This window comes from Pituophis catenifer, unplaced genomic scaffold (genome assembly GCF_029215685.1).
Source record: "Pituophis catenifer annectens isolate HBS135680 unplaced genomic scaffold, rPitCat1.0.hap2 SCAF_16, whole genome shotgun sequence".
Lineage (NCBI taxonomy): Eukaryota > Metazoa > Chordata > Lepidosauria > Squamata > Colubridae > Pituophis > Pituophis catenifer.
Genome location: NW_027256896.1, coordinates 12,292,375 through 12,434,765, shown reverse-complemented (window position 1 = coordinate 12,434,765; position 142,391 = coordinate 12,292,375). Strand labels below are relative to the sequence as shown.

Genomic DNA, 142,391 nt, shown 5'->3' with positions numbered 1-142,391 from the left:
GAATCCCCACCTCTGGCACCACATCTTCTCCAGCCTCCTCATTGTCTGACTCGAGTGCCAGCTGCACAGGCTGCTGGCGCAGCACCACACCAGCCTCCTCGCTGTGAATCAGCTACTAGCTGCACAGGCCGTTGACGGCCACAACACCAGTTGTGACCTTCCCAGCTGGCTTCCGACGAAACCAAGACAACAAAGGAAGGAAGATTTGCTTAAGGACCACATGATTCATTTTACTGCAACGGTGACTCACTTAGCAACAGTAGCAGAAAAGGTTGTAACATGGGGAAGGATTCGTATGTGGTTGGAGAATGATGACGCAGCAGCATATTGATTTAAAAGCTGAGATATTCCTGTTGGGGATTTTACCAGGGAATTATAGTAAAGAAAATGTATACTTGATTATTCATGTAATAACTGCGGCTAGAATTGTATTTGCAACAGAATTGGAAAGGTGAAGAAGATTCCTGCAGATGGAAACGCGATTAAGGAAATATTGGAATGTACAGAAATGAATAGATTAACACTTGCAATTAAAGGAAAGAATCTGATTATTACAATATATGGGAATTATTTTATCAATGGTTAGAGAAGAAAGATGAAAGCGATGTATAATAAAGTTAAATAAGTTAAGAAGAGAAATGTTATGATAATAGATATGTTAAGTATTAAGCATTAATATTAAAATAAGAGTAGATATAAATAAATGAATACGGTGGTAAGCTTTAACTGTTATGACACACAAAAAAAACACTGTACCCAGACGACACACTGTTTAATGAATGATGGAATGTTTTGTATTAAAAGAAAAGAAAAGAAAAAGAAGAAGAAGAAAAGGTTGTAACATGGGGCATAACTCACTTAACAGCCGCCTTGCTTAGCAATGGAAATTTCAGGTTCAATTGTGGTCGTACGTTGAGGACTGCCCATGTCATTCTTAGCCTACCTATCGAGCTCTGAATCATCTCCTTTTTCGGGGTCTTCAGAGGCATCCAAGTCTGGTGGGGTCACACTGGAAGGTGGAACCGCGCTGGAGATCACGTTGGCTGTGCTGTCCCTGTAACAGAGAAAAAAGGGTTTTTTAATGTTATTCTTTTGGTTTACCAAATGTTAGGCACTGCCCATCTCAATATCTAATTTTGACGCAGTGTGTCTTATTATTTTAGGCTACTTCTGGGTTTGGAAGCTAAGCAGGGTTAACTCTGGTTACTATGTAGACGGGAGACAAAAGGGAATCCCCAATCAAGACTAAGGAGTCCAAAAATGATCTCAGGAGGAGGGGACAGCATACCACTTCTACATCTTCCCCAAGGTAACTCTAGGGACAGGTTTCATGGTCATCAGGACTCGAGCTGACAATATGGAACCTCAATTTCTACTCCGTCAAAGTCACCAGGACCAAAAAAAAAATATATATCTCCAAAGAATGAAGCTAAACCTTACTCAGGGTCTGGGGGCTCAGGATCTGACGTCTCTTCCAGTCTGTGGGTTAGCAAGGATTTCAGTTCTTTGATCTCATCATCTTCTTCATACTGAAACATTCGACATGTTAACCATTCAAATTTGTTAAAGAAATTACCGTATTTTTCTGAGTATAAGACACACTTTTTCCCCCCCTAAAAGAGGGTGAAAATTTGGGTGCGTCTTATGCACCAAATGTAGCCCCGCCCATCTGCTGGCCCCCACCCTTTGGCCTCTGCCTCCCAGCAATTTACCTCTTTGCAGCAAGCAGCAAACAGCCCGTTTCAGCTTCAGCATAGCCTGATTAGCACAAGCAGTTGATTGTGGGTTGGATCGGCCTCCCGACCCTCAGCTGTTTAAGGCTGCAGGGGTTGCCATTGCCTATTGCCACGTGGTGTTTGCTGCAAGGAGGTAAATTGCTGGGAGGCAGATTTTTTTTGTGTATGTGCTAATCAGGCTGTGCTGAAAACGAAAACGAAAGTAAAGCAGGCTGTTTGCTGCAAGGAGGCAAATTGCTGGGAGGCAGAGGCAGATTTTTTTTTCTTGTTTTCCTCCCCAAAAAAGTTAGGTGCGACTTATAGTCCAGAGCGTCTTATACTCTTGAAAATTGTAGTAGTTTAGGACCCAGATTAGTTTCTGGGAAAAGGACCCTACACCCAGCCCGAGGTTCACAGCTGACTTGTGACTTCACAAGGCCTCCATCCCAGCCAGAAATCTCTCAACAACGCCTGTGGGAAAGATCAAGAAGCAGAGGGGGGGAAGCGCCTTCCTTCCACACATTTAAGATTGGGGTTTCTTTTAGTGTGCTGGGTTTTTTTGCAAGAAAATCACTACAGCAAAATCATTCTAGCTGCTTGCCTGAAACACCAAGGCGGGCCCTTCCGGCGTTATCTTGGAGCTGACACCTTCTGCTACGACCATGCCCATCCGACGGATCCGGGGCAAATTACTGTCCAGGTGGCATTTCATTCCCTCCATCAGGATGGTAAGGAGTTCTGGAAAGGCAAAGCCAGAAGCAACGGAACAAGTTCAGGACAGATCAACGTATCAATAAAACATCCGAGTACGAGTTTCAGCACCTCCTACTGTTGTGGCCCGCTAGCAGCCAGTGGAGCTAGCAGCGGATTCGGACAGTGAAGAGGTTGAGGTGGAACATGGGCCAGTCCTGGAGTCTGGGGAAGGCTCTGATGAGGGCTCTGCATCGGAGGCAGAGAGGGGGCCAGGGCCGGATGCCAGTTATCAGCTGCCTTCGGAATCAGGCTGTCAGCATCCCAGCACTGACATATATTAGGAGAGGAGAAGCTTGAACTTTTGCCTACTTAATCCTTTTGAAGATTCTGTCTCCTCAGAGATGGGAGGAGGGGAACATTCCTGTGATCTGACGGAGGAGGGATGAGGAAAGTGGCTTGGAAGATAGCCAATGAGACGCAGAGAATTGGGGATCGGAAAGGGAGGGATTGGGGGGCAAAGGTCAGTACTGACCGCGCAAGAGCCAGGGTCGGATCACTATGCTCAATAAAGAGAAAATTTCCTTAAAGATCGGCAGTTTGGAAATTCCTTTATTTTGAGATAGCATCGAAACCTGACACAGGCATCAGTGAGGCAAACGAACAGCTGGAGCCTGTTCCCGGTGTGCGCATGCAGAGTTGCCAGACGAAGGGAACAGCTAAAGAACAAGGGTCGACTTGGGAGTAAGGCCACAGGTGGACGATGAATGGCCCCTCCCAGAGGGAATAAAAGAGGAGCGAAAGGGGAGTGGAGTTTGCAGGAGACAATTAGTTCGCTTAATTGGTTCGTGACTCTCCGAGACTCCTGGCCAAGTTTTGAAGATACCGGCCTGGCAGCTCTCCAAGCCAGATAAGATCTGTGACTGTAAATTCTCCCTTGAAAGACGTTGCTGGATGTGAATGAGAAGAATTCACAGTCACTTAATAAAAAGGGTTTTTTTGTCGGGACAAGGAGTCTGCTTCGTGTTCTTGGGAAGCCTAGATCAGAACACCTACCAAGTGCTTGCTTTATGGACCTTTTCCCCATCCGTTCTCTGAAGCCTCCTGCTCACATTTTGGCTAAAGAAGTTTGGGGAAGGGAAGAAGGGAGGGACTGAGAAGGATGGGCTGCCGACGGCTCTAATAAGGAACCTGAGACCAGAGAAAGGAGCCAATTCTGCCCCCATCCTTTCTCCAAAGTCCTCTTCTGCCTATTTTACCTTGTCGGCTGGTTGAGATGTCTTCTTCTTCCAGGTGAGACAGACAAAGAAGGATGGCCTTGCTGATGTACAGCTGCTGCTCGGCTGGGGAGTGTTTCACGGCACTGCTGCTACTCCAGGTCTCCAGCAGCTCTCTCAGAATCTGCATCAGAAGCTCACCATCAGGTCTGAGGGGGCTTTCGGCTCTGTCCTGTTCCTAACCCATCCCATCCCATGGTGGGATTCAAAAATTTTTTTTACTACCGGTTCTGTGGGCATGGCTTTGTGGGCGTGGCAATACTGCAAAATCCCCATTCCCACCCCACCTCACTAATCTTCTTTCCAGCTCCGTTCTCCTGTGCAGGGCAACAAAAGAAGACCCAGCTAATCAGCTGAGACTTGATCAGCTGGGACTCGGGAGGCAGCAAATACCGTATTTTTCGGCGTATAAGACGCACTAAAAGGGGGTGAAAATTTGGGTGCGTCTTATACACTGTATGTAGCCACGCCCACCCACCGGCCCCCACCCTTTGGCCTCTGCCTCCCAGCAATTTACCTTCTTGCAGCAAGCAGCAAGAAGAAACAGCCCGTTTCAACTTCAGCACAGCCTAATTAGCACAAGTTGATTGTCCTTTGGATCGGCCTCCCGACTCTCAGCTGTTTCAGGCTGCAGGGATTGCCATTGCCTATTGCAGTTTCCTGCTGAAGATGCTGGACTGGCACCAGGGAAGCCCCAGATTCAAGTCTACCTTGATCTACTTTGAATCATTCCTGATCTGTCAACCCACCCTTACACCTTACAGGGTATTTCTGGCCTTCGGAGCCCAGGGGAGGCCGTTTTCGCCCTTCCAGAGGTTCGGGGAAAGCCTCCGGAGCCTGGGGAGGGCGAAAATGCCCCCACCCACCCTGCTGTGGTACAGGTTAATTAATAAAATGTTTGAATCCCACCCCTTGCGCGCATGTGCAGGGGGGAGGGCAGCGGGCATGTTCACATGCGTGGGGGAGGGCCTGCTGACATGCACGGGGGCGCGCATTGCATTATGGGTGACGGCATACACGCACGCTTTTGGCACACAAAGAGAAAAAGGTTAGCCATCACTGCTGTAGACCTTGCAGTGACCACAAGGACTGCTTCATCCAACCCTCCCGCCATATTTAGGCCCACCAATTAAGCCCTCCATTTAATGCACTGCTTACTTTGGTCAGTAAGGAACGGCGGGTGGTGTCCAGGGCAAGATAGCCAAGGAGAGTCTGCAGCACCTTGGTCTGGAATCAAATCAGAGAGTTTACGCACCGACAAACCCCGGAAACCATTCCACTTTCTAGCAGGGTTGAAGGGGCATGGAGGTAACAATTACAGGTAATCCTCGACTTGCCACACACATTTAGTGACTGTGGAAGTCACAGTGGCACTCAAAAAGTGATGTATGAGCTTGCGCACTTAACAACCGTCACAATATCCCCATGGTCAGGTGGTCAAAATTGGACTGCTTGGCAACAGGCATGTATTTACCATGGTTGCAGCACCCTGGGGTCATGTCATCGCCATACAAGCCATGGTGGCGCAGTGGTTAGAGTGCAGTACTGCAGGCTACTTCTGCTGACTGCCTTTTGCCCCCAACAATTGGTCCCAGATGTAAGATCATAAGTCGAGGATTACCTGTATCACAGAGACTTCTGATAAAGAGAACTAAATCTGGTGTCCGTGCACTCACTTTATAATGGGATTGTAAACTTGACTGTCGTGGTTTAATTCTTGCTTGGAAAGGAATAAGATCAATCTTTTCAAAAGCGGATGACTCCACCCCATCTCACTGACTGTTCTGCCTCAGCTACGGATCCCAAAGAACGCAGCACACACAAAGTCTGTACAAACCTTAGTTTACTAAATTAAAACAGTCTTTTTCAAACAAAGGCTGTTAATTAACTTTCTTAACAGCCTACAAGAATAAATAATCGTAATCTTACTATGGTTGGCAGAAAGCCCAGAAGCAATTTGCAGAGAACTAAGATCAAGACACGAAGGAGAGTGAACGAAGTTGTTCCCTGCAAATTGCCTCAGTCGTCCTCCTTCCTTAAATAGGCTAAGGGAATGGCCAATTAGCCCCAAGCCTTACTCTCGAGGAGACCTCCTCCTCAGGAGCCACTCCTGCCTTTTCGCAGCTCTGTGTGCCCGTACACTGAGAAGAGGCTCCTCCTCTTCTTCCTCTTCACTTATGGGAGCTTCTGGAGGTTCTGAAGGCCCTGGCTGAATCCCCGCCTCTGGCACCACATCTTCTCCTGCCTCCTCATTGTCTGACTCGAGTGCCAGCTGCACAGGCTGCTGGCGCAGCCCCACACCAGCCTCCTCGCTGTCAGAATCAGCTACTAGCTGCACAGGCCGCTGACGGGCTACAACACTGACCTCCTTAATTCCCCCACTGAGAAACTCACCGGAAAGCTGTACTGAAGCAGCAACAATTTTTGTGTGATCACAAACTGGGCCTTCTTGTTTTTGACCACCAAATTCCCCAGCAATCGCGACAACACAGCGGGCCTAGCAAGGCAAAGACAACGTCAGTGAGTAAAATTCAGTTACGTGAATACTGGGCTGTTTTTAGTCACTGCTGTATCTTGTGCTTCACCGATCGATTTTTTAGAAAGTGCACAATACTGCTAGATCAGTGGTGAAATCCAATTTTTTTTAAACTACCGGTTCTGTGGCCGTGGCTTGATGGGTGTGGCAGGCGAAGGATACTGCAAAATCGCCATTCCCACCCCACTCCAGGGGAAGGATACTGCAAAATCCCCATTCCCACCCTACTCTGGGGCCAGCCAGAGGTAGTATTTGCTAGTTCTCCGAACTGCTCAAAATTTCCGCTACAGGTTCTCCAGAACCTGTCAGAACCTGCCGGATTTGACCCCTGTGCTAGATCCAGGTATTGCCACAACAAGAAAAAGACATGTGTCATAGCCCCAACCTTCTCTTAGTAACTCTTACCCTGGGACTGCCTGGACTAAGCCACAGACCACTGCTTCCATCCAGCGATCGGGCACGCTCTCAAACAGTCGCCAACAGATTCTCTGCCAGATACAATCAGACTGAGTGCGACTGGTCAGGTGAGGCACCAACACGTCTAAGATTTCTTCTGCGTTAAGAAACAGCAAAACCATGCACTTTTGAGATTGGAAAAAGCCAGACGGCACTAATAAAACAAGGTGTCCTTGCTCCTTTTCAGAAGGAAGGTTTTTAAAAGAGTCATCACGTCAAAAAAGCAACCCAGTTGTGCTTTGAAATTTTTGTTCTCCTCCCGTTTGTGTTGGAGGCACCGTTTAAAGCGCTTCCACATTGAAAGAATTAGCTGGTGACATCACTGTCACCTAGGGATGCCCCTGAGGGCTCCTTTCACGTCCCCGTCAAGGAGCTGGAGCGAATGACGGGAGCTCACCCCGCCATGCAGCAGCTCTCAGGTCTCGAACGTGAGCTTGCTAACCTGCAACCCAGCACCCTAACTACGTGAGCCATCACGCTCCACGAGACATTTTTGTTTGCACCACAGACTACAAGAAAATGGCGCACCCTCTCTTTCCTTCAATAATAACCTGCTGCATATTTATGTTACTTCTTAGTTGGCTTAGTTCAAATCCTCAATCTTAAACCTGTAACATTCTGAAAAGGAAAAAAGAGCTGATGGCTTGCAGGTAGCCCTCCACTCAGGGGTGAAATTCAAAATTTTCCCCTACCGGTTCTGTGGGCATGGCTTGGTGGGCGTGGCAGGGGAAGGATACTGCAAAATCTCCATTCCCTTCCCACTCCTGGGGGAAAGATACTGCAAAATCCCCATTCCCTCCCCATTTCTGGGGGAAGGATACTGCAAAATCTACATTCCCTCCCCACTCCTGGGGCCAGCCAGAGGTGATATTTGCCGGTTCTCTGAACTACTGAAAATTTCCGTTACTGGTTCTCCAGAACCTGTCAGAACCTGCTGGATTTCACCCCTGCCTCCACTTACATATTTCGTTCAACCTGAGCAGCAGAAAAACAGCAATATCACATGGATAACTACATACAGTACTCACTTTGTCTTCCATGCACACAGACCTTTCCTAACACCTGAGATACAAAGGAGATGGAACAATCCAAGCCATCTGGAAATACATAAAAAGCACAACAGTGAAGGAATTGGCCAAATCCATTTCTGTCCCAAAAATCCTTTTCTTAATCAGTACTCAGTCTGCTTTAACTTTCTCCAAGCCAGCCAAAACACATTTGATGAGAAAAACAGAAACATTATCAAGGCCGGTGATTCTTAAACCTTAGCAACTTTTAAGATGTGTGGACTTCAACTCCCAGAATTCTGTCTGAGCATGCTATCTGGGGAATTCTGGGAGTTGAAATCCACCTATCTTAAAGTTGCCAAGGTTGAAAGACACTGGTCTAAGTAATGATAGGCTGAAGTGCTATTATTTCTTTATGTCTGGGAGATCAAAGTTTGCTCATTTATAGACACTGGAATAAGTTCTATTTTCAATCACAGCATATAGAACTGTTTATATAATTCTCTTAGAAGAAAACACCTTATAATTAAAAAACCATTTTCTCCTGCAATTATATTTCTTTTTGCTCATATATTCATGCATTCCTTTTTTCGCTCATACATCCTTCCCTCCCATTCAGTAGTTCACAGCAGTTTTTGCCTATTCACCCCCTAAGGTAAAGGTTCCCTTCGCACATATGTGCTAATCATTCCTGATTCTAGGGGGCGGTGCGCATCTCCATTTCTAAGCCAAAGAGCCAGCGCTGTCCGAAGACGTCTCTATGGTCATGTGGACGGCATGACTCAATGCCAAAGGCGCACGGAATGCTGTTACCTTCCCACCAAAAGTGGTACCTATTTTTCTACTTGCATTTTTTTTTTTACGTGCTTTCGAACTGCTAGGTTGGCAGAAGCTGGGATAAGTCACAGGAGCTCACCCATTACGCGGCGCTAGGGATTCGAACCGCTGAACTGCCGACCTTCTGATCAACAACCTCAGCATCTTAGCCACTGAGCCACCGCGTCCTTTCATTCACCCCCTAGATATCTTAATTTGTCTGTCAATGCTTACCTCGTAGCGAGCCAGAAATTCTTTCCATCACCTGGACAATTTCCATGCCAAGCAACGGGAAATAATTTTGAGGGTAGAAGACTGGTCGGTTGCCTCCCTGGAGTTTGTTCCCTAAGTGATCAGGTAAACATACAACTTTGTTGAGAATCGTTTCGCGCAGAACAAGGGAACCGGTTTCTGTATGTTGCTTGCAGATTTCCCATATTAAAGCAGAGAGTCTGGACTGCTGCAAGAATTGCTCTAGGGTATCGACTGCTTTATTCAGACGAAAACTCGGCCTGTGGGGAGAAGTACCAGACATAGTAACTTATTGGCAACTTTTATTTGGCTAGCCCTCTAGGGCAGTGATGGCTTTTCCGGACCGAGTGCCCAAAGCGCAAGCATGTGCAAATGCGCACGCACCCGAACCAAAAATGTAATGCATGCACGGCCCGTGCATGTGCCCTGCTCCCACTCAGGCGTGTATGGCCCTTACATACACCCCGCTCCTGCACATGCACCCCCCTGCGCATGTGTCCTGCCCCCCCTGCATGCACCCAACCACCACCGTATGCGTGAGTGGTCCCTTATGTGCACCCCGCCCCCCGTGCATGTGCAGCAGAGACCCAAAGACCAGCTGGCCGGCAGGAAACATGAGCTGAGTTGGGGCAACGGCTCACATGCGGTGAGCCGTTGCCCCACGCGGTGGCTCACGTGTGCCACCTCTGACACGCGTACCATAGGTTCACCTTCACGGCTCTAGGGAAAGAAGGCAGCTTTTGAAACAATGATATAATTATAAAGAGATTGTACTTACTCCGCAGAAATTATAGCATCTAGTAGAACCATAAAAGATTGATCTGCTGGTCCATCAATGAAGAAGCTAGCCCACAGTTCTTTGGCTTCCTCTGATGGAAACTGCTCTGGCCAATCAGGACTCAGGTTGCTGAGCAGACCCTGAACAAAGGCAGTAAAATGACTGCGGGTAAATTCTTCCTTCTGTTTTATGGAGGGTGGATTTTCAGATTGATCAAGATACCTCCTGATTGTCCACAAAGTCTTCTGGATCTGGGCACTATCTCTGGAAGAATATAGGGTGCTAATTGCTTCTTTAACTGTCAGACGAACATCATCGTGCAACTTAGGATCCATTTCTCCTGGCTGCTTCTAGGAAAAAAAAAAAGAGAAGTCTGATAAACCGTTCAGAAGATAGTAGGAGCACATTTGCGGCTGGAACAATCTTGAACTGAACACACTCAAAACTGTAGAAATGACAGTAGATTTTAGGATAAACCATCCTATACTATCTCGTCTTACAATACTAGGCATCACGCTATCAACAGTAGGGATCTTCAAGTTCTAGGTTCTATTAAATCTCAAGACTTAAAATGGACACCTAACATAAAAAACATCATCAAAAAAGCACAACAAAGAATGTTCTTTTTGCGCCAACTCAGAAAGCTCAAACTGCCCAAGGAGCTGCTGATTCAGTTCTACAGAGGAATTATTGAGTCTGTCATCTGTGCCTCTATAACTGTCTGGTTTGGTTCTGCAACCCAACAAGTTAGACACAGACTTCAGAGGATAATTAGAACCACAGAAAAAACAATGGCTACCAACCTGCCTTCCATTGAGGACCTGTTTACTGCACGAGTCAAAAAGAGGGCTGGGAAAATATCTCCCTCACATACTGGACATAAACTGTTTCAACTCCTACCCTCAAAAAGATGCTATAGATATTCTTATTATTTTTCCCATTAGATTACCTACCTGCTTATCTTATGACTATAACTTTGTTGCTTATATCTTATGATTTATATTGTCTACTTAGCATCCTAGTATGATTTGCCTTGATTGCTTATTTAGTATCCTATGACTATCTCTAAGTGTTGTTGTATCTTATGATTTATGATGAATGTATTTTTACGATGACTATGATCATGATTTATCACTTGTTGCTTGTATGTACACTGAGAACTTATGCACTGGAGACAAATTCCTTGTGTGTGTCTAATCACACTTGGCCAATAAAGAATTATATTCTATTCTATTTACTGTTCTCTAAGAAAAAACCAGAAACTAATTAGGATAAGGAAAGAGCTGCAAAATACATCGATTAACCATCTAAGGGGGGCTGGTCTTTTGGGAAGGAAAACATACATTTATAATAATGACCATACATTTATAAGGCATACAGATTTAATATATTACTATATATATCTCCCCTCCCCCCCCCCCACACACACACTGGATTGGCTAGTTTATGGCAACACTTGTGACGAGAAAGCTACACAGCTCTCTAGGATTTGGTTTTGAACCAGGTTTTACGACTTTACAACTTTAAGCAATGCATTTAAGCAATGCCAAATTTAGACCTTTAAGCAATGCAATGCATTTAAGGAGCAATGCAAAATTTAGAACTCTAAGCAATGTATTTAAGGAGCAATGCAAAATTTACAACTGTAAACAATGCATTTAAGAAGCAATGCAAAATTTAGAATTCTAAGCAATGCATTTAAGGAGCAATGCAAAATTTAGAACTTTAAGCAATGCCTTTAAGGAGCAATGCAAAATTTACAATTTTAAGCAATGCCTTTAAGGAGCAATGCAAAATTTACAACTTTAAGCAATGCCTTTAAGGAGCAATGCAAAATTTACAACTCTAAGCAATGCACGTGTGAACGCCACAGGAGTGTTTTACTAACGCCAGAACGCCTGAACACAGACACAAGCTAGCCCTGCCAGTGGAGGATATAATATTCCATATAATATATATAACATAATATATATATTCATTTATATCCAAAGGGGTTTATTACATTTGGCTTATCACTCACTTTAGCCCTCTTAAACGACGCCGACCCGAGTTCCCTCCGGAAGAAAACAAAGGGCGCTCTAGGACTTCTCCTCTCTGTGCCAACTTCGTAGAGACTTGGGGCGGTTGGCATCAGCATAGGTTCCCTCGTGACAGGAAGTTAAGCATCGAGCGCCACTCTAGCTCCCGGCTTTCCAAACTCTATCACCGCTCTCGCGTGCCTGACGAATGAGCTCTCTCCACGACTGGTTAAAACTGGCGCGCGAAGCCGCCCTTCGTCCCGCCCACCCCCTGTCTTAAAGAGACAGTAAAAAAAGGACAGCTCCTCAATACAAGAATATTCTCCAATAGAGCTTGTATTCAGGACGTTTGCAATAAGTAGGAAATTTGTTTAAAAAGTTCCATCCTTCAGGGGAGAAAAATGTAGCCTGTCAGCTTACAAAGCCCACTGTAACAACATTGCCAAAAAGGCATTAAGGGTTGTAAACCTAATCTTGCCAAGCTGCTTCTATTGAACTGCAAACTAGGGCATACAAAACCTTTGCTAGACCAATTCTCGAATACAGCTCGTCTGCCTGGAACCCACACTGCATATCGGACATAAATACAATTGAGATAGTCCAGAGATATTTTACGAGAAGAGTCCTCCCTTCCTCTACCTGCAATAAAATCCCTTATGCCACCAGACTTCGAATTTTGGGCTTAGACAATTTAGAACTACACCGACTTCGGTCTGACCTAGTGTAGTACATAAAATTATCTGCCACAATGGCCTACCTGTCAATAACTACTTCAACTTCAATCACAACAATACACGAGCCAATAATAGATACAAACTCAAAGTGAACCGCTCCAAACTCGATTGCAGAAAATACGACTTCAGTAACAGAGTGGTCAATGCCTGGAATGCACCACCTGACTCTGGTTTCATCCCAAAACCCCCAAAACTTTAACCTTAAGACTGTCTACTGTTGACCTCACCTCATTCCTAAGAGGTTTGTAAGGGGCATGCATAAGTGCACCAGCGCGCCTACGGTCCCTGTCCCAATATTCCTTTTTACTCTTGCTCTTTTCTTATATATATATATATTTCTTATATATAGGGGGGGCCAAAAGCCCTACTAAGCAGGTATATACAAAAGTATAAAGGCTATTGCTTAAAAGCATTGTAAGCCGCCCTGAGTCTCCAGAGAAGGGCGGCATATATAAATCAAACTAATAAATAATAAATATATGCTTGACAAATAAATAAAAAAATTAAAATAAACTATTTATTTTGGGTATTTCAATTTTGGATTCCAATTCTTTTGGAGCACCAACATGTTCCTTGTTTGCTGTTTGTTTTGCAATGTACTGAAGCATGGTAGTAATCCGTACGTTGCCCTGGATTTTAGGAATTACTGCATCCACACAACTGCCTATATTTGTACACTTTAAGAGTGAAGAAAGTGTTTGAAACTGCAGCTTGGCATCATGTATCAGCCATAGTTCCTTGGCCTCTACATCAGGGGTCCCCAAACTCTCCCACCTCACCCCGTGGACAAGCACAGCAAAACTATGCCTCCCCTTCTCCGTGGTCACTGATGCCCAAAAGGTTTGGGGCCACTGCTCTACATGAAACAGGTGACACGTACAAGATGTTGTTATCTGGGCATTTGAATTACTCATATTAACTCTTAATGTATTTACACTTTCATCTGGATCAGATCTAATGATGTAAAATGAAGTAGGAGTGTATGTGTGTACATCTGTTGTTAACCATATAGCAGAATGTAGTTTGCGTTGATTTCCAGCACTTCCTCAGAAGAGTGGAGTTGAGGTCCCTTTAAAAAAAGAAATAGAGATTTCTTGAGAAACCAATGGGTTGATAACCACTCTAGTATGACTCTCTCTGAACATCTTGGAAGACAACATCCCCTTCAAAATGACTGCAATGGTAATTTTGCTCAATACACAGATTTATTCAACACTGCGTTTCCAGTTACTATCCAAGTCTTTTGACTTGAGATTAACTGCCCTTTACATACGGTAATTATTAACAGAGATTGCAAGATCCAACTACGGTATGTAAAAACTATCCATGGCAGTGTTTCTTAATTCTGGGAGTTGGAAATCCAGACATCTTAAAGATGCCCAGGTTGAGAAATTCTGCTTTATGGAGTAAAAATATTAAATATATGATCTTCGCCCCAATATAGTTCCATCCATGCATGCTGGAATAAATGATCCTATAGAGCACTGCACATCAGAACTAGACACAGGAACAGTTTTTTCCCGAACGCCATCACTCTACTAAACAAATAATTCCCTCAACACTGTCAAACTATTTACTAAATCTGCACTATTAATCTTCTCATCGTTCTCACCACCCATCTCCTTCCACTTATGACTGTATGACTGTAATTTTGTTGCTTGTATCATTTGTCCCCTACGACTATCATTAAGTGTTGTACCTTATGATTCTTGATGAATGCATCTTTTATTTTATGTACACTGAGAGCATATGCACCAAAGACAAATTCCTTGTGTGTCCAATCGCACTTGGCCAATAAAAGAATTCTATTCTATTCTATTCTATTCATTTTAGCTGCGAGTTGTAGTCCTAACTGACCCAGGTTACGGAAGCCTAACCTAGACACTCTGGACAGCTTTTCTGATCCTTGTTAGTGGTACCCAGCATTTATTGCAAACTTATTTGCTAAAATATTAAAGCAAGATGACTACCATAATTTTCAATGAGCAATAATTCATTCACACCCTAAACCTTACTGGTTTATTTGTCATTCTACACAAGTACAAACACAACATGACAAAAAGATGCCACCAAGTTATACAAAAATCAAACTTTATAGTAATGACTGTACAACAGGCTGAAGGCTCTCTGGCCTTTTAGAGACTGAAACCTCGGTTATTCCAATCACAAAATCCTCGCTCCCACCCACCTCCCAAACAGAGATCAGGAAAATACAATTTTTCAGCTTGTGTGTTTTGCACATCTTCTAAAAAGCAAAAGATTTACAGCATTCTTGGCAGGAACTGGGATTTTTTTTTTTCTGTGTCGCTAATACGAGTTTAATTTAAAGGGGTATTTTCAGTTTGTCACAGATTCAATAATCAATACGGCCAATGGCCAAGATGTAATTTTGGGCTGGCGAGAGGATTAGAAACAAAGTGAGGGTATAAAAAATTATTGATTTAGTGAAAGGGAACAAAGACATTTCGACATTGAGATATATGTCCGAGCCATTTTGGCATGTTTGAGAAGCAGCCAATTTTCTTGGAATTGTAAAGATTTATGTCTAAAATAACAAATTATCTTTGAGAATGTCAAAAGCAAAAGAACATCTCCACCCTATCCAATTCAAGATTCTTAGCTGGTTTTTATCATTTCAAAACCGACCCTTTCCTTTATTCAGATTCCAATTTTTTTTTTCTTAAAAAAAGAGACCGTTTTAAATGGGTGCGCTTTTAACTTAAAAAAAAAAAAAAAAAAAAAAAAAAACCAAAGCTGCCTAGTCCTGCATTTTATCGAGAAGAGTTGGAACTGGATCGACTGCGGTGACGCCTCCGGCCTGGAGATCTGGATCTGGACCGCCTGCGAACTGGGGATCTGCGCCTGGGAGACCTGGATCTGAAAGGAAACAGATTGATGGAAGGGCTTCAGATGAAGAAGAGCCTCATCTATTTAGTACAGTATAATCAGCACAGATTAAAAGAGTTGGAAGGGAGCTTGTAGGTCATCTAGTCCACCCCCCCAAGTAGGAGACCCTGGACCCGTGATGGCGAACCTATGGCCCTCTCTGTGGGAACGCAAGCCGTTGCCCCAGCTCAGTTCTCCATGCGTGTGCCTCCCGCCGGCCAGCTGTTCTTCGGATTCTGCCACTCCTGTGTGGGGTGCATGCATGGGGGATGTGTGCCCATGCGTGGGGGTGAGGTGCATATGTGAGAGCTCACACGAATTGCATTTTGGGAATGCGCGTGCGCGCTGTGGCCACTCATCGCTGAAAAGGTTAGCCATCACTGCCCTACACCATTTCTGACAAATGGCAGTCCAATCTCTTCTTGAAAACCTCCAGGGATGAAGTTCCCACAACTTCCAAAGGCAGCTTCTGTTCCATGGGTTGATTGTTCTCATTGTCAGAAAATTTCTCCTTATTTCCAGGTTGAATCTCTCCGTGATCCATTTCCACCCATTATTCCTTGTCTGGCCTTCAGGTGCTTTGGAAAATCGCTTGACCCCCCCTCCTCTCTGTGGCAGCCCCTCAAATATTGGAAGACTGCTATCCTGTCTCCTCTGGTCCTTCTCTTCACTAGACTAGCCCATGCTCAGTTCCTGCAACTGTTCTTCATGTTTTAGCCTCCAGTCCCCTAATCATCCTGGTTGCTCTTCTCTACACTCTTTCTAGAGTCTCCACATCTTTTTTATAGTGTCGTGACCAAAACTGGATGCAGTACTCTAGGTGTGGTCTTACTAGGGCTTTATGGAATAGTATTAGTACCTCACTTGATCTTGATTGTATCCCTCTGATAATGCAATTTAGGATTGCATTGGCTTTTTTGGCTGCTGCTGCGCACTGTTGGCTCATATTTAGCTGGTTGTCCACTAAGACTCCAAGATCCCTCTCACAGTCACTGCTATTAAGCCTGATTTCACCCAGTTTATACATGTACTTTTGTTTTTTTCCTACCTAAGTGTATCCAATTCAAAGATGTTTCTGTAGGATGTTTATTTATTGTTTGCCTTTTTCTGAACGGGAAACTCAAGTTTCTTGGGTGCATTTGGAAGGATCTAGGACAGGTCTCCCTCTCTAATAAAACTAATGTTTTATTTGGTGCCCACAATAATGGCGCTCAAAGAAAGGTTTTCAAGAAGCCTTCTGACAATTGAAAACTTTTAGCAAACGTGTTGCGACAAGTTACATACACTTCCACTACACAAATACTGCTTTGGCGAAGGTGTGTGAGCAGAAGAGAAAGATGCATATCCCATTAACCACAATAGCCCTGGTCTTACTGTGAAGGGATTAAGAAGGAATGCAAGATCCATTAAGGGGAGGCCATGAGAAGAGATTACACATCCAGAAGTTGATGGCAGTGCAAGAAGAAAAAAAATCCAAATAACCCTGCCTTGATTCTGTTTAGTACAAGGTGAGAAAGAAAGAAATTTTGATAACTTTTTAAAGATATCATTGCACCCTGCAACCATAGAGTAGCGTTTCTGGAGTGTCTGTCTTGATCTGTAAGCATGGAAAGGCTGGCATCCATATTGCTGATTAAGGCAACCTACCTTCTCCTCATGCGTGGTGGCGAGCGGCGCCACATAGGGGGCGGTAGCAACATCCTTCTGGGAGGGGTAAAACGCCTCAGAAGAGGTCTTGGACGAGGAGTTAAAACAGCTGTGGCGGTAACCTCCTGCCCATCGATTTGACCTATTTGTATCACAGAAGAAAGAATATCGGGTGCTGTAGCCACCAAACCTCTCTATTTTCTAACTTCTCCACATTTTCTAATTCCGCCCGCTTCAAACGCCAGCTGGCGATTGTTCTTATAGCACACACCGAGAGGGAGAAATGGCAGGGAGTTGGGCGCCTGGGGAATGGATGGACACTCAGTTGAAAGGAAGTCAGTAGGAAGAATGTGTCAATGAGATGAAAGCTGCCCAATCATTAGCAAGGTTATCTTTGTAAAGAGTGTTTCTCAACCTCAGCAACTTGGAAGAGCATTTCAATTCCCCAGAATGCCATCTGAAGTCCACAGGAGCCCCCTTCCCCCCCCCCCCCGCCAATTTTCCTTGATGCTTGATCTGGAACCTTCTTAATTCCAGACACCTATTCAGGGGTGGGCTTCAAAAATTTTAGCAAGGCATTCTCTGCCTGGTTGCTGGGTGGGTGTGGCCATGGTGGGCGTGGGCTAGTCTGATTCCTGCACCATGGCTGGTGTGTGTGTGTGTGTGTGTGTGTTTTTGCCCTCCCCAGGCTCTAGAGGTTTTTCTTGAGCCTCCGGGAGGGCAAAAGTGGCCTCCCCAGGCTCCGAAGGCCCTCTGGAGGCCGGAAACTGTCCTGTTTCCAGCCTTCCTGAACTTCCGGTAGGCCCATTTTTCACCCTCCCCGAGCCTCCGCGTGCACCCTCCACTTACCTGCATCCAAAACGAGCCACGTGGGGACTCCTGGGAGGGGCAGGGTGGGAGGGGCCATTGCAGGAGTGGGATTTGGGGTTTCTACGAATTGCACAGAATCTTAGCTAGGTTTTCCTGAACTCCCTGCAAACCTCCCCTGCACCTACCTCCATCCATGTGTTTCAATGCTTTTTCAGCATCATCTGGGTTCTCAAACTCTACGTAGGCGTAGCCTCTGGAAAGGTGAGGGTTGAGCCGATCAGATGGCATATCAATCATCTTGATCTTTCCGTAAGTAGAAAATATTTCCATGATGTGATCCTTAAAGGGAAAGAATTCCTGGCATCACTATATATTTCCCATGATCTTTAGCCTTCTAAAAGAGTATTGAATAAGGAACAGCTACGCCTTAAACTGAGATCTTTGCATATCAGCCAAATCCACGCAGAGGGATTTCTGTTTCAGGTTTGCTTTCTTATCTTTAGCTAAAATATATTCCTGTATATATTTAGAGGAAAAATAATACAGAAATACTACCGGGAATAGAAGCAAGCTCAATGGACAGGCGCAATTAGGTTCACTATTAGAAAAGCATCGGACAGCAATTGGGTATGTGAAGTGGGGAAAAAAATCTCTCTTAAATTATGGAGAACCAACGGAAACAGGTAACAATGGAGCAGGCCGGAGTGATTCCTCTTGAAACGATACTCGTGTTTTCGTGAATTCTCAGCCTAAGTTCTTTTACAATTTGACTCCACATTCCCAAATTAATGATGACTTTGATTCTGCTCTTTCAGGGTCTCATTTTTCTTCTTTTCGAATCCAATTAAGTGCCTGTGGTTGCAATTACCTTTGTGACGTTTCTGGTGAGCCTCCCGATGTGAACTTTGGTGGGCTTAGGGGAGGGACTCCTCCTCTTCCGTTCTTTTTCATCTCTCTTGGGTGGTTTAGACCTTGGAGAAAACAGAGATCATTTTCTAATGAGCAAGCTTGTAGTAAAAGTCAGTTGCTGGCTACCATTTCAATGGCATGCTATTTAAACAACAGCGTGTCTGAACAATGTACTTTTCCACGCTGGATCTTAGGACACGGCAGGAAGACAGCTGTATTAAATCTATGGTAGCACAAAAACATCAGCAGTTTGGTAGCATCTCTTCTGATTAATAAATCTTATTAAATGGCACCAGCTTTCATGAGCTGCAGCTCTCATCATCAGATGCAGAGCAGTTAGGTGCAGAGCTTAAAATGGGGGAAGATGGGGGAAGGAGAGCAGATAAGCTGATTATGCAAATTCAGATGATTACCAGGACCTTATCAATTAACAATCGCAATGTGATTAAAAAAACCATTGTGTTTACATTTGCATAAATCAAACTCCCCTCCCACCTCACCCCAGTGTAAATCCTACATCAGTCTGGCTACTCTGCATCTGATAAAAGCAGCTATATCTCTTGAAAGCTTTTGCCTTTTAATAAAATGTGTTCGTCATAAAAGGTGCTAGCAAAATCCTGATTTTTAGGTCTTTTAAAAAGTTAATTTTAAAAAGAAATACATGGCATTTACATTCTACTAAATCATGTAAGGAATTTGAGGTGTTCAAACACAAAACTGAGCCACAGTGGGGGTTTTGTCTACACTGTTTTGCATTATAACTCTTTGTTGATGACTTACCACTTCAGGCAAATGTAATCTATTGTTATTTTTAAAGATTACACCAACCGAGATTTAAAGCAGAGTTCTCCAGAGGGGTCAACATCACCTCCAAGGATTAATGGACTACCTGAGATCAATGTTTTTTTTAAAAAAAATTTGATTTATATGCCGCCCTTCTCCGGAGACTCAGGGCGGCTTACAATGCGTTAAGCAATAGCCTTCATATTTTTGTATATTTTATACAAAGTCAGCTTATTGCCCCCACAAACTGGGTCCTCAATTTACCTACCTTAGAAAGGATGGAAGGCTGAGTCAACCTTGAGCCTGGTAAGATTCGAACCTGCAGTAATTGCAGGCAGCTGGTCTTAATAACCAGTTTAATAACAGGGTGCCTTAGACCACTGTACTACCAAGGCTCTTTTTAGATAATGTTGTTGTCATTATTACAGTTAATAATAATTTAGATAATGTTGTCGTCATTATTACAGTTAATATCCATATCACTATTAAAATAATGTGGGGGTCTATGAATAATCTGAAACTCTTCATAAAAGGATCAATGACCTAAGAGTCTGGGAACCTCTGATTTAAAGCCATGGGGGAAAAATAGTCCCCAATTCCCAAGACTTTAAGTCTCCTCGTCCAAGTCCAGATTGATCACATTCTCCCCCAGTGGTGAAATGCAGCCGGTTCTATCCGGCTCAGGCGAACCGGTAGCGCTGGCGGCAGGAGGCTCCACCCACCTGCCTGGACGTCATCACATCCCGTTTTTGACGCTCTGCATATGCGCATAAGGTCCTGTGCATGCGCAGAGGTGTTGCGTGCAAGCTCCCATTTGTGAACCGGTAGTGAAGGTAAGTGGATTTCACCCCTGACCACCAGGCAATGCCCACTCACTTGGAACGGGACCGTCTCCGATTGTCATGTCTACGCCGGGAAGGGCTCGGAGAGCCTGAAGAACTACTGGAGCTGGAGCTACGGGAAGTGCTAGAGCTCCCCGAACGGCTTGACGCAGAAGAGGAACTGGAGCCACTGCTGGACCCAGTGCTGGAACTTGATCCTGAACTGGAGGTGGAACTGGATCGAGACCTGACAGAAGACAAGCAGCAAATGTTATCACCAAAACTGAGCAGAATCAACTCCCGGGATCTAGAATGCTTGCAAGGAGCCCTCATAAACCCCCACACACACACATCAAAGAAAGAGGAATTGAAGTTGTTGTTTTTTTTAACGGATCATTTCTATCAAAACCTTACAGCAAGAATGGGAGACGAGTAGAAGACCCTCCCTGGTCACTATCTCCAAAATTCCTCATCCCACGGTGAATGGAAATATGTAACATGATAATTTACCGTATTTTTCAGACTATAAGACGCACCTAACTTTTGGGGAGGAAAACAAGAAAAAAAAAATCTGCCTCCCAGCATCCATCCGGTATTCACCTGTCTTGTTCGCCGCAGCCTGTTTGCCGTAATCGCGGCTCATTTGCCGTCGCCGCCACGGCCCATTCTAGAACAGCTGATCAGTGCCGCACCAGCCCCCCTCCGCAATATTTGCTGTATAAGATGCAGAGACATTTCCACCCACTTTTGGGGAGGGGGGAGTGCGTCTTATACTCTGAAAAATACAGTAGTTGGTTGATTTCTACAGCTATCCATCTCAACAAGTGACTCTGTGCAGTTTACACCATAAAACATATTCAAACAGTACCAAGTAAATATGTATGGCACCAAGTAAAACTGTTACTTTCCATGTTAATACAGACAGGAAATGGGCCCCATATCTAGATAGGGGATCAGCTTTAAACTCTGAAACTCTGCCTCCCCCAACAGAACTCCTCAGGAAGTGAGTTTCTAGCTCCCGGGAACCAACAAGGTGGCCCTGCATTCCCACTTTTTCAAGGATGCTGGGATTCCGTTTACCTGGTGGTGCTGCTGCCGCTGGAGGCGCTGTGCCTTTTGCGGGTTTTGTCACGCCCACGGTCCTTTTCGCCGGACTCCTTTGTGGCTGGTTTGTCCTTGGACCGGTCCTTGGATTTTTCTTCGGTCCGGTCTTTGCGCTTGGTCGGAGAGGGAGCCCTTTAACAAAAAGGCCAGAGAGTTATCTTCCAACTTCAGTTGCCGAACAAAAGCCTGATCATCTCCTTTTATCGGCCCCATAATCCCTTGCGGGGTGGAGTCTGGGGAACTAAATGAAGCTGAGTGTTTACTGGCCAGATGCCCTTCCTGTCGCCAATGCGGAGTTTTCTTCAACAGATATATTCTCATCATGCCCAGAGAGAGAGAAATAGCTGCCTCTACCTAGGATCGAACTCACAAGCCTCCTGATTGTGAGGCGAGAGCTCTGTCTTTAGGCCACCGCACCACAACAAAAGCATGATGATGTCACAAAATTCCCAGCCTCTATAGAGCAGGGTTAAAGAAAGGCAGAGCGAAGAGAAGCATTTCTATAATTAGATAATCTGTTCGTTTAGTGACCAATCGAAGTTATAGTGGCATTGGAAAAAAAGGGACTTATGACCGTTCTTCACACTTAGATCCATTGTGGCATCCTCAAGGTCACATGGTCAAAATTTGGACAGCTTAGCAACTGACTCCTATTTATGACAGTTGCAATAGCTCAGGATAAGGTGAATATACCGTATTTTTTTGGAGTATAAGATGCACCTCCCCCCCCCAAAGAGGGTGGAAATGTTGGTGCGTCTTATACCCTGAATACAGCCATTTTTGGCCTCCTGAAGCCCCGCCCTGCTCGTTCCATTTTTTGCTCTCCCCCAGCCCCTAGGAGCACTCTGCAGGCCTCCCAAGCCCTCTGCGCGCCTTGTATTTTGCAAAAACGGGCAAAAAATGGCCCGTTTTTCTGAAAAATGGGGCGCGCAGAGGGTTTGGGAGGCCTGCAGAGCGCTCCTGGGGGCTGGCAAAAACTTTTTTTTTCCTTACTTACCTCTCGGTGCGTCTTATAGTCCGAAAAACACGGTAACCTCTTGTGACCCTTCTGACAAGCAAAGTCAACGAGGAAGCCCGATTCGCTTCACAACGGTGTTACTAACTTAACAACTGCAGTGATTCACTTAACCACTGTGGCAAGAAAGGTCATAAAACGGGCCAAAACTCACTTAACTGCCTCGCTTAGCAACAGAAGTGTTAGGCTCAACTGTGGTCGTTAAGTCGAGTACTGTCTGTACTGCATGCTCTCCTACTAGGAAAGTCCTAGCAGGCTGCGATGCTCTCTCCCCCTCCCTGCCACCCTCTCCCTCCAGCTCCTGGGAGAATTTAGGTGTTGAAAATTCAGACAGCGATTACCTAGTGCTGGACTTTTTATTATTTTCTTTGATGGCTAGCAAACTCTTCTTTTTCATTCCTGACAGTTCCATTTTCCCCTTCCGAGTCCCAAAGCAGCTCTGCGGGGGGCCTCACTTATCTGAAAGCTTACGTCTAACGGATCCCTAAGCGAGTGCAAGAAGCTCCAGAGAGCAGCCTAGTGACAAGATAAAAGCATTGAGAGACAATTAACATATAGGCAGAAGGGGAGGGGGAAAAAAATCCTACTTGATAAGAACGGCAGACGATACTAAGCAAATATTCATGCAAAGCACGGTAGTCCCCGAAACACTGGGTGGACGTAACAGCAAATTGCTGAAAATGGCACCTGCTGAACAATTTAAATCAGTGTTCCCAATCCTGAGCAACTTTAATTTGTGCGGACTGGAGAATTCTGGGGGCTGGTTGGCTGGAGAATTCTGGGAGCTGAAAGTCCACAAACACTGATCTATATTGTGCATTTTACAAGATACTGTATTTGAATATCTTCTAAGAACCTCTAATACTAAACAAAGAAAGAACACAGGTTTTTCGCCACTATCGTAAACAGGTTTTTCTGTTGAGATTTCCCAGAATAGTGTCCTTAAATTAGGGGAGGGCACACAAAAGGCTCCTGGAAGACTGCCTAATTTTTGGCATTCTGGCATCCCCTGGGCAACGGTGTTGTCCCCTGCAAATCCTTTCAACCCAGAAGTCTGTAGAGATTCTCAGTCCTCCAGGTCCTGGTTGTCCCAAAGGTGTTTTTTCAGGAGGCAACTGGACTTTCTTATTTTTTTTCTTTTGAAGACGTTTCGCTTCTCATCCAAGAAGCTTCTTCCGCTCTGACAGGATGGTGGGGAATGGAATATCAATGAGGAATATCAATCCTCCCCTTCCCCACCATCCAGTCAGAGCTGAAGAAGCTTCTTGGATGAGAAGCGAAACGTCTTCAAAAGAAAAAGAAAAACCAAGGAAGTCCAGTTGCCTCCTGAAAAAAGCACCTTTGGGATTTCAACCCAGAAGCACCCTTCGGTTAGCTTTGTAGGAGCTTCTGACACAAGTGCAGATGGGACCTTTAAATATGAAATTAAATGAAAAATTAAATATAAATAAAATTAAGCATGAATAAAACTGGGGAGAGGGCAGAGCTCCCAAATTTACAGCCCCTGCTTAAAGAGCTTGGGGTAAGTGTGATCAAAACAAGACTGATCTGTGGTTAATGGCTCCATTTTACATTTATTTATTTATTTATTTATTTAATTTGTATACCGCCCTTCTCCCAGAAGGGACTCAGGGCGGTGAACAGCCAAAATTAAAAAACATACAAATGCAAAAGTTAAGATAATTAAAAGAATTAAATCATTGGCTACCCAATTTAAAACCCCAAATCTATAAAATTTAAAATCCCAATTAAAAACCATTTAGGCTAGGCCGGCTTGATGAAATAAAAACGTCTTCAGGGCTTTACGGAAAGTCCGGAGGTCCGGGAGGCAGCTCATTCATGTGAGCCAGGCCAGGTTGTTCAACAAATCAGGGTAAAATAAACAATTCTGCACTATTTTCTAGCCGTTATAGATGCCATTACTTTTCAACAGCTTTTAATCTTCAGTATGCAGTACATAGCAGCATGCTAAAAGATATACTCTCTATACAATAGTATATTGTATAGGTGATAATTATATTTGCATATATTTCTACTTAACTATATGCAAGCATTTCTCCAGGAAACCTGATTGGGGTCACGCTTTTGGAAAGAGAAAGAACTGCTAAATTCGTACTACAAGGTTTTAAGATATCGGAGCCACAACAAGCATTATGAGATTATTTGACTATTTAGATACTGAAATATGTTAGTTTGGAATGCTGTAAGCCCTCGTTTCATCTGGAAGGCATACATTAGAGTCTGTTATGACACCCGTTGGCATATAAACAATTTAATTATTTTTTAAGTGATGGAACAAGGTATTTTCTTATTGCGTGATTAAAAAAAACACCCAGATCACATTTATCTCACTGCTACTCTCTTTATCCTAGCTTTATTTTTCAACCTGCATACCACTATCTCGATTTCCCTCAACTATGAAAAGAATACAAGTCCCAAAACGAAGCACCTCCCTGAGATTTTATTCTGAATAAATTATTCTTACTATTTTACCACATACCCATGTGGCCTTTTGGAAAGTTGGCGGACCAGTTGGAAACCACCCAATGCAAAACTTGACTTTCATTATCATTTTAGACCTCCGTATTACTATTATTATTCACGCCGCCTTATTATGCACCCTGAAAACCACGCAGAATCCAACCGGATTGAAAGGATGCATAATGCAATTTTTAAAAAAAAAATTGAAGGGGGGGGCATAGAACCGCTACCAAAAAAAGTGGAATAAATCAGATATTTTTTTTGCAATAGCAACAGCAAACCATGCAAAACCTTACAGGGCAGCATTTGTCTGCAAGCGGTGCAAAAAATTACTTTGGAGATCTACAATGGATCATTGGGGAACCCAGTCCCTTTTCCTCCCCCCCCGAAAAAAGAGGGGACCAGCTCCTCCAGCCCCCCCCCCGCCCCCCAGGAACTTGCTTTGAGCAAGAGGCCAAAAGGGGGCGGGGCCAGCTCGGGTCTACGTCACCCACCCGCACGCCGCCCCGTCCTCCGGATTCAGAGGAAGCCTTCCCTCCCCCACTTTCCGTCCCGGGCCTCCCGCGTTCCCGAAGCGGGCTCACGCTCCTCCACCAGGCCGACCCAGCTGAGAAGACCCTCAGCGGCTCGGCGAACCGCTTCCCGGCACCCTCACGGCCGTCCCCGAGCCAGATGGCGACGGATTAGCGCCTCTCCGCTACTTACATCCTCAGAGATCGCCCGTTGCTCCTCCGTCGCGCTCGCGGTGACGTCGTTTGCCGCCTTCCGCAAGGGCCGGGCGCAGGCGGATGGCGTCAAGGCGGCGACAAGGGAGGGGGCGCTGGAATCCTTAGACGCCTGTGTCTCCAAGGTTACGGCTCCTCCCTTTGTTGTTTTTTTTAAAGGGCCAGACCCGCGAATTTTACTCTTGACTGGGTCGCCTTTAGGAGAACACTAAGAAAGCTATATTTGTAGGCATGAGTGCATGCAAAACTACGAAAACAATAAATGTGTTAGAGGTGGAGACTCTTTGAGAACTGTATGCAACGAAATTTCATTTTAATGTATGCCGACTAGTCACTAGTGTAGTTCAAAGTGACAATGAAGTTATTTCCAAGTTCTAAGTTGCAAAAAAAAAAACCCACCACCACCCAATACCACACCACTTTTTTTCTTTTTTTTTCTTTTTTTTTTTAATTTATCATTTTTTTTAATTTTGATTTATATGCCGCCCTTCTCCAGAGACTCAGGGCGGCTTACAATGCGTTAAGCAATAGCCTTCATACTTTTGTATATTTTATACAAAGTCAGCTTATTGCCACCACAAACTGGGTCCTCAATTTACCTACCTTAGAAAAGATGGAAGGCTGAGTCAACCTTGAGCCTGGTGAGAATTGAACTTGCAATAATTGCAGGCAGCTGGAAGCTAAATACTACCTTTAACAGTAGCATTAGTCTGCTGCGTCACTCAGGCTCCACTCAGCTCCCTTTTTACAAACAACCAAACGTCACCCATTTGGGTTGAACCACAACTGTGATCAACTCCCATGGTTTGGAGTCATGGGAGTTGTAGTACATAGCACTCGTCATCTTTTCGGGGAGAGGGTGGATCAAATTGGGAAACGAAAGGGTTTAGCGCCGCAGCACGTTCTAGATTTTGCAGAAGACCATGCTAGCAACACAACAGATTCCAGATGTGGAGAGAAAACCATGCCAGCGTCACAGCAGATTCCAGATGTGGCAGATCATATGGTACTGGCACCACAGCATGTTCCAGATGAACCCAGCTGGCTTCATCATGCCTAAAGCAGGACTAGAACTCACGATCACCTGGTTTCTAGCCTGGTGCTTTAACCACTACCCCAAAATGGCTCTTATTCACATATGATTGTTATAGTGAAGTAACAGTAACAGAGCTGGAAGGGACCTTGGAGGTCATCTAGTCAAACCCCCTGTTCACACAGGAGACCTGTACTAGGGATTTGAACCGCCGAACTGCCGATCTTTCTGATCGACAAGCTCAGTGTCTTAGCCACTTGAGCCACCTACTACTTTGTGATGAAGCATGTTGTGTGAACCCCTCCCCTTTGTTTACTGGTCATAAGTCACTTTTTTCAGTGCCATAGTAACCTTGAATGGTGGCTAAACAAATAGTGGTTAAGTCGAGAACTACCTGTAGTGCAGGATGAACATTATCTCTTCCTTAAAAGAGTCAGACACACATACGGGCTTCTAGTTGACAGCTGCCTAGTGCTGAAGGTCTCACTTGCTTAGCATAACTAGGATAGTAAAGCTAAGGTATTTCCCCCATTTGTATAGGATCTCTGCTTTAACTGTGACAAGGATAGTTGAAGGCCAAGCCATCCATCTCCAACGAAAGTTGAAAAAGAAAAAGCGAGAGGGGGAAATACTTATTATAAGGCTCTAAACTTAGAAAAAGAAACTTCCGTTCTCTTGATAGGTCTCATCACTGAAAAATCAATCAGCAAGCTGCATTTGGACTCCCAACTTTTTATTTTATTTATTTTTCTGTCCATTCATAATGCCACCCAGTCAATTTTGATTCCGCATGGCTCACAACAGAATAAACAGAATAAAATACAATCAACCATAAACAAGATAAATACCGGTAAATTTCCAGCCTAAGGACAGCAAAAACAAACATTATAAGATCATCATAATGATCAGAGGACAAAAAAAAAGAACAAATAAGGAATGAAACATTTATGTCACAACTTCCAGAATGACAGAACTGAAAAAAACAAGAAAACAGTATGATTTTTTAAAAATGGAAAAAATGTAGGATGGTGATAGGCAGAACTAGGGCTCCAATCGCCCGAGCTGAGGTCATCTCTAGCGTCATTAACTCACTGAGCCAATGCCCCTCTGCTGTCAAGGCCGTCTTTTTTATTTCTGCATCAGGGGTCTCCAAATCTTACAACTTGGCAAACCTGGCGACAACCCCCCCCCCCCCACATCCTGCCTGAGGAACTCTGGGAGTTGAAATCCACAAGTCTTCACGTTGCTGAGTTTGGAGACCCCTGTTCTACAATAATATTGTATATGGATGGGATGAGCGAAAAATATTGTACATGGATGGGAAATTTAATTAGCAATTGCTGCAATGCCAGGGGATCAGCAGAGGGCAGTAGCTGATTAAAAGTCGATCCCCAAAAAATTGCAGCTTTTACAAGGCCTGTTAAATCAAGTGTGCCTGAAAGCAAATGTCACACCTACCCGTTTGACTAAGTCTCATTACCAAACTAAGTAACATCATCAATGCTACAAGGGCAAACTCTACTCCCTTCTAACACTGATGGTGTTATCTAGCTGGGTAATGAAACAGCTGCAAGTTCAGGGAACATTAAGGACCCCCTATTCACATCTGCAGAGGCGTGAGAAGCTGGCTCTGGGACAGCACATACTGAATTTGGGCTTTTCCCCATGGAAGATTGCCTTCACGATTTATACCATCTTCTCTTTGTGTCATTGCTTTGGGTTTTAATTTTAATTTTAATTGTGGTCTTCTTGCGGCGAGCAACAAATTCAAGGCTGCAGAGTTGATATAGCTAGGCGAGCAAGGTGAAAGTTACAAACAACGGTTTACTATACAAATTCCTGAGTTTCCTTCTGGGGAAAGTGGAATGTTTAGACAAGGGTGACCTCTTTTTTTTTTTTTTATTTCTTTTCCTTTGGCTTACGTACTGACGTCTGTTGCTTAGAAAATGGGAGGTGAGCATAGGAGTCCAGTTACCTCCTTGCCCACAGCTTAAAGTGTCAACTGAACCGACGGCTTTGTGAAAATGTTTGCCTTCAACTGATCTTTCCTGTTTCCTGAACTAGGAAATGAACCTGAGACTTTCTCTGCCTGGAAAGCAGGCACCTTCCCCTCAGAGAGGTCCCCTTTTCACAAAAAACATTTGAGGCATTCATTGTCAGTAGCAACACACATCACCACTAAGACAGTCCATTCCTTAGGGGGAGCAAAGTCACTTTAGATCCAATTGACAATCCATGTAGGTGAGGTAACTCGAGGAGATCTCCGTCCACCCCACTCCTTTCCTCTCTGAGAAAATAATTCTGAATTTATTAGAATGGAATCCAAGGCTTTCTGCCTCTAAAGAAAATACTTTGCTTCTCTGTTTTTTTTCTCTCTCTCTTTTCTTTTTTCCCTCTCTTTCTCGCTTTTCTTTTTTTCTTTCTCTTTCTCTTTCTCTCTCTCTCTCTCTCCCTTTCTCTTTCTCTGATTGTGATGAGCAAAACACTTTACCTCCACTGACAAATTAGGGGGAGGAAATAATCACTTTGGCTAGACATTTCTTTATTTTTACGGTGGGTGGGGAAAATATCATGGCACCCCCACCAATTTTTTCACCCAACCTGGCAGTGAGAGATGCTTGTAGAAACAAAGAGGTAGGTTTTCTCACACAGAGAAAAATATCATCCTCAAAATAAATACTCCAGGAATTTGATCCGTTTACACTGTGGTCAGTTGGCTGGAACGTTCTTCTGAGATTTACCTCTTCATTACGGTAGATCCCAAAATAGCCTTTTTTTTTTTACGGAGGCACTTCCTGGTAGAATCAGATGTTTGAAATAATCTCGCAGCGATCGTTCAGTTCAATGTTGTTGTAATTCTGCGGTCTGAAAAACCCAGAAGGAAATAGGTTAGGAGAGTAGCCCGACTTTTATTTGCTTAATGAGGTGGGGAGAGGATTGAAGCAGGCTGCTTCTGCTCTGCTTATCATAACAGAAAGCACAGAGATAGAATCATAGAATAACAGAGTTGGAAGGGACCTTGGAGGTCTTCTAGTCCAACCCCCTGCTTAGGCAGGAAACCCTACACCACATCAGACAAATGGTTATCCAACATCTTCTTAAAAACTTCCAGTGTTGGAGCATTCACAACTTCTGGAGGCAAGTTGTTCCACTGATGAATTGTTCTAACTGCCAGAAAATTTCTCCTTAATTCTAGGTTGCTTCTCTCCTTGATTAGCTTCCACCCATTGCGTCTTGTCCTGCCTTCAGATGCTTTGGAGAATACCTCGACTCCCTCTTCGTTATGGCAGACCCTCAAATATTGGAACACTGCTATCATGTCACCCCTAGTCCTTCTTTTCATGGCAATAGCAATAGCACTTAGACTTATATACCACCCAAAAGCATGTTACAGAACTCTTTGAGCGGTTTACAAAGTCAGCATCTTGCCGCCAATAATCTGGGTCTTCATTTTACCAACCTGGGAAGGGTGGAAGGCTGAATCAAGTTTGAGCTGGTCAAGATCGAACTGCTGGCAATGGGTAGAGTTTGCCTGCAATACTGCCTTCTAATCACTATGCCACCCGGGGTCCTAACCAGAGATGATTAAGAAGTCTAAACATAGATCAGTCTTTAAGTTTAAGATTGTCTGGACTTCAATTCCCAGAATCCCCCAGGGGATTGATGAGAACATACAGTACCTTAAAGTTGCCAAGGTTAAAAAAAAAAACACTCTCTTAGAACATGTCAAAACATCCATACAGGTAGTCCTCAACTTATAACCATTCATTTAGTGACTGTCCAAAGTTACAATGGGATTGAAAAAAAATGACTGATGACCAGTTTTCACACACATGTCCATTGCAGCATCCCTATAGTCATATAATCAAAATTTGGGCGCTTGGTAACTGGCACGTATTTATGACCTATGCACTGTCCCGGGTTCAAGTGATCACTATTTGTAACCTTCCCAGCCAGCTTCCAATAAGAAAAGTCAATGGGGGAAGCCAGATCTGTTCAACGACCGCACGGTTCACTTAATAACTGCAGTGATTTGCTTAACAGCTGTGTCGAAAAAGGTCGTAAAATGGCCAAACTCGTTTAACAATTGCCTTGCTTAGCAATGGAAATGTTGGACTCCATTGTGTTTGTAAGTTAAGGACTACCTGTATAGACTCCAGGGGCGTAATTGGAACTGATCTCTGCGTTCTGCTTTTTAATGCATGAAGTCACCAACTGTCCTCAGTCCTCAGTAATACAGTTAAGGAAGCTGAGCACATTTTAGTTCAAAGCAAGCAGGGACATGTTGAAATCTGAAATCTGCCTTTTAAGAATGCAAAAACACACACAAAAAATATGTGGTTAATCAATGGCTTAACTTATATGTGGCCAGGTTATGCAACAAATCATAGTAAAATAAACAATTCTATGTTCTAGCCGCTATGGATGCCATTTTTTTCTACAGCTTTTAATCTGCAGTATTAAGCACATAGCAGCATGCTACAAAGATATGCTCTCTACACAATAGCATGTTGTATAGGTGATAATTATATTTGCATATATTTCTTCTTAGAAATATGCAAGCATTTCCCCATCAAACCTGATTGAGGTCATGCTTTTGGAAGGAGGAAGGACTGCTAATGCATATTTTAATGCATGTACTATAATTTTTTAGATATTGGGGTCACAACAGGCAAAAACACACCAAAAAAGTCAGCGAAAGCATCGAGGAAGTTGGAACTCTGGTGAAAAACATCGGAAATGTGGCAAAATAAGTAAATAAATACAGATAATTCTGAACTTGCAACCATTTGTTTAACAGCCATTTCAAAGTTAGAATAGCACTGGGGGGGAAAATGAATTACGAATAACCCCTAATAATATTAAAGCATCTCCGCAGTCACATGCTCTTACCAAAGCTTCCCCATTGGTCACAAAAGGTGATCACATGACCCTAGGACACTGCAACTAACATAAATACCGTATTTTTCGGACTATAAGACATACTTTTTTGTCTCCCAAAAGGGGGCAAAAATGTCTGTGCGTCTTATAGACCAGGGGTCTCCAACCCTGGCAACTTTAAGACTTGTGGACCTCAACTCCCAGAATTCTGGCAGTTGAGGTCCACAAGTCTTAAAGTTGCCAAGGTTGGAGACCCCTGTTATAGACCGAATATTGCCGAAGCCCCGCCCACCCGCCTGCCATTTTTTGCCCTCCGAATGCCGTTTTCAAGGCTTTTTTGGCCCATTTGGGGGGCTTTTTTGGCCTTTTTGGGGGGCCTTTTTTGAGGCTTTTTGGGGCCATTTTCTTCCAGCCCGTTTTTTACAAATAAAATGGGCCAAAAAGAGTCCCCAAAACGGGGCCAAAAAAGTCTCAAAAATGGGTCGAAAAAAGCCGCGGAAAAAGGCCAAAAAAAGACTGGAAAAGGCCCAAAAAACCGCCTAAAAAAAAGGAGGCCAAAAACTTTTTTTTGTTTGTTTGTTTTCCTCTTCTAAATTTAGGTCCGTCTTATAGTCAGGTGCCTCTTATAGTCCAAAAAATACGGTACATGCCACTTGTTAAGCATCTGAATTTTGATCACATGATCATAGGGAGGCAACGGTTGTAAGTGTGAAAAACGGTCATAAATCACTTTTTCAGTGCCGTTATACCTTCCAACAGTCATTAAAGGAATGGTTGTACATCAAGAAATACCTGTATTGCCCATCCCATTAAGTGGGTACCAGATTGGACAAAGATGCCCACACAGCATGATGGAGTTAGGTTCATACTGGATCGATGTTGTTAGGTTCATCTTTTGGTTCTTAGATTTGGCTTCAGCACAAATCCCGAAAGCAGCTTTTTTTTTTTTTTACCTTCTTATACAATAGACAGTTCCACCGATTAACAGCAGTATGAGCAAAACGGAACCCAAGACCAAAAAAGCAATTTCCCAGCCTTGAAGTGAAGCTGTGGGAAAAGAGGAAAAATTATTATTATTATTTCCTAAAATTATTTGTACCCAGACAACACACTGCTAATTTAGCAATGGAATTTTTATATGCAATTTAAAAAAAGAGGAAAAAGGTATTATTAATATAAGGGCTAAATTCATCCAGATTTTCTTTTAATGGTTTATGGAATCCATGTCAACTGTCTGACTAGTGCACCCAAAACAAGGAAATACTTTCAGGACCTTTGAATCCCCCCAAGTAAAACTGACAATCAGTCATAACACCGAAGTTCCCAAAAAATTAAAAATCAGAACGTTTTTGGGTATAATACATACTGAGCTTTTCAGAATATTGCTTGGTGTGACTACCTCATTTCTGAATGAATAGTTTTGGTACAGAATAAAATGCCATGTATTTTAACAGTCACAAGGAGGTTTCTAAATCTAGCTTATCTAAATCACATGACAGTTTATTTTCAATTCAGAGCACCGCAAAAAAAAAAAGAAAAAAAGACCATGATTTGATCCTCAGGGTTTTCTCTATAAAATTTTACACTGAAAAAAAATCCATAAAAATAAACGATTAATTAGGATTGCAGCTACCAAATCTTTGGTCACTACCAGAGGTGGTATTCAGCCGGTTCAGACCGGTTCGGGTAAACCGGTAGTGGTGACCTGTGGGTGGCCCGCCCCCACCCACCCGAGTGCAATCCCGTTGTCAACTTGCAAAGGCTTCAAGTTGCCATGAGCAAGAGAGAGGGAGAACTGATGGAGCTGATTAATTTCCCTAATTGAAACTACATTCCACAGATGCTTTCTTACCGCAATCAGTAGGAGAGTGTTGGGTTTCACAGCCAGCCAAAGTGGTTAACTGGAGAATGTGATTTATGACATGGCCAGGGAGGAGGGGAGAGACAGGGTCATAGGGGGACGTAAATCTGTGTGGGATTAGTTCTAACTGCATCCGAATATTGCCGAAATGGTGCTCCTAATAAATGACTGTATTTCTTTTGAAGTTTGGTTCGTGGCTCATGAATTCATTAGGGCATCTTTCGGAAACTTCACACCTCTACCGTTGTGTTTTTGATGCTGCATGCATGTGTGGACGGCACGCACGAGCGAATTGCCATGTTGTTTGACATCGCACATATGCAGACAGCGCATGCGAGCGAATTGCCGTGTTTTGTGATGCGTGAACATTTCTGGTGCTGGGCGAACTGGTGGTAAAATTATGTGAAACCCATCTTTGGTCACTACCTGGCTAGCTCACCTTTAGGTATTGGTACCACTTCACTAGAAGATGAGCAGGGTGCATTAGTTTTGAGGAATATCCCATCCACAGAAAATGGGTGGGAACTTAAGGAGAATTTCTGTTGCCATTGGATAAGGAGCTGCCGTTCTTCCAGTGATGTGGCCAGCATCCGACCAGACAGTTTCAATGTGTTATCAGAGCAGGTGAAAATCAGTTCTGTGGAAAGACAAGAAAGAGGGATAGTTAGTCAGGCTTGAAAGATCAGAATCGATGTAGTCCGTTCCCACAGAGAGGGTCTCCTCAGGGTGCCATCAGCCAAGTTATGTCGGCTGGCGACACCCAGGGGGAGGGCCTTCTCTGTGGGAGCCCCAACCCTGTGGAATGAACTGCCCCCGGAAATACGTAAGATCTCTGACCTCCGGGTGTTCCGCTGCGCACTGAAGACCCTGTTGTTCCGCCAGGCAGGGCTGTCAATATAATAATTTTAAATTGGGGTATTTTAATTTTTGGGGTTTTAAATCGGCCAAATCTATTTAATTATTTTAATTTTTAATTATTGTTGTGTCTTGTGTTTTTAAATTGGCTGTACACCGCCCTGAGTCCTTCGGGAGAAGGGCGGTATAGAAATAAAATAATAATAATAATATTAATAATAATAATAATAATAATAATAATAATAATTATTATTATTATTATTATTATTATTTCAGGACGTGGGGAAGATGAATGGTTAGAAAAGAAATATGGAGAAAAAATGATAGATAAATGAGGGAGATAATAGAAAGATAAACGATGGAGAGATTAAAAAAAGAAATAGAAATCTAGATGATACCAGAGAAAATTGAAAAGGGGATGGTGGTGGAGAAAGAAGAGTATAAGAATAATGTACAATTATGATGATAATATTGATAGATAGAATAAATTTGAAAAGAAACTGGAAGAAAGTATATATGATTAGAATATAAGAACTGCTCGGATATCAAACAAGAAGAATATTACCTAACAAAGAAGATAGAAAGGAGAGGGGAGTAGAGGGTAGGAAGAGGAGAGGAAGTGAGAGGAAAGGAAGAAAGGGAAAAGGAGAGGAAGGAAGGACAGGGGACAGGAGTAGGAGAGGTCAGAAGGGGGAAAGAAAAGAGGAGTGGGGAAAAGGAAGGGGAAGTAGGGAGGGAAGAGAGGAGGAAGGAGAAAGTAGAAGAGGAGAGGAGGTTGGGAAGGGAAAGAAAGAAGAAGAAGGAGAAGGCTTGTTGTGAAAAGAGGGAAGAAAAGGTAGAAGAGCAACTCCGAATGTAATTAAAATGTCTTATTTTAATGCTTTCTTTAAGGAAAATATATACATATATGATTAATTATGTATAAGAAAATATACATTTTATATTATGTGTATAAAAAAAATAAAACTGAAAAAACTTTTCAAAAATATATATATATGAGCGCATAAACAGAGACCTTGGTGAAATTAAAAAAAAAAAGATCAGGCCCACATCTCACAGTCCAATTAAACTGATGTGGTGTGTGATGGCTCAGTGGTTAAAGATGCTGAGCTTGTCAGCTGGAAAGCTGATAGCCCGGGTTCGAAACCCAAGCACCGCACGACAGGGTGAGTTCCCATTACTTGCCCCAGTTCCTGCCCACCTGGCAGTTCTAAAGCATGCAAATGCGAGTAGATAAATAGGTACCACTTCATGGGAAGGTAACAGCTTTCCATGCACCTTTGGCATGTAGCCATGCTGGCCACATGACCACCAAAGCATCTTCAGACAACGCTGTCTCCCTTGGCTAGGAAACAGAGATGACTACTGTGTCCTAGAACTGGACACCACTGGAGAGGGGGAAACCTTTACCTTGATTGCCAAATTGCTAGACAATTTTAAAATGGAATGAAAAACACCGGCAATACAGTTATTCCCCATACAGAGGATAATTTCTCCTTTCTCATTAAAGATTACACAATGTGATAATTTTGATAGGAGCTCTGGGCACACCACATTTTAGTCTGTTTAGGGAGACCAGTTTCTGCATCCCTGCTTAAAACCAAGGGAGGAATATTTGTGTCCTTTCAGAATCTGTTAGATAGAAGCTTCCACCATCCTGATCATTTGGCTTTTCCGGCAGGGAACGATGGGCACAGATATATATTAAAATCTGGGCCACCACAGATTCCCCATCTCAGCTTGAAAAGTTCAGAAACAGAGGTGCAGATTGAAAGCAATAACATCATTTCCATTGGCTGTGATTTTTCTGGCATGAATGTATTGTCCCTAGAGATATCAATCAAGAAGCAATATCGATCAATATGACACTATTTTTATAAAAGTTGTGTCGGACACAAACCTTGCAGAGCGCAGAGAGAGATAGCGCACAAACAGCTGTCTTCCATGGATCTCACTAGCATCTGCTGGAAGTCAGCTTGTAGCTGTGGATTTTGAAGCCAGAAGGAACAGTCTACCAAGAGAAGAGCAGCCATCTTAAGCACCAGATTCTGGTGCTACATACAACATTTGTATATAAAAACAAAGAACAATGTAAAAACCATACATTAAAAACGTATTTAAAAAAACAACCTTGGTGTAGCGATGAAAACATCAGGCTAGAGAATGGGAGATCATGAGTCCTAATCCTACTTTAGTCATGAAATTGGGCAACTCTGAGCCAGTCACTGTTCCTCAACTCCAAGAAGAAGGCAAGAGCAAATCAGCTCTGAAAAACGTTGCCAAGAAAACTGCAAGAACTAATGGTCCATACAGTCACTAGGAGTCAAACACCGATTTAAAGGCAAACAGGAAAAAAAAAAACCCACCCCACAGAAAACTAGTATGGGGTTTTGACATGATACCAATGATACCAAGACTCTATTTCTTGGTTGTGTCTGCAGCAGGTGATAGCATCATGCCTCCTTCTAGGAAAAGTACCAAGGTTTCAGGCCCCAAAACCAAGAATGACATGTGGCAATTCTTCCAAGCTGAGAATTGTTTTACTCCCATAGACAAAAAACTTGCAACACTGAGAATTCTACTATCTGCATTGACAATGTATTCTGGGTACTATTAAGGAGATGCTGTCTTCACCCTCTTTCTCTCACACATGATATCTGGGCTGCTTCTTACTCCTCTGGAATGCACTCCCTCCCTTCTGGAAATCCAGCCTACATCCAGCTCCTCCCTACATTCCATCACTTCATGTGTGGACTTCAACTCCCAGAATCCCTCAGCCACCATGTGTGGATTTCAACTCCCAGAATTCCTCAGTCGCTATGTGTGGACTTCAACTCCCAGAATCCCTCAGCTGCCATGTGTGGATTTCAACTCCCAGAATTCCTCAGTCGCTATGTGTGGACTTCAACTCCCAGAATCCCTCAGCCGCCATGTGTGGATTTCAACTCCCAGAATTCCTCAGTCACCATGTGTGGATTTCAACTCCCAGAATCCCTCAGTCGCCATGTGTGGACTTCAACTCCCAGAATTCCTCCGTCACCACGTGTGGACTTCAACTCCCAGAATTCCTCCATCACCATGTGTCAGGCCCCAAACCAGGAATAACATGTGGTGATTCTTCCAGGCTGAGTTCTTTATTGTTTCACACCTATAGACAACATCTTGCCAGACTGGAGACTCTACTGTCTGCCTCTACATCTGGGAAGTGTTGAGGAGAGGCTGTCTTCACCCTCTTTCTCTCACACAGGATATCTGGACTGCATTGCCTCTTACTCCACTGGACTGCAGCCCTCCCTCCTCAGGATTTGCCTCCTCACCACATTCCATCACACAAGGGATGGCCTCAGTCTTTCCAGTTGCACACGAGACAAAAAATACCACTTACTAGGTATCCATAGGCACATTCCAAGATCCAAGGACAGAGATTCTTGAGGACAGCTGTTCTCCATGCCTGGGGTGGGGTTGGAAATAAGAAAGGTTTCCTTGCAAAAAGGGCAGTAACTCAATGACCAGATTCTGCAAAAACACAAACACAAAACATTTGTAGCAAGGAAAACATTACACGTGGACCAAACATTTACAGGCAGATATCACAAGGGTGGTGCTAGGAAACAATTTCAATAGATGCGATTAAGACACTGGGCTTGTAGACCGGAAGGTTGGCAGTTCGAGACCCAAGCACCATGTGATGGAGTGACCCCGTATTCTGGCCCAGCTCCTGCCCACCTAGCAGTTTGAAAGCAGGCAAATGCGAGTAGATAAATAGGTACCACTTCAGTGGGACAATAATAGCGTTCTGTGCACCTCAGAATATATACCATATTTTTCAGAGTATAAGACACACTCCCCCCCCCAAAAGGGGATGAAAATTTGGGTGGGTCTTATACACCAAATGTAGCCAAAAACACAAGGCACAGAGGAGTCGATGGTATGTGGCAATTCCTGCAGCCTGGAACAGCTGATTGGGGTATTCCGGGAGGCCCACCAATCAGCTGCTGGTGCTGAATCAGGCTGCAATAATGTACTGAAGCTGACTTGGCTGTTTGCTATTTGCTGCAAGGACGTGTCAGAGTTTACAGCAGCAATCACATCCAGAAAGCACCCACAAGTAACTGATTCAGCAGGATTCAATAACTTCTCTTTATATATACACATGAAGTAAATACACAATACCAAAAGCAGGTTTTCCAACATGGTAGTAAATACAAGCAAGTAAAACACAAGCAGAGGAGAGGAGTTTCAGTTTCAGTTTTCGTTTCACAGATCAGCACCGCATGCAGCTTTAGTACAGAACAGTTGAGCTAAGCCATGCCCAGGCTCCTTCCTGTCTCCTTGTTGCTCACACAGCAAATACAGCTTCAGTTTCCAAACAGCCCTCAACTCTCTCACACACTGACAGGACGCTAGCCAGATTAATACCGATAGATGCTGGTAGGCAGAGACAGATTTTTTTTTTCTTATTTTCCTCCCCAAAAACTAAGGTGCGTCTTATACTCCGGAGCGTTTTATACTCCGAAAAATACGGTTGTTGTGCTGGCGACATGACCCTGGAAATTTCTTCAAACAATGCTGGTTCCCTTGGCTAGGAAATAGAGATGAGTACCACCCCTAGAGTTGGACACAACTGGATGGGGGTAACGTTTATTTTACCTTTACCTTTAATGGGATGTGAGAATGACCTTGGGAGAAGTGGTAAGAGCTGCAGACAATAGTTGCACAAGAGGCAACCGAGCCCACAGAAGAAATGTGGGTGTGGCAAAGTCTCAGAAGGGACCCTCCCTAGTTTTTACAGAAAGAAATGCAGAATAGGAGTAGAAGTAACAAAACTCTGTAAGAATACAAGATGCTCACCTTTCTCTTTTCCCAGACATAGAGGGTATTTGAGAGACCACCCCAGGGTTCCATGTCAAACTGTCTTCTAGTTTCTCAGCAATATTTAGAGTGCCATATGGAAGTCGTACTTTACGGCTGAAGAGGGCTACCGTTAGAGTCTCCTGCTTCGGGAATGGGTGATTCCAGAGAGTGGGTATCACCAACTGCTCTGGAAAGTAACAGGATAAAGTTTAATGAAGGACCAGCATTAAAAAATAAAAGCAGTAAAGTATTTATTTAAGAAAATGTACATGATGACCTCCCAATTCACTCTAAGTGACTCCAGGTGGCTTATAAAGATTAAAACCTCATATATAAATAAATATATCAATCTCATATAAAAACAATAAACAGTAATTGCTGTTTAGGAGAACGCAAGAGAATTGGTCCAACATTTCTGAACAACTTCAAACAGAACTGATTTTAAAATTTTCCCGTCAACAAATCTATGATTTTGCAGAAATATGTGAGAATAACATGTCAGAAGTTGAAAAAATAAGATATGGTGGAAAATGATTATAAGTGATTTTATGATAAAGATGAACGAATAGAATTTGTCTACACTGAATCCTAAAAGATAGAAATGTGAAAATAAGTAATTTGACAATATTATAAAGTTTGATAACAATGTAAATTAAAATGAACATTTAAAATGCTAATTGTATAGAAAATAACAATGTTGAAATCATGAAAGTGATTTTTTTTTTGCAAAGAAGAAGAAATAGAACATGTTTGTGATAAGCCATAACAGATGGAAAGGTGAAAATAAGTAATTTAATCATATTATTAATTTTGATAACAATGCAAATTAAGATGAATTTTTTACGGTTAATGATTGGGAAAAAGGAATTAGAGAGACACTTCCGGAAATGAAGAAAGATTGTAAACAACTGGAGCAATTGTAATTGAGAAGAATTATAAGGCGTAAAGTGATGTTATTCTAATATAAAATTGAAAATGATAAAAAATAATGGGGGAAAAAATTAATATGGCAGAAGTTGAAATAAATAAGATATGGAGAAAAATGATAAATTTATGATAAAGGATTACACGAAAGATGAATATTGGAAAAAATGATAAAATTAAGAAATATTATAATGATGATTTTGATTATGTATAAGATGTATATGATATGACACTCCGTTCATAAAATATGTATGATGAAAGAAATTTTTTAAAATAAAACTTGTCTAAAAAGAAAAAAAAACTAAATCTGTGATTTTGCTAACTTTTTATACATACTTGGTACTGGTTACTCACTTCTGTATTCAATCCATGTCCATTTTGCACCCATAATTATCATGTTTTCTCCCTCACGCACACTTTTCAAGTACCTGATTCTGCATTTAATAGACTTTTCACAATGTCCACTTCTTCAGTGGCATAGTATCTCCATTGTTAAACCTTTTCCACTAGCTACTCTTTTCCTTCTTTCAACTCAGTAAAATGTAAAGCTTTGATTTAACGGATCCCGGATAAAAAACTGACAAAATCTTTACAACATCCTTCCGTGAATAGATAAAACCCCACCCACTGTTTCACGCGTGGATAACATGCCCCAAATAAATAAAACACAACATGTTTTGTGCACGACAAAAATATGCATGACAATTCCCATTTTAAAGCCCAAATACAGATAGTCCTTGTCTTACGACCGCAACTGAGCCCAACCTTTCAGTTGCTAAGCGAGACAGGTGTTAAGCGAGTTTTTCTCCTTTTGTGACCTTTCTTGCCACCGTTGTTAAGTGAATCACTGTAGTTGTTAACTTAGCAAAATGGTTGTTAAATGAATCTGGCTTCCCTGTGGACTTTGCTAGTCAGAAGGTCGCAAAAGGCAATCACTGAAACCGTCATAAATATGAATCAGTTGCCAAGAGTCTGAATTTTGATCACGTGACCATGGGGATGCTGCAATGGTGGTAAGAATGAAAACTGATCATAAGTCACTTATTTTCAGAGCCATAACTTCGTACAGTCACTAAATGAATGGTTGTTAAGTCAAGGTCTACCTGGAAAGAGGCTTCTGGGAAGATACCTATGGAGATTCTCAGTCCTCCAGGTCATGGTTGTCCCAAAGGTGCTTCTTTTTCAAGAGGCAACTGGACTTTCTGGTTTTTCTTTGAAGAGGTTTCGCTTCTCATCTAAGAAGCTTCTTCAACTCCGACTGGATGGTGGGGAATGGAAGGATTTTATACTCCTTGCAGACAGCTGGTTATCTGCATTCTTTTAGCGGGTCATTGAAGACACAGATAAACCTCCAAGTGCTTCAACGATCCTCTAAAATTTCTGGACATTTATATCTCGGAGGACCTCTCATGGACGATGAATGCTAACACGCTTGTGAAGAAGGCACAGAAGAGGCTGTACTTCCTGAGAATGCTCAGGAAGATAAATCTATCTCAGCATCTATTTCTGTCCTACTATCGCAGCACCATTAAGAGTGTCCTGACATACGGCATTCTTGCATGGTATGGGAGCAGCTCTGCAGCGGACAAAAAAGCTCTACAAAAAATCATTAAAACTGCCCAAAATATCATCGGGCTCCAGCTACTAGCCTTGGACGACATCTTCGCATCTCGCTGTTTGAGGAAGTTGCACAACATTCTCAGAGACTCTTCCCATCCTGCTTACAATCTTTTTGGAGTGTTGCCTTCTGGCAGAAGATACAGAACAATGAAAACTCGGACCGCACGTCTTCTGAATAGTTTTTATCCCAGAGCTATAATTGCACTCAACAATGAACTAAAGGGCCACCATCAGTGAGCTGTTGGACAGCATGACTTGGTCTGTTGTGTGGATGTTTGGGTGGTTTAGGGGTGGGGAATTGTGGTGGTGGGGTGTCTGGGGATTGTCATGTGTGTTGGGCTTGGTCTCTGGGTGTTATGTGAATTTCGCTGTATGGGTATACTGCAGGGGTGGGTTCTAAATTTTTTTACTATCGGTTCTGTGGGCGTGGCTTATTTTGTGGGTGTGGCTTGGAGGTCATGTGACTAGGTGGGCGTGGCTAGCTGGTCAGAGTCATTTCTGGAAGGTCCTCACACTTACGACCAGTCCTCGCACTTACGACCCGACTCATTTGTTTGCTTTTAACACTGATCAGCTGTAGGACGGCCCTTTGAAGTCCCGCGGCAAGAGTTTAAACAGTTTTTTTCCCTCTAATCATCAGCTGGGACTCAGGAGGCAGCAATAGATTGGGGGTGGGACCAAATAAAAGGTAAGAATAACATGGGGGGGGTGGGGGGTGGGAGGGCGGGGGGGGAGAACCCATTCGGTGACGTCATATCGTCACCGCTACCGGCTCGGCCGAACCGGACCGAACCGGGAGAAACCCACCACTGGTATACTGTGTATATACGTACAATGACTATATATAAAAGGATGCAAATGACCAGCTGTCTGCAAGGAATACAAATCCTTCCATTCCCCACCATCCAGTCAGAGCTGAAGAAGCTTCTTGGATGAGAAAGCTGAAACGTCTTCAAAGAGAAACCAGAAAGTCCAGTTGCCTCTTGAAAAAAAGCACCTTTTGAGTCTTCCAGGAAGAGTTTATTAGGACCAGCAACATACCATGAGTCTGATCACTTTGGGACACTTGTCCTGGCATGACGACAAAAAGGCCTTTGCTTCCAAATTTGCCTTGCAGGTGGATGCTGTTGTAAGGCCGGTTATGGTTTCCGAAGAAATGCAAGGTGTATTTTTTCAAGCTGTCTCCGGGCTTCCCTTTCAGCTCAATGAACTTGTATAGAAGTGAGTCGTTGGTCAGGCCCACTTCGTTGATGACGGCCGAAGAATTGTGGATCCCCTGTCTGGTGAGATTCAAGTTGAAGGACACGCAAGAGTTTTCCCGAAGAGGCGTTATTTCAGTCACCTGGGAGATGGGCATAAAATATATGAATCTGCAACGTTCATTTCTTTTAAAGTTCATTTTTACATTTCTAACAGCTTTCTCCCACCCACCCCCAACTAGCTACTCTGCTGTAGAGTTATTTTCGAAGCTTAGCCTTGGAGAAAAACATCCAAGGGCAGGGATTTATTGTATTTAATTATCCCCTGTTTCAAGGCCAGCCAACTCTTTGGAAACTCCGGAGAATTTAGAGATAAAATGAGAAACAATAATTTATTTATTTATTTATTTATTAATCAAATTTCTATACCGCCCTACTCCCGAAGGACTCAGGGCGGTGAACAGCCAAGATAAAATACAGATAATACAAATATTAAAAGTCCCTTAAAATTATTAAATATTTTGGCCGAAACACAGATTAAAACACCCAATTTATAAGATCAAACGAATTAAAAAATTTAAAAGAGGAGAAAATATAGAATGTATTTAAAATAGAATAATATAGAAAAAGAAATTGTAACTAAGCAGAAGAACAAAACACCTGATTGTAAACCAAACATAACTAAAATGGGCTTGACAACCATGCCATTCCAAGCCTGGGAGAACAAACAGGTTTTTATAGTTTCTTGAACATCATAAGAATGGGAGATGCATGAATAACATTGGGGAGGGTATTGTCTAGTGCCGTGATGGCACGTGTGCCACAGGTGGCACACGGAGCTATATTGGTGGGCACATGAGCTCAGCTCCGGCGCGCATGCTTGCGCTGGCCAGCTGATTTTCGGGCCTTCTGGGCCCACCGGAAGTCGGCAAATGGGCCATTTCCAGACTCCGGGGGGGTGGGGAAAGCTGTTTTCACTCTCCCCAGGCTCCTAGAGAGGCTCTGGAGCATGGGGAGAGCAAAAAATGGGCCTATTGCATGCCAAAAGCGGGGGGAGCATGTGGGGGTCGTGTGTGCATGTGGGGGGGGGGGCACATAGAATTTTGGTTGTGGGCATGCGCATGCACGGCCCCCCGCTCCCCCCACTTTTGGCACGAGATGGCAAAAGGGTTAGCACCAGGCTAGACTGTGAGTTCAACCACCTTAGTCTTGAAAGCCAGCTGACCAACTTTGGGCCAATTACCAGGCGATGGTAAGTTCTAGTTCCACTTTCATGCCTTAGGCATCAAAGCCAAGTGGGTGACTTTGGACCAATCACCAGGAGACTGTGAGTAATCTAGTTCCACTTTAGCATTGAAAACCAGCTGGGTGACTTTGAGCCAGTCCTTCCCTCTTAGTCCAACCCGCCTCACAAAGTTGTTGTGGGGAAAATAGGAAGAGGAAGATGTGTTTGGATACGTTCAACCACCTTGGGTTGTTTGTAAAAAAATAATAAAAGCAAGATATAAATAAATAAGCTGTCAACTTGCAAAGCTTTCAAGTTGCCATGAGCAGGAGGGAGGGAATTCACTGAAGTGAATTCCATACATTCTTCCTGACCGCAATCAGAAGGAGGGTGTTAGGTTTCACAGCCAGCCAAAGTGGTTAATTGGAGAATGTGATTTATGACATGGCCAGAGAGGAGGGGAGAGACGGGGTCATAGGGGAACGTAAATCTACGCAGGATCAGTCCTAACTGCATCCCAGTATTGCCAGAATGGTGCTCCTAATAAATGACTATATTTCCTTTGAAGTTTGGCTCATGGCTCATGAATTAATTAGGGCATCTTTCGGAAACTTGACATAAGCATGAATAGATGAGACCAACATGTCCACCTGCTCCAGGATCTTCCTTCAATCAGCAGTCAGCCAGATCAGCGGTCACCAACTAGTGGTCCGTGGACCACTGGTGGTCCACGAGAAAATTTTGGTGGTCCGCAGAAAAATTATTTGCATTTTTTATACTGCACTATATCAGGGGTCCTCAAACTACGGCCCCTGGGCCGTATACGTGCAATGAATGTTTGTGTTGCTGCAGAGAGTCTCCCCCTTTGGGGTCTTTTTGTGTGGGTTGGAGGGGGGCAGAAATTCTGACTTGGGGTCTGCTTCGGCCTCCTGGTGCGAGGCTTTGGGCAAAGGCTGGAGGGAAGTGCCACTGGTGGCAAAGAGCCGGAGGACCTTGTTCCAGTGGGACTGCAACATAGCCTGGAACTGGCTGACCATCTCAGCCCACTGAGCCTCCAGGTGCTGGCACCTGGTCTTGCACTCCTGCAGGTCTTCCCTCTGCTTGGAAAGCCTATGCTCCTAGTCCTCAGTGAGGTGCTTCTGCTGAGCCTCCTTCTCGATCATATCCAATTTGAACTGAGCCAGCTGTTTTGCCAACTCTTTCTCATGCTCCAGCAACTGCTTCCTATTGGGACCCTAAGGAGCCCAGGTGGGCAGGCGAGGAATGGCGAATAGAGGCTGGCAAGGCGCCCCTCAATGTGAGTGGCCATTGAGTTGGCCACGCCCACCCAGTCACATGACCACCTTGCCACGCCCACCCAGCCATTCATTAGGCAGATCATATTAGTGGTCCGCGGGATTTAAAATTATGAATTTAGTGGTCCTTGGGGTCCGAAAGGTTGATGATCCCTGAGCCAGATGTTTCTGAGAATTTCACTAGCACATAATAAGAATCCCCTTTAACCTAATTCTCGGGTTTGGTGACACATTATTTCTGAATGTCAGCACAATCAAAACCCTAGTGGAATAAAACTCAAAGTCTAATTCAGCCCACATCCTGTTTCCTTCTGGAAAACCCCGTTAGGAGGATCTACCCTCAATAACCTCTAAGATCGTCCCACCGCCATCAGCTGTGGTTCAAGTTGATGAACGACTTGATTTTGCTCGAACGGTGATGAGCAAAATCACCGTTCAAGCGATTTCGAGCAAATCATCTTTTGCTTGAACGCAGAAGAGTGGGAGTTGGGAGGGTTGTCAGATATCATGTGGCTGCAGCTAAACTCTCCATGGGCTGCTCAATAAGGTTTGCAGCAGGGGTTGCTCCAACCTTGGCCACTTCAAGACTCCCAGAATTCCCCAGCCAGGCATGAAGTTGAAGTCCACAAATCTTAAAGTTGCCAAGTTTGGAGATCCCCAGTTTACATCATAGCAATAGCCCTTAAGACTTATATACCACTTCATTGTGCTTTTACACCCCTCTCTAAGCGATGTACAGAGACAGCCTCTTGCCCCCAACAATCTGGGTCCTCATTTTACCCACCTCGGAAGGATGGAAGGCTGAGTCAACCTTGAGACCTGGTGAGATTCGATCTGCCAAATTGCAGGCAGCCGGCAGTCAGCAGAAGTAGCCTGCAGTACTGCACTTTAACCCAGGGGTGAAATCTGACAGATTCTGGAGAACTGGTAGCAGAAATTTTGAGCAGTTCGGAGAACCAGTAGTGGAAATGTTGAGTAGTTCGGAGAACCGGCAAATACCACCTCTCGCTGGCCCCAGAGTGGGGTGGGAATGGAGATTTTGCAATATCCTTCCCCCAGGAGTAGGGAGGGAATGGGGATTTTGCAGTATCCTTCCCCTGGAGTGAGGTGGAAATGGGGATTTTGCAGTATCCTTCCCCTGGAGTGGGGTGGGAATGGGGATTTTGCAGTATCCTTCTCCCGCCACGCCCACCAAGCCACGCCCACAGAACCAGTAGTAAAAAAAATTGGATTTCACCACTGCTCTCACCACTGCTCCTCATAACACACATCATAACATATATCATTAGCTGAGTCAATTATGGTTGACTCAACCAACTACGCTAAAGCAAATTAGGGCTTGTTGCGTTAGATAAACGGCAACCAAGATAGAGTTAAAAAAAAAAAAAAAAGCAGAAATGGACTGTTGGCTGATCTCTGTGGCACCTCCTACACAACACTTCAGCCATTTTACCTGGAAACTCTTAGGATCTCTGGGCTTCAGGCTGAGACATCGGCTGATGGACTCGTCTTCGGTGCTATGAGAGTCATTTTCATGGAGGACATGCTGCCCAGGAGTGAGAAGAGCCAGGAGCTTGTCAGCTTTTTCTGCACCCCGGGCTCTGTACACTACAGCATCAACCAGCCCATCGACGGTCACCTGCATGTTGTTTTTATAGACAGGGTTGGCATTGCGGTAGAGCCCCACAGCATCGACGCCATTTTGGATGGTAGTATCTGGCAAAAGAAGCGAGGGCTTGGGAGTGACTCCACCACTCCCTACAAGGAAGTAGCCCCGCTCATTGGTTGAGTAGCCTGTCAGATTCAAGACCTTGTAAGCTAAGTTGTTCTTGCCGTTGTACAGAACGAGCCAGTAATTCTCGAGTGGAAACGGTGCTTGTCCTGGGTAGAACAACTCAATGTATTCCGTGTCTTCCCGAGAGCCAGGATTGTCTGCGTTCACTTCGTTGATAAGCAACTCCAGGGCTGGAGTTGGAGATTCTCCGGTTGTCCGTGGTTCTTCTGAAGTTACATCTACAATGAACCAAATAGAATAGAATAGAATTCTTTATTGGCCAAGTGTGATTGGACACACAAGGAATTTATCTTTGGTGATATGCTCTCAGTGTACATAAAAGAAAAGATACGTTCGTCAAGAATCATAAGCTACAACACTTAATGATAGTCATAGGGTACAAATAAGCAATCAAATCATACTAGGAAACGATAAATTTCAATATAAATAGTAAGGATACAAGCAACAAGGTTACAGTCATAAGTGGGAGGAGATGGGTGATAGGAACAATGAGAAGATTAATAGTAATAGTAATGCAGACTTAGTGAATAGTTTGAGTGTTGAAGGAATTATTTGTTTAGCAGAGTGATGGCATTCGGGGAAAAACTGTCCTTGTGTCCAGTTGTTCTGGTGTGCAGTGCTCTATAGCGTCGTTTTGAGGGTAGGAGTTGAAACAGTTTATGTCCAGGATGCGAGGGGTCTGTAAATATTTTCACAGCCCTCTTGTCTCGTCACTTCAGACTGAACATACAAACATTTTATTCTAGGGTGAACAGCTAATGTTTCTTTCCTGATCACTGAAGAGAAAAAAGGGGTTTACAAGTAGTCAGCATATGACCATTCATTTAGCAAGCATCCAAAGTTACGACGGTGCTGAAAAAAAGTGAATTACAACCAATCCTCACAACCAAGTTGCAGAACCACGTTGCAGAATCCCTGCAGTCACATGATCAAAATTTGAGCACTTGGCAATCCAGTATATATTTGCGACAATTGCAGTGTCCCATGGTCATGTGATTACCATTCTGGCCAGGGGATGAAATTCACTTACCTTCCCTACCGGTTCGCAAATGTACTTGCACACGTCGTTGTCCGTGCATGAGCAAAGCCTTCTGCGCATGCGCAGAGGCTTAAAATCATCGCAAAAAAGCAACGTCATGACGTCCGCGCGGATGGGCGGAGCCTCCCGCAGCCGCTGCTACCGATTCGCCCGAACTGGATAGAACTGGCTGAATTTGATGCTGACAGGGGAATTCTGGGAGTTGAAGTCCACCCACCTTCAAGCTGCCAAAGGCTGAGAAACCCTAACTTATCTTAAGGCCTTGGTAGTACAGTGGTAGTACAGTGGTCTAAAGCACCCTGTTATTAAGACCAGCTGCCTGCAATTACTGCAGGTTCGAATCTTGCCAGGCTCAAGATTGACTCAGCCTTCCATCCTTTCTAAGGTAGGTAAATTGAGGACCCAGTTTGTGGGGGCAATAAGCTGACTTTGTATAAATATACAAAAGGATGAAGGCTATTGCTTAGCACATTGTAAGCCGCCCTGAGTCTCCGGAGAAGGGCGGCATAAAATCAAATTTAAAAAAAAAGGCCAAGCAATTCTCGTGCCACCACAAAATGGTGAATGGTGAATGCTTGTGCTCTGGGGCCAAGGAAGGGGAGCTAAAAATCCCGGAATTTGCACTCTGTTGTGTTCTCTCCTCCGTCACACTACTGTACCTGGAGGTGTGTCTGTCCCATCTGCATTGCTTGAACAAGTCTTAATCGCTATGCTGAGGTTTCCAAAATGAAACCGTTCTTCACTCTTCTCCAAGACTGAGAGGGCCTGCAACTCAAGATCCAGCTGCTCTGTTGACCGGGCACTCAAGAGGGCAGTGAAAATCAATTCTCTGCCTTCACAGGTTAAAACGGGATCTGTCATGAGAGGAGCGAAAGGAAAATATCATTGTTGGTTCTCAATCTGTACAAATTTCTTTCCCAAATACTTTCAAAGTAAAATGTACCACATGGCTTACCTTTGAAATAGGCTGGGGAAAAACTGCAGTTGCATCGTTTCTCCAGAGACTGGGCCAAAACTCTCTGCATCGTGCTTTTGTCCTGAGGTTTTTGTTGGCAATCTTAAGGTACAAAAGACACAGAAGAAAGATAAACGGAAGAGACAGAGAAGATATAAGGTTTGTATCTCCCATTTGGTTTTGCTTAATGCATTTACAGCCTTCCCTCTCAGGTGCAAAGGATCAGGACCATACATTAAGTTGCAGTGAACAGAATGTGCATTAACAGAATCTTGCAAGTCTGAAAATTAGAATAGAGTAGAGAATAGAGAATAGAGAACAGAACAGAACAGAACAGAACAGAACAGAATAGAATATGAAGTAGAGTAGAGTAGAGTAGAATATGGAATAGAATAGAATAGAATAGAATAGAATAGAATAGAATAGAATAGAACAGAATATGAAGTAGAGTAGAGTAGAGTAGAATATGGAGTAGAGTAGAGTAGAGTAGAGTAGAGTAGAGTAGAGTAGAGTAGAATAGAATAGAATAGAATAGAATAGAATAGAATAGAATAGAATAGAATATGGAGTAGAGTAGAGTAGAATAGAATAGAATAGAATATGGAGTAGAGTAGATAAGAATAGAACAGAACAGAACAGAACAGAACAGAACAGAACAGAACAGAATAGAATAAAATAGAATATGGAGTAGTGTAGAGTAGAATATGGAGTAGAGTAGAGTAGAATAGAATGTGGAGTAGAACAGAACAGAACAGAACAACTTTATTGTCACTTTGAATGTCACTTTGATTTCTATTCTAAATCTTCCACGGTCTCTTTTACAGCCTGAGAAACTAGGGAGGGTCCTTTCTGAACCCCTTGCCCCATCCCTTGTCCAGCTGAGGGCTATGCTGTCTCTTTTCTAACTGTTTCCTTGGCAGCATCTTTTGGCTTCTTCCCCCTACCCCCCCAAGGCCTTTCCCACTAACTTATTACAGTACATTTGGTGCAATCCCATGCTTCAATTCACCAGTTCACCCCACTGTCCCCAGGTAGCGCTTACCTGTTACTTGAAAACAAAAGGAAACCTTTTGGCTAAAGCGCATCTTCGGGCAGTCGTTGAATTGCAAAGGTGTGGGCTTGGCGAGGGCGTAAGAGGAGGAATCACGGGAGACGGAGCAGCAGAGGCACCGGCTGACAGAGGCACCATCCGCCTGGGATCTGATGAAAATTATCAGAGGGGAAGAGAAAGGTCCATAATTAATCAAAGGGAAAGGCCGGAAGAGAATATGAGAAGCAGCGAAATGGCCAAAGCGATTTTAATAGAGGTAGTCCTCGACTTACAACAGGTCATTTAGCGACCGTTTAAAGTTACAACAGCATTGAAAACAGTGGCTCATGACCATTTTTCACACTTACGACAATTGTAGCATCACCATGGTCACATGACCCAAACTCAGAGGCTTGGCAACAGATTCATATTTATGACGGTTGCAGTGTCCTTGGGTCAAATGATCCCCCAACAAGCCAAGTCCATGGGGAAGCCAAATTCACTTAACAACCATGTTCCTTACTTAAGAACTGCAGTGATTCACTTAACATCTGTGGCAAGGAAAGTCATAAAACAGAGCAAAATTCACTTAACGAGGGTCTCACTTAGCAAACAAGAAGTTTGGGCTCCATTATGGTCATACGTCGAGGACTACCTCTAGTTTATCTTCTGCAAAATGGGAGAGGGAGATGCTTTTCTAAATGGAATGTGCCAGGCCCCTTGGCAGCTACAGGTAGTCCTTAAGTTACAACCGCAATCGAACCCAAAATTTCTGTTGTTAAGTGAGACATTTGTTAAGTGAGTTTTGCCCCATTTTTCGAACTCCTTTGACTCATTTGTTAAGTGAATCACTGCAGTTGATAAGTTCCGTAACCAGGTCGTTAAGCGAATCTGGCTTCTCCCTTGATTTTGCTTGTCGCAAAAGGGGATCGCGTGACCTTGGGGCACATCAATGGTCATAAATAGGAACCAGCTGCCAAGCATTTGAATTCTGATCACCGTGGGGATGTTGCAAAGGTCATAACTTTGAAAAAACGGTCCCGTGTCAACATTTTTTCAGAGCCGCTGTAACTTTGAACGGTCACTAAATGAGCTGTCGCACTTCGAGTGCTACCTGTGCCTGTATTCTCGATCAGTCTGCTCCCTTCTCTACCCAAGAAATGGCTGAGAATCACCTTGTGGTTTTTTAAGGGGAGGCATTGAGCCAATAGGTAAATCAGACTGTTGAGTAGATCAAATGTAGCAGCAGAAACTCGCTAGAGGTATTCCTGATTGTTGTTGCTTTGCCATAAATGCAGGGGTGGGCATCAGATCCTTTAGCAACGGGTTCGCTGCCCCCTTGCTGGGTGGGCGTGGCCTAGTTGGCCACCTGCACCACGGCGGTGTGTGTGTATGTTTTTTGCCCTCCCCAGGCTCCGGAGGCTTTTCTTGAGCCTCTGAGAGGGCGAAAACTGCTTCCCCCGGGGTCTGGAGGCCCTCTGGAGGCCAGAAACAGGCCCTTTTTCGGACTCCCGGAACCTCTGGTAGGCCTGTTTTTCACCCTCCCAAATCCTCCGCGCGGCTCCTGCACTTACCTGGAATGATGAACGGGCCGCGTAGAGACTCCTGGGAGGGGTGGGGTCAGAGGGGCAGGGCGGGGTGGGCATGGCCAGCCAGGGGTGGCATTTGGGAGTTTGCTGAACCCCAACGATCCTTGGCTAGAGGATCGCCTGAATCCTGCCGAACCCCCAGGAGCCCACCCCTACATAAATGCATATTTCACCTCATTTTCTATCTAGAGCTAAAATTTGGGAATCTGTTTTCGGCATGACCCAGGTTTTCTTCTGCCAAGGGTTCACAGGACATTTTGGCTTGCATCTCGCTTCCTTACTGTTTGCTCACGTAGAAGGGAGGCTTCCCAGGGGTCAAGGTGTCCAGCAGCTCCGAATCCATCTGTTCCACTGTTGTGTACACCAAGGCATCCAGAAGAGCTGGTGTCGACGTGACGCTGGAGCCCACCACAAAATTTCTGATGGTCCCGCCGTACAGGGCAACGGCGTTGGTGCCTGCTTTGAGAAGGGGAGTGCTGGAATTCTGGAGGAAAGTGAAGTTCTGAAAGTGAGCTGCGCCCCCTAAAAGAAAGAGAAAACTTTAATGTAGCATTTTTAAAGGAAGCCTGTATAGGTACAAGACAGGTAGTCCTCGACTTAAGACCACAATGGAGCCCGACATTTCTGTTGTTAAGCGAGACATTCGTTAAGTGAGTTTTGTCCCATCTTACAACTTTTCTTGCCACAGTTGTTAAGGGAATCACAGCACTTGTTAGATACACAATGTCACTCCATCTTCCCTAAGTCTTCACACCGCCCGGTTTCGGGTCGACGTTTGGGGCTCGGGACCCCAGATAGCACCCCAGTATCCGGGGAGCTGTTCTGTTGTTTTAAAGCAGATTCAGGTTAATGTCAGGGTTTCAAGTAACACCCCCAACGAAAGAAAACTCTGAGGCTTGAGTTTCCTCAAAGTTCCATTTTATTTGAGATTTTATATTGGCACATCTGGGAAAACCCGAATCTGAAAGTTTCAAGGTTTTCCCCACCCAAAGGAAAGTCCAAGTCCCTGCCCAACACCCACAAGTCCATCACATGGTCCAATCAAAGCACCGTCCCAACTGGAGATGCCTTCCAGTCACACCCCTCCAGGTGCCGGGCAAGATGGCCTTGACTTCTTGAGAAAGGAATGTTATGATGACTATATATCACCCATGCTCCATAAAATCCCCCCTCCCAGTTTCCCCCAGTAGTAAACATGGCAGACCTGAAGGCCTAATGCAAAAGATGGCTTCCAGGCCTGACACACAGTTGTTAAATTAATCTGGCTTCCCCCATTGATTCTGCTGGATGGAAGACCCCTAACCAGGTCGCAAAAGGACGATCATATGACCCCGGGGCACTGTGACAGTTGTAACTGCAAGGACTGGTCGCAAATACTTTTTTTAAGTAACTTTCAATGGTTGTGAGGTCAACCTGTATGCCCATCGCTGAGAATTCTGGGAGCTGAAGTTTATACTTCTAGAGAGCAGCCAGGTCAGGGAAGAAGTGCCTGATGGTTTAAAATGTGAGGTTTTTTTTCAAGAGGCCACTGGACTTTCTGGTTTTTCTTGGAAGACGTTTCGCTTTTCATCCAAGAAGCTTCTTCAGCTCTGACTGGATGGTGGGGAATGGAAGGCTTTACACTCCTTGCAGAGAATGCAAATGTCCAGCTGTCTGCAAGGAGTATAAATCAGTGGTGGGTTCCCCCCAGTTCGCACCAGTTCTATAGAACCGGTAGCAAAACCGGCGGGAGCAGTGGTGGGTTCCTCCCGGTTCGGTCCGGTTGAGCTGGTAGCGGTGACGATATGACGTCACCGAACCGGTTCTCCCCCCCCCGCCCTCCCCCCCCACCCCCCCACGTTATTCTTACCTTTTATTTGGCCCCACCCCCAATCTATTGCTGCCTCCTGAGTCCCAGCTGATGACTAGAGGGAAAAAAACTGTTTAAACTCTTGCCGCGGGGCTTCAAAGGACCGTCCTACAGTTGATCAGTGTTAAAAGCAAACAAATGAGTTGGGTCATAAGTGCGAGGACTGGTCGTAAGTGCAAGGACCTTCCAGAAACGACTCTGACCAGCTAGCCATGCCCACCTAGTCACATGACCTCCAAGCCACACCCACAAAATAAGCCACACCCACAGAACCGGTAGTAAAAAAATTTAGAACCCACCCCTGAGCGGGAGGCTCCCGGCCACCGACCCCGACGTCACCAAAACACTTCTGCGCATGCGCAGAAGAGCGTGTGGCCCCGCTGCAAACCGGGAGTAAAGGTAAGTAGAACCCACCCCTGGTATAAATCCTTCCACCCATCCCCCAACATCCAGTCAGAGCTGAAGAAGCTTCTTGGATGGGAAGCAAAACATCTTCCAAGAAAAACCAGAAAGTCCAGTTGCCTCTTGAGAAAAAACCCACCTTTGGGATAACCATGACCTGGATGACGGAGAATCTCCATAGACAAATGCATGGTGTTACAATTCTCAGCGCACCAGACCAGCTTAAATACAGATTAACAGAGTTGGAAGGGACTTTGGAGGACATCTAGTCCAACCCCCGCCTCCCCACCCAAGCGGGAGACCCGTGATGGCGAACCTATGGCACACGTGCCGGAAGTGGCACGCAGAGCCATTGCCCGTTGCATTTCCGGATTCCAGCGCGCCGAAGGAACGTCTATCCAGCGCCAGGGTAAGAGACGCACCAGCCGGGAAGCGGGCCGCTCCCTTGGCAGAAGGGGCGGGAGGACTGTTCTTGGTGGGGGGCTGGGGGGGGCACTTCATTGACACTCTTCCGGGTTCCAGCAGTGCCCCCCCAGCCCGTTTTTGGTCCTGGGAGGCTTCAGGGAGGATTGCCAGCCCCAAAACGGGCAGCAGGAGGTGTGGCGCAGATGCGCAGTGGGAGCGGGGTCATGCACGCATGCGTGGAGGGGGCGGAGAGAGTGTGCAGGGGTCGTGTGCACATGGGCGGGGCGCGGGGGGCATTGCATTATGGGTGTGAGCACGCCCGCGCCCGACTCCCCCCCACTTTTGCCACGCAACGGGAAAAGGGTTCGCCCTCACTACCCTTTTCTGAGGGATGGTAATCCAGTCTCTTCTTGAAAGCTTCCAGTGATGAAGCTCCTACAAACCTCTGAAGGCAAACCTGATTAAGGGAAGGGATAATACTGTAAGGTCATTGCCTGTGTGCAAATCTCACTCTCCGATTTGCTTGAATATATAACTTGCATCGTCCCTGGGCAGGCAAGAGTTTCAACAGATGAACCTGAGATTCAAGCACCCTTTCCAAGAGAGCAAATATCTTTTGGTAGGGTCAAATTTCTATTTGTGTACCTTTTTCATCCTAGGAGAAATGATTACAGCTTCTAAAACGAGTGCTAGATTCTCGCAAGATGCTAAAATAAAGTTGCTTGCGTCTTTGCAGAGAGCAGGGAGTATTGTGCTTGTAAATCACAGCTTAGGTTCGCCTTAGCAACTGTAATTTTATGCAGTAACACATCATTTATACAGTAACACATCATCCAAAGCCCCTGAGGGCAGGACAAGAAGCAATGGGTGGAAACTAATCAAGGAGAGAAGCAACCTAGAACTAAGCAGAAATTTCCTGACAGAACAATTAATCAGTGGAACCACTTGCCTCCAGAAGTTGTGAATGCTCCAACACTGGAAGTTTTTAAGAAGAGATTGGACAACCATTTGTCTGGAGTGGTGTAGGGTTTCCTGCCTAAGCAGGGGGTTGGACTAGAAGACCTCCAAGGTCCCTTCCAAGTCTGTCATTGTATTCCAGTGATGGCTAACCTTTTTGCCATCATGTGCCAAAAGGAGGGGGAGCACAGGGGATCATGCGCACGTGTGCCCACACTCATAATTCAATGCACACACACCCCGTGCATATGTGCGCGACCCCCCCTGCGCGACCCCCCGCTTTTGGCACGTGATGGCACGGTGGGACCGGAAGTCCCGTTTTTCACTCTCCCCAGGCTCCAGAGCCTTCCTAGGAGCCTGGGGAGGGCGAAAATGGCCTTCCCCACTCCCCCCCCCCCCCGGAGGCCCTCCGGAGGCCGGAAACAGCCCGTTTGGACTTCTGAAAGGCCCGAAAATCAGCTGGCTGTCATGAGCATCCCCGCCAGAGCTGACCTAGGGCAACGCTCGTGTGCCCACTGATATGGCTCCGTGTGCCATCTGTGGCACGCATGCCATAGATTCACCATCCCAGTTCTATTCTATTTAACATGTCACGTGAATGCAGTCCTAGTTTCTGAAGTTTATGAGCCCGCTGCTTGGTGAAGCCAGACCTTCCTAAATGCAGGCAGTCCTCGACTTATAACCACAACTGAGCTCCAAACTTTCTGTTGCTGAGCGAGACATTTGTTAAGTGAGTCTTGCCCCATTTTACGACCTTTCTTGCCACATTTGTTAAGTGAATCCCTGCAGTTAGCAACATGGTTGTTAAGCGAATCTAGTTTCCCCACTGACTTTGCTCGTTAGAAGGTCACAAAAGAGAATCAGATGACCCTGGGACAGGGCAACCGTCATAAATATGAACCAGCTGCTAAGCGTCCGAATTCTGTGTCGTAAGTGTGAAAAATGGTCATAACTCCCTTTTTTCACCGCCATTATAAACTTTGAACAGTCACTAAACAAATGGTTGTAAATCAAGGATTACAGATAGTCCTCAATTTACAACCACTTGGGGGGGGGCAGAATTTCCTAATGTGATATATGAGCTAGCCAATGGCTACTGATCATGGTGGTTATGTCAGAAACTGGAAAAACAGATATATATAGACGTATCTACCTGGAAGTTTGGACAGTCCCGAACCCAACAGAAGTAACCCATCAGGAGAAGTTTCACCCTTGACCTCCATGACAGAGTAGATCTTTCGGGTGCTTCCTTCCATCAGCACCATCACCAGGTCCTTCACCTCCATGGAAGGGGGACCTTGGAGCTCCACAAACTCAGCGTCTCCAGGAGAGGATGCCAATTTCACCTCATTGATCAACACAACAGAGGCATTCAACTGTGAGAAAGGGATGCAGTGGTTATCTGCCCCTGGGGTTGGTGCCCCCAGTTGGAAGAACCTCTGAGAATCCATCCCTTGGCACCTCTCCAGAGACTCATCATCCGTGGTCCGGAATGAAGGGTCCTCCAAGAAAGGTTCCGTGCCAGGGGTCAGGACCCGAACCAACTCATCTGCTTTGTCCCTTTTGTTAGACTTATGAACCAAAGCATCCACCAGGCCTTTGTTGTCTACAGGCATGCCTACGTACAAATCCGATCTCCCAAAATAGAGAGCAATTGCATCCGGTCCATTCTGGATCGTGCCCTTCGAGAGGATTATAGCTGGCCTTGGGACAAGGTTGCCAGACCCAACCAGGAGAAAACCCTGATCATCTGTGGAAAAACCACCAAGATCCAAGACTTTGTAGGCCGTGTTTCCCTTCCCGTTGTAGAGGACTAAACGATATCCCTTCAAAGCAACTCTTTGTCCGCTGACATGATAGAGTTCCAGATACTCCATGGTGTCGTCTCCTGGATTATCTGCATTGACCTCATTGATCAGGAGGCTCGGCTTCATCTTTTGGTCCTCGATGAGGTTCTGCGACTTCCCTTCACGTAACCAGAAGCACAGAAGGAGCACAGATGCACAGATCCAACCAGATTCCATGACTGCAGAGACGAGCTGTTCTCCAAGCAGCCTAAATAATCTGATCCAACTTTTCCAAGAGGTCTGGGTAAAACGGAAGAGAAAAATAGCTGGGAAAAACAGCAAACAGGATGCAAAGCGATAAAATTATTCCGCCATCCCAACGAATGATGATGAACGCACAAAGATCCAGACACCTCAAATCCAAGCAAGAATGATAAGGAAGTGCAGCGCTCTTCTGCAGTAATACTTTCTCTTTGATAATCTTATCTTTTCCATTAGTAGGAAAAAAACAAAAGAAATTAAAAAGCTGTACTTTCCCTGTAAATCATTGCCAACCTGGCCATAACCAGGATGAGCCAAAGCAATAGCCAATATACCCTTATCTTGGAAAAGAAGCGTACCTTGGAAACAAATATTGCATACCAATAAAGTATAATACGTATAGTCAAGGCTATGGTTTTCCCAGTTGCAATGGATGGCTGTGAAAGTTGGACCATAAGGAAGGCTGAGCACCAAAGAATGGAGGTCTTTGAACTCTGGTGCTGGAGAAGATTCCTGAGAGTCCCTTGGACTGCAAGGTGATCCAACAGTCAGTCCTAGAGGAGATCAACCCTGACTGCTCTTTAGAAGGTCAGATCCTGAAGAGGGAATTCAAAATACTTTGGCTACCTAATGAGAAGGAAGGACTCCCTGGAGAAGAGCCTAATGCTGGGAACGATGGAGGGCAAAAGAAGAAGGGGACGGCAGAGAACGAGGTGGCTGGATGGAGTCACTGAAGCAGTTGGCGTGAGCTTAAATGGACTCCAGAGGATGGTAGAGGACAGGGAGGCCTGGAGGAACGTTGTCCATGGGGTTGCAGTGGGTCGGACACGACTTCGCAACTAACAACAACAACAACAAAGTATAATATACGGTTTTCCTTTCCAACATTCTTGTTATTCCTCCTTCCAAAGAGAGAATTGCTGGTCCGTGGCCAGTGGAGAAGGAATAAAATTAGTTGAGAGAAGATTTGCTTAGGGGAAAAATATTTCTAAAGAATTGCATCTCTGAGAAATGCACCCACTAGGATTAGGTTAACCATGGTTTATTCAGTCCCTATTGCTTGGATTCTCACATAGGTAGTCCTCGATTTACAACTCCAATTGAGCCCAAAGTTCCCGTTGCTAAGCGAGACAATTGTGAATTAAGCCCCATTTTACGACTTTTCTGGCCACCGTTATTAAGTGAATCATTGCAGTTGTTAAGTCAGTCACATTGTTGTTAAGTGAATCTGGCTTCCCCATGGATTTTGCTTATTAGAAGGTCGCAAAAGGGGATCACATGACCCGGGACACTGTGACCGTCATACATATGAACCAGTTACCAAATATCTGAATTTTTATCACGTGACCATGGGGATGCTGCCCCGGTCATAACTGTGAAAAACGGTTGTAAGTTACTTTTTTCAGGGCCATTGAAACTTCGAACATTCACTAAATCAGAGGTCTTCAAACTTGGCAGCTTTAAGACTCGTGGACTTCAACTCCCAGAATTCTCCAGCCAGCATACCTATGCTGGCTGGAGAATTCTGGGAGTTGAAGTCCACGAGTCTTAAAGCTGCCAAGTTTGAAGACCTCTGCACTAAATGAATGGTTGTAAGTCAAGGACGACCTGAATCGATGTCACTTGGAAAGTAATTTTATTCCATTCTAAACATACCACTAAACTTAACCAAGTCCTGTCCTTACAGCTGATTTGTATCAAAAGAGCTTTGATAGTACAGTGGTCTAAGCACCCTGTTATTAACACAGCTGCCTGCAATTACTGCTGGTTCGAATCTCTCCAAGGCTCAAGGTCGACTCAGCCTTCCATCCTTTCTAAGGTAGGTTAAATGAGGATCCAGTTTGTGGGGGCAATAAGCTGACTTTGTATAAATATACAAAAGGATGAAGGCTATTGCTTAACGCATTGTAAGCCACCCTGAGTCTCCGGAGAAGGGCGGCATATAAATCAAATTTTAAAAAATAAATAAAATCATTAATCTTATACTTTATGGGAACTATTTATAAACCTTATAAGGTTTATAAGGTTATCTTAGACTGTATTATGGGTCAATATTGTTATAACGCTGAAAGATTAATCCATTATTTTTTATTGCCTCAGGTTATCTGTTACATTTCCATTCACTTAACAAAGCACAATAAACTCAGTCAGTTTAGCTGGCCAAACAGACTTCCCTTCCACATTATGTCAAAATATTTACTTAACCATAGTTGGTTGGTAATAAGCCATAATTGGCGTGACCACATCTGCTAAGCCAGACACTGTCATTCCCAAACCTAATTCAAGGAAAGAAGTAACTTAGACCAGTGTTGGGTTTCACAAATTTTTACTACCGGTTCTGTGGGTGTGGCTTGGTGGGCGTGGCATGGCTTGGTGGGCGTGGCTTGGTGGGTGTGGCAGGGGAAGGATACTGTAAAATCTCCATTCCCACCCCACTTCAGGGGAAGGATACTGTAAAATCTCCATTCCCTCCCCAATCCAGGGGAAGGTTACTGCAAAATTTCCTCCCGATCAGCTGGAACTCGAGAGGCAGGGGCCAGTCAAAATTTTTACTACCAGTTCTCCGAACTACTCAAAATTTCCACTACCGGTTCTCCAGAACTGGTCAGAACCTGCTGAAACCCACCTCTGACCTAGACCCAAGGAGAAATTTATTAACAGTTAGAACGATTTAACAACTTGCCTCCAGAAGTTGTGGATGCTCCAACACTGGAAGTTTTTAAGTAGAGAATGGACAACCATTTGTCTGAAATGGTGTCGGGTTTCCTGCCTGAGTAAGGGGATTGGACTAGAAGACCTCCAAGGTCCCTTCCAACTTTGTTATTCTGTTAGGTTGCCATAAAGAGGAGGGCGTCAACTTATTCTCCAAAGCACCAGAGGGCAGGACAAGAAACAATGGATGGAAAATGATCAAGGAGAGAAGCAACCGGTAATAAAGGAGAAACTTCCTAACAGTGAGAACAATTAACCAGTGGAACAGAAGTTGCCTTCAGAAGTGGTGGGAGCTTCATCACTGGAAGTTTCTAAGAGGAGACGGGACAGTCACTTGTCTGAAATAGTAAAGGATCTCCTGCCTGAGCAGGGAGCTGGACTAAAAGACCTCCAAGGCAGTGGTGAAATCCACATTTTTTTACTACTGGTTCTGTGGGCATGGCTTGGTGGGCGTGGTGGGGCTTGGTGGGCGTGGCAGTAGAAGGATACTGCAAAATCTGCATTCCCACCCCACTCCAGGGGGAGGATACTGCAAAACCTCCATTCCCACCCCACTCCAGGGGAAGGATACTGCAAAATCCCCATTCCCTCCCCACTCTTGGGGGAAGGATACTGCAAAATCTCCATTCCCACCCCACTCCAGGGGAAGGATACTGCAAAATCTCCATTCCCTCCCCACTCCTGGGGGAAGGATATTACAAAATCTCCATTCCCACCCCACTCTGGGGCCAGCCAGAGATGGTATTTGCCGGTTCTCTGAACTACTCAAAATTTCTGCTACCGGTTCTCCGAACTGCTGAAAATTTCCGCTACAGGTTCTCCAGAACCTGTCAGAACCTGCTGCTCCAAGCGGTGTTATTCTATAGTCTGTTATTCTATACTCTGATTCCACAACAACAACTTTTACAGTGAGGTATGGGATAAAATAACTGATATTGTCGTTGCTGATGTTGAAACAGTTTTACTATTAGAAAATGAATGAGTTGCACACCAGAAAAACGTAGGTGAGTTTCCTGCTCCTTTTTGTTTTTTTTAAATCTACTATAGAAACTGTGGTTTACACCCAAAAGATTGTATCTTGTAGAGGCATCTCCCAGTTTGACCACAGCTTAGATAAGATCATATCCTGTTAACTGGTGAGAATAGCTTTTGTTTATGTACAAAGGGGTCACAGAGGAAAAACATGTTACAAAATGCAATTCTAGCAGCTTGTCGCATTAAAACCCGTTGCCGCTAAAACTTTCCACTAAAGTTTTCAGAAATCTTAACTGCTATAAAGCCTCCTTTTCTCCACTAAGTACACACTGCCGCTTCCTGGAATGTATCCCTGGGTGTGATTTTTCTTAACAGCTTTGGTTTCTGTTTCCTTTGGGTGTTTACAAAATGAAAAAAACATCTGAGCTATTAAGGAGGAAGTTTGCATTTTAAGTTTTATTCTGTCTTGGATCACCTTTGTTTTGTCCACACTTCGCCTGGTCGAAAACTATCAGAAACAATACAGTATTTACCTACCTGTCAAGTTAATTGGACGGTGGGAAAGACCACAACATTAAAAACAAAAGCAGATCCTCTATAATACCAGAAATATGCTACCGCAGTCACTATAAGTCTTCATCTCCTGAAACAGCAAAGAACAGAAAGTCAAGAAATACTACCAGGCTGGGCAGAGATTACTTCGCGCTAACACAGAAGAGTGATTATCATATTGTATCATATCATATCATATCATATTGGTGAAAGCGTCAGCCTAGAACAGTGAGGGATAACCTTTTCCGGACCGAATGCCCAAAGCGCGCCCGAACCCCCAAAATACAATGCACGTGGGTCGGACATGACTTTGCAACTAACAACAACAGCTTAGATAACATTGTGAGAGAAAGGGAAAAAAACTCAACACACTGAAATAGAAATGGTAACACATCACTTGGGCACACAGCACTTGTGGGAAGCTTCCATTGTCTTCAAAGAGCTATGAGTCAAGGCTCTGCCAGTCAACGCAGCCGCTGTGTTTTATTAACTCAAGGCAAGGGTGGAGGTTGACAATTAATCCTGGTTGGCTTTCAGGATGGGTCGAACAAGCCTGATCCCTACGGCGAAGCTACAGTCGGGATTTTCCCTTGAAAGTTACCGTAAATCACTGTATTTTTAAACAGCTGAGTTCAAGCCACAGCAAAGCAAAAGGAAGCACAGAATGTCCTGCTTTTTTAATTATCTTTTATAAATACGAAGATGTCTCATACTCCTTCTTCCTCCTATTTTCCCCACAACAACAACGTGAGGTGGGTTGGGATGAGAGAGGACTGGCCCAAAAGTCATACAGCTGGCTTTCATGGCTAAGGTGGGACTAGAACTCCCAGTCCTGAATTGTATGTATTTGAATTTATTGATTGATTGATTAGCCCTTGGGCCATATCAAAGTGCAGAGTTCCAGAAACAAATCATTACAAAAGTTTGGTAAAACAATTAAAATGAAATTGGAATAACGCACGATTAAAAATGCAATTAGAATAAAATACAATCTAAAATGAAATCGGAATAAAATACAATCATTTGAGATACAATTTAAATATGATTAAAATTATATTATAATGTCACCCCTGCATCTACCCAATCAGTCTTAACTCCCAATCTCCTGGTGATTGGGCCAAAGTCACCCATCTGGTTTTGTGCCTAAGGTGGAACTAAAACTCACAGTCTCCTGGTGATTGGCCCAAAGCCACCCAGCTGACTTTCATGGCTAAGGTGGGACTAGAACTCACAATCTCCTGGTGATTGGCCCAAAGTCACCTAACCAGCTTTTATGCCTAAAGTGGGACTAGAATTCACCATCTCCCGGTTTCTAGCCTGGTGCCTTAACCGCTGGACCAAACTGCCTTTCTTTGTATGGAGCACAACTAATACATAAATATAAATAAATAAAATAAAAATAATTAAGCAACCTGAACCAAAAAATAAAAAAACCAAAAATCTAAAGTTCACCTTTTCTTTAGTTCTTATATCAAGAGAAAAGCAACTGGGCCATTTCCACCCATCCTTGCCCGGCTAGACCAATTCTCGAATACAGCTCATCTGTCTGGAACCCACCCTGCATATCGGACATTAATACAATTGAGAGAGTCCAGAAATATTTCACAAGAAGAGTTCTCCACTCCTCTGCTGGCAAGAGAATCCCTAATGCCACCAGACTTGAAATTCTGGGCTTAGAAAACTTAGAACTATGCCACCTTCAGTCTGACCTAAGCACAGTACACAAAATTACCTGTTACAACATCCTACTTGTCAATGACTACTTCAGCTTCAACTGCAACAATACACGAGCACACAATAGGTACAAACTCAAGGTAAACTGCTCCAAACTGGATTGCAGAAAATACGACTTCAGCAACAGAGTGGTCAATGCCTGGAATGCACTACCTGACTCTGTGGTTACTTCCCCAAAAACTTTAACCTTAGACTGTCTACTGTTGACCTCACCCCATTCCTAAGAGGTCTGTAAGGGGTGTGCATAAGCATATCAGAGTGCCTACCGTCCCTGTCCTAATGTCCTCTTTATTTGTATTCATTTTATGTATTCAATTCATGCTTATAATTATATATATTATTTAATACGTACTTGACAAATAAAGTAAAATAAAATAAAATAACAAACAAACAAACAAACAAATAAACAAACAAACTATGGTTTAAATCATCCCCCAGTGGACTGGGTTCGCCCAGAGTTGGCATTTCAGAAGTGAAAGCCCCAGCCGAGCTGGTGGGTGAAAAGAAAAAACATTTCAACATCTCCCCGTTTCTTCCCGGCTTTCCGCAGCTCAGCTCAGCTCAGCCCAGCCCAGCCCCGCCGCTCGGCTTCCCTTCCCTTCTCCAGAAGTGGAGAGCTCAGCCAAGCCGAAGCCAGCCCAGGAGAGAGCGAGAGAGAGAGAGAGAGCTCACTTGGGGGTCCAAAGGGGAGATCGGCCCGCCGAGCCCAGCCGCGCGCAGGACCGCGAGTGCAAAGGCTGGTCGGAGGAAGCTCTTTGGAAAGAGGAAACGTGCAAGGAAAAAAAAAAGAAGGGAGAGAGAAAGGCCTTCCCTTCCCTTCCCTTCCCTTCCTTTCTCCTTTCCTTTCCCTTCCCCCTTTCCCTCCTTTTCCCTTCCCTCTTCTCTTCCTTTCCTTTTCCCTTTTCCCTTCATCCCTTCTTCCTTTCCTTCTGCTTCCTTCCTTCCTTCCTTCCTACCTACCTACCCATCTATTATTTGTCTGTCTGTCTGTCTCTCCATCTATTATCTATATCTATCTATCTATCTATCTATCTATCTATCTATCTATCTATCTATCTATCTATCTATCTATCTTCTATCAATCTGTGTTCTATCTATGTTATCTTCTATATCTATCTATCTATCTATCTATCTATCTATCTATCTATCTATCTATCTATCTATCTTCTATTTATCTTCTATCAATCTGTGTTCTATCTATGTTATCTTCAATATTTCTATCTATCTATCTATCTTCTATCAATCTGTGTTCTATCTATGTTATCTTCAATATTTCTATCTATCTATCTATCTTCTATCAATCTGTGTTCTATCTATGTTATCCTCGATATTTCTTTCTATCTATCTATCATCTATCTATCTATCTATCTATCTATCTATCTATCTATCTATCTATCTTCTATCAATCTGTTCTATCTATGTTATCTTCAATATTTCTATCTATCTATCTATCTTCTATCAATCTGTGTTCTATCTATGTTATCCTCGATATTTCTTTCTATCTATCATCTATCTATCTATCTATCTATCTATCTATCTATCTATCTATCTATCTATCTATCTTCTATCAATCTGTGTTCTATCTATCTAATCTTCGATCTATCCATCCATCCATCCATCCATCCATCCATCCATCCATCCATCCATCCATCCCTTTCCCCTTCCCTTCTTACCGTCTTGTTCGAAAGACCAAAAAGGAGAAAAGCGCGCCACCCACGAAAGAAGAACCGTCCGCAACCCTTCCGTTCCCGGGACAAGGAAGGGTTGTCGCAAGGCGCATCTCGCTCCGGTTTCCAATGCGCGCCCTGCCCACCTCCGCTCAGCTCATCCCACTCGCGAGCTGGCAGTTCCACGCCGAAGAGCTTCCGCGCCAAGCGGGGTCCGACAAACGCTCCAGAGCTGCCTGCCTGCCAGCCTGCCTCCCTTGCAGCCCGCCCTCGGGGCTCTGAGGGTCTCCAGCTGCAAACGCCAAGAGCCGCGTGCAAACACGCGGATTCCTATTTAATGTACTTTATTGTCCTTTGATGGGGGCTGGAAATAGCAATAGGTGCCCATTAGGGGGCAGCAAAGAGCAGGCAGCCCCCTAGAGGTCATTGGGAGCTTTATACAGTAGTGGGCAAAATTGTGGAAACCTTTTGGGGAAAGTGTATTTTTGAGGTTTGATGGCTAATAACACCACTTTTTTTTTGGAGTTTCAAGATAATCCTATTCCACTGCTGGAATGGCCTGGGAATAGCCCAGACCTAAACCCAGTTGAAAATCTATGGAGCCCACCAGAGGTGGGTTTCAGCAGGTTCTGACCAGTTCTGGGAGAACCGGTAGCGGAAATTTTGAGTAGTTCGGAGAACCGGTAGTAAAAATTCTGACTGGCCCCGCCCCCGTCTATTCTCTGCCTCCCGAGTCCCAGCTGATCGGGAGGAAATGGGGATTTTGCAGCATCCTTCCCCTGGAGTGGGATGGGAATGTGGATTTTACAGTATCCTTTCCCTGCCATGCCCACCAAACCACGCTCACCAAGCCATGCCATTTCCACCAAGCCACACCCACAGAACCCGCAGCCCGTTTTGGATACAGGTAAGTGCAGGGTGCGCGTGGAGGCTCAGGGAGGGCGAAAAATGGGCCTACTGGAAGTTCGGGAAGGCCAGAAATGGGCCGGTTTCCAGCCTCCAGATGGCCTCTGGAGCCTGGGGAGTCTATTTTCACCCTCCCGGAGGTTGGAGAAAAACCTCCGGAGCCTGGGGAGGGCAAAAACGACCCCCCCACCGTGGTGCAGGAGGCCGACTAGGCCACGCCCACCATGGACACAACCACCCAGCAACCGGGCAGAGAACCCCTTGCTAAAATTTTTGAAGCCCACCCCTGGGGTTACCTCGCCATCTTTCGGAATGTGAAACCTTTCAAGGGCTTTGAATTGTTGCTGGAGAAGATAAATGTTTTGCAGTTTCTATGAAGCAATATTGCGGGTTTTTTTTTTTAATCAGGAAAATGATATTTTTGTACCGGAGAGGAACTTAGCACATTAGCAGAAATAGCTTTTCTTGACTTGGGGCATTCCAGATGTGAGTGCAGCTGCCAGGCAACTGCAGACTGTCATCCATCTTGGATGGAAGCATTAGTAGAGAATATATATCATGGGAATGGGTTGAGCTACAGTAAATCGATCAGGGTGTATCCTGTACATAGAACATAGAATAGGGCTGGAAGGAAACTTAGAGATCATCTAGTCCAGGGGTCTGCAACCTTAAACATTCAGAGAGCCATTTGGACACATTTCCCACAGAAAAGAAAACACCGGGAGCCACAAAATCCTTCCCATGCCTGACTGTTTCTTGAGCAGCCACAGAAGTAGCATATGTAGTTGAATTAAACGTTCTGTTTTCTTCTAAAGCTTTTCTTTTCTTGGATTTATCCATGGTTGGCCTACCGGGGGTTGAAAAGCTCAATAAATTGCGTGCCGGCGTGTGTTGCAAATTGGTGGCTGTGACACATATTTGAGTGACAGGGAGCCGCAGCAGAGGGGTGAAAGAGCCACATGTGGCTCCAGAGCCGCAGATTGCTGACCCCTGAGCTAGTCGAACCTCCTGCTCAACCCTCTACTATTCTGGACAAATGGCTGTCCAATCTCTGAATCGTCTCGGGATGTCAGCCATTCCATGTAAAGCTGCCTTTTGCAATTGACTGATGGGAATTTTGTCAATGGTGGGAGCTTCTGAATTCTTTGGCCACTGCCTGAAGCCACACAGTTTGTAGGCTCTTGTTTCAAATACAGCTGCAGGGATTACCTGCCTCTTAGGGATGAAGCAAAATGCAAGTGTTAGTCCAGCCGGAATTCTCCGCCTGGAATGGAGAAGAGGGCATCACCCGCCTCTCTATCTCCAGCAGCAGGAGATAGAGAGGAGATAGAGGTGTCTTCTGCCACCTTTGCCCGTGTCACCAATCACCTTTCCCTTCTGTGAACTTGGGAATTCTTTCTTTCTTTCTTTCTTTCTCTTTCCTTCCTTCCTTTCTCTCTTCCTTTTCTTTCTCCTTTCCTTTTTCCTCTTCTTTTCTTCATCTCCCTTCCCTTCCCTGCCCATCACTCCTTCCTTCCTTCCTTTCTTTCTTTCTCCCCTTCCTTTCCTTTTTTCTTTCCTCTCTTTTCTTCCTTCATCTTCTTTCCCTTCCCTGCCCCTCACTTTTACTCTTTCTTTCTTTTTCTTTCTTTCTTTCTTTCGTTTTCTTTCTCTCTCTTTCTTTTTCTCTTTCCTTTGTCCTTTTCATTCCTCTCTTCTCTTCCTTCATCTTCTTTCCCTTCCCTGCCCCTCACTTTTACTTTTTCTTCTTTCTTTCTTTTTCTTTCTTTCTTTTTTCTTTCTTTCTTCTTCTTTCTTCTTCTCACTCTTTCCTTTTTCCTTTCTTTTCTTTCCTCTCTTCTCTTCCTTCATCTTCTTTTCCTTCCCTGCCCCTCACTTTTACTTTTTCTTCTTTCTTTCTTTCTCTTTCTCTTTCTTTCTTTTTTCTTTCTTTCTTTTTTCTTTTTCTCTCACTCTTTCCTTTTTCCTTTCCTTTCCTTTCCTTTCCTCTCTTCTCTTTTCTTCCTTCATCTTCTTTCCCTTCTCCTTTCTCTCTCCCTCCCTCCCTCTCCCTCTCCCTCTCTCACTCACACATACACACACCACACAGCGGAAGGCCTCAAGAAGCTGGAGCAAAGAAGGCTGAGTCAGACACTTTGCTTGGCATACCACTTTTAATCAGAGCAGCAAGGAAATGCTCCTAAACGGATTTTCAAGGAGCTGCTGGGGAGGGAGGGAGGGAGGGAAGGAGGGAGCAGAAGGACCAGCTGAGCTCTTGCAGAAACCCAGCACAGAAGCTTCAAAGAAGTGGGGGAGGGGAGGATGAAAGGGAAAAGTGACATCTCAAAGCCCTCACTGGGTTGCAATTGGGCATAAATCTTCCAACCGTTGCTGCCACCACCATCGCATTCTCCCCATTCCGATCTTTTTGCAAAACCCTTGTGAGAGGCAGAGGGAAGGATTTCTCTTGGGGGTGAGGGAAGCACCCCACCATGCAGGAGACACTGTTGGGGGACCCAGGCGTTCAGTCTGCAGCTGTGGAAACAGAAGAGTGAAACAGTGGAACCCGCACTGCATATCGGACCTTAATACAATTGAGAGAGTCCAGAGATATTTCACAAGAAGAGTCCTCCACTCCTCTGCTCACAACAGAATCCCTTATGCCACCAGGCTTGAAATTTTGGGCTTAGACAACTTAGAACTATGCTGCCTTCGGTCTGACCTAAGCATAGTACACAAAATTATCTGCTACAACGTCCTATCTGTCAATGACTACTTCACCTTCAACCGCAACAATACACGAGCACACAATAGATACAAACTCAAGGTAAACCGCTCCAAACTCGATTGCAGAAAATACGACTTCAGCAACAGAGTGGTCAACGCCTAGAATGCACTATCTGGCTCTGTGGTTTCTTTCCCAAACCCCCAAAACTTTAACCTTAAACTGTCTTCTGTTGACCTCACCCCATTCCTAAGAGGTCTGTAAGGGGCGTGCATAAGCACATCAGAGTGCCTACCGTCCCTGTCCTACTGTCCCCATTTATTCGTATCCTTATCCTGTATTCATAATCATGTTGATACTTATATCTGTTATCTAATACATGCTTGACAAATAAAAAAATAAATAAAATAAAAAACAAATAAAATAAAAAATAAATAAAATAAAAATAAAGAGGGAATTGAAGGAGGCCTTGAAGGAGTGGTGAGCTCTCACCAACTTAGAAAAACTCTCCAGAAAAGCTGAACAGTTGTGTCAAAAATACTTTTTTTGCAGAGGGTGGGAAGGGGAAGACAGAAAAATCCCCCTTTAGGGGGAAAAAAAAAACCAGGAAGTCTTTTTTTCTATTAAGGAAGTAGGCGTCAAAGTCTACTGTTCCAGCTGGGAGAGGAAAAAGCGGAATAATCTTTGGAGATTGAATGAATGGGAAGTGATAAAACGTCAGGCTTGTGAGAATGGCCACTGGGGGATTTAACAGAATAACAAGAGTTGGAAGGGATCTTGGGAGGTCTTCTAGTCCAACCCCCTGCTCAGGCAGGAAATCCTATACCCTTCCAGACAAAATGGTTGTCCAATCTCTTCTTAAAAATTTACAGAGTTGGAGAGCTCACAACTTCTGAAGGCAAGTCATTCCACTCGTTCTAAATGTCAGGGAAGTTTCCCCATTGTTCTAGGTTGCTTCTCTCCTTGATTAGTTTCCACCCATTGCTTCTTGTCCTGCCCTCAGGTGCTTTGGAGAATAGCTTGACTCCCTCTTCTTTGGGGCAGCCCCTGAGAAATTGGAACACTGCTATCATGTCTCCCCTAGTCCTTCTTTTCATCAGACTAGACATACTCAGTTCCAGCAACCGTTCATCATATGTTTTAGCCCCCAATCCCCTCATCATCTTTCTCGCTCTTCTCTGCACTCTTTCTAGAGTCTCAACATCATTTTTATCTCGTTTTTTTTTTTTTTTAAATGTACTGGTCGTCCACACCTTTCAACTGCTCGGTGCAAAGTTACAACAGCACTGAAAAACAGTGGCTTACCACCCAGTCCTCACTGTTGGGGCACCCCATGGCCTCGTGATCAAAATCTGAGGACTTAGTAACCAGCATGAATTTATGACAGCTGCAGTGTCCAAGATCAAAGGAATTTGTGGCCTTCCCAGACAGTTTTCCATAAGAAAACTCAACGGGGAAGCCAGATTTCACTTATCTGCAGTAATTTACTTAATGATTATGGCAAAAAAAAAAAAAAGTCATAAAAATTGGCCACAACTTAATCGTCACCTTGCTTAGCAATGGAAATTCTCAACAAGATGATGAGGGGACTGGAGACTAAAACGTACGATGAACAGTTGCAGGAACTGGGCAGGGCTAGTCTAGTGAAGAGAAGGACCAGGGGAGACATGATAGCAATATTTCAATATTTCAGGGACTGCCAAGGAGAGGAGGGGGTTGAGCTATTCTCCAAAACACCTGAAGGCCAGACAAGGATGGAAATTAAACAAGGAGAGATTCAACCTGGAAATAAGGAGTAATTTTCGAACAGTGAGAACAATCAACCCATGGAACAGAAGTTGCCTTCGGAAGTTGTGGGAGCTTCATCCCTGGAGGCTTTCAAGAAGAGACTGGACTGCCATCTGTCAAAAATGATGTAGGGTAGGTAGGAATAACGCGGAGCTCCCGGACAAAGAGAACCGGTTCAGTGACGTCATATCGTCACCGCTACCGGCTCAGCCGAACCGGGCCAAACCGAGAGGAACCCACCACTGATTTGAACATAGAGGATCTTCTATGTTAATATTCCTTCGGTTGTTTCTTCTTTTCAGGAAACATGAGGCATGTGATTTAAATTGGTCATTAATGTAGAAATCTCTGAAGTTGTTTGCATTTCACAAGATCTGCAAATTTTGCAAGATTTCCACCGCTGTTGCCTCAGAAAAGAAACAGTTTCATATGATTTGGTTTAAATTGCAAGAGCTTGGTGGTCATCTGATGACACACCCAGGTCATCTGATGATCCCTTTGCTAATCACCAGAAGTGGTTAGAAATCATACTTTTCTAATTTGCGGGACCGCCTTCTGCCGCCAATAGCCTCCCACCGACCAGTACGCTCCCACAGAGAGGGACTCCTCAGGGTGCCGTCAGCCAGGCAATATTGGCTGGCGACCCCCAGGGGAAGGGCCTTCTCTGTGGCAGCTCCTGCCCTCTGGAACGATTTGCCCCCAGAGATACGAAGGATATCGGATCTCCGGGTCTTTCGCCGTGCCCTAAAAACTTTTCTTTTCCATCAAGCAGGGCTGGCGTGAAATCACCCCCCTTTTTTTAGCTTTTTTAGCTTTTTAAATTGTCAATGGGTTTTAGTTTGAATGTTTTAAATTTTGGGGCCAAAGTTATGAAATTCTTTTAAAAATTTTAAATTTTGTATTGGTATGTGTTTTAGTTTTGGCTATGCACCGCCCTGAGTCCACTAGGAGAAGGACGGTATACAAATTGAATAAAATAAAATAAAAATAAATAAATAATAAATAAAATAATCTGGAGACACTGGTTTTCATCAAAGGCAAAAGTCCTCTCTTTATCTATGGAGGTTCTCAGTCATCCCGGTCCCCAAAGTGCTTTTTCCAAAAGGCAATTGGACTTTTCTTTGTTTGTTTGTTTTTCCTTGAAGAGGTTTTGCTTCTCATCCGAGAAGCTTCTTCGGTTCACTTCAGAACTGAAGAAGCTTCTTGGATGAGAAGTGAACCTCTTCAAGCAAAACAAAGTCGAGTTGCCTTTTGGAAATGCACTTTTGGGTCAGTGGTGGGATTCAAAATTTTTTACTACCGGTTCTGTGGGCGTGGCTTGGTGGGCGTGGCAAGGGAAGGTTACTGCGAAATCCCCATTTCCTCCCGATCAGCTGGGACTCGGGAGGCAGAAAATAGATGGGGGTGGGGCCAGTCAGAGGTGTTATTTACCGGTTCTCCAAACTACTTAAAATTTCCGCTACCGGTTCGCCAGAATTGGTCAGAACCTGCTGAAACCCACCTCTGCTGTGGGTCCTTTCTTTGGTTCCCAAGGAAAAGACTGCCCAAAACCACTGGGCATAAATACAGTGCCCACCAAGTCAAATTCTGTGAACAAAGATAACCCATGAGTTGTTCTGATCCCAGGTTCTTTTGAACTTTTCCTAAACTACGGGTAGTCCTTGACATATGAATATATTTGGGGTTTTTATTAACAGATTAACAGAGTTGAAAAGTACCTTGTAGGTCATCTAGTCCAACCCCCTCCCCAAGTGGTGGGCGTGGCTTGGTGGGTGTGGCAGGGGAAGGATACTGTAAGATCTCCATTCCCACCCCACTCCAGGAGAAGGTTACTGCAAAATCCCCACTTCCTCCCGATCAGCTGGGACTTGGGAGGCAGAGAATAGATGGGGGTGGGTCCAGTCAGAACTTTTACTACCGGTTCTCCGAACTACTCAAAATTTCCGCTACTGGTTCTCCAGAACTGTTCAGAAGCTGCTGAAACCCACCTCTGCTTTGCATGCTATATTATAAAATTAATAAGGCATTAGATATCAGAGAGCATCATGCAAAAGGTAGAAAAACCTACTCACCAGTCACTCTAAGTCTAGAATTTGCCGGTGGTTCCAAATCTGCAAGAGAAAAAGGGGGGAAAAAAATAAATAAAAATAGGAAGGGAAATGAAACACGAAATTCTTACTGGATACTGGATTAATTAGGCTGTCCAATCTCTTCTTAAAAACTTCTAGTGATGCTGATGGGGGAATTGTGGGAGTTGAAGTCCACAGGCATCTTAGTTGCTGAGACTGAAAAACACTGGAGTAATATCCTGCAATAATACTCCAAGCCAGTGGTGGGTTGCCCCCCGGTTTGGTAGTAAAACTGGCAGGAGGCCCCGTCCACTGCTCCGGATGTCGTCATCAGCAATCTGCGCATGCACAGAAGGCGCGCGCGAGAGCGAAGCAAGCGCAGACGTGCGTGCGATCCCATTGTGAACCGGTGGTAAAGGTAAGTGGAACCCACCCCTGCTCCAAGCCATGTGGCCAGATTACGGTTATAGGCAGATGGTTGTTTGCTCTAATAAACCAGGATCCTTCCTGTGATTATTCTGCTCCAGTGGTGGGATTCAGATAATTTAGCAACCGGTTCTCTGCCCTAATGACCGTCTGGGCAGGTGTAGCTTGGTGGTCATGTGACTGGGTGGGCATGGCCAACTTGACAACACCCACGTTGAGGGGCACCTTACCCGGCCCCGCCTCGCCCCTCCCCTCCCAGACACTCCTTGTCACACCCACCTATTTGCCCTGCTGCCCAGCCGGGCGAGCAGCCACGTGGCCGGGGGAGCAGGTGGGGGGATGAGGCGAGGAGTGGCTGGGAAGGGACGGGCGAGGCGTGGCGAGATATGACGAGGCATGCTATTCAGCCAGTTCGCCAAACTGCACGAAAAGTTAGCTACTGGTTCTACCGAACCTGTGAGAACCGGCTATATCCCACCACTGTTCTGCTCCCTATTGTCCTTACCACTGACTTTCCTCGTGATGCCGCTTGGGAACTGGCGGCTGTGGTCGCCTCCTCTCATACACGTCCGTGTCAGCAGTCTCCTGCACGGCTTGCTCTGCAGGTCAATGGAGAAAAAAAAAATCCCAAATCAAAGAGGTTAATTCAGACTCGGCCATCTCAAGACCACAAGATCCACAGGTTAACACTCTACATTCCTAAGTGCTAACCTGTAGTTAAGGTCCCAGCTAGCAACCAGGAGATGGTGAGTTCTAGTCCTGCCTTAGGCATGAAAGCCAGCTGGGTGGCTTTGGACCAATCACCAGGAGATGGTGAATTCTAGTTCTGATTTAGCCATGAAAGCCAGCTGGGTGACTTTGGACCAATCACCAGGAGATGGTGAGTTCTAGTCCTGCCTTACTGGATGACTTCAGGTCCATCCCTCTCTCTCTCTCAGCCCAATCCACCTCACAGGGTTGTTGTGGGGAAAATAGGAGGGGGAAGGCGTATTAGGCATGTTCAATGCCTTGAGTTACTTATGAAGTAATAAAGGAGGGATAAACATCTAATCAACAAAAACTATACATATAGCTTTAATCCTCAGATCTCTGGCTCAGTGAGCCCCTACTATAATTCCATATCATCCAAAGATATATGAAGGTAACCCAGATGGGCAGAAGATGGAGGGGGCTTCCATAAAGCGCTATCAGTGCTCAGTGAACATGGATGAACAGATCCAGAGATGCTTTCCTTGCTATCCTTCCCTTTCCCCAGTTACTAGACTACTCCATGTTATTCTAGTCCAATTTTTTATCTGTTCACATTTATTGGGAATAACATTATCTGCAGTCTGTTCATTATTTATTAGAATAACATAATAGAAAGGCTTTAGAACTCTCTTTCTGAGGAGGAGAGGGATTGAGGAGGAGAGGGGGAGAGAGAGGAATGGAAGAAAGGGGAAGGAGAGGAAGAAAGGATAGGGGACAAGAGCAGGAGAGAAGGTGAGAAAAGGGGGAAAGAGGGGAGGAGTGGGGGAGAGGAAGGGGAAGTAGGGGAGGAGAGAAGGAGTAAGAAAGTAGAAGAGAAGAAGAGGGAGGGAGGGGAAAGAAAGGAGAAGGTTTGTTGTGAAAAAAGGAGGGTAGAAGAGCAACCCCAAATCTGATTAAAGTCTTATTTTTATGCTTTCATTAGAAAAAAAAATGTATATATATGATCAATTATGGATAACAGAATGTACATTTACATTATGTGTATAAGAAATAAAAATAAAAAAAAAAACTTTTTCCAAAAAAGAAATCTCTTTCTCAGGTCTTTCTATTATGCTACTCCAACAAATACGGCATTCCTTCTATTATGAGGCAGTCAAGATTCCTGTCCAAAACAATGATGGGAAAGTTTACACCATTTTTTTAAAAAAAACCAAATGGTCATTTTTTTTCCCCCACCTGAAGAAAAACCAGGAAGTGGCCGACAAAATTCAACCGAAATGAAAAATTAATGATTATAGAAAAGGCTGCTGGTTTACAACCTCCTCAAAATTGATGGATCTAGAGGGGGGTATGAACCGAGGTCATTGTTGAGAATAGCCTTGAGATTAAGAAGGGGCCAAAATTTACACCAGATCAGCATTAGCAGATGGTACTGCATAGGTAGATTTAAATTCTGGTTAATCCTGTAAATCATTTATAGGGAGAATGGTTGCATCCAGCAAATCATAATAAGAAGGTAGCTCAACTCGTGCATGCTTATATATATATATATATATATATATATATATATATATATATATATATATATATATATTACAAATAATACAAACATAGTACATATACATCTAAATACAAAACAAAAAGAAAGACAAAAAATACAAATATTACAGCGCACACCCCCCCGAGATCATTTTCCCACCTTATATTTCTCCTTCTATAACCGTGATGATCTAAATTTACGTTCAATTTCAAAAGTGCCCTAATTTCTCTAAACACCATGTCCCAAAAATATGGGATATGGTTTTTAGACATGTTTCAATAACCCACTGCTGAATCCAGTATAGGAGATTTGTTTAATAAATACAGTAAATACATTTTTTTTTCTCAACCAGATGCAGTTTCCAGGTGCGATGGCTTCTCCATAACGTAATCCATCATTGGCTATGCAGTTGAAATCCTACACATCTGGAAAACCGGGATAAAATAGCACAAATGTCACTCTTTCCTCAATTCCAGCGACTTCTCGTCGTGCCTTGGATTCTGAGTCTCATCTTCCTAGCCACAAGTGGCTGAGGAGAATGGTATTATATAGTCCAAAAATCGGAGGGAGCCAAGCTGGGCAAAAGATACATTTTCTAGACATGTAAAAATACTCAATGATTCTTTGACCACCCATGAAATTTGGGGTGCCAACAAGAACTCACCAATCTCATCCAACATATGCTGCTGAGCAGTATGACGAGCTTTCCCCTGTTTAAAAAACAGAGAAGGTGGGAAAGAGAGAAGAAAGATACACATGAATTGGAAGCTTTTAGAACATACAATCATAGAGCTGGAAGCGACCTTGGAGGTCTTCTAAGACCAACTGCCTGCTCAAGGCAGGAACCAAGTTACGTCATTTCAGTCAAATGGCTGTCCGGTCTATTTTTGAAAATCGCCATGGATGGAGCAACCACAACTCCAAGAGACAAGCTATTCCATTGACTACTTGTTCTTATTGTCAGAAAATTTTTCCTTACTTCTAGGTTGCATCTCTTCAGGGGTGGGCTTCAAAAATTTTAGCAAGGGGTTCTCTGCCCGGTTGCTGGGTGGGCATGGCCATGGTGGGTGTGGCCTAGTCGGCTTCCTGAACCACCGTGGTGTGTGTCTGTGTGTGTTTTTGCCCTCCCCAGGCTCCGGAGGCTTTTCTCGAGCCTCTGGGAGGGTGAAAACAGCCTCCCCAGGCTCTGGAGGCCCTCTGCACCTTCCGGTAGGCCCATTTTTCACCCTCCCTGAGCCTCTGCGTGTGCCTTGCACTTACCTGCATCCAAAACGGGCTGCGTGGGGAATCCTGGGAGGAGAGGGGAGGGGTGGGTGGGGCCAGCCAGGAGTGGGATTTGGGGGTTCTCTAAACTGCGCAGAATCTTAGCTAGAGGTTCTCCCAAACTGCTGCAAACTTCCAGCAGCTCACCCCTAGATCTCTCCTTAACAGCTTCCGTCCATACTTTTTGTCCTGCTGTCTCTAAACGAGGCTGCCAACAGGTTGAACTTTCAACCAGCACAAATAGCAAATGAAATGTTGTTCATCAGAGTCCCATATTTCTGCAGGGCATCAAGTTTGGGAAAAACTGGTTTATATCTTCTGAGATGGCTAGTTTTTTCTTTTCTTCTGATCATAGCTTTAGGTGAAATCTCTTCAGATTTCACCCTCCCTGTTGAAGAGTTTTTTAAAAAATGTATTTATACATTTTTTTCTTAAATATACATAGGAGCTTAATGTATAGTATATTTTCTGGTCCATTTACTTATACACGGTGGTGGGATTCACCGGTTGTAACAACTGGTTCGCTTCGCGCGCCCTCCGGAGGCCGGAAATGGGCACATTTCCGGACTTCCGGTAGGCCTATTTTTCACCCTTGCCAGGCTCCAGAGGTTTTCCTGGAGCCTCCAGGAGGGCGAAAACAGTCTCCCCCAGGCACCAGAGGCCCTCCAGAGGCCGGAAACAGGCCCATTTCTGGACTTCCGGTAGACCTGTTTTTCGCCCTCCCCAGGCTCCTGAGGCTTTCCTGGAATCTCCAGGAGGGCAAAAATGCCACCCTCCCAGGCACTGGAGACTCTCTGGAGGCTGGAAACAGGCCCGTTTCCGGACTTCCAGTAGGCCGTTTTTTGCCCTCCCAGAGCCTCCATGCGCGCCCTCACTTACCTGGCATCCAAAATGGGTCGCGTGGAGATTCCTGGGAGGGGATGGGCAGGGTGGGTGGGGTCAGCCAGTCCTTGGAACAACTGGTTCGCCGAACCAGATCCAAATTAATATCCGGTTTGCCTGAACCAGTCTGAACCGGCTGAATCCCACCCCTGCTTATACAACATAGTAAATTGGTATCATAATTATCATAATTGTAATAGTATTAATCATAATAGCAGTAACATTTACTTGTTTATAATAATAATCTTTCATCATTTACTTATATATCTTTTTCCCCTCTATTTTCTACCTCTTTTAGATAAAATTGAGCCTTGGTAGTACAGTGGTCTAAGGCACCCTGTTATTAAGCTGGTTATTAAGACCAGCTGCCTGCAATTACTGCAGGTTCAAATCTCGCCAAGGCTCAAGGTTGACTCAGCCTTCCATCCTTTCTAAGGTAGGTAAATTGAGGACCCAGTTTGTGGGGGCAATAAGCTGACTTTGTATAAATATACAAAAGGATGAAGGCTATTGCTGAGCACATTGTAAGCCGCCCTGAGTCTTCGGAGAAGGGCGGCATATAAATCAAATTAAAAAAACAAACAAAAAAAAAACCACTGGTTATCTAACCACTGATAAAATAAGTTGAAAAGTATTCTGTTTCTTCCTTATCTTTTATTTTTAGTGTCAATTTGTCCATCTCCGCACGATCTAGTATTTTTTTTTAAATTATATTTTCATCACCCTCCCTGTTGGAAGTTGTTAAAAGGAGAGGAAAATGCAAAAAAAGGTGGTAGGCATTTTGGTTTCCCTAAAGCTTCTCTGGTGCTAAATACATTAGAGTGACCCCGGTTTGACCCGCTTCAGGATGGGTCTTTTAAAGGCATGGTTGGTATGCTGGTTGAATTTCGGATCTGCTTGCAGGAGGGCTGCCCAAGATTCTTGCAGAAGGTTAACTGAAATTTAATGCTAGCAAAGGAACTGCTGCCCCCTGCTAGACCGACCTCTTCATTTATGCTCTCCCATCTACCTATCATGAAGTTTCCAGGGAAATTGAGAAACAGAGAGATCTATTTCTCTCTATTCTAGATCTAGAGCAAATCGAAGCAGTCAGAATGGTAACGTACTCCCTGAGAAAAGTGGGTATAAAATACAGGATACAGGTAGTTTTTGGATGAGCAAATAGAGGCATTCAGAGCCGGAATATCGGAAGCAGAAGGAATTATTAACTTGATGGTGGACCATTTCTGCAAACGTTATTATTACCCCCTTCAAAAAGGTGTCACCAAGAGCCATGGTGGCGCAGTGATTAGAATGCAGTATTGGCGGCGACTTCTGCTGACTGCCAGCTGACTGCAATTTGGCAGTTCGAATCTCACCAGGCTCAAGGTTGACTCAGCCTTCCATCCTTCCGAGACTGGTAAAATGGGGACCCAGATTGTTGGGGGACAATATGCTGACTCTGTAAACTGCTTAGAGTAAAGCACTGTGAAGTGGCATATAAGTGCTATTGCGAAGGAAGGGAGGGAGGGAGGGAGGGAGGGAGGGAGGAAGGAAGGAAGGAAGGAAGGAAGGAAGGAAGGAAGGAAGGAAGGAAGGAAGCCGTGTTGGTACAGTGGTTAAGTGCTGTATTGCAGGCTAACTCTGCCCACAGCCAGGAAGTTCGATCCTGACTGGCTCAAGGTTGACTCAGCCTTCCATCCTTCCGAGGTGGGTAAAATGGGAACCTGGATTGTTGGGGGACAATATGCTGACTCTGTAAACCATTTAGAGAGGGCTGTAAAGCACTGTAAAGCGGTATATAAGTCTAAGTGCTATTGCTATTGCTAACTGACAAGTGAGGGTCTAACTGGGATAAAGGAGAGAGAAAATCTTCAGAAGGTTAAAGAAAGAACTCTACCCTACTGTAAAAATGCCTCCGTTTTCCTCTGGTTGGAAATATATAATCTGACGATGGGCTAATGATTATCGGTAATGAAACACCGCAAGAGACCAAAACAGGAACAATTTGATAGTGCAAGCATTCCGTTAATAACATCCCGGGATATGTGCTTTATGTTCATTTTTATTAAAACCTAGAAACATGATTTTTTTGATTAAAAAAAAAATAATAATCCGGTTTAAGAGAACCCTCGCCTGTCCTATGGTTGAACTCTAAAATGCATCCATGACCTTGATTCAATACATAAATGCACTGGAGGTTTTTTTAAAGAAGAGAGTGGACGGCCATTTGCCTGAAACGCTAAAGAGTTTCCTGGTTGAGCAGGGGGTTGACTAGAAGACCTCCAAGGTCCCTTCCAACTCTGTTATTTGTTCTGTTCATAAATTGGGTTAAAGGAGTAGTTTTTTTGCATAATAAACAAAGAAACACGTGCCCATTTATATGGGAAAAAATGCTTATCCTCTATAGTTTGCAGATTCTGGATGGCAGCTGTCATGGAAAGAAATAAATGATTCCGTATTGATGGGACAGATTACCTTCATGCTAAAATCTGGCGTGTTTAACTATGGCTTGTAGAATAAGCCACATCCCGTGGATTTATGGAACACACCAAGTCATAAACCACAATTTGCAAACCAGAGTTGAGTCTAGAATGTATTTCGTTTGGTTTCTGCTCTGCATTGCCACAAAGCCTTTAACCAGACCTAAGCAGGGATGAGCCTGTTCAGTAATTTAGTGGTATTTTTTCTAGTGCCAAGAAAACCAGAAGGTTTATTAATGGATCACACTGAAACAGATATGAAGGGCATGATAAATATTCCATGGCCAACTCTATAATCTGGATGTCCATTTTAGGAGAACATGGCTTTAGGGCCATTAAAGTTGGGCTGAACTTCAAATAGTCTCTTTGGAATTTTTTTCACCAAGACAGGCAAGGATTTGTACTAGATCAGTCAGTAGATTTGCAAATAATGAAATGGTTAGTTAATTAAATAACAGGAATACCTTCTTCTACAGCCTTGACCTTCTGTCTTGTTAAATATATATGGCTAAGTTATGACATGCAGTTGTCTTAATGAATCTTCTTGCAGAGATGCTGGCCAGTTACAGACAGGGTTTGTACATTGTGCTAAGAGGTAATTTGCCTAATCATGGTTTGCTGGTTAGGTTCACACAACCTGCTAAGCCATTAAATCTGACGAGCAAATACACAACCCAGGTTAACAACACACCATTCTGTAGTCATTTCATATGCTATGCCCAAAGAAAAAGGGGTTGCCACAAAGAAGAGGGGGTTGATTTATTCTCCATAGCACCTGAGGGCAGGACAAGAAGCGATGGATGGAAATTAATCAAGGAGAGAAGCAACCTAGAACTAAGGAGAAATTTCCTGACAGTGGGAACAATTAATCAGTGGAACAACTTGCCTCCAGAAGTTGTGAATGCTCCAACACTGGAAGTTTTAAAGAAGAGGTTGGATGACCATTTGTCTAAAGTGGTGTAGGGTTTCCTGCCTGGGCTAGGGGTTGGACTAGAAGACCTCCAAAGTCCCCTCCAACTCTGTTATTCTGTTTCTAAAAAAACCTATACAATGGCTTAAGAATGAAGAGTCATAATACAAGCAGCAAAGAAAGTATCTAGGTTTTTCACCATTTGCTGAACCACGAATAAACTCAACCCAAAATTTGCCTAATTGTAGTCAAGACCATTTTTTTTTTCCATGTCAACATAAGGTACCGAAAGCTAGGCAATCAGAAGACCTGGGTGCTTTGGAATTGTGATTTTTTTTTGGGGGGGGGGGGCGGGGGAAATAGTTCACTGCCAAAAGAACAAATAATAAAAACCAAATTGCTTGCAAAAAAAAAAAAAACCCTAGCTAAAGCTTAACTATTTTGGACACCTTATGGGAAATTAAGAGTCCCTGGGGAAGACTTTGGTTCTTGGAAAAATTTCAGGCACTTGGAAAAGAGGTCAGCAGAAGACACTAATACCACCAGCCTGAGTTTGCAAGATCTCAAGAGACAAATATGAATAACAATTCTGGGGAAATGATGTCCTTCAACCCATGAAAATTGATGTCCTTCAACCCATGTTCCGTTGAATAACGGAACAACAAAAATGCAACATGTGACCCAACAATCCATGTGTAAGCTACCTCAAAAGGTGGACGTGTTAGATTGGAGAAGATATCATCAGTCTGAATGGCTGAGGACCTCAAGAGATCCCACAAAACTGAAGTCCACCCCCTCTGTTACATTTTCTCATTTTATCTGGATTTTATTGTGGCTCACCTGGTGCTCTTTTCCTGAAGGTTCTCTCTGGTGGACAGTGTGATCAGAGTGAGGATGCTTCTTGTGGGTATCTGCGCTAAATAAAAGGCTGGTTAGCTTCTTCATGGAGGCCTCCAGTTCTTCTTCCGTGTATTCCAGGGCTTTTCCGGCACTGCTGACAAACTGCCTGTAGGAGGTTGAAGGCTTCTCATCATCTGTTTTTTTCCTGATCTCGTCTGGCTTCTGCTTCATCAAAATAAGGATCAAGACAAACAAAACCATGCACAGCCAGACTACCCAGAATTCTTCCATTTTAGCAGATTCAGGAATCCCACTTCAGCCAGAACTTTCAATAAAATTGCCGCAAGAAATAGCAGAACAATTCTTCGGTAGGATTACAATACTCCAATTAAGAGCACAATCTGTTCTGCCAGATATTTTGGGAAATTGGGAGTTAGAACTTCCTTGCTTAAACAACTTTCATCTACCTTAGATGTTCTCCACCGGCAACTGAATTTTAATTGTATGCAAGTTACAGAAAGGCTCCCTTTTAGATTCTGAGGTGTTTTGTTAATGAATTTAAAAAAAGATTATTTCCATATTCTCATAACGTCAATTTGCTGTTGCTGCTTCCCTGGTTGCTGGTAAAAGCTAGGCGATTCTTCAGATCAGTGGAGATCAGTTTCCCGGCCAAAAATATCAATCCAGTTCAGGAATGGTTCTCACAATTGTCCAAGGCTCCTTTGCTACGTCAAATATGCAAGTCCTACAATGTTTAGACTCTTTTGTTTTCAAAATCCAAGATGTTAAGTTCCGATAATTGTGATCAGATCCGGAATATTTTTAATTTAGTTCATAAGACTTGCAAATCAATTAACCAAGGATGCTTATCCAAAAAAAAACGTTCTTTAAAAAAAAAAATATCTGCAGACTTGCTAAATAAGATATAAGCTAAAGCTACTTTTGAAAAAAGATTTGCCAGAATAGAAGATTCAGCCTTTTGAATTGTAAGCACTGCCACCAGTAATTAGAAAGTGCAAATCTTGAAATGTCTTGAATTTGTCTCCCAAGAATATTTGCTTGTTAAGAAGTAAGAGTTTAGTTGCTTTATATGGCGATTGAAGTCAAGCTCTTTCTCCTATGATCCTTCTTTTTCAGATCCTTCCACTTAGCTATTCCATAGGAATCTACTCAATGGGCCAATTAAAATATGGCACCCACCCCCATCTTTAGCCAATCCTGGAAGAGTGTCGTCACCGTATATCATTCCGCATTGCAAAGTCGGTCTGAAGGGCCAAAAAGTGAATGAGAGAAGGGCTGGCTGGTGGAGCCGAACCTCGCAAGCCAAACTTGAAAGCGGTTACAAGGGCATAGCTGAATTCCTGCCAATCGTTTTTTGTTACTGCTGAGAAAATGCCAGAGCTATAAGAAGGAAAAGTGATATCAAGAGATCACCTATATCAGTGATGATTAACCTTTTCTGGACCGAGTGTCCAAAATGTGCACGCCCGAACCCCCAAAATGCAATGCATGTTCGCCCCCCGCACCTGCGCCCCGCCCCCATGTATGTGCCCCACCCCTGGGCATGCATGCGCAGGCTCCCACACATGGTCCACCCCCCCGCACATGCATAGCAGAGACCCAATGACCAGCTGGCCGGCAGGAGGTGCTCACACATGCACGGCGAAGCTGAATGGGGGAAACAGCTCACGTGCCCACAGAGGGCACTGCGTGCCCTCTGTGGCACGTGTGCCATAGGTTCGCCATCACGGACCTTTATCTTCTATTTTACACTTGATTTGCTGACTGCTCAGCCACAGCTTTTAAATTAGTCTGTTCTTACAACCCAGGTTCTTTTCTTACCACCTAAACGTTAACGGCAGGGGTGGGTTCTACTTACCTTTACTACCGGTTTGCAATGGGGCCACACGCCCACGCTCATTTTGCTCACACGCTCAAATGACGTCAGGGTCAGTGGGCAGAGCTTTCTATGCAATGATGTCAGGGTCAGTGGGAGGAGCCTCCCGCTGGTTTTACTACCGGTTCTATAGAACCGGTGCGAACCGGGGGCAACCCACCACTGGTTAACAGTTGTGTGAAAAATGATGTCACTTTTTTCAGTGCCGCTGTAATTTTGAACTGTCGTAATTGGAGGACTAGCTACACAAGACATCTTTCTAGATGACTGAAAGCAATGGCTTAAGAAAATGTACTTACCAACTAAGGTAAGTCCTTTTTGAGACCCCTTGGGATAAATGAACAAGGAAAATAAGAAATATCTTGTTCCTAGAAGAGTTTTGGTTTTTTTTTTAGAAGAAAATTTCTGAAGGTATACATTTGAAGGCTGCCAGCTGATCAAGTCTGGTTTGTTCTTACCCATATTTTTCAGAGTATAAGACGCACCTTAGTTTTTGGGGAGGAAAATAAGAAAAAAGCTGATTGGCGGGTGGATCGGCCTCCCGGAATACCCCCAGTCAGCTGTTCCCAGAGGTGAATTTTAGCAACAGGTTACTTGGTTGTGAGTTCTGTCTCTTGCTTTTTTTTCTGCCTCTGAAACTTCTGAAACTCTGTTTCAGGAAAAACTTTTTTTCTGCCTCTGAAAGCCTCCGAAACAGAGCTTCAGAAAAAAAAGGCTTTTTTTTCTGAAGCTGTTTGGAGGCTTTTTTTCTGAAGCTTCTTTCAGAGGCTTTTTTTTCTGAAGGACTAACTGTACTCTGTTCAATCTCCTTTCTTTAGTATTGGTATATAGATTAACCTCTTCCGATCTGTTGGTTATTGTGTCATTCTCCAGATTTGTTAGCATAGTTTGGTTAGAATCTTTACTGATTCTTCTTTTGTTGCTTGCCATAGTATTTTACATAAAAGCCTTTCAGAGGCTTTTTTTCTGAAGCTTCGTTTCTGAGTCTTTTTTTCTGATGCACCCAGATTTTCACCCTCTTTTTTTGGGGAAAAAAGATGCATCTTATACTCCAAAAAATACGGTATTTCTTTAACTGACATTCAGTCCTCAGGATGACAAAGATAATTGAGCGGATAATCTCTCTTTCAGAATTCCTAAATAGCCACAAGTGCCTAGCCAACGGCTGATTTTCTATACACTGTGGTTGGGTTCATACATCGAACTACGTTGCTAACTATGGAATAGGAATGATAATGGTTAGATTCAACCAACATACCACTTGATTTGAGAATAGCTTTGCTCCAAGTCTCATCTATATCAAACACCCAAATTCTGATCACATGAGCACGGGGAATGTTACAGCAGTCATAAGTGTAAGGACTGTGTCAGCTTTAGAAGCCATATTAGCACCAGAAGCTTCCACGCTGCCTCCTTCTCGCGTGTGGGAAAGTAGGAGGGGGGGATTTAGTAGAGGGAATGTATTTAGACGAAATAGCATTCTTCTTTGCGGTCAAGGTCAGGACAATCCTGCATTTGGAGGAGGAGTGGTCTGAGTGATGTCTCGAGATGGGACAGATGGTGATTGGAGCATGTGATGGACTGATGAGTGAGGGGATAGTTTGGGGTTTTTTGATTTACTGAGGGAAAATCCGGAACGCTCAGATTCGGGTTTTCCCAGATGTACCAGTATCCCTACTCTAATAAATGGAACTTTGAGAAAATGTTTGCCTTGGAGTTTTTAATTGGAGTTGGGGGTTTTCTGGAACGCTGACAGACTGGTTGCAAGTCCCTGTTTTCACTGCCGTTGCAACATGGAACAGCTGCTAAACGAACGTTGCAAATTGAAGGCTACCTCTGCTCCAGAAGTGAGTTTTGTTTTTTTTTTAATAAAAAAAAAGCAAGAGTCACAGCCTGGATCTGTTTATTTGAACTTTGATCCAATGGGAACAATACCTTGATCTGCTCAGGAGCTTTCTACGCTCCCTTGCTGAGAGAAAATCAAACAAAGGCTCCAAAAGTTTGAGTCACGCACAGAGGCGGTTTTGTGCAAACAGATTGTCCTCCCTGATCTTAAGCGTTGGCTGTGGGAACCTCTGGTGATCTTCTGCATCCCAAGAAATAACCCCCTTGTTTCAAAATGATAAAATGCAGTGGCCAGGATCCAAATGCTCCCACAAAGCATGCTAAATCACAATGGACGATCCTTCTTGATATCCAGATTTTTACGAAAGTGCCTAAATGGCATACAAGTTAGATCAGCTGCACTTTTGAGCATCAGTGTACAGGAATGAGTGGAGAAGATCCAATTGTCTCTTTGGCAGGAGAACCTATTTCTGCATAGAAAAGGGGTCTGCAACCCGTGGCTCTGGAGCCACGTGTGGCTCTTTCATCCCTCTGCTGCGGCTCCGTCGCTCAAAATATGCGTCACAACCGCCAATGTGCGACATCTGCCGGCACATGATTTATGAAGGCTTTTGATTCATCTTTTTTTTTTTTTTGGAGTTCAAAATGTTTTTGTTGCATGCAGAAATAAAAATTTGTTTTCTCTATAGCAGTTCATTCATTTCATAAATGCAACACACTGTAATTTTTTTTATACATAGCATAAAGGTTATAAATATATATATGCAATGTTATATTCATTTTAGATGTCAAAAGGGTTTTGTGGCTTCCAGTGTTTTATTTTCTGTGGGTTGTTAGTTGCGAAGTTGTGTCCGACCCATCGCGACCCCATGGACAACTTTCCTCCAGGCCTTCCTGTCCTCTACCATCCCCTGGAGTCCATTTAAGCTCACGCCGACTGCTTCAGTGACTCCATCCATCCACCTCGTTCTCTGCCGTCCCCTTTTTCTTTTGCCCTCAATCTTTCCCAGCATTAGGCTCTTCTCCAGGGAGTCCTTCCTTCTCATTAGGTGGCCAAAGTATTTTTTTTTTTAATTTGATTTGATTTATATGCCGCCCTTCTCCGGAGACTCAGGGCGGCTTACAATGTGCTAAGCAATTTGAGTTTCCTCTTCAGGATCTGGCCTTCTAAAGAGCAGTCAGAGTTGATCTCCTCTAGGACTGACCGGTTTGATCACCTGGCAGTCCAAGGGATTCGTAGGAGTCCTCTCCAGCACCAGAGTTCAAAGGCCTCCATTCTTTGCTGCTCAGCCTTCTTTATGGTCCAACTTTCACAGCCATACATTGCAGCTGGGAAAACTATCGCCTTGACTATACGCACTTTTGTTGGCAGGGTGATGTCTGTACCTTTTAGAATGCTGTCTAGATTTCCCATAGCTTTCCTCCCCAGGAGCAAAGCGTCTTTTAATTTCTTGGCTGTAGTCCCCATCTGCGGTGATCTTGGAGCCCAGGAAAATAAAATCTGTCACGTCCTCCATTTCTTCCCCATCTATTTCTGTGGGAAGACAGGTCCAAATGGCTCTTTAAGGTTTAAGTGTTTAAGGTTGCTGACCCCTGGCATAGAAAGTTGGCAGATCAAGGTATTTGCCTAAAGGCAGAGAGACCAAACTTGGTTACGGCTTGTGGTCAGCTGACAATCACCTTCGGGCATACATTTGGGCTTTTCTCTAAAGAATTTGAAGAATTTAAAGAACAGAGTATCCAATAAGCCATGATAATTTTCACACATGCATGCCTCTCATCGAATTTTCCATCTCTTTGCAGGGTGTGTGTGAAGAGAAAGTAGGTTTGCTACTATCTTGTTCACTTATCTACTTATTTATTAAATTTATTTGCCGCCCATCTCACAGTCAGACGACTCTCCTTAGCTCTCAATCACATGTCCCATTTAGGAAAGCATTTGCATAGAAAAAATGCATCAAATCAGGTATTCCCCCCTGCAGCTTAAATTTAGCACTGAATTCATAAACCCAGGCTTGTAACCCCGTTATTTTGTTAGTCTTTCTTTATCAACTTAGAATTTTCCAATTGTGCAATTATCCCGCTTTTCAGAGGCCATGCTTGCCATTCGGGGTCCCACCCTCTCATTACTACTTTTCTCCCCCCCCACCCCAAAAGGAGCTCAGTATCCCGGGGCCCAAAACGATTGCTTAGAAAAAGTTAAAGCAGAATTCCTCTTGTGATGGTCTGAATTTAAAAGAGGAAGGGTCTGTTGATCTGAGACAAGCTGGTGGTTGATAGCAAGAAGGTTCTTGAAGGTTCTTGCAGGTTCTGGTTCCTTCTGCAGACTTTCTGAATACCTGGCTTCTCTTCTTCTGAGCCTCTTCGTTCACTTCTGTGATGTGAGCTGCTTTTGAAGCTTAAGTGGGGTGGAAGGATAGGGATGAAAGATCAATGCAAACAAACTGAAAGTCTGACATTCGCTATGCTCTGCCTACCTTTTTTTATTTTCCCTGAATTGCCTTGCTAGCTCAAATAGTTGGAACCTGTAAACTGAGGAAAAGCTGGAAAACATTTTTTTTTCCCAAAAGGCAACTGGACTTTCTGGTTTTTCTTTGAAGACGTTTCGCTTCCCATCCAAGAAGCTTCTTCAGCTGCTAGCTAGACTAGGCTAGAAAGTGGGAGTTCTAGTCCCACTTTAGCCATGAAAGCCAGCTGGGTGACTTTGAGCCAATCACCAGGAGACAGTGAGTTCTAGTCCTTCCTTAACCATGAAAGCCAGTGGAGTGACTTTGAGCCAATCACCAGGAGACGGTGAGTTCTAGTCCTGCCTTAGCCATGAAAGCCAGCTGGGTGACTTTGAGCCAATCACTAGGAGACGGTGAGTTCTAGTCCCGCCTTAGCCATGAAAGCCAGCTGGGTGACTTTGAGCCAATCACCAGGAGATGGTGAGTTCTAGTCCCACCTTAGCCATGAAAGCCAGCTGGGTGACTTTGAGCCAATCACCAGGAAATGGTGAGTTCTAGTCCCACCCTAGGCATCAAACCCAGCTGGATGACCTTGGGCCAGTCCCTCTCTCTCTCATCCCAACCCACCTCACAGGGTTGTTGTGGGGCAAATAGGAGGAGGATAGTGTGTTGGATGTGTTCGCGGCCTTGAGTTATTTAAAAATAATAATAAAGTGGGATACAAATAAACAAACAAATAAGTTATATTCCAACGCTGTTTCCAACTTCCAATCTGCTCCCTACCTATAAAATAATAAATCTGGGATTAAAAAAAAACAATGTAATAAATAAATAAATAAAAATCCCCCTTCTCCTTACCTGCTTGCAAGAGCTTCAGCTGCTTCTGCCTTTCCTCCGCCATTTTTGCTCGGTAGTCGCCGAACATCAGACGCATCACTTGACGTTTCTTCGCCAACACTGCTTTTTTGCTGCGCAACGTCTTGATGGCGCGGAGAGCTTCCTCCACTGGAAAGAATAGAATACAGAATAACAGAGTTGGAAGGGACCTTGGAGGTCTTCTAGTCCAACCCCCTGCTTAGGCAGGAAACCCTACACCACTTCAGACAAATGGTTATCCAACCTCTTCTTAAAAACTTCCAGGGATGGAGCACCCACAACTTCTGGAAGCAAGCTGTTCCACTGGTTAATTGTTCTATAGCAGTGTTTCTCAACCTTGGAAGCTTGAAGATGGGTGGACTTCAACTCCCAGAATCCCCCAGACAGCAGCGCTGAAGTCCACCCATCTTCAAGCTTCCAAGGTTGAGAAACACTGTTCTATAGGAACAGTCCTAACAGTGCCAAATCTCCCTTTCCCCACCCCTTAGTAGGAAGAGAGAAATAAATCTTAACAGAATAACAGCGTTGGAAGGGATCTTGGAGGTCATCTAGTCCACCCCACCCAAGCAGGAGACCCTACACCATTTCTGACAAATGGCCATCCAGTCTCTTCTTGAAAGCCTCCAGGGATGAAGCTCCCACAACTTCTCAAGGCAACTTCTGTTCCACTGGTTGATTGCTCTCACTGTCAGAAAATTTCTCCTTATTTCCAGGTTGAATCTCTCCTTGTTCAGTTTCCATCCATTATTCCTTGTCTGGCCTTCAGGTGCTTTGGAGAATAGCTTGACTACCTCCTCTCTGTGGCCGCCCCTCAAATATTGGAAGACTGCTATCATATCTCCCCTGGTCCTTCTCTTCCCTAGACTAGCCATGCCCAGTTCCTGCAACTGTTCATCTTATGTTTTAGCCTCCAGTCCCCGAATCATCCTGGTTGCTCTTCTCTGCACTTTTTCTAGCATCTCAACATTTTTTTTATAGTGTGGTGACCCTACACCATTTCTGACAGATGGCAGTCCAACCTCTTCTTGAAAGCTTCCAGGGATGAAGCTTCCACAACTTCTGAAGGCAACTTCTGTTCCACTGGTTGATTGTTTTCACTGTCAGGAAATTTCTCCTTATTTCCAGGTTGAATCTCTCCTTGTTCAGTTTCCATCCATCGCTTCTTGTCTGGCCTTCAGATGCTTTGGAGAATAGCTTGACCCCCTTCCTCCTCTCTGTGGCAGCCCCTCAAATATTGGAAGACTGCTATCATGTCCACCCAGCTAAAATTGCTTTAACCCTTCACCCCAAAGGAGTGATCATTTGCCATTCCTCAAAGGGGATTCAAGGGTCAAGGATATGGATGATCTCAGTAGGACGTGAAGCAAAAATACGTCTTCAGATGTCATGCAGTGACTGTCAATTCATTGAGCGACCATGTGATTCGCTTAAGAGCTGCTGTGATTCGCTTCACAACCATGGGAAAAAAGGTGGTAAAATCAGGTGGGACTCAACTTAACCACTGTCTTTCTTAGCCATGGAAATTCCGGTCGCAATTGTGGCCTGCATTTTTAAGTCTTCTTGACAGGATGTTGACAATCTTGGAAGGAACATCCTCAAAGTAATAAATGAATCAGGACTGTTCCATTGTGCAATCAAGGTCAAGGAAAGGATGAGCGTAAGCAATTGGGGAAAAAACCACAATCCATAAACAGGAAAAGACTGCAGGAACAAGAGGTGCCTAGATAACAGAATAATAGAGTTGGAAGGGACCTTGGAGGTCTTCTAGTCCAACCCCCTGCTCAAGCAAGAAACTCTATAACATTTCAGACAAATGGCTGCCCAATCTCTTCTTAAAAGTCTCCAGTGTTGGAGCTCCACAACTTCTGGAGGCAAGTCGTTCCACTGATTAATGGTTCTTACTGTCAGTAAATATATTTATTGTTCTTTTCCTTCTGATTGGAACTCCCAGACACTAGAAGAAGATTAGGAACCTGTGACCCTCCATACACTGTTAAAACTGGTGATGTCTGAGTAAAATCACATATATAGTTTCGTATCCTCCACCAGCGTGGTTATCAACTTGCAAAGCATCCCTGGCCTGCTCCATTCCAGATATATCTTTCTCAAGGCTGTCTCCCAGGGTTACCAACAGCGGCTGGAAGGGAGTGGTCTCTACAACCCACGAAATTGCTCCGTTGGCGAATGTGATTGATGACACACCCTGGGGGGAGGGGGGGGCGGAAACAGGGTCATGATTAGGGCCGTAAATTACGTGGGGTCAGAGTTGGCTTCATTTGGGTACCTGCTGACATTGAGCTCCTAATAAACAACTGGATTTCTTTTGAAGCTTGGCTCGAAACTCATGATTTAGTTAGGGCATCCATCAGAACCCTGACACGTGGCCAATGTTTCAGGCTGATGGAACTTGGAGGACTCAGGGACCTTATCCTTACTGAAGATGGGGCTCCATATGAGAAATGATGTCCACAAAATTCTGGCTTTTTCTTCTCCTCATTTCCAAAGTATCAGGAGTGGAGAAGGTGTGACTTGGACAACCCAATCAAGAAAAAGGAATGGTCAGGGTAAAAATGAAAAGAAATTGAAAGGAAAGCATATATTATTAGAATATTGATGTTGCTCGGATACCAAAGAGGGAATATATTTCACAACAAGGAAGAAAGAAAGGAGAGAGGAATAGAGGGTATGAAGAGGAGAGGGAGGAATGGAAGAAAGGGGAAAGGAGGGAAAGAAAGGGCAGGGGAGAGGAGTAGGAGAGAAGGCGAGAATAGGGGGAAAGGGGAGGAGTGGGGGAAAGGAAGGGTAAGTAGGAAAGAGGAAGGAGAGGAGGAGGAAGGAAGTAGAAGAGGAGAGGAGGGAGGGAAGGGAAAGGAAGAAGGAGAAGAAGGTTTGTTGTGAAACGAGGGAAAAGAAAAGGTCGAAGAGCAACCCCGAATGCAATTAAAATGTCTTATTTGAATGCTTTCTTTAAGAAAATATGTACATGTATGATTAATTATGTATAAGAGAATGTACATTTACATTATTTGTTATAAGAAATAAAAATTTAAAAAATTGTTCCAAAAAAGAGAAAGAAAGAAAAAGGAATGGTCCCCATCAGGTCAGATTTGGCTCTTGGTGGCTAATGCTGTTTTCTTTCTGGCATCAGTATCGAGGTGACTGGCCATTGCTGTGATATAATAGGTAGGGTTTTTTCAGTCTAATGTGGAGGTTTTCCATCCAAATACAGATCAGCCCTAACACTGCTGATTTTTTTTTTAGATAATTCAAGGTTGGCTGACTGCTGCCACCTGCTGATTCCTACAAGGTTCTTAGTTACGAAGCATCATAAACTTTTGATAATCGCAGCCTTAAAATCATGGAAGACTTGTTTGTTCTCTCGGGCCTCGGGATGGGATCCCTTCTTGGGCGTGGTCCTTGTTATTTCTGGGTCCATCTGCATAGATTTATCGGACCCCATCTTGTTTTGGCTTCTATTGGATTTTTTTTTTTTAAGGGTAATACATTGTGACCTGCCCAAAGTTAGTTGGGAGTTGGGGAAGGGGCGCCGAAGTTGAATGAAATAAATAAGCAAATGATTTGATTTCAAGCAAGCTCACTCACTCTGTTTTGGGGAGGATTTTTGAGTCTTCAAGCCGAGTTCCAGCTGTTCCACACACCAGTCTACCTCCCTCTTCAATTGATCATCTGGCTGTTACATTCAGGGGGAGGGAAAACGAGAATTAGTTGAGCACGATTAGTTGAGGACTATCTGTACTGATAAATTACTGTAGAGACTTAACATGACTGCTTCTTGCATCATTGATTACTACACTATCAGTTCTTAACTCACTCCTTGTCTTATCCCACATTTCAATCAGATCTTTACATGCCTGTAACATCTCAGCTTGTTCAGATGTTCCTTGACCACCAAGCTTGTTGTCTCCGCGTCCTTTGTCAACCTGTGCTACTTTTGACGGTGGGGATTTCTTTTTCTTTTTTCTCTTAGATGGTCCACCAGCTGCCACCACCAATTTCTCTTCTGCAACCTCTGTTGAAGCTGTGTGCCAAAGATTTAAAAAAAAAAACTTTAATCATTTGCTATATTTAATCGATAACATTAGATTTATGTTACTTTGCATCTCTTTCACCTACCTGAAAATTGTTTACCAAGGGAAAGAAGTATTTTTTATTCTGTAAAATCATTGTTGTATATTTAATGCGTTACAGGTAGTCTGCGTTCAAGTGCCCACTCGCTCAACAACTTGCGATGGTGCAGAACTAAGGGGATTTAGTTCCCCTTAGACTGAGTGGCCACTCAGAGCCTGAGTGGCGTAGGAGGCTAATGCCTCCTACTAAGGCAGCATTTAACATCCAGCTGCCTGCAATTACTGCGAGTTCAATTCTCACCAGGCTCAAGGTCGACTCAGCCTTCCATCCTTTCTAAGGTGGGTAAAATGAGGACCCGGTTGTGGGGGCAATAAGCTGACTTTGTATATAATATACAAAAGTATGAAGGCTATTGCTTAACGCATTGTAAGCCACCCTGAGTCTCCGGAGAAGGGCAGCATATAAAAATAAATAAAAATAAAAAATAAAATAAAATAAAATTTAGCAATAGCACTACCACTTAGATTTATATACCGCTTCACAGTGCTTTCCAGCCCTCTCTAAGCGGTTTAGAGAGTCAGCCTGTTGCCCCCGGCAATCTGGGTCCTCATTTTACCAACCTCGGAAGGATGGAAGGCTGAGCTAGTTTTGTGGCCACTCAAGAAACAGTCAGGCATGGGAAGGGTTTTGTGGCTCCTGGTGTTTCTTTTCTGTGGGAAACGGTTCCAAATGGCTCTTTGAGTGTTTAAGGTTAGACCCCTGCCATAGTTAAACAAAGACTATCTACAGTAAACTCTATAGTACAGAGATAAAAGCCAGCTCTACTAATAAATGAGTTACTACAGGTAGTCCTTGATTTGCAACAGTTCGCTTAGTGACCGTTCGAAGTTACAATGGCACTGAAAAAAGTGACATGACCATTTTTCACACTTATGACCGTTGCAGCTTCCCCATGGTTATGTGATTTACATTCGGCTGTCCCAAAGGTGCTTTTTCAAGAGGCAACTGAACTTTCTGGTTTTTGTTTCTCTTCTCATCCAAGGAGCTTCTTCAGCTCTGATTGACTTCAGCTCAGAGCTGAAGAAGCTTCTTGGATGAGAAGGTCGAAATATCTTCAAAGAAAAACCCAGAAACTCCAGTTGCCTCTTGAAAAAAGCACCTTTGGGACAATCCATGACCTTGGATGATGGAGAATCTCCATAGACATTTAGATGCTTGACAGCTGGTTCATATTTATGACAGATGCAGTGCCCCGGAGTCATGTGATCTCTTTTTTGCGACTTTCTGACAAGCCAGTGGGGAAACCAGATTCACTTAACAAGCGTCTGACTAATTTAACAACTGCATGGATCCACTTAAGAACCGTGGCAAGAAAAGTTGTAAAATGGGGCAAAGCTCACTTAACAAATTTCTCGCTCGGCAACGTAAATGTTGGGCTCAATCACGGTCGTAAGTCGAGGACTACCTGTCTTGGAATTAGTCGCCAACATGTATAAGATCGATAGGCATATATTTCTTTCAGTAGTGGAATTCAATTTTTTTTACTACTGGTTCTGTGGGTGTGGCTTGGTGGGCATGTCAGGGGAAGGATACTGCAAAACCCCATTCCCTCCCCACTCCTGGGGGAAGAATAGTGCAAAATCCCCATTCCCTCCCCACTCCTGGGAAAAGGATATTGCAAAATCCCCATTCCCTCTCCACTCCTGGGGAAAGGATATTGCAAAATCCCCATTCCCTCCCCACTCCTGGGGAAAGGATATTGCAAAATCCCCATTCCCTCCCCATTCCTGGAGGAATCGATACTGCAAAATCTCCATTCCCACCCCACTCTGGGGCCAGCCAGAGGTGGTATTTGCCGGTTCTCCAAACTACTCAAAATTTCCGCTACCGGTTCTCCAGAACCTGTCAGAACCTGCTGGATTTCACCCCTGATTTCTTTCCAGTCCTTAATTAAAACTTAGCAGTTCCCCGTACCTTCTTGGGTGGCTTCCAATCTTGGCACCTCTTGTACAGGATGTCCTTCACTGTGTCTGCTTACACAATCCTTCCCGTCAGTTCTATCAGGTTGTGAAGAGGCTGATCTCTCTGTGGTCACCATAGCTTTTTTGGATGAGATGTCTCCCTCTGGAGCTGCTTCTGTTGAAGCTCCAGAGCCAGGATCTATGGCATCACCTGAAGGTGAGGAAGCATCTGGGATGGTGAAATTGAAAGCAAAGCCAAGCTGCTGTGTTCCAGTGGAGAAGTCCAGCATCCTAGAGGGACCGTTACTGGTAGATTGTTCTCTCAAGTCACCCAACCCATTTTCTTCTGCTGCGCTTCTATCCGTTTCTTCTGTGGTTCTTTCAGGCAGGACAAAGTTAAACTGAAAGCTATTATCTGACGATGCAAGCAATGAAGTTGAAGCTGCAGAAGGACTGTCGGATGGCTGCTTCCTGTACACCACGCTGCCCAAAGGCAGGCTGTTTGCTTGTTGAATTTCTACCTGCATGGGTGTCACACCTACAGGATAGAAACAGAAACATGGGCACTCCCCATTAAATTACCAAAGCACATTCAACCCAATGCACCGAATTACACAATCTTTAAACGTGTAAAAATTAGATTTTATATGTCATATATATATATAATACCTGAAACATAAACTGAACATTGTGGAATTTGGCTTGAGTTTACAGAAGTCCCCATGCCTTGCTAGATGTATACTGTAGAGAAGAAGAGGCTGCCTTTATAAGCCTGTTAATAATGGTCTCACCTATTCCCGGTTGATGGATGAATGATACAGGTAGTCCTTACTTACGACTGATCACTTAGTGATCATTCAAAGTTATGGCAGACCCAAAATAGGGGATTTACAACCTAGATTGTAAAATCCATTGACGATCTGTATACTGCAAGAGTCAAAAAGAGGACTGTGAGAATATCTACAGAGCCCTCACATCCTGGATATAAATTGTTTCAATTTCTACCCTCAAAACGACAATATAGAGCACTGAACACCAGAACAGCTAGACACAAGAACAGTTTTTCCCCAAATGCCATCACTCTGCTTAACAACTAATTCCCACAACACTGTCAAATAATTTACTAAGACTGTATTACTATTCTTCTTCTCTTCGTTACTACTATCTATCTCTTTCCACTTATTACTATAACCATGTTGCTTGTATCTTTCAATTTATATTGTTTTTATTTGTTTCTTAATAGGATTTGATAGCTTATTAGTAACCTTGACTATCACTAAGCGTTGTAACTTTTTATTCTTGATGAATGTATTTTATTTTCCTTATGTACACTGAGAGCTTATGCACCAAAGACAAATTCCTTGTGTGTCCAATCACACTTGGCCAATAAAAATTCTATTCTATTCTATTCTATTCTATTCTATTCTATTCTATTCTATTCTATTCTATTCTATTCTATTCTATTCTATTCTATTCTATTCTATTCTACTCTACTCTACTCTACTCTACTCTATTCTATTCTTCTTATTATTCTTATTCTATCCCTAGCTGCTAGTGTAGTGGCTGGATCTTAGAGAAGACAGGGCTGGGTGTCAGTTAAGACAAGTGCAGAATGGATATTTTACCAAAAGAAAAACTGAAAAACTGAACGGAAGCAATTTCCATCCATTTTTTCCCCAGCAGTCTCACCATTATCCCTCTTTGCTTCCTACCGTTCATTAGAGGAACAGGATTCTTCACTCGTCTTTTGCAACTGACCCCCTTTGCTTCATCTTGTCTGAGCCGGTGCATTTCCAGTTGATGAGCTTAAGATCCCTCATCTCCTGCCAGCATGGCCACAGACAGCAAAAATGAAAGCTGTAAATCACAATGTGGGGAAGGCCTCAAGTTACAGAAGGCTGCTCCCAGCTGACTCTGCAACAGCTGCTAGCGGCTTCTAAATAGCATGATAAACTGGATGATAGTGTCTCGGTATATGGGCATATGTTCATTCTGTAACTTGGGATCTTGGTTAGGGGCAATGTTGCTTGGATCTAGGACAAAGGTGAGCATCTTTCAGACAGCCCCACCTTCTACCTGCAGAAAAAAGCAATTGCTACCAACCTGCCTTCCATTGAGGACCTGTATCCTGCACGAGTTAAAAAGAGGGCTGTGAAAATATTTACAGACCCCTCGCATCCTGGACATAAACTGTTTCAACTCCTACCCTCAAAACGACGCTATAGAGCACTGCACACCAGAACAACTAGACACAAGGACAGTTTTTCCCCGAACGCCATCACTCTGCTAAACAAATCATTCCCTCAACACTGTCAAACTATTCACTAAGTCTGCATTACTATTACTATTAGTCTTCCCATCGTTCCTATCACCCATCTCCTCCCACGTATGACTGTAACTTGTTGCTGTATCCTTACGATTTATATTGTTTCCTAATATGACTTGATTGCTTATTTGTACCCTATGACTATCATTGTCTTGTACTTTATGATTATTGACAAATGTATCTTGTCTTTTTATGTACACTGAGCATATGCACCAAAGACAAATTCCTTGTGTGTCCAATCACACTTGGCCAATAAAGAATTCTATTCTATTCTATTCTATTCTATTCTATTCTATTCTATTCTATTCTATTCTATTCTATTCTATTCTATTCTATTCTATTCTATTCTATCCTATCCTATCCTATCCTATCCTATCCTATCCTATCCTATCCTATCCTATCCTATTCTCTGCAGAGATCCTGTATGAGTGAACTGTCCTCAAGCCAAAGCAACCTTCCTCTGCCCTCACAGCACACCAGATTAAAAAGAGGGAAGGAGAGCAAAAGAAAGCAAGACTTTTTTTTTAGGGAAGGATCACTGACATGCAGAAGCCATGACGAACCCATTCAGGTGGTGGTTGTAGCAGGAAAGAATCAAAAGACATGGGCCCCAAGGACACAGATAAACCTCTAGTGGCCTCAACAACTCTTTAAAAAAAATGCAAATGACCAGCTGTCTGCAAGGAATATAAATCCTTCCATTTCCCACCATCCAGTCAGAGCTGAAGAAGCTTCTTGGATGAGAAGCAAAACCTCTTCAAAAGAAAAAGGAAGTCCAGTTGTCTCCTGAAAAACCACCTTTGGGACAACCATGACCTGGATGACTGAGAATCTCCATACACATGGATGAAAGAATTGGGAGAAGTGGCATGAGTGAGTGACCGACACAAAAGGCAAGACCTGCCAGCTCACCAGCTTTTGCTGTTCTTTCGTTTTCTTCAGCCATTTTGAGATGGTAATCTCCAAAGACACGGTGCATCATTTGCCGCTTCTTCACAAGGGGAGCTTTACGGGAGCGCAATACTCGAAGGATGTGGTGTGTCTCATCGGCTGTTCTCGGAGATGAAGAATGTAAAAGTTACTCACAAAAGCCTGGCATTACAAGTAGTCCTTGAATCATGACCAGTCACTTAGCAATTGTTTCAAGTTACGACAGACCTCCTCAGAGTGAATTACAACCCCAGTTTTGAAGTTCCAATGGCTATCCCCCTTGTGGTCATGTACCGTATTTTTCAGAGTATAAGATGCACCTTAGTTTTTGGGGAAGAAAATAAGAAAAAAGCTGATTGGTAGGTGGATCGGCCTCCCGGAATACCCCCAATCAGCTGTTCCCAGAGGTGAATTTTAGCAACAGTTGTGAGCTCTGTGCCTTGCTTTTTTTTTTTTGCTTTTTTTTGCCTCTGAAACTTCTAAAACTCCGTTTCAGAAAAAACTTTTTTTCTGCCTCTGAAAGCCTCCGAAACAGAGCTTCATAAAAACAGACAAAGCCTCTGAAGCTCGTTTCTGAGGCTTTTTTTCTGAAGCTCTGTTTGGAGGCTTTTTTCCTGAAGCTTCGTTTCTGATGCTTTTTTTAACCTCTGAAACCTCCCTTTGAGAGGCTGGGCGGTGCTACATTCGGAGTATAAGATGCACCCAGATATTCACCCTCTTTTTTGGGGGAAAAAGGTGTGTCTTATACTCCGAAAAATACGGTAATTGCATTTTGGACACTTGGCAACCAATCCACATTTACGGCCATTTGCAGTGTTCCATTGTCGTGGGACCATAATTTACAGGTTTTTTGCCAGAAAATGGCATTAATTTCCTGTGCCTGTGCTCTACAACAGGGTTTCCCAGCCTCAGCAATTTATGTGTGGACTTCGACTTCCAGAATTCCCAAGTCAACATACTGGATAGAGAATTCTGAGTGTTGAAGTCACGTATCTTAGAAATGCTGAGGTTGAGAAACACTGCACGGTTTCAAATGGATCCATTAGAAGAGGTTTTATTATTTACAACCTACCTTGTTTTGGAGTTGGGTTAAGACGCAAAAGGCCAGTCTCCAGTTGAGTGATGCACCATTCCAGTTCATCCTGAAATGTTGGTTTGGGAGCCTGGATCAATGGGAAATGTACAAATGCGTTAAGAGCCGGTGTTTTTAAAAAGGTGGTTTGCACATGCCTGTGTGCAAAATCTAAATAACCTTAAAATCCCAGTAGTGTTGGTTGTGGCAAAATTGCTGTGCTTGCTAATATTCCCTGCCCTATATAGTAATTAAAACTGCAGGAGTCTTAATGTTTAGACCAGGGTCAGCAACCTGCGGCTCTGGAGCCGCATGCGGCTCTTTCACCCCTCTGCTGCAGCTCTTGTCGCTCAAAATATGCGTCACAACTGCCAATGTGCGACACCCACTGGCACACAATTTTTTGAGCTTTTCAATCCCCGGTAAGCCAACCATGGATAAATCCAAGCAAAGAAAAGTTTCAGAAGGAAAAAGAATGTTTAATTCAATTACATATGCTAGTTTTGCAGCCGCTCAAGAAACAGTCAGGCATGGAAAGGGTTTTGTGGCTCCTTGTGTTTTCTTTTCTGTGGGAAACGGGTCCAAATGGCTCTTTGAGTGTTTAACGTTGCTAACTGGTTTAGTCAGTTAGCTATTTCTGAGCCTTTTATAATGCTTTAATCTTAAGCAAATCAAAGCAGTTTACCGCATCTGTTGCCATAAGGAATACACATCTTACCTCTTCCATTAAGAAAGTTTGAAATTGTTCACATAAAATCTCCAGGTATTTTCTCTCCCGTTCACCTAGTAATACAAGGTGACACAAAAACATTACCATGAAATCTAGGGTATCTTTTTTTCAAAGGCCCAACTATGTTTGCTACATAACTGATAAGCATTTGTAGGAGGGACATTTTCTATATTTGTGTGGATATCTGTACAAAGTTCTCTTCTTTGCAGATTTTTTCTATTCCATTTTTCCTTTTGGTTAGTAATAACATTGCAGTATGTTATTATGACCAAAATATTAAACTCTCAAGTTTTCAGATCAAGAATTATTTAAAATTTGTTTTCTCATAAAACCAGCCCACTTCATTGGTATACAAGTTCTGAACTATATATATTTTATATTTTTTAGTGTATTGCAAATTGCCCAGTGTCATTGGAGTCAAGAGGCATCAAACCAAACCAAATTATAAACAAAGAAATGACAGGACGGTCTAGACTCTAGAATGTTTCTGCCAAGAACATCAAATCATTTAAATAGCAGAAAACAAGCAGTAAGAAACAAAGGAATCTACCTGGTTCCAGATACTTTATTTAGAACAGAGGTCTTCAAACTTGGCAGCTTTAAGACTTGTGGACTTCAACTCCCAGAATTCTCCAGCCAGCTATTCTTTCAGGTCACTACAAATGCAAACAGAAAGTGTTCCACTTTAAAATTAATCAGTGTTTGCAAACAGAATTCCTAACCACCACCGTCCCCCCATAATAATAACAACAACAGCAATAATAATAATAAAAACTGATTATGGATGAAACATGTAACAGTGATACCCATTATCATTGGGGCACTGGGTACCATGTCCAAGAATTTTATAAGATACATCAACAAATTGCAGCTTCCTGCAATAACACCAGAGGAACTGCAAAAAACTGTGCTACTTGGAACATCTTAAAAAGGTACTTGGTTGATACCTAGGACGCTGGCAGCTACCGGTATCAACCATTAGCACCAATCAATGGTATTTGTGATGCATTTTTGAATGTTCGGTTGACTGAGTTTCATATTTAATGAATAAAGTAAATAATAATAATGATGATGATGATGATGCATAGTCATCTCGTTTGCTGTGTATACTGTCATAACAACAACAACAACAACAACAACAACAACAACAACAATAATAATAATAGCAGCAACCTGGCCATCGAAACTACATGGCTATGTAACAGTGATACCCATTGTCATCAGTGTACTTGGTACCATGTCCAAGAATTTTACAAAACACATCAAGAAATTGCAGCTTCCTGCAATAACACCCGTGCAACTGCAAAAAACTGCGCTACTTGGAACATCCTACATCTTAAGAAGGTACTTGGTTGATACCTAGGACGCTGGCAGCAACCCATATCAACCATTAGCACCAGTCCATGGTATTTGTGATGCATTTTTGAATGTTTAGTTGACTGAGTTTCATATTTAATGAATAATAATAATAATAATAATAATAATAATAATAATAATAATAGGAGTTAGTAGGAAGTCAAGACTGACCGTGGGAGGACCGAGAACTAAAACATTAGTGGCTTGCTAATATAAACCTAATCTCAAATCATGCATCTGTTGCCCTAAAACCGAGAACCTGCCAGGCTCTTAATAATTTGCATTTATTGGAAGCTGAAATTAAAAGCACGCAAAGGCTTCCCGACTCCAGATCTCATGCCCGACCAGGCCGCGCTCCGTTCCCCCTCTCCCCTTAAATTTACACAGATTCTTCCACCCTCACTCCAATCCGGATCAATCCACTCTGAAAGGCACGGAAGACACAGTTCCTTAAAACTTAATGCAAGTTACTCCATTGAGATCTCACCGCAAGACACGAGCAAGGGGGGCCCGGTCCGTCGCTGGACTGCTTCCCCCGTCGCTCCGGAGGTCGGAAAATTCCGTTCCGCCCGGAAGTCGTTCCTCCCTCTGATTGGCTGGGAGGTCAGCTGTTTTTCTCCCACCCAAAATAACGGGATCTGTCTGTAAAGCAGACTTGCAAGATTGTCCCAAAGGTACATTTTCAGGAGGCAACTGGATTTTCTTGGTTTTTTTTTTTCTTTTGAAGACGTTTCACTTCTCATCCAAGAAGTTGCTTCAGCTCTGACAGGATAGTGAGGATATCCTGTCCAGAGCTGAAGAAGCATCAGAACTGAAGCAGCTTCTTGGATGAGAAGCAAAACATCTTCAGAAGAAAAAGCGAGTCTTCAAAATATAAAAAACAAAGTCCAGTTGGCTCCTGAAAAACACCTTGGGGACAAGCATGACTTGGATGACTGAGAATCTCTTGCAATTGGATTTCAGAGGGGTTTGGACTACAGTTCCTGTTCTTCTCGACAGCCTGGGAATGTTTTGCTTAAGCTTGTCCAAGTCTCCTCCAAATTATCTGGAGGCAAGCACTTGGTTCTTGCATGCCAGTGATTTTTTTCTTTATACTTGTGAAAGGGTAGATTTTTGCATTCACTTCTGTCATAAATGATCCAATGGGGGATTTTTTTCTCTAATGTTGGGAAAGGTTGGAAGGAAAGAGGAGAGGCTCAGCAGCAAGGGGGATGCACTCTGTTACAGTAGGGATTAGGCATTGTTGGAAGATACGAAGGGACCAGGTTAGATACTGATCATCCTGTAGAAAATCTACCTATGTGGTCGCTAGGAGTTAAAAATTACTTGATGGCACTAATTGATCAATGAATCAATATCCTCCCAGCAAATAGATTTGGTGAAAGTGAACATTCATCTACCACAATCTCCCTCTGCTGGAGGAAACAACACATTGGTCGTGGACTGAACATTTTATTCCCCTTTATAAAAGTTATGCTTTTAAGAAACATTTCCAACATAAAAGAATCAGATAAAATTGGTACTTCGCTGGAATTGCAATGGCTGAAAATTTAAATTCACAGCATGTCAAAAAAGAAGAAAAAAACATGTCATGGCATGAAGCCAAAGATTCCATTTTGTAAAAGGAACAGCACTGAATATATGTCCTCCTTTGCCAAAAATGGGTTGGATCACATCTCCCATCATTCCCAGCCAATGGTGCTATTGAGCGATCATGGGTGCTGTGATCCATCGACTTGCAGGAGAATGAAGTAAACATTGTCCTACTGTTGGGTAGGTAATATGTAGAAAACTATGTTCTGTATCTTTAACTGCTACAAGATGACTAATTGGCTGTGCTAAGCAGACATAAAAGAAGGCAGGAAGTTTTTTTTTTTTTTTTTTAATTTGATTTATATGCCGCCCTTCTCCGAAGACTCAGGGCGGCTTACAATGTGCTCAGCAATAGCCTTCATCCTTTTGTATATTTATACAAAGTCAGCTTATTGCCCCCACAAACTGGGTCCTCATTTCACCTACCTTAGAAAGGATGGAAGGCTGAGTCAACCTTGAGCCTTGGCGAGATTCGAACCCTGCAGTAATTGCAGGCAGCTGGTCTTAAGCAGCTTAATAACAGGGTGCCTTAAACCCTTGTACTACCAAGGCTCATTCACTTCTGCTCCTGCTATTAGAAGGTTGAACTGCTGAAAGGAACTGTGTCTGTGTTACTGAAGAGAACTGGAATTGTAAGCAAACTATGTTTTTGTGTTGAACCGTGATTATTTGAAGAAGTGTTATCTTTGTTTTGAGAAGCCAAGTTTGTTTGTTTTATTACAAGTAAAGACTGTTTATTTTTCTTTTAAACGTTCAGAGTCTGTGAGTATCTGTGTGTTTTGCTAAGCAACGTATCTATTCGCTGTCTGGTCCGTTGCACCACTTTGCAGAGGGCAGTTTTACCCTCAACAGGCATCCATATGTTTGGCTCAATGTGCAGTGTTAAGCATGGCCGGTGTGTTCATAGCTAGGCATATTGTGAGAACCGAGGTCATTTGCTGATAGAATCTCCCTTCTCCAAATACTGCATCTAGTCGTCCCGACTTTACCCCAAATTAAAGGATTACAGGGTTGTTGTACAAAGGGAGTTTTTAATGTATATATTCTGTACATTATTCTTTTGGGTAGAATATGGGAGGCTTTAAAAAATATTGAACCTATTTTAGGGTGTTCATTAATTTGTCTGGAAATAAGGCCTCCTGCTTGAGCAAAAGGTTGGACTAAAAGACCTCTAAAGTCCCTTCCAACTCTGTTACTCTGTATTCTCAACCTTTTCAGCTCAAAATGAAATAAAACCATACTACAGATTTCAGCAATTGTGGTCAGAAAGGGCTCCCCAGCTGTCAAACAAATTATTTTTGCAGGATGCACATTTTGCCTTGGGGTTTAATGTCACCCCAGATTTTCAGCTCAGCTGCTTAGACAAATCCAGTCAGCTGTAACAGTGCTGTGTAGAGTTGGCTTTAAATGGGATCAAAGCAGATGGCCCCTTCCCAAAGCATCATCCAAATAGTAAAGAGGTTGCGCTGAAAGACAAAGAATGAGGCACTCTGGGGAAAAAAATAGCAGCTGTTCCCCAGTAGCAGTAAGTCTCTTGATGAACAGTGAGGAAAGTCCCTGCTAAGCTCCGGAAGGAGTCCCACCTCATGCCTGTGGGACAGCTACCTGGATCAAGTTGAGAAGAAAAGTTCTACTGTCCTCCATAGGAAGGAGGGCAGCTGATGCTACAGTTTGAGCAGGACTTTTCGAAGAGAGTCTGTGGAGAAAAATGAGGCAAACCAGAAGGCTTTAGGGGAAAATGGAGTTGTGGGCCACTCTGAGTCCCCCCCCTGCCTTCAGTCCGAAGCGCTGCCCATCCAGCTCTGCACAACTTCAGATGATGAAGTTGCTTTGTCTCCAGACCTCTTCGCCGGCAATATAAGTGGCTCGTACATGAAGACTCTCATCCAGCAGCACAAAATCTGTAGGAAAGAGAAAATGATGCCTCTCACCCCAAGCCTGGTTGATAGGAATTTGAGGAGTTGGTATCCGACTCATTCAGGCGCTACAATATACTTCTTCATTCACCAGAGAAGGATGAGGCAGATGGGCCTCTCCAAGGAGAGAATTCCATGAGTACCACAGGCAGGAAGGTTGCAATCTTTGCAACACACCTAACATCTAAAGCAGGGGTCTCCAAACTTGGCATCTTTAAGACTTGTGGACTTCAACTCCCAGAATTCCTCAGCCAGCCATACTGGCTAGGAGATTCTGGGAATTGAAGTCCATCAGTCTTAAAGATGCCAAATTTGAAGACCCCTGATCTAAAGAGTGGAAGATAGAAGATAAGAGGTTCGTGGTTTGGATTCCCACCATCCAGAACCTCTGAAGTAATGGTGAAGGTGTTGCTGGGCCAGGATCAAAGAGAATGAGATCCAATCAAATTTTCTGGGAGACTTTAGCCCATCCTCTTATTTTCAGCTCAGCCTATCTGACAGGATTCTCAATGGATTCCATGTTGAGCTGGAGACAGTGCGATCCGAATTCAATCCTTATCAGAGCAATACTACCTGCATCGGTATCGTAATCCAAGGTTCCCTTTTGATCCTCAATATTTAAGAGCTGAGCAGGATGGAGAGAGGCAGCCTCCAGGGCTGTTTCTAATGAACAGGCTGCAAAATAGAAATGGGGGTTGCTTTTTAGTTAGAATCCACAATGGCAAAAGGTTCTTCGCTTGGGAGAATGAAATCCTTCATTCTATACCACTTCTGAGAAGACTCTGGGATTGACTGTGTCTCTACGCCAGTGTTTCTATCAGAGTATGTTCATAGACTGGAATAGGCAATCAGCCAATGAGGACTGTTTGGTAACTGAAACATAGTATTTGTTGTATGGGGCCATAAGAGACAGTTTGGAGCATGGGTGTGGCTTAACTGTTCTGTATATAAGCTTGGAAGGGACGTGGTGGCTCAGTTGCTAAGACGCTGAGCTTGTCGATTGAAAGGTCGGCAGTTCAGCGGTTCAAATCCCTAGTGCCGTGTAAGGGGATGAGTTTCCATTACTTGTCCCAGCTTCTGCCAACCTAGCAGTTCGAAAGCACATAAAAAATGCAAGTAGAAAAATAGGGACCACTTTTGGTGGGAAGATAACAGCATTCCGTGAGCCTTTGGCGTTTAGTCACGCCAGCCATATGACCACAGAAACGTTTTCGGGCAGCGCTGGCTCTTCGGCTTTGAAACGGAGATGAGCACTGCCCCCTAGAGTCGGGAATGACTAGCATGTATGTGTGAGGGGAACCTTTACCTTTACCTTTATATAAGCTTGAAGGCACTAGCTTCTCTCTCCTCCGTTTTGCCTTCTCCATTTTTTGCTTCCATTTTGTGCTGTGTTTGTACTGTGCTATGTCTCTTCTCTACAACGTGGAAAAACCTACAAGCGAATTGTATGCCCTATGCGTTGGTATTGTATATAAAGAAGTTTCTTATATGTAAATTGAATCCTGCTTAATAGGCTGCTTGTGTGTGTGCGCTGCAACAAACTCTTGACAGTTTCTCAACCACGAGAATTTGAAAACGTGTGGACTTCAACCCCAGAATTCCCCAGCCAGGGAATTCTTGTGTGGGAATTGAACCTTCACTTATGGACCTCATCTTTCGCACCTGACACAGAGTCATTGCGAGGGTCACCCTTGGAGGGATTACAAATAAATCCTCAACAGATCTGGCTCCCTGGGAGATGGTAACCCTGTGTCCTAGTAAGACAGACTCTACTTACCAGTGGCATCCATGAAATGTCTGATACAGGTGTCCATGGTGGAGATGCTTCCACTCAGTGTTTTGGTACCTGGAAAGAGGCAGAGGAAGAGAAAGATGATCAGCCTTATATCTAAAGATAGTTGGATAAGGGATGATGGGAACTGTAGTCCTTCTCACAGGTTTGCAGAGACCTTTTGGGTCTTGGAGAAGAACTTAGGGAAAAACCAGCCCACCTGTTTGAGTGACTAATTGAGATTTCAACCTAGGAGTGCCCTTACCTGCAATGTAGGTATTTCCACCTTCTACCTCTACCACCAGCTGGCCCAGAGTATGTCTGCCAGGGGGAAGTCCCATTGCTGGGATGGCATCTGTCACCAGGATCAGACCTAAGGAGGGATAAGTTGAGCCTGTACATTCCACCTGAAAATAACTTCAGTGTTGCACCAAGCCAATAAATGGTTAGTTACCATATTTTTCGGAGTATAAGACGCACTTTTTTCCCCTCCTAAGAGTCTGAAAATTTGGGTGCACCTTATACTCCAAATGTAGCTTTTCCGAAGCTTTTTTTCAGCCCTAATGAGGCGCTAGTGAGTGAAGCAATCTCCGCTTCCCTGCTTTGCCTGCTCCCTCCGAATCTCAGCTGTGAAGCTTTTTTTGCGTTGTCTACTCCCTCTGATCCTGCTTTTCTCATTGCTTCTCTCTCCAAAGATCAGTTGTGCTTTAGAAGCTGTTTTTTAATCCTCAAGCAGGGGATACCAGCAAACTAATGTGCTGAAGCTGACCAGACTAAGGACGCTAGCCAGATGAATACCTGGTAGGCAGATTTTTTCCCCCTATTTTCCTCCCCAAAAACTAAGCTGCGTCTTATACTCCAGTGCGTCTTATACTCCGAAAAATACGGTAGGTTTTCAGGTACCCTAATGAAGGGAAAAAGCAGCCATTTGCTGCTTATGTAAGATAAACATGGTCACAGAAGTGTCTTCAAACCAACATTAAAACAAACCATGATTTACTTTGAGAGAACTGAATCGTATTCTCTCTTTGATGTTCTCCATCTTTAGATCAAAGCCCTCCCAATATCCACAGACAATATTGGGCTAAACTAACTTTTTTAAAAAATGCCCCTTCTCATCTCAGGTGAATTGTGGAGACAGACCTTGAGGATGGGCCCGGTGTGCGATTCTCAGAGCAGCAGGATTCGTGTGGATCCCGTCTGAGATCATGCCGTAAAACACTTGCTGACCAGGAGGAATCTTGTCACTTGTGAGAAGTCCCACAATCCCGGGGTCTCGGTGGTGGAACTGCACAAAAAAATGTTAGGACACAAGACATGGATTAGGAACAAGGACTACAGAAACCACTCTTCCATTTCTTGGCTGGACCAGACAATCTGAGAGGTCTTCTTAAGAGGAGGACCCACAATTCCGTGCAATAGTGGGGTTTTTCAAACCCCAGGGGTTAATTCACTGAAAAAAAGTAACTTACAACCAGTTTGGTTAAGATGCTAGAAGTGGAAACTTGCCTAGGTACTACTCACAGGTAACATGGCGTTGAAGAGGTGAGTAATGAAGGTAGCTCCCTGACCAACAGCCTCCTCAGCCTGAGATAGATTAGCCACAGAGTGACCTAGAAAAAAGAAATGGAGAGAACTCTATACAATGTTCCCGTCAAGGTTCCAAGTAATACATCCCCTTCAATAAGAACTCTGAGAGCAGGCATATTCCTCAAATAACATTTTATTGGGACATATCCAATTGGCACAGACTGGGTAGAAAACCGGCTCTAGGTTCCCGCCGATTTTACACGCAATTGAAAGTAAAAATTTGTCCCCACCCCACCCCCAAGAGTCGCCAGTCACATGGTTCAATCATCATGTAGTCAGGGGTGGGCTTCAAAAATTTTAGCAAGGGGTTCTCTGCCTGGTTGCTGGGTGGGCGTGGCCATCGTGGGCGTGGCCTAGTCGGCCTCCTGCACCACGGCAGGGTGTATGTGTGTGGGGGGGGGGTTTGCCCTCCCCGGGCTCTGGAGGCTTTTTTCGAGCCTCCAGGAGGGCAAAAACGGCTTCCCCAGGCTCTGGAGGCCCTCAGGAGGCCCCCCTGCTGAAGAAGGAGACCTGCTCATCATCTTCATGACCTTGAGATTTGCTGCGAATGCCTTTTGCTTCCCATGCCATGGTGTCCGAAACAAACTGGACGTCTGCATCCTAAATCTCAATCCTTCAGCATCCAAGGACGACGTTTACCCAGTGATACGCAGATGCCTCTCTTGGTCAGCTCCCGGATCACTTCACTGCTGCGTTTCATCTCAGGGGCTAAGGTGACTATCCGGACGCAATCCAGGCTCCCATACATGGCGAGCAAATCCTGAAAGGCTCCTGACTCAAAAGTGCGGAGGTAATTTTCTGGGTGAGCCCCCTTCTTCTCTTTGCTGATGAATGGACCCTCCAGATGAATCCCTGCCGAAGGGAAAAACAAAACAAAAAAACACTTTGGAATAAGATGAGGCAAGCTTGTCTGGACCCCTGAAGATTATAATATGGGTGCTACGACAAACTCTAACTGAAGTGAAGATCTGTAGCAAATTTCCAAAACTCCAAGCCCTTAGCCGTGATGATCTAGAGCAGTGATGGCTAAGCTTTTTGCCGTTGCGTGCCAAAAGCGGGAGAGAGCGTGAGGGGGTCGCGCGCGTGTGTGGCCACACCCATAATTCAATGCCCCCCTGCATATGTGTGCGTGACACCCCCCCTCGCGCTCCCCCGTGCATGACTCCCTGCACCCTGTTTTGGGCCTAGCAGGCCCACCTGAAGCCTCCAGAGGCCAGAAACGGCCCGTTTGGACAATTTTTTTGCCCTCCTCAGGCTCCAGAGGCTTTCCTGGAGCCTGGGGAGGGCGAAAACGGCTTCCCCCACTCCCCCAGAGGCCCTCCAGAGGCCGGAAATGGCCCATTTTCAGACTTGTGGTGTGCCCAATAGGCCTGTTTTTCACCTTCCTCAGGCTCCAGAGGCTTTCTTGGAGCCTGGGGAGGGCGAAAACGGCCTTCCCCACCCCTCCAGTGGCTGAAAACGCTCCGCTTGAGCCCTGTACTTACCTGGCATCCAAAACGGGCTGCGTAGAGACTCCTGGGAAGGGAGGGGCAGCGTGGGTGGGCCAGCTGGCTGGTGCACACGTGCGCTGGAGCTGAGCTACAGCAATGGCTCGTGTGCCTGTAGATATGGCTCTGCATGCCACAGGTGGCATGCGTGCCATAGGTTTGCCATGACAGATCTAGAGTTCTTGAAGTCGTTGACCCTCAGAAAGGCACCAGATCAGAGAAAGGTGCAAAAGTTCTTTATCTTTCTTACCCCATCGAAAGACACAACTATTAACGATGAATGATTCTTATTCACCTAGGACACCAGCTCCGTGAGGCCCTCCGTTTTGTACACGGATCTGAGGTAGAACCTAGCAGGAGAGAAGACAATGGGACCATTGTTGCTGAATCACACGTGTGGGCGTCTACCTATAAAATGTAGTCTTCTTTCTTTGATCAATTCACTTATTCCCCAACACAGTATTATCAAACTAGATCAAAAAGAACTAGTGGGAGACATGGAGTAGATCCCTCTTGACTCCCCTAAGAAAAGAAAGGGGACAGGATAAAAGAAAAGTGGGGAAAGCTGAGTCAGGATTAATCCGGGGTGTAGATAACACTAAAAAAACCCCAAGTTCTATTGTGGTATAGGATGTTGTATGAATCAAGTCCATAGTCATCTTACTAAACTTAGAACTCTGATTATTTCGGTAATCAATTCTATTCTACTTGGCTCATAGAGGCTTATTTCTGCAACCCCAAAAAAACCACAGAAACCTAACCGGTTCTGATAGGTTGTCCATATGCAACTAAGGCACTAATATATAATATATAACAGGGGTTGGAAGGGACCTTGGAGGTCTTCTAGTCCAACCCCGCTTAGGCAGGAAACCCTACACCACTTCAGACAAATTGTTATCCAACATCTTCTTAAAAACTTCCAGTGTTGGAGCATTCACAACTTCTGGAGGCAAGTTGTTCCACTGATGAATTGTTCTAACTGTCAGGAAATTTCTCCTTGGTTCTAAGTTGCTTCTCTCCTTGATTAGTTTCCATCCATTGCTTTTTGTCCTGCCTTCAGGGGCTTTGGAGAATAGCTTGACTCCCTCTTCTTTGTGGCAGCCCCTGAGATATTGGAGCACTGTATCATGTCTCCCCTAGTCCTTCTTTTCATTAAACTAGATACACCCAGTTCCTGCAATTGTTCTTCATATGTTTTAGCCTCCAGTCCCCTAATCCTCTTTCTTGATCTTCCCTGCACTCTTTCTAGAGTCTCAACATCTTTTTTACATTGTGGTGACCAAAATTGAATGCAGTATTTCCAAGTATGGCCTTACCAAGGCCTTATAAAGTGGTCTTAACACTTCATGTGATTTTGATTCTATGCCTCTGTTTATGCAGCCTAGAACTGTGTTGGCTTTTTTGGAAGCTGCTGCACACGGCTGGCTCGTATCTAAATGGTTGTCCACTAGGACTCCCAAGAATGATCTGGTTCAGTGACTGGACTTACATCCCATAAAGCCATTGCTTGCTTGATCTGGATTTACTGCCTAATCTAAAATTAATACTTTACTAGACAAAGTTAGACCTCAACTTTTCTCCAGGTGCTCAATGCGTTGCCCAAAGCGCTTGTTCTGTTTTTCTCCCAACTAGTTAATTCCATGCAGCAACCTAAACCATCAACCTTGGTTGACAAACTATAGAGGCCAGGTTTACACAATTCCCTCAAAACAAAACAATCCACATTACAGCTTTGGATCTCCTCACCTTGTGATAGACCGAGGATGGTGAGGTCACCATCGTCGGGCAAAATGAAGTCACTCCGTTGGACAGTATTTTCTGGCCAACCAGCGAAATTCCTGCTTGCGCATCATCCGTAGCCAGGGAAAAATCTACTCCGAAACCTCCTGAGAAGATGGAAGGAGATGCCCAACCTTGTTATTTAGGTTGTCCAGTGACTTGCCTCTGGTGCAAATCATATTTATGCACCTGGATAATATACTCCACAGATGGTGGGATTAATTTATCTCTGGCTTCCCAATGGCAAGCCATCTTTAGAAATGTACCGTATTTTTCGGAGTATAAGACACACTTTTTCCCCCCTAAAAGAGGCTGAGAATTTGGGTGCCTCTTATACTCCGAATGTAGCCAAAAACGCAAGGTACGGAGGGGCCAATGGTCTGTGGCAATCCCTGCAGCCTGGAACAGCTGATTGGGGGTATTCGGGAGGCCGATCCACCCGCCAATCAGCTTGTGCTGAATCAGGCTGCAATAATGTGCTGAAGCTGACCTGGCTCTTTGCTATTTGCTGCAAGGACTGTCAGAGTTTGCAGCAGCAATCACATCCAGAAAGCACACACAAGTAACTGATTCAGCAGGATTCAGTAGCTTCTCTTTATATATAATATAAAGTAAATATACAATACCAAAAGCAGGTTTTCCAACACAAGCAAAACACAAGCAGAGGAGAGGAGTTTCAGTTTAAGTTTCAGAGATCAACACAGCATGCAGCTTTAGAATAGTTTAGCTAAGCCACGCCCAGGCTCCTTGCTGTCTCCTTCCTTGTTGCTCACACAGCAAATACTGTATCAGTTTCCAAACAGCCCTCAACTCTCTCTCACACTGGACTCTAGCCAGATGAATACCGATGGATGCTGGTAGAAAGAGGCAGAATTTTTTTTTTCTTATTTTCCTCCCCCAAAACTAAGGTGCGTCTTATACTCCTGAGTGTCTTATTGGTTTTAGGGGTGGGGAATTTTTGGTGGGTGGGGGTGTGTCTGGGGATTGTCATGTGAGTTGGGTCTGATCTCTGGGTGTTATGTGAATTTTGTTGTATAGGTATACTGTGTATACACATACAATGACAATAAACTTTCTTCTTTCTTTCTTTCTTTCTTTCTTTCTTTCTTTCTTTCTTCTTTCTTTCTTTCTTTCTTTCTTTCTTTCTTTCTTTCTTTCTTTCTTTTCTAATTCTACTGTATAGTGCAACACTAATCCAATATCCAATTCAATTGTATAGAATGCGAAGGATGTGTGTTCGCATTTTATTTTTATAGTTATAATGTACACTGAAGATGGCATTTAATTTTGTTATACGAGGTGCAATGGCAATAAAGCAAACTTAACTTAAATCTATATATTTATTTGAACTGCCTGGACTCCTGATTTCCTGTGCTTGACCATTTCTGCATCCCTTGGATTGGGGCCCTTGGTTTTCTCCTAAATAGCAGCAGTTGCAATGCCTTACCGTTGATTTGTACATCAATGAAGCCCGGTGCCAGGATGCTGCCTTTACAATCCAGTTGGACATCTGCAGACTTTTTCTCATCAAAGAACACCTTCTCTGGGTTTAAGATCTTCCCGGCTCTTACCCATAGATCCTCTCTGAAAACAGACGGAGCTAGTCATCCAATTCTTAGAGATAAAAATTCCACTTGATCTCTCCGTTAGCCAATCAAACAAAGGCAGTTTTCGGTTGGAATCTTAGTTGTAATTTATTCTGGGGCGAAGAGAGTTTTATTCTCCATCCAGAGAGTTTGCTAAACGACGGTTTGGTTCTATCAAGTTTTTTATTGATTGTAAGCAGGTGATGAAAGACAAGGCTAGCGGGCAGGGGTGGGCTTCAAAACTTTTAGCAAGGGGTTCTCTGCCCGGTTGCAGGGTGGGCGTGGCCATGGTAGGTGTGGCCTAGTTGGCCTCCTGCACCATGGCGGGGGGGGGGGTTTTTCGAGCCTCCGGGAGGGTGAAAACAGCCTCCCCAGGCTCCAGTAGGCCTGTTTTTTGTCAAATTCCTTGTGTGTCCAATCACACTTGGCCAATAAAGAATTCTATTCTATTCTATTCTATTCTATTCTATTCTATTCTATTCTATTCTATTCTATTCTATTCTATTCTATTCTATTCTATTTCCATTGGAAGCATAACATTCCATGCTTATATCTAAATCATTAGAACAAGATGGAAGCCTAGAAGAAAATCCTTACTTTTGCAAGATATGATCCTTTAAAATCCGGCAGTTGGTAAATTGGAGGATTGACGCATCCACAGTGGATTTATGGCATGGCATCCTTCAAGCCCACGTGTGAGGCAACTATAAGAGCATGGAGAGAAGACGAAGGAAGCCATATTTAAGCATCTATTATATAAGCCTTGATTTGTTTAGTCACGATTTACTGAGTCAGAAAACAAACTGTTGCATGGGTTAAAAGCAATACTAGAATATGATCTATTTGCATTTTATTTTACTTCTCTTTTGTGGTGGTGGCTCGGAATCAAAAATGACTGGATGGCCAATCAATCAATCAACCAACTCAATCAACCCCATCAATCAATCAATCAATCAATCAACCATCTAACCAACCAACCAAATCAATCAGCCAACCAACCAACCATCCAATCCTATTTATATTCATACTTATACTTGCTACCTTGTACGTTTGACAAATAAATAAAACAAATCAATCAAATCACCCAATCATCAATCAATCAACCCACCGTCCAATCCAATCCATGTTCATACTTATACTTGCTACCTTGTACATGTTTGACAAATAAGAATAATTCAATCAATCAATCAAATCAACCAATCATCAATCAATCAACCCACCATCCAATCCAATCCTGTTTATGTTCATACTTATACTTGCTACCTTGTACATGTTTGACAAACAAATAAATAAAACAAATCAAGTCAACCAATCAATCAATCAATCAATCAATCCACCAATCGCCCTTGGCCATTTTTAAACCGATCTGCCCGCTTTTCCTTTGGGCAGCTCCCCGCGATCGCTTCTTCCTCCTCAACTCCCGAGCAAGCAGCGATCCACCCAACGGCCACTCTGGGATCCTTTCTCGGGGAGGGAGGGGGGGTACTGAAATCGCCTGTCCATCATTGCAGAGGGAGGCGCCCTCCTCCCACGCCCCGGTCCCCAAAGCCAGCCGGGGAGGCAGGGAAGTCTTCTCCGGAGGGAAGCGAAGAGCCACCGGCCGCTGCTCTCCTCCGACCCCCGACCAGAAGCGCGGAGGAGCAGCTACCCCAGCCGGGCTTACCCGAGTCCCACCGAGCCTTTTTCCAGCCCGCTGCCAACTTCTCTCCTTCGGGGCTGGCTGCCTGCAAGTTCTCCCTATCCCGGTCACGTGACCGCACGCCTCATGTCAGCTGACGGGGAAGGAGGGTGGGGGCCACCCGCTCTCTCCCCCTCGGAGGGGGTGGTCACGTGAGCGGCGGCGAGGAGCCGCCATGATGGGAAGGGAAAGGGAGGAGGGGGGAGGCCGGGCGGGAGCGGCTACGACGACGCCATCTTGGTGAGGTCGTAGGGATGCGGAGCGAGCGGCGGGGGAAGCGATGCGCCACAAGGTTTGGGGTGGGTGGTGGGTAGACTACAAACCCCATCATCCGGGATGGGATCGGGGGGGTGTGGGGGGCCACGGAGATTGCGAAACGGTGGCTTTTCGAAGGGAATGGCTCGTGCAGATTGTAATGGTTTTTAATGATTGTGTGTGAATGTATGTGTTTAACGGGTTTTTTGGGGGGGTTACAGGTAGTCCTCGATTTACAGCCGTTCGTTTAGGGACCGTTCAAAGCAGGGTGAAAATCCAGCAGGTTCTGGAGAACCGGTAGCGGAAATTCTGAGAACTGGCAAATACCACCCCTGGCTGGCCCCAGAGTGGGGTGGGAATGGGGATTTTGCAGTATCCTTCCCCTGGAGTGGGGTGGGAATGGAGATTTTGCAATATCCTTCCCCTGGAGTGGGGTGGGAATGGAGATTCTGCAGTATCTTTCCCCTGGAGTGGGGAGGGAATGGAGATTTTGCAATATCCTTCCCCTGGAGTGGGGATGGAATGGAGATTCTGCAGTATCCTTCCCCTGGAGTGGGGTGGGAATGGAGATTTTGCAATATCCTTCCCCTGGAGTGGGGAGGGAATGGAGATTTTGCAATATCCTTCCCCTGGAGTGGGGATGGAATGGAAATTCTGCAGTATTATTCCCCTGGAGTGGGGTGGGAATGGAGATTTTGCAGTATCCTTCCCCTGCCACACCCACCAAGCCACGCCCATAGAACCGGTAGTAAAAAAAAAAATAGATTTCACCACTGGTTCAAAGTTGCAATGGCACAGAAAAAAAGCGACAAAGGATCATTTCTCATCTTTTATGACTGTTGCAGCATTCCCCCCCCCCCCCATGGACTTATAATCGTGATTCAGATTCAGATGCTTGTCACATTTATGATGGTTGTGGAGTCCCCGGACGGATCCTGGGTTCCCCTTTTGCGATCTGACAAGCGAAGCCAATGGGAGACCAGATTCACTGACCCACCGTGTAATTAACTTAACAACTGCAGTGATTCACTTAGCAACCCACAGCAAGGAAAGTTGTAAAATGGGGTTAAAATTCACTGAAGTGTCCTGCTTAGGAATGGAAATGTTGAGCTCAATTATGGTCGCAAGTTGAGGACTATCTGCATCGTGTGTTTTTTATTCAATGCTTTCCCATCATTTTTCAGGGTTACTTTTTGGGCTACTTGATTGTGTGGTTTTTGTTTCTAATACTTTTCCATTGTTTTTGTTGTATGTTTTTTTATGAGTTGAGTCGTTTTGGGGTGGGTTCTTTTAAAAAATTATATATCTCCATAGACACCTAAGCAGGGCAGTTTGTGATGGTCAGGCAATTCTGGGAACTGAAGTCCAGAGATCTTAAAAGTTGCCATGGTTGGACGTCCCTGTCCTAGATCATGGGATAGTCCAGGAACCTGGTTAAATATGTGATGCGAACATAGCTTGTTCTATTTTATTGATGTTCAACTTTGGATGGGGACCAGGTTATAATATTTTAATAAAATACTCTTTAAAAAAGCTGTTTTTTTGTGTTTTTTTTTTTTGAGTGGGGCCCATAGGCATAATTGCTTATACTTATGGTCGTCTGCCTTCGTCCTCTCCAATCCTTGAGGTGCAAGAAAAAATGGAAGAACGCTTAGGAACCTGTTCAAGGACAATGAATGTCAAAAGCCAAATAAAGGCCAACATGCTTCTGATGTTCCTTGCATCTTGCCCCAGATGCAGCTGTCGGTCTGCAGATTTTATTGATTTATTCACATCCTTACTTAGAAATATGTACGCGTCATCCATTTCCTTCCCCAATAATACTGGGTAGTTTTAAAAGCTGCGATTTAAAAATCCATAGACATTTTATATAGGCATGTAAGTATCGGTTGCATTTCTATCCCTGGGCAATCAGTTGGATCTTCAGTGGCTGAAATTGTAAAAATGGTGGCAGTAAATAATTTTTTTTTAGTTCCTCAACTGTATAAGGAGGGCTTATTTTAATTTGGCATACTGTAATATGAAATTCATGGGACATGGTGGCTCAGTGGCTAAGATGCTGAGCTTGTCGATCAGAAAGGTTGGCAGTTCAGCAGTTCGAATCCCTAGTGCCGTGTAATGGGGTGAGCTCCCGTTACTTGTCCCAGCTTCTGCCAACCTAGCAGTTCGAAAGCACGTAAAAAGAATGCAAGTAGAAAAATAGGGACCACTTTTGGTGGGAAGGTAACAGCATTCCGTGCGCCTTTGGCATTTAAATCATGCTGGCCACATGACCACAGAGACGTCTTCGGACAGTGCTGGTTCTTCAAGCTTTGAAACGGAGATGAGCACTGCCCCCTAGAGTCGGAAATGATTAGCACATATGTGCGAGGAGAACCTTTACCGTTACCTTTTAATATGAAATAATTATGCAACGTACATGTGTCAAAACAGGTTGTGTTGCTTTTACTGTCGTTCTTGTGAAGATCCTGTTAATGTGCAAGATGAATGTTTCTGTCAGTTAAGAATCTATTCCTAGCAATTAAGGTGCAGAATAGGTACTGAAAATGGTGTCTTTTTCCCTAAGTGATACTGTTTTATGCATCATATATGTCTTGATTCACAGATAATACTACACCTTAACAGACGTGTTGAAACATCACACTAAACCAACATTAGTGAGATTGCACCATTTCTTCAACAGGAAGGATGAATTCAGCCCAAGTATTCTGGAATTGAAATGTGGACATTTATAACGCTCGGTATAAAGTATAGCATGTTAACAACATGAAATTATCTCGTTTTTTGTGTTGTTTCATGGTGGCCGAGTTTAATATGTGTATACACAGCCTGGAAAACCCTAAAATGCTTTTTGAAGTATACGAGTATCCATTTCTTCCCTCCCGGTGGTGGCAGAGAAAAGTAGAACAGATAATGCAGAAATAGAAAAATGATATGTGGATCAATCAATTTAGTGGCCTGAAACTAGACTTAGGTTGGGGATGGGGGGAAAAGGAAGGAAGAGATAAGAGAGAACACAGCTCTGTGTGGGTTTTAATAACATCTTAATTTATTCTTCAGGACCATTATGTCCAATTTAATGTCAGGCAGTTCCATCACAAGACAGATTTTGTAGGGTTTTTTTTTCTGAAATGAGAAAACAACTATGAAGCATCAAAGACGCATAACAGAATAATACGGGCAAGTGTTTCCCACTGCAGCATTGCGTCGGTTTGAGAATGACCAGCAAAAAAACAACTGGCTCAGAGTTGCTTTGAGAAAAGCTCAAAGGCCCTCATCCTCAAAGGGTTTCCTAATCACAGACTTGCATATTAATCAAAACTTCTGACATCCTTGTGACGAAGGCAGCAAGGACAGGAGCCACTGACGGACTCGGGGAGAAGCTGCAAACTGAACAGCATGCTAATTGGGTTTGGCAGCAATTTCCCTTCTTCCTTTTTTTTTCCTTTTGCTTCAGCTGAGCATTTTTGAGGGAAATGAAACCATACCAACCCATCTCCGTTTCTCTTGCAAAGCAAACAGGAAAAAAAAAAATCTTCCGAATTGGTTTGTAATTTGCTTGAAAGGGTTGTTGGGATAATGACTCAGATGGTTTGCTACTGGCGAAGATTTATTATCATTACTGGCCATTTTCACAGAAAACATACTAAGCGAAAAGCAGAAAGGATGAATCTCTGCTTCGGGATTCTTAATTTTCCAAAAGCAAGAGTGCAGGATTGCTCTTCGCTTTATGCTAACAACCCCCAGCCGTTTGCAAACACATCCTTGCCTTCCTGTCTTCCTTCCTTCCGATCCAGCTAGGACAGGCAGATCAGATCATCATGCAAACCAATCTCTTGGCCCGACTCCAAGTCACGAGGCCCAACGTGAATCATTGAGCAACAAGGAACAGATCTGGATGTCCACTGAAAGGACTGTTGATTTTTGTTTTGTCCTATCCTCGGGGGCTTTCTCGCATTCCAGACCAAGAATGTGCATCCCAGGATGAATGAATGTCGGGAAAACGCACCAAACTTGGCAAAAACCACATCAAAAGAAGGAATTAGATCTAGAGGAGTGGAGCAAAAGCATGAAAGCGAGGCTGACCTGTCACTTGACACACATCCTCCCAAACCTAAACTGCGCGTCTGGTAGTGGGAATGCCGAGGCGTGTGTTAGAATGTCTCTCGTTTACCTGCATAGGTAAATGTTGTGAATTGCGTCCCACATGGACCTGGGAAGGATATCTCTGGGATTTAGCTCCTTCTGAAAGACGAGGCGAGTTGCTATCTAAGAGAAAAGACTGGGTTAAGTTTCCTTCCCAAGCACTGAGGTGGCCTCGTCTATGATTTTTATTTCTTCTCTCTTGCTGCTGTTGCTTCATTCCCCTTTCTCCTTCCCTCCCCTTCTTCTCTGCAGGGCTGACTCACTCTGCAGCAAGACATATTCTGGTGTAAAATGAAAAGTGGAAGATCCGTTCAAAGCCGCCGCCCCCCCTCCTGCAGATCTCTCTGCCCCAAGCCTTTTTTTTTTTAATGAAAAAAAAAAAAAAAAAAGAGACAAAGAATCACCGAGGTGAGATGGGCAGGACAGAAATGGGATGAAGGAATAAATAACGAGCTGCAGCCCCCCTCCCCCCCAAAAAGTGTTTTCTTTGGCCAGTCGAAGATGGTGCTCAAATCTATTTCCATCCCTGAAACTTGCAAAGCTGAGGGAAAACCATGAATGAGTCACTGGGTTGTCCGTGACCTGAAAATCCAGGAATACCACAAATATAGATAATGCAGGGATCCGATTCTTCCTTTGTGGGCTGCGTGGCTGGCCTGTCTGGGGACAAGAGGGAACTGCATAGGATTCTCACAGGAGACGTCAGGCCTCACCTGAGCATTACAGCTCCTGCCTTGAGCATCACTCTTCCTGTTATTTTGGTGCATGATTTTTATTTATTTATTTATTTGTATCTATTTTTACAAATAACTCAAGGCGGCGAACAAACCGGACACATTTTCCTCCTCCTGTTTCCCCCCACAACAGCCCTGTCAGGCGAGCTGGGCTGAGAAGAGGCACTGGCCCGAGGGCACCCGGCTGGTTTTCATGCCTAAGGTGAGACTAGAATTCACTTGTCTCCTGGTTTCTAGCCTGGCACCTTCATCACTATCCCAAAACTGGCTTGTATAGCCTTATGAAATGCTAAATTTTTCCTGGAAGTATAATCCTCCTAAAGGATCTCCACCTTTTTCTATCTCACCGAACAAATTCCTACACAAGTGTACAGAAAACAATTATTTTTGTTGCGGTGGGCAAAAAGAGAAAAAAAAAAGCACGGTCCACGCTGTTCTTAACACTGAACTAAGAGTGTGCCTGGCAAGAGAGCCACGTATTTGTGTTTCAGTAGTTTTCCAAATTAGATTTGATGGGGTTGAGAGCCAACCCTTTATATGTAATTGGCTCACGCTATTTGTACTGACACTGACCAGGTGTTTAGACATAGAACAAAACCCCACTCCCCTTCTAGCACTGATGATGTTACCTAGTTGGGTAATAAAATGTCTGTAAGAATACCACTAGCCTTAGCACCAAGGAGCCCATATTAAAAGTATTAAGAGGGGCTGGACGCTTGGCTTCATCAGCTTTTTATTTCCTAGTTTGATTTTCAGAACCTATTTTAGCCATTCTAAGGATTTACTCCCAATTGTTGGGTTTGTTCAATACCACCAACTCCAAATTAACCGAAAGGGCCAAATTCACATGATCTGTTAATGCCCCAATATATTCAAGGCTAAAATTAACCAATTTCCCCCAGTTCTGACTGACCAGTTTCATTAAAAGCTGGGCATTTGTTAGTAAAGTCCAGGTATTCCTAAACTCAGGTGGTGGTGGTGGGTTGGTGGTGGTGGAAGGCTGTGTTGGATGGTACCCGGTGTTTGGAGACCCCTGCCTCTCAAGGCAACTCACAAGACATACCGTGCGACCATGATACAGTGGAGGAATTTTTTTTTTATTACCTGGAAACGTATTACTGCAAAATCCAACATTGGCTGCACAACTTTTGGATGCCAGAGCATACAGTTTTTACTACTTGGGAACACAGGAGTGTCTCGGACGTTTTTGCTGTTATCTGTATAAACACAAACGGTCTCACACTCCGATACCAGGACACGACAGCAATCATTGAGAATCAAATTACATCCAAGGATTTCTCTGCACTTACAGTTAACCCCACAGTGTAGTAATCTATCTATGCATGAGATTAATATATATATATATATATTTTATGTGTGTGTGTGTGTGTGTGTGTATGTAGAGAGAGAGCATGGAAAATTGAAAACTCTTGTTCCATTATGTATGAACATGTCAAGTCTTATAAATAAAACATCCAATGGAGAGAGAAGGGGGAAAGTTACCATCTTCTAGTTTATATTTATACATAAAGGACTCTAATGGCAAAAATGGATGGAAAACAGCAAAGGAGCTTCCCCCCCACCAAGCCTCGCGGGAAAAGGCTTGTGGCAGGCCCTCACTGCTTTTTCATATCGAAGTACACAAAGGACAGACAAGTCACATACATTGCGCAAAATTTACAAGAGATCAACTACCAAAACTGATGATGACAACTGTACACATTGTGGAGAGACCATTTTTTTTTTTTTTTCAAATTCTGGAACTTTTTAAGTTTGTTTTGCTTTCCATCGCGCTCTGCGGGCCGTTACCCTTTTGTGGAAAGGATGAGGCCAACGATGAGGCCGTACAGCCCCAAGACTTCGGCGAAGATCAAGATCAGGATCATGCCCACAAATAACCTCGGCTGCTGCGCTGTCCCCCGGACACCTGCGTCACCCACGATGCCAATGGCAAAGCCGGCGGCCAAACCGCTGAGGCCTACACTCAGTCCAGCACCCAGCTGCAGGAAGCTCCTGGAAGGGAAGGAAGACAAGCTGAAGGGCACGTGGCAAACAACCCACTTCAATCAGGGAAGACTGACTGGTTTCTGGAGGAGAAGAGGAAGACACTGACTTCCTCTCTGGAAGTCAACTTCTCCTCCAGCCCTGGGGCTCTCCCCCAACAAGACCTTGGGAGAGCAGCCTCCAGCCACAGAAGATCTGATTGAAAAGAGGACCCAGCTCGGAACGCCTTTTTCTAAAAGCTGGGCTGCTTTCACCAAGGCCAGCCTAAAACCTCCCTGCTGTTGTGGCCCGCCGGCAGCCAGCAGAGCTGGCAGCAGATTCAGACAGTGAGGAGGTTGGGGAGGAACGGGGGCCAGTCCTGGAGTTTGAGGAAGGCTCGAATGAGGGCTCTGAGTCGGAGGCAGAGACGGGGCCAAGGCCATCTGGTTGTTCTTTGCTGCCTCCGGAGTCTGACGAGGCAGCAAAGCGAGGCAGAACAGCAGCACCAGCCTGTTTCCAGTGTGCGCATACGCAGAACTGCCAGAAGACAGAAACAATTAAGAAAACAGGGTCGACTTGGGAGTAAAGCTTGAAGATGATTGGCCCTCCCATAAGACATAAAAGAGAAGCGAACAGGACATGAGCTTTTGCAGGAAGCAATTAGTTCATCTGGTCGGTAAAAGCTTTGGAAAAGTTCTGTTTGACTCTGTGCTAAGTTTGGCCTTGCCCTGTGTGTGGCAATTAGTTCTCTGGCAGCATTCCAAGGGAGATAAGGTGGGTGTTTGTAAACACTCCCATGAAAGACTGTTTGAGAATCCTTTCAGACTGGGAATGACAATAATTCACAACCGTATGAATTAAAGAGATTTCCTGGGACTAAGATTGTGCTGTATACTTTCTAAGGAAGCCAAGGTCAGAACACCTGCAGAATGGGCTCATGTTTACTCTCCTTTGACAATAAAAGTGCTGGTAATTAAGAGCATCTCACATCTACGTTAACTGTGCTCAGCAGAACCCAGGGTACTAAATATATGTTGATGCAGCGCTCCCAATTATGATGAATTACATGGCAAGCCGACGATTGACAGAATATTCAAAACCCCTTAAAAGTGCAAACGACAAAGCAAATCACATTTCGGAGATTGCCACAGCAGGGCACATCTCATACATGTTAGGACTCTCTGCTGACTTACATCGCTGTATTTACTTGGTAGTTCCTCAGCAAACTAGTTGCCAGTGCATTGCTACTTTGGATCTGCTTCTGGTACAACAGATGCAACTGTACCTGAACCTCTGCAGACAAATACTGAGTTCCTACAGTGCGTAGCAACTGTTTGTTCAAAGAAGCCAACTTTAGGCTTACAAAGAGAGTCATGAACTAACTTAGCCACATGATGGTTTTGCATCTAAGGGAGGTGGGTGGTTGAAAAACTGTGAAACAAATAAATATTGTGTGGACCTCTGGTGGACTCTTCCTGAGGCAGCAGGAATGACAGTGACATATGGAGCTGTGGTGACACAGTGGTTAGAATGCAGTATTGCAGGCTAACTCTGCCAACTGCCAGCAGTTCGATTTTCACTGGCTCAAGGTTGACTCTGCCTTCCATCCATCCAAGGTCGGTAAAATGAGGACCCAGATTGCTGGGACCAATATGCTGACTCTGTAAACTGCTTAGAGAGGGCTGTAAAGTACTGTGAAGCAGTATGTAAGTCTAAGTGCTACTGATATCTCATATTCAACAATGGTTTTATACCATTGGCCAAGTTTCATTTGTCAGAAATAAAACATTTTGTTCCTTCAAGTTGTTGGCAAGCTATTCTTAGCTTTCCTCTAATGATGCTACCAACCATCCAGTCTTGCACCCATGTTCTTTTTTCAACCTTTCTAATTAATCTTCGTTTTTCTATGACTGAAAGCTACAGTAAGCAATACAGTTATTCCTGAATGGACAGACATGAGTGGGTTCCCCTTGTCAACTACAGCCCCTCATGAAAATTTAAAGCTGATTGTGTTTCAGCCCATTTTAAGCACACCTGGAAACTTCTGGGCATGTCTAATGTAGCAGCAGGAGGATTAGTTTACCAACGTGTTTCAATTAAGCATCTCTGAATAATTCAAAGAGTTGCATTAGATATCAGTTATTTTGTTTAAAGGATTTTGCTTCATGAATGAATGAAAGAAATGAGGAAAGACAAGAGAGTCAGACTGAAGTTAAGAGTCAGTTCTGGAAATAAATTCAAGTTTTGATACCCCAAAAAGGTGATGAAGGGTCTTTCTAGTGGGATGGGCCCTTTGTTTGTCATGTTGCACTATTTTAGGAACACAGCACCCAATGCTGTACTGGTAGTCCTTGACTTATAACCACAATCGGTACTAGAGAATTTCAGTTGCTAAGCAAGGCTGCTAAGCGAATTGCACCTGATTTTACCACTGAATCACTGAAGTCGTTAAGCGAACCTGGTTTTTCCCACTGATTTATGCTGATCGGAAGCTGCTTGGGAAAGTCACAAAAGGGGACCACGTGACCCCGGGACATTGCAACCATCATAAATACATGCTGGTTGCCAAGCACCCAAATGCTGATCACATGCCTGTGAGGAGAATGCAGCCGTCATACGTGCGAGGAACAATTATAGGCCACTTTTTTTTCTGCCTTGGAACAGTGGCTAAACAAATGGTCACAAGTTGAGGACTATCTGAAGTTATGGCACTGGGAATCTACGAGTTTCCAGATGAAATCCCATTATGGGGCACGATGGCTGGAGCTATGCCAAGTTGCCTTTTAGTATGATCTGGAGATCCATAGGTTTTTCTATCACAGAACTTGGGTTTCTTGCCTAGAACTGAGCCACTTATGGCAAGATACCACCTGGGCTGTAGGATTCCAAAGGTGGGTTTAGGCAAGGCAGGTATGCCTAGTGCACTACAAAAAGGATGCAGACTTTTTTTTTTCCTGGATGGTTGGCTCATTATGGCCTTTTGAACAATGTGCAAAATGTCCACTCCAGGCAGTTGGCAGGGCTAGGACAATTACAAGTTTAATTTGCATACAGAGAATACTCTTTCTTTTTCATCACATGGAACATTTGATTACCATTTTTAGAAACTCTGGAGAAAGCACCAGAATCTTTTAAGGGCAACTTATCTTTCTCCTCTATTCTACAGGGATACAACTGAAATCATAAAATCTTTTTATCAAACACTGGAGCATTGACAATGATCCTAAGCTCTGCCTATTTATGCTCCATTAAAAAAAAACAACAATAATCTTTCCAGATATTAAGTTCCATTAAAAAAATTCTTTATGAACATCAAGTTCTAAAATAAATAGTGCTAATATAAATAATAAATAAATCAATTTTGTGTACTGCAGTGTTTCTCAACCTTGGCAACTTTTAAGTCACGTGGACTTCAATTCCCAGAATTCCCCAGCCGGCAAAAGCAAAGCTGGCTGGGGTAATTCTGGGAATGGAAGTCCACATGACTCAAAGTTGCCATGGTTGAGAAACATTGGTGTACAGCATTCATTTCCCCTAAGAGCTGCTCCTCTTACTGGCAAAGAATTCAAAGGCCTGAGGAATGTTGATTCTGCACTCTGTTCCTTTCCGGTGTGCTAACTTCTGGTCAGCATTTCCCTTCTCATAGAGCAGAGAATGTAATTCAGTTGGATGCTTTCCATCGAGAGTCAGATCTTTAACCCCGCAAGGGACCTCTGCAGTTCTGCCTTCGCCAAGACACTTACTTGAATAGCGACATGTCATGTGCGACAGAGCTGGAAATCAGGACCGCCACTACCAAGCCATAGATTGCTATGATACCCGCCATGACCACAGGGATGATGGACTTCATGATCAGCTCTGGCCTCATGACCGACATGGCAGCTATGCCTGTGCCGCTCTTCGCTGTGCCGTAGGCGGCGCCCAAAGCTGCAAGAGAGAAAAGGCAGAGGTTGAGTCTTACCAAAGGCCCAACTTTTGTCATGCAATGTACAGGCTAAGCCTCTAATCACTAAGGCATCTGCTCGGGTAAGAGCCTCTCTAAGTGTCCCTTTTTTTAAACCATGCCAGGTCTTTATGCATACACATCTCTGTTTGAAATTTCATTCATTCATTCATTCATTCATTCATTCATTCATTCATTCATTCATTCCATTCATCTTTTATAACCATCCATCTCAATCAATGACTCTGGGCAGCTAGAAGTTGAACCTAAGGACTGCATATATTATCACCTTCTAGGTAACAATAAATATTCCTTTACTGTTTAATAGTGGTATGGATGCAACTTTTGTTCCTTTTGTTTTACAAAGGTTAAGAGTTTGCCATGAGCAAGGTGGGAAGGATTTTGTCACTCTGGGAGGGGAATGTTAGAATTTCTTTGATATTACATATATATTTTACACATCACTTAGACCCCAATTTTCCCATTTCCAAAAGCAAGATACCATATTACTATACTTTTTAGAAATCCTGGTCGGGGCTGCAAAAATGATCCTCCCCTTGCTTCCTTCACTGAGAAGCAGCATAATTTTGAAATGTGTTATTAGATAGAACTTTCCCTTTTTCAATACACAAAAAAATGGAAAGCAATTTCTGCACATGGGAAAGGTGAAAAAAATTGCTTGCTTACATAAGCAACTCAACCCACTGAGCTTGTTTTCTCCACCTTCAATGAGTCAGTCTACCCAAGCACAAGCCAAGATGGACTTATTTGTCCCAACCTCATTTAGCAATAGCAGTTAGACTTATATACTGCTTCATAGTGCTTTACAGCCCTCTCTAAGCGGTTTAGAGTCAACATATTGCCCCCAACCTGGATCCTCGTTTTACTGACCTCAAAAAGATGGAAGAATGAGACTACCACAGGCCAGTCAGAATTGAACTGCTGACAGTGGGCAGTTAGCCTGCAATATTGCGTTCTAACCACCTGCGCCACCATGGCTCATTTAAAGAAAGTGTGTGATCTAATACCATCCTTCACTGTGGCTCTCAAAATACCAGTTTTGATTTTGGAGGCTGGAATTGGGCGATCACAAACAAGAAAGGCAGAAGAGGTAGAATTGGGACAGCAGAAAGCCATCTTCCTGCTGCGGCCCTGGTTGGTTTAGCAACGATCAAAATTAATAAGAATCCCCGGCTTTCCCTCAAAATTTGAGAGCAGATACTATTATGACAAATATTTGCTCCTGGGAGAAAAATAACTCACACAAGATACTTAGCAGGGCACTTTGAGGTTTGCCAGATGTTGTGTGTACCTTTGTTTCCTCCATCCCTTCCTTGCAGTTAAATTCTTCACTAAAGACAATAATAGAAATGAGCTAAATCCTTGCTGAGAGTGGCCATGAGGGCATTTTGCTTGTAAGCATGCCAGGACCACAATGTGCAAAAACCTAGGATCAGGGGACTGTACAATGGCCACCCTCCTAAATCAGGCATAAGCTATTGTTCTCCATCCTTTTTGGGGGGGAGGGGAGGAGAGAAGAAACCTGGGCAAAAGGTCTTGTCTGGGTTCCTTGACTCTCTGTTCACTCTCTTAATACCCTAACTATATTGTGGATTCTCCGCAGGTGAGGCTGTGTGCTATAGATACCGGACTGAAAGCAGAGACATAAACAAATTGCTAAAGGCACGGGATTCTATTCATGCTTTTCTAGAAATTCATTGCTGAACACTGTCTGTTATCTTCTGCTCTGCTGCGTAAACAGTCCCAGAACAGACCAAAGTCCTCATAGCGGAAAGTTCTCTGTAGCAAAGTTATAAGGCCATTAGCTTGTCTGTTGTTCAGCTTTTATCTCTAGTCCTTGACTTTAGCCACCAGTAGGTTTACACCTTCCAGCTTTTACTCTTTGTAAAAATCAAAGTCCCATCAGAAAAGGCAAAATTTTAAGCAAAATTGCGTCTAACGCAACTGTTCTGGAAACATAATCAGAAATGACTGTGTGGGCCTATTTTTGAGAGTCTGCGTTTGCAGACTGGCTCACTGGTCAGGGTGATGTTTCATTTCTGCTTTCACATACTAAAAAAGTAGGTAAGCAATGCACACATACTTGCTAGGCACAGTTCTAAATACGGAATTGATCATTTTCGAAGCCTGCAGGCCATCTTAGGCCCTATCACCCGATGATTCGCAATAACCTAGCTAAGAGTTTGTACCTGTTTGCCTAGCAAAACCAGGTGACCAACACTTGCTAAACCAGTTCTTTCTTGGCTATGTAGCTGCTCAGATAAATCATATATGTAATTCCTACAACCAGGTCCATGTCTAGAAGAGATAATGGACAGTTGAGTCTGTCTCCTTGTTTCTGAGCATCACATGGAACTCAAACCATAGCCTTTTCGATTCTGAACTGAAAGCAAGAATTACATTTCCAGCTTAAATGAATCTGTATTTGTTTTATAGAAAGCCAAGTACACACAAATAATTTTAATTGTTCCTTTCTGAGGAATTATCATGGGGGTATCCATCTGTTGATGCCTTGTCTAGATAAATGCCAAGTGAATAGTTATGGATCAAGGGACTAAAAATTGATCACTTTAATCCAAAGGAGACTTCCAAGAAAATCTCCTGTATCCATCTTTCACAAGCACCATAAAATACTTTAAAGGGTGGCAGGGATCAGTTTTCACTTCCTATGAATGACTGTGGGCACACATAGCATCCAAATAAAAATGGCACTAGAGGGTTGGCACTGCCACTTTACATTCCCTTCTTTTTCAATAGGCACTGTAGGAAAAAAAAATTGAGGGGTATCATCCTGGGGAATTGAGATCTAACCTCACTGATGATCATTATACCCAGTTTATAAGAGATCAAAATATATTAAACAAGTAACTACTTGCAACTAATTCAAAACTAAAAACTCATCTCTGGATATCAACTTGTAACAAAAAGAAGTGAAGTCCAAGACATTTGATATATAGCACATATGAGCATTCCATTTAAGTCCCAATGAAGCTTGGAAATTCTTGCATAACTGTAGTGAAAAATTCACATAACCCAATTCTAGATCTTATCAAAATTTGACAACATTCTTAAAAAACTATTTTCCCCTTTGATGCATTGTATTTTGTGAAACAGTCATTGTTTATTTAGCCAATGAGATTTGCTTGATTAGTGGGATCAACACAAAAAGGTGATTTACTTATTTATTTATTTAAAAAGGTGGCAGAGGTCCAGAGAGCCACTTTTAAGGTCTCCTCAAAAGTTTTTAGTATGCCTGGTAAGATTTGGCTTTTTCAGCCTGTGAATGTTATTCCATATCACAAATTTGCATTGCTGTAACACAATGGCCAAGCCCTCTTTAAGCATGAGGAAGTACGAATAGGTCTATCAACTAGTGACATTTAAATCTCAGTCATATTGACAGCCATTCGTCTGAATGATTAGGATCATCTGCTATGATAGATGGACCCTGTATTCAGCTGTCAGATAGAAAAGGAGTAGTTTTATATTCATTTCTTAAATTATAGAAAAACTGTTTGTTGACTACCCTCAATAGAGGCCAATTGCAGTGACTAGTAGAAAGATATGTCAAAGATTTCAGCTGCACTTCAAGCATTCGCTTGACAAATATAGGAAACTTAAGAGCACAACTTAATTTCCACTTCCCAATTTTAGATGTAAAGCAGCACTGGTTAAGCTTTGTGGGCTGCTAAATAAAGCATACAGTAAATTAATATATAGGGAAGGGGGAAAAAAGAGTTCCTGTTTGTTGAATTGGTAGAGAGAAAATTAGTTTTGTAGGTTGATTGAGACTCGTAACATACAATGCTTTCGAATCATGAAAGAAAACTATTTTGCCAAGCTCCAGAAAGTTACGATCTGACCGAGGGACCACAATTTCACACAAAAGTGCAAGGCGATCTCAAATCTTTGTGTCAAGTCACTGGAGAGTATATTTCACAAGTGATACTCCAGCAGAGATCAAGTGCTACTTGTGAAGTTCTCACAGGCTACCTGAAGAAATTAGTATCCTCTGGTTGAGCAGGAGCGAGAGAGGGCCTTCAACAAGACTCCATCCATAACATTATAGGGAGACAGTATCAAAGGCAGGGTGGATAAAAATCAATGATTTAAAAAAAACGGATTTTTTTTAATTTAAATTGGATATTTTTTTAATTTTTTTATCAAATTTATTTTAATAAAATGCTTTTGGAGTAAAAAAATCTATCTAAAAAGTTTTCTATTTAAGACACATTCATAATTTAGTTTATTCAGCATGAAATGGAGCTTAGTTATGTAGCACGAGGCTGTATATTCTGTAATATTGGGACTGTTGTTGAGTCAGCAGCAAATCAGAAGATGAGCCACTGCAGAACAGTTGCTCTTTAAAAATTATAATTTAAATCGAGTTGATTTAATTTTTTTTAAATATTTTTTTTATTATTAAAATATAAACACAGATATAAAGACAATACAATACAATACAAAGACCCACCACCTACAAACCCACCTAACATTCTACATATACGGAGTTGATTTAAATCAAATCCGCCCTGTTCAAAAGATAACCTATTTACTGGTACTTTCATAAGAAACCTGTCATGGCTGAGCCTGTTCTTGTTCAATGGCACAAGGTGGCATGCAAAAAGCAATTTGTTCCCCAGTGGTCACACAGACTGTGAATCAGAAAGCCACAGGTAGTTTTAAGAATGGATACCTTAAGCACACACCTGATTCTTCAATCCCGCAGGAAAGGACAGCACATGTCCCATCCTAGCTGCATTTATTCTTTCTGTTCAAATTCTAAAGAGGGACATTACATAAAGTATCGATTTTTATACTTGTGTCTCCCTTTGAAACATTTTGCCAAATGTTGCCATGCAGTCTGACAGAGTACTATTTTAATTTGCGTATTAATCTGGGAAGTGCTACTTTAGGCAGCACCTATAATTGCGGATTAAATGAACTGTGGTCTGTCTATATGCCAGTCTACCAGCTATGGCAGATTTCAAATGTTCCTCTCTCTAAATTGGTGTGAGCAGGAATTGGAAAGAAGGGGAATAAAATGCTTATTCAAAAACTGCTGCTTAAGCTGTTCATATATTTTTTTTACTCTGGTGTGAAAGAAAAATAGAAAAACATCAACAGGAAATATAAAGCAGGAAAACAACAAAACCTTGTTGTAGTAATGAAGATTTTAAAAGGACACTTTTCAGCAGTTGAGTCTTTGCACAATTTTTTTTTTTAAAAAAAGAATACAGTACCATGCTGTGCGTTCTTGGAACAATTCTAGTTTCGTTAGAATGGCTGACAAGCATGAAAGATGTACAGAAGAGTTTCAGCCATTATGGTGACTCTGCTTATGAGCACTGAAAATTAAGACAATACGGCTTATTTCAGAAATGAATCAAGCGTTTTATCCTCTTCCATGATCCAGTAGTTTAGTCAGCATGTTCTTGCTCAGAAGCTGCCACAATATTTCCCATCAGGTTTGAGGGACACTCATTGGAAAAATATAGACAACGGAACTGTAATGCCACCTCTACCGAAAGTCAGTGGCCAAAAAATAAATTGGTTATCCGGCTTTATAATTCTCAGATTCAAATATAAGCAAGCTTAACTCTTTGGTCAGAGTTCACACAGAGAGATGGGCCTAACCTCAAAATAACTGTGTTTATGGGCCCATATTCTCCATCTTTAGCTTAATCACATTCACGTCGGTTGTCCAATAGGCAAGCTACTATGATACACAGGGTATCAACAAACGGTACCATTAAGTTACTACCTGTTGGTGTTTATTAGTGTCTTTGATCCCTTAGGAAGCAGTTTTTTAACCAAGTACCATCCTATTTTTTAAAAAATGCCTCCAGGACTAATCAATCTGATATAGTAAAAAGTTAAATACAGTATATAAATACTTCTAAGAAGTCAAAAGATTCAGTGGAATCTCTGTTTCAACGTATTAACACAACTCTGCCTCCGAACTCCGTGGGAATGCTCAAACGGAAGAGCAGTGACTATTTATAGCCAGTGATTGGCTTCATATAGCATGTTAAGCCATGCTTGTTTAAACACGTTTCTTGACCGTTATTCCTAAATATCAGTCTGAAAGGAAATCTTGATTGAATCTTCCCCCCCCCCCCTTTGAGGCAAGGTTTCCTTCATAGGATTGGGCATCTGAGAAAAGGCAATTCAAACTACAGAGACTGTCTATCTGTTCAAATACAGAATTCCTGCACTTTATGATTGTACCCCATCCAGACTATCCACAATGCTAACTAGAATTGCAGGCTAGCATTGGGGGAGAAGGCTTTACACCCAACCCATATTTCCAGGAATTTTTTTTTTGCTTCTAGTAGCACTATATTAAATATTCTTTTTCGCCACATATGCAATTTAAAACTATTTAGAATTCTTTTTGGGATCGCAAGACTGCTGCTTAATAAATGCATCTTAGTTCTAAAAGCAAAGGGCAGCCATGCTGTTGTTCTTGGCAGCTATTTTTCCAAAAATGGTACTTTGAACCAAATGATAATCATGTCAGAATAAAGGAATTTATTTGACTAGATATTTAATAGAATAAGTTCTACTAGGTTTTATTGAATTGCTCAGCCATCAGATTCCTAAAGATTCTTAAGAGAACAATTTGGCACGAATAAGCTACATATTATCCAGCTGGTTTCAGCAACCATCTGCCCATAGCTACCTGTTTCTAAGACATCATTCTGAAGAAATGTTAACAGTCTACAGTTAAATCAGACAGTTCTGCAACTCAGGAAGATAGTTTGCGGGGGGGGGGGGGTTTCCATACATTCCCTTAAGGTATAATTCTTTTAAACAAGGTTTGTGGCTTGAATCATAAGATAGCTGAATTCATGCATTTTTTAAAAGTAATATTTCCCTGGTTAGATACATGCCTTGAATCTCCATGAAGTGGACCACATGATGGCCTAATGCAGTATATAGATCTAGTCAATCTACTGATAAACTGACATAATAATCCAAAACGGAAAACAGTATTTTTGCATTGGCAGTTCATGTTCAGAAATGGCACTAATAATCACAAAATTTTGCAGATCAGGAGCCTAGGATGAGCCTAATTTCCCAATATCCAACATTCTAAAGCAGAAAGACAAGCCACCACGATAGCTAAAGACAATTCCAGGTTATATGAATTATCCCAGGCACATGTACTTGCCAAACTGCCTTTCTGTACAGAAAGTCACTTTAATCGCAACTGCTAAAACTGATGACAGTCACTATTTTGCAACAGAGATGATAATTCTAATACCTGCCCTAAAATAAGCAAATTGCAATTAAAACTAAAGGACCAATTTCAAAAGTGCTCTTGTTCATATGAGATGGACCCACCAAATCTGTGACTCTCAGTTCCCGCACTCTGCCAATGTTTTATTCTACACACTGTCCTGTCATAAATCACGGTCTGTCAACCAAAATGCTTGGGTTCGTGCAACGAAGGTGAAGCCAAATGCGTCATGTTCGGCTTTGCAGAGGGGTGTTCAAACTTGGCAATTTTTAAGATTTGTGGACTTCCAAAATCTTAAAAGTTGCCAAGTTTGGAGACCCCGACTCAGTATGATATGTAACTTCAATCGTCATGCCATTTCAAGAACCACATGTAGTGGAACGTAATGGACATTTTATGGACATTTTACTCTTTGGAAATTTGTCACCATTTCCTTCTGCGATGAGAAGCATTTTAGTTAGCCGTGTTGCAAGGAAAAATTAAGTCATTCCATGGCCTTTGATCATCCTTGCTATAATCTAATGAAAGGGGGGAAATATCACATTATCCCTTGAGGCTAGAGATCAATCTCGACTGTTGATCGCCTGAAGGTCATTAGTGAAGCAGTGAGCCCTCACAAGATTAGCCAGCGGTGACTAGAATAGTTTCTATGAGATGTTTACTATCATCAGAAATTAGTGTGTATAGGACCAAGATGAGGGTGTTTATACAACACGACTTCTGCAATCAGCCTGCTTGCACAGAACAAGGCTTGGATCTGCTAGCAGCAAACTAGGCTCCAATGAGTCATTAAGGCCTATAATAGACAACTGCCTTTTCTCTTCCTTATGGCTCTCCAAGGCAGAACTCAATGCCATTCCTACCCACCTTATTCACATCTCAAAATTCTCCTACTGGGATGCCTGCCACAGGCAAATTAACTTCTGGCCTGTTAGTGTGAAGTGATTAGGAAGATGAGCATCCAGTACTTGGAAATACTAAGAGTTGCCCAACACAATCAGAAAAAGCTTGCAGTAGTAGATACAACGGACAGCAGATAGTCCTTGCCTTGACTTACAACAGTTCGTTTAGTGACTGTTCAAAGTTACAATGGCACTGAAGTGACTTATGACCATTTTTCACACTTACAATCGTTGCAGATCAAAACGTGGATGCTTAACTGGCTCATATTTATGCCAGCTGCAGTGTCCCAGGGTCATGTGATCACCTTTTGCAACCTCCTAACAAGAAAATTCAATGGGGAGGAGTCAGATTCACTTAACAACCGTGTTGCTAACTTAACTGCAGTGATTTGCTTAACACGTGTGACAGGAAAGGTTGTAAAAAAGGGCAAAATTCACTCAACAACCAACCTGCTTAACAGAAATTTTTTGCTCAATTGTGGTCGCAAGTCATGGACTAACTATACTCCATTGTGCATCGCGTCGTATGCATATAACTATCTCCTTAGATAGAGTCCACTTCCGCTACAGTAAAAAAATTTAAAAAGTATTCAGTATTTCTGCACTGGGGATTTTCTGAGGATGGAGGGGCAGCACCAGAGCCTGAGTAGTAGACAGATGTTCTAGTCTTTAGAGATGGCATCAGTGTGAATAGCCTGTCTGTCCCCTTGGGGCAGGGCCAATGGTTTCAGATCAAGGATGCAAGCTGCTGCTATCAACTCATTAATGATAATCCATAAACTGCAAAAGTCAACCTGATGTTTTACTGCTTTGCAAATTATTTCCGTTAACTATTAAGTCACATGAAAAAGGGCTTAAGGAAGTCGCATGGCATAAATAGACCTGGAAGCTTAAAGCTTGCTCTTTTTTCACCCTTGCTCACTTCTTTTTTCAATTATTACAAGGAAATCAATTAAACTGGTTGGAACAGCAGTGGCAAACACAAAAGACCACATGGTTTCAATGAGGGCAGCTCAAGTTTTCATTTCCATCCAGTCACAATGCCTCAGTCAGGATGCCTCAGTCTAGCCACTCACAACTAATTTATCCTCACAACACCCCTACAGAGGAAAGAGAAATTTAAAAAAATGATATTCAAGGATGATCCGAATGCATGTTAAGCTTTGCAGGGAAACATTCTTCAGAAAAGTTATCAATTGAATTTTATCTAAAATGTAACCAAAAAAAGCAAAATGACAAGTCAGGCACAATTTGTATAGTACCTCAGAATGAAAATGAAAGTTCAATTAAATCTCTGGGCAAATATATTTCAGACGACTGCCATGTTTGTAAATATAACTATTTGTTTTAAGGGAGCTGTTTGAATTGTGTATTAACAATACTGACAAAACTGGCATAATGTGGTTTGAGCTTAGCATGGTACCATGTATCAACCCAGCCAATTCTAGTTTAATAAAGCCCAAGGTTAAACTGGCTCAGCAGGATAGGTGAAGACTGGGAGGTTTCTTTATTTGAAGCAATAATTTAAAACCGTGTCCACTAATCCCAGTGTTATAACACAGCATACGATTGTAATGTTATCCCAAACCCATCTGGAGGATGACAAGACCAGAAAGGTTTATTTTAGTCAGGCTTCAAGGAAATTTACAGGTTGTGCGCCAATAGTTGCAATATTCCCATCATCCTAAAAGGATATGGGTCAAAGAAGTGGCTCCATGTCTTATTCTGGATGAGCCCCCGTTCTGTACAGCGAAGTGAGCATAAGATAGAATCGAGGCTGCAACAGTAAGGCCACTAGTTTCATTTTATCAGCCATTTAGGACTCTTATTTCATCAAGCAGCCACAAAAATCAAGACTGAATTTCATAGTAGTATTCTTCCAATATCTGCAAACTTCACAGGCAATTCTTGCAGAGTGAGATAGCTCTCACAAGCCTGGCGGCCTACTTTGGGCTATCTCTGTTCTGAGAAGCCAGCCTCCAGCAGATAAGCTCACAATGAATGAAGGAGATACTGCCAGGAAAAACCCTCCTCTTTGCAGCTTCCCTCCTCAATTTGGAAACCTGTTTTCTCGGCCCCATTGAAACCTCCGTGTCCTTAAGAACCCAGAAAGCCAGGCGAGCTGCACGGGACAGTAATGCTTGAGAGAGGTCAAGGGTGCATTGCAAGCTTTGCTGAATTCACGGATGTGGGGAAGCAGCAGAGGTTTCTAAACCTCACTTCTTTCCCCCCCCAGTCACATGGCCGGTCAGGGTTCCTTCATCAGCTGGTGCTATGACATCACCCCTATCAACCCCCCTCCCATCGCCTTTTCCCAAAGCAGCCTATCTCCTTTTCTTCCATCTCCCCCTTTCCCAGTCAAATTCCCCAGATGAACCAACCAGACCAGAAAGATCAAAGGACCCCTTCCTCAAAATACCTCTTCCCTCCCTCCCCCCTCCCTCCCAGAAGGAAGGAAGGTTGGTGTGCAACAGAAGCAGCAGGCAAGGCTGGTTTGGCTCCAGCCAGACTGGGGTTCCACCCTTCACCTGAGCAGAAACATCTCTGCAGCCAACTGTGAGGCCAGCCAGCTGCTTAAATCTTTTTTTTTTTTGGGGGGGGGTGGTGGAAAGGAAGAGAGACAGAGAGAGAAGCTGGAGCAAAAGACAAGATCCCTTCCTCTTTTTTTTTTTACACTGGAGGAAAAAAAGCAGGCAGATGTCACACGGTGGCACTGGAGGGAGGGGGGAAAGCTTCTTAAAAAAAGAGAGAGATCAAACGTTAAAGGGCATCCAGCCTCCAAAAGCCCCAAGACACCCAAATTCCCCTGGGGTGTGTGTGTGTGTGTGGGGGAAAGGATCCCCTGCAGGAAAGGGTGGGGGCTTCCAAAGCCAGGGTGGGGGTGGGCGAGGGATCTACTGGATCCTTCCAAGCAGGGTGGGGCTTCCCAAGCAGCAGAGGCAGAGAGATAAAAGACGACATCGCCAAAAAAGCCACTTCTGCCCTTCCCCACTGCGCCAACCTGGAACGGCGGGGGTGGCATTTCCCCGACAATGGCACAAAACGACTCTTCTTCTTCTTTTTTTGGGGGGGGAGGGGAGGGGAAGAAAGAGGGAAGCAAGGATTCTTTTTAAAAAAATCAAACCAGCCTTGCCCGGGGGGGGGGGCGAGGGAGATCGGGGCCGCCGGTACTCCAGCTCCCATCATCCCCAGCCTGCCACCCACTCACCCTCTGAAAGGGAAAAAAAGGGGGGGGGGCTTCTCTTACAACCCAGCCGTCTCCTGTCGCTTTTCCCCCCGGTTTTTTTCCCCTTTAAAAAGAGCGATATCTCCGTCCCCCCGCCCGCGACCCTCCCCAATTCAAAGAGATGGAAGCGCCCCCCCCCTCCATCACCACTAACCCTTATAGAGCCCGGCGGGTCGTGTGAGGGCAAAAGGGCCTGGAGATGGAAGGGCGCCATGACCCCCATGGCAACAGCCCCCCCCTCACCCCAACCGGTGGTCCCCCCTCCCGGGGGGGGGTTGGACGCCTCACCGCTGAAGATCATGGCGGCCGAGGCGCCCATGACGGCGAAGAAGGGGGAATACTCGGGTCCGGCCGGAGCAGCGACCATGGTGGTGCCGGGTGAGGGGCGAGGAAGAGGACGACGGTGGTTGCTGCTGCTGCTGAGGCGGCGCCGCCGTCAGGGAACCCGTGAGGGGAGCGAGTGAGGGAGGGGAGGTGTCGCTGCGTCGGCTTCTTCTCCTTCGGCTTCTCTTCTCGCCCTGGTTTCGCCGCCCGGGAGAACGAGGCAAAGATGGCGGGGCAGCGTCAGCGGGCCTGGGCGGCGGGTATCAACACGACGGCGGTCTTTGCGCGGACGATTCTCCGCTGCGCCCGCCGCGGCTGCCTCTAAATACTCAGCCGCCGCAGAACAAAATGGCGGAGGAGCCCTGCGTCACGTGGCTCGCCGCTGGCTCCGCCCCTCCTCCTCCTCTACCTCCTCCTTCTTCTTATACTGCTTTTTTTTCCTTCTCTTCCGCTTCTCGGCTGGTTGCTGCTTTTTGTTTTTTTTTTAAATATGGAATATACCAAAGTGAGGGGAGGGGGGAATGAAGAAGACGTCTTTGGGAAACGGGGACAGCGGCTCTGAAAGTTCGGGTGGCGGTTTTTCTACATTTATATTATATTCTATAAAAGAAAAAAAAGGGTTTTATTGGGCTGTCGGCCGAATGATGAAATCAATGGTACTTGACCTTCTTAGGCACCCCTTCGCTGCGACGTCGGTGGTTTCGCCCCTTCAAGGCTCGTCGGATCTAGGGCTGAATTTTTTTTTTCCTGATGAGCGTGATTCAGCGCTGATTAGCATATGGGGCGGGGCCGGTGAGAGAAGGGGCGGTCCTTTTTTTTTTCCTGTTCCTCTTTTTCTGGATTTTGCAAAACTGGCTGGATAATCCGGATACATCAATCGGGATATTTAATCGGCAATAAATCAAGATTAGCATGTATATGATTCATTTCCCTTGGAGCCAACTACAGGAGGAAGATTCTGCAAGCAGGATTCCTGGCATCCTTGTTACCTTCCAGATGTTATTGGGGCTGCAGTTCCCAGAAACCCTCCAGCCTGAACATCTGGATTAGGGAAAGACTGATTTAAAAAGTTAAACCCATTTACTGTGTCAGAAGCACAGGGTGGGGCTTTGCTTCATTATATTGCCAAATGAACAATGCAACAAAATGGGAGGGCCTAAAATACTTCCATACAGGTTGCAATTCTACAGAAAACATGGCAGTCTTTAAATAAATTTGTTGTTGTTAGTTGAGAAGTCATGTCCAACCCATCGCAACCCCATGGACAACATTCCTCCAGGCCTTCCTGTCCTCTACCATCTCCCGGAGTCCATTTAAGCTCACGCCGACTGCTTCAGTGACTCCATCCAGCCACCTCGTTCTCTGCTGTCCCCTTCTTCTTTTGCCCTTCGTCATTTCCAGCATTAGGCTCTTCTCCAGGGAGTCCTTCCTTCTCATTAGGTGGCCAAAGTATTTCAGTTTCATCTTCAGGATCTGGCCTTCTAAAGAGCCATCAGGGTTGATCTCCTCTAGGACTGACCGGTTGGATCGCCTTGTAGTCCAAGGGACTCGCAGAAGTCTTCTCCAGCACCAGAGTTCAAAGGCCTCCATTCTTTGGCGCTCAGCCTTTCTTATGGTCCAACTTTCACAGCTGTATACATTGCAACTGGGAAAACCATCGCCTTGACTATGCACACTTTTGTTGGCAGGGTGATGTCTCTGCTTTTTAGTATGCGGTCTAGCTTTGCCATGGCTTTCCTCTCCATTGATTTCTTGGCTGCAGTCCCCATGTGCGGTGATCTTGGACCCGAGGAAAATAAAATCTGTCACTACCTCCATTTCTTCCCCATTTAAATTTCCCCATAAACTTCCCCATTTAAATAAATAGAGCATGTCAAAGAATAGAATAGAAGATCCTTGATTTGCAACCGTTTAATGATGGTTTGAATTTATCATGACCTTGGAAAAAATGACTTGTGACCCATTCTTCAAGTTAGGACCATTGCACCACCCCACAGTCACGTGTCGCAATTCAGCTGCTTGCAACCAAATTGCATTTTGCAGTATATTTTATAGCTGTATATATGCAGCACCAAATTGGTGCTGTATATTTTTAAAGTTTGCTAGGACATTACAGTTACTAACTAAACCATTTCTTATAGCAATGGCATTTGGTTTCCAGCCTGCTTGGGATTTACATTGTACAGTCAAAATATGTGCAAAGGAAGATACAGGTAGCTAGCCAGAAGCAGCTTGGTGGAGCTTGATGCAGTTTCAAAGCCTATTAAACCTGGACATGTGTAAATAAAAACAGGTTTAGAAAATAACACCAGAAGCATGTTTTCTGTTCCTATGTGGTGGGTTACTATATAGGGAGAGTATTGACCGAACTGGCGAGTTATATTTCAAAAAATAAAGGTCTGCAACTGCATGGGTAAATCAACACGAGGATTGCAAATATCTAGATCAGAGGTGGGTTTCAGCAAGTTCTGACCAGTTCTGGAGAATCGGTAGAGGAAATGTTGAGTAGTTCAGAGAACTGGTAGTAAAAATTCTGACTGGCCCCGCCCCCCCATCTATTCTCTGCCTCCCAAGTCCCAGCTGATCAGGAGGAAATGGGGATTTTGCAGTAACCTTCCCCTGGAGTGGGGTGGGAATGGGGATTTTGCAGTATCCTTCCCCTGCCACGCCCACCAAGCCACACCATGCCCACCAAGCCACGCCCACAGAACCAGTAGTAAAAAATTTTGAAACCCACCACTGATCCAGATGATCAATAAATAATAGCAAAAAATTGAATTTGGACTCCTTGCTGATGCCTGATGGCTTGCCAAATTTTGGTTCCTCAAATATGATAGTGATTGATTGTTTCAGAACTGTGCCACTTCAAGTCTGTACCAGTGTATCAACCTCAGCGACTTGAAGAGGGGCAGACTTCAACTCCCAGAATTCCCCAGCCAACATACTGGGGGGGATTGAAGTTGACATGTCTGAAAAGCGGGATGGCCAGAGTTCTGGGAACTGAAGTCCATAAATGTTGAAGCAACCTGGCTAGGGAAGTCTAGAAATTGCAGTCCATGCCTCTTATACAGGGCTGGCCAATTCATTTTCTCCCGGGGGTCACATCAGCAACTGGGATTATTGTGAAGGGCTGAATTAGTAGTGCTGTGAAGGTGCGTAGACATGAACACATGCATATACCGTATTTTTTGGAGTATAAGACGCACCTTTCCCCCCCTAAAAGGGGGTGAAAATTTAGGTGCATCTTATACACCAAATGTAGCCCCACCCATCCACTGGCCCCCAGCCTTTAGCCTCTGCCTCGCAGCAGTTACCTCCTTGCAAGCAAACAGCAAGAAAAAACAGCTCCTTTCAGCTTCAGCACAGCCTAATTAACACAAGTTGATTGGATCGGCCTCTCGACTCTCAGCTGTTTTGCTCTCAGCTGTTTTGCACGGGCCTCTGCTGCTTGCTGCAAGGAGGTAAATTGCTGGGAGCAGATTTTTTTTTCTTGTGCTAATCAAGTTATGCTGAAAATGAAAATGAAAGTAAAGCAGGCTATTAGCTGTATGCTGCAATGAGGCAAAATTGCTGGGAGATTTCTTTTTCTTGTTTTCCTCACCAAAAAAGGTAGGTGCATCTTATAGTCTGGTGCGCCTTATACACCAAAAAATACGGTACGTACATTTTTTAAAAAGTCACTTTTAAAATAAAAGCAATCCTTGCACGCTGGACAGGGACAGCCAAAGGATCGGATGTGGCTCAGGGACCGTAAAATATCCAGGTCTGCTTTTATAGCATGCTGGCTGGGGAATTCTGGGAACAGAAGTCCATACATGTTACAGCCTGCTGGCTGGGGAATTCTGGAAGTTTGACATCCAGACCTCTTAAAGAGTGAGAAACACTTAAACCACAGTTTTGTGTTGATATTTTCATCGAAATTAATTAATATACCCCTTTGTGGCTGATTTATCTTGAGGTTCAGATTTGATTCTTAGCATCTCAGTGTTCAAATTCCCCACTGCCGTGAATTGACTTTACGATAAAACCGGAAGAGATGCCTTCCCTGCTTTTCTGTGGCTCGCCTTCTGCATCTCCCTTTCCCGTTTTGTATCAGCCACAGATTTTTCCCTGGCCATGGTGCAGCAAGACCTCCCATCTATTCTTAATCCATCACTGGAAGCAGGCAAGCCGCTTTTAATATCGAGCGGATGTTATGGTGATGATTCTGTAGTGTCATCGGTGGATCATTCTGATGCAATGCATGAGAGAGACAGACTGTGCCAAATGCTGGCAGGGGGGATTTTGGGATTGTTTAATGTGGTTTTAAAGGACAGTGTTGATGCGAGGGGCTTGCAAAGCAATGCTCTCGAACCATTGTCCCTGCTTCCTTTACGTGTGCTAAAAATAAGTTTTAACATGGACATATGTTACGTCTCCATCGTGGCCTGGATTGTCCCCATTACATAGATTACGGTTTCCTCAATCTTACCAAGAGGCTTCCCTCTTTATAAATTCCCACCTGAGCTTTCTGCAAATCTTCCTTTTCCCTTATTTTGTCTTAAGCTTGGAGTCCTAGTAGACACTTAAATATGAGCCAGCCGTGTGCTGCAGTTGCCAAAAAAGCCAACACAGTCCTAGGCTGCATCAACAGAGGGATAGAATCAAGATCACATGAAGTGTTAATACCGTTTTATAAGGCCTTGGTAAGGTCACACTTGGAATATTGCTTCAAGGTTTGGTCGCCACGATGTAAAAAAGATGTTGAGCTGAGAGAACATGACTGGGCCAAAGTCAATTTTCATGGGTGAGGCTGGACTTCGATCTGGTTATCTCCAGTCCTTCCCCAACCCCTGAACCTCTACATCACACTGGTTGTCCAGCGGCAACCCCGGATCAGTGTGTTTGTTGGAGCTTCTTAAGTGAAGTGAGGAACAAACAACACCAACGTTTACAGTAGAAACATTGCAAAGCACATTCCAATGAAGTTGACCTGGGTGGCATCCGGCAACCAGGACTCATCCAGGAGATCACTGTGGCACAAGGCACAGACTGTATTCTTCCACCCGGGCTGGATAGAGTTGATAGGGTAAACACTGGACATACTCATCCATTCACAGCAATGGGTAATAACTGGAGCTGCAGAAATTCCTGCCTTCTACACTGGATTCTCCATACTTATGGAGTTATGATTTATGACTACAATTGGGACCAGAATTTCCATGGCTAAGTGATCCCCTTTTGCGACCTTCCACCAAGACTAGTCAGTTAGGGAAGCTGCTTCACGACGGTGGCAAGAAAGGTCGT

General features: G+C 43.9%; 6 protein-coding genes and 1 long non-coding RNA gene across 10 annotated transcripts in view; all 7 read right to left on the bottom strand.

Moving 5' to 3' along the window:
- Positions 1–11,574, bottom strand: part of TELO2 (telomere maintenance 2) — a 32,113-nt gene extending 20,539 nt beyond the window's left edge. The window contains exons 1-11 of the mRNA XM_070955246.1: positions 11,548–11,574; positions 9,528–9,877; positions 8,732–9,009; positions 7,703–7,771; positions 6,624–6,771; positions 6,077–6,179; positions 4,841–4,909; positions 3,665–3,806; positions 2,317–2,453; positions 1,441–1,529; positions 944–1,054 (exon numbers count right to left, since the gene is read on the bottom strand). Coding sequence (XP_070811347.1) covers positions 944–1,054; positions 1,441–1,529; positions 2,317–2,453; positions 3,665–3,806; positions 4,841–4,909; positions 6,077–6,179; positions 6,624–6,771; positions 7,703–7,771; positions 8,732–9,009; positions 9,528–9,862 — 1,481 coding nt within the window. The 5' untranslated portion in view covers positions 9,863–9,877; positions 11,548–11,574. The remainder of the gene's footprint in view (positions 1–943; positions 1,055–1,440; positions 1,530–2,316; positions 2,454–3,664; positions 3,807–4,840; positions 4,910–6,076; positions 6,180–6,623; positions 6,772–7,702; positions 7,772–8,731; positions 9,010–9,527; positions 9,878–11,547) is intronic.
- A 2,701-nt stretch (positions 11,575–14,275) lies between these two features.
- On the bottom strand, positions 14,276–25,507 carry RNPS1 (RNA binding protein with serine rich domain 1). Of its 3 annotated transcripts, none has more exons than XM_070954876.1 (8): positions 25,441–25,507; positions 22,596–22,770; positions 21,216–21,371; positions 20,191–20,382; positions 18,491–18,593; positions 17,808–17,961; positions 16,813–16,954; positions 14,276–15,156 (listed from the first exon to the last, which is right to left on the bottom strand). In XM_070954876.1, exons 2-8 carry the CDS (start codon positions 22,664–22,666, stop codon positions 15,051–15,053), a joined length of 924 nt encoding a protein of 307 aa, XP_070810977.1. In that variant the 5' UTR covers positions 22,667–22,770; positions 25,441–25,507; the 3' UTR covers positions 14,276–15,050. The 3 variants fall into 3 exon arrangements, with proteins under 3 accessions (XP_070810977.1, XP_070810978.1, XP_070810979.1); XM_070954877.1 differs by lacking the exon at positions 25,441–25,507 and adding an exon at positions 25,320–25,340; XM_070954878.1 differs by lacking the exon at positions 22,596–22,770 and having other exon boundaries at positions 25,441–25,474.
- Positions 25,508–37,575: 12,068 nt separating this feature from the next.
- On the bottom strand, positions 37,576–42,554 carry LOC139325364 (uncharacterized). Its single transcript, XR_011601086.1, has 3 exons — positions 42,530–42,554; positions 38,942–39,131; positions 37,576–37,606 (listed from the first exon to the last, which is right to left on the bottom strand). It is a non-coding gene; the product is annotated as an uncharacterized lncRNA (long non-coding RNA).
- A 111-nt stretch (positions 42,555–42,665) lies between these two features.
- LOC139325450 (uncharacterized) lies at positions 42,666–57,252 on the bottom strand (the record flags this gene model as incomplete). Its single annotated transcript, XM_070955329.1, has 7 exons — positions 56,382–57,252; positions 51,897–52,137; positions 50,039–50,196; positions 48,997–49,098; positions 48,701–48,895; positions 46,661–47,220; positions 42,666–42,830 (listed from the first exon to the last, which is right to left on the bottom strand). Coding segments are annotated over exons 1-7 (2,292 nt in total), but the record flags the coding sequence as incomplete, so codon positions are not given.
- A 29,551-nt stretch (positions 57,253–86,803) lies between these two features.
- CUNH8orf33 (chromosome unknown C8orf33 homolog) lies at positions 86,804–101,436 on the bottom strand. The gene is made up of 9 exons (XM_070955328.1): positions 101,413–101,436; positions 100,120–100,225; positions 99,558–99,622; positions 98,840–98,930; positions 97,750–97,887; positions 94,525–95,049; positions 92,294–92,500; positions 88,444–88,590; positions 86,804–86,844 (listed from the first exon to the last, which is right to left on the bottom strand). The coding sequence occupies exons 3-9, from the start codon at positions 99,564–99,566 to the stop codon at positions 86,804–86,806; spliced, it is 1,158 nt and encodes a 385-aa protein (XP_070811429.1). The 5' UTR covers positions 99,567–99,622; positions 100,120–100,225; positions 101,413–101,436.
- A 1,692-nt stretch (positions 101,437–103,128) lies between these two features.
- Positions 103,129–114,385, bottom strand: AMDHD2 (amidohydrolase domain containing 2). 2 transcript variants are annotated; one of them, XM_070954936.1, is made up of 12 exons: positions 114,311–114,385; positions 113,245–113,351; positions 112,509–112,645; positions 111,029–111,168; positions 109,578–109,632; positions 108,435–108,647; positions 107,730–107,818; positions 107,349–107,493; positions 106,471–106,578; positions 106,212–106,280; positions 105,008–105,109; positions 103,129–104,419 (listed from the first exon to the last, which is right to left on the bottom strand). In XM_070954936.1, the coding sequence occupies exons 2-12, from the start codon at positions 113,325–113,327 to the stop codon at positions 104,331–104,333; spliced, it is 1,230 nt and encodes a 409-aa protein (XP_070811037.1). In that variant the 5' UTR covers positions 113,328–113,351; positions 114,311–114,385; the 3' UTR covers positions 103,129–104,330. The 2 variants fall into 2 exon arrangements, with proteins under 2 accessions (XP_070811037.1, XP_070811038.1); XM_070954937.1 differs by lacking the exons at positions 111,029–111,168; positions 113,245–113,351; positions 114,311–114,385 and having other exon boundaries at positions 112,509–112,569.
- A 6,151-nt stretch (positions 114,386–120,536) lies between these two features.
- ATP6V0C (ATPase H+ transporting V0 subunit c) lies at positions 120,537–137,475 on the bottom strand. Its single transcript, XM_070955072.1, has 3 exons — positions 137,070–137,475; positions 125,187–125,370; positions 120,537–121,473 (listed from the first exon to the last, which is right to left on the bottom strand). Exons 1-3 carry the CDS (start codon positions 137,146–137,148, stop codon positions 121,266–121,268), a joined length of 471 nt encoding a protein of 156 aa, XP_070811173.1. The 5' UTR covers positions 137,149–137,475; the 3' UTR covers positions 120,537–121,265.
- Positions 137,476–142,391: the final 4,916 nt, after the last annotated feature.

Coding starts and splice junctions, on each gene's coding strand:
- RNPS1 (XM_070954876.1), bottom strand. CDS start 22,666: ATGGAACTGTCAGGAATGAAAAAGAAGAGTTTGCTAGCCATCAAAGAA. Junction 21,372..22,595: donor AATAAAAAGTCCAGCACTAG/GTAATCGCTGTC, acceptor TTTTTGTTAAAG/GGCTCCCTCTCCGACCAAGC. Junction 20,383..21,215: donor AGCGGCAGCAGCACCACCAG/GTAAACGGAATC, acceptor GTCTTCTGTCAG/GTCTCGATCCAGTTCCACCT.
- CUNH8orf33 (XM_070955328.1), bottom strand. Junction 97,888..98,839: donor TAACCCAACTCCAAAACAAG/GTAGGTTGTAAA, acceptor CTCCGAGAACAG/CCGATGAGACACACCACATC. Junction 88,591..92,293: donor AATGTGGGATAAGACAAGGA/GTGAGTTAAGAA, acceptor TATTCTTTCCAG/TGGAGGAAGCTCTCCGCGCC.
- AMDHD2 (XM_070954936.1), bottom strand. CDS start 113,327: ATGCCATGCCATAAATCCACTGTGGATGCGTCAATCCTCCAATTTACC. Junction 107,819..108,434: donor AGGCATCTGCGTATCACTGG/GTAAACGTCGTC, acceptor TCTTTTTTCTAG/GTCACTCTGTGGCTAATCTA. Junction 107,494..107,729: donor TCTTCAACGCCATGTTACCT/GTGAGTAGTACC, acceptor TTTTTTGTGCAG/TTCCACCACCGAGACCCCGG.
- ATP6V0C (XM_070955072.1), bottom strand. CDS start 137,148: ATGGTCGCTGCTCCGGCCGGACCCGAGTATTCCCCCTTCTTCGCCGTC. Junction 125,371..137,069: donor GGCCGCCATGATCTTCAGCG/GTGAGGCGTCCA, acceptor TCTCTCTTGCAG/CTTTGGGCGCCGCCTACGGC. Junction 121,474..125,186: donor CATGACATGTCGCTATTCAA/GTAAGTGTCTTG, acceptor CTTCCCTTCCAG/GAGCTTCCTGCAGCTGGGTG.